The 109,765-nt window shown below is 48.4% G+C and overlaps 1 protein-coding gene across 3 annotated transcripts; it reads left to right on the forward strand.

Annotated features, from left to right (window-relative positions):
- The first annotated feature begins 24,717 nt into the window (after window positions 1-24,717).
- Window positions 24,718-108,691, forward strand: GNG2 (G protein subunit gamma 2). 3 transcript variants are annotated; one of them, XM_074996213.1, is made up of 5 exons: window positions 24,772-24,841; window positions 25,909-25,997; window positions 96,424-96,504; window positions 99,330-99,445; window positions 104,767-108,689. In XM_074996213.1, exons 4-5 carry the CDS (start codon window positions 99,359-99,361, stop codon window positions 104,893-104,895), a joined length of 216 nt encoding a protein of 71 aa, XP_074852314.1. In that variant the 5' UTR covers window positions 24,772-24,841; window positions 25,909-25,997; window positions 96,424-96,504; window positions 99,330-99,358; the 3' UTR covers window positions 104,896-108,689. The 3 variants fall into 3 exon arrangements, with proteins under 3 accessions (XP_074852313.1, XP_074852314.1, XP_074852315.1); XM_074996212.1 differs by lacking the exon at window positions 25,909-25,997 and having other exon boundaries at window positions 24,718-24,841; XM_074996214.1 differs by lacking the exons at window positions 24,772-24,841; window positions 25,909-25,997 and having other exon boundaries at window positions 96,478-96,504; window positions 104,767-108,691.
- The last annotated feature ends 1,074 nt before the right edge of the window (window positions 108,692-109,765 follow it).

Below are 109,765 nucleotides of genomic sequence, written 5' to 3' on the forward strand. Positions count from 1 at the left end.
TATCAAAAAGAAGACTGAGAAGAGACCTGGTTAATAGATATCAATAAAGTTCTCTAGGTGGTGTCATACGGGGGTCAGACTAGATCAGTGTTTCTTTCTTGCCCTGGAATCCATAAAAATACTCAGTTCTAGAGGGTGGTTCAATCTAGCAGAAAAAGTCAAAACAAGAACCAATAACTGAAAAGTAAAGCCAGACAGACTGGAAATAAGGCCCAACTTTTTAACTAGGAGGGTGATCAACCATGGGAACAAACTACCACAAGACGTGATGAGTTCTCCATCCTCTGGTGTCTTTCCGGAAGAGAAGCTTTAACTAAGTGCAAGTTTTTTGGGCTCCATAGAAGGTAACTGGGTGAAGTTCTCATCTGAACAAGTGGGAGGTCAGATGAGAGGATGGCCTGTTTGATCTTAAAATCTGTGGGTTCTGTAAAATCCTTTGGTGATTAAATCTGGGTAACATTGAGCTTCCTCAGTGTTGATACTTCCTTTGGTTCCCGGGTTCCTTCTCTGGTAGTTTTGATCATCTTCTCTGAAGCCTGCAAGGATGAGCCCGAGGGTGGGGCAGGGTCCTTCACATTGAACATCAAATGACATTTCAGCCAATCAAACACCTCATGCCAGTGCTAAGAACTCCTGGTGCCTATTTATTGACGTATGGTTGCATCAAGTAATGGCAGGTGGGTCAGCAGGTGTGTTTCATCATGTGACAGACGCTATTTGATTCAGGAACAGAGATGTCTCCTCAGCAAAGGTGGCTTCCTTTGAACAGAGCTCCCTGCACATGGCAGAGGTACGCTGTGTCAGGTTAGCACTTCAGAAGAGTCAAATGACTGGGCCTATGGATACCTATGGTCCTTGGCCCCATTACCACAATACCTCACCAGCTGTCATCCTCATAACTCCTCACTTGTGAGGTGAGCAGAGCTATTATCCCTGTTGTCTAGCTTGGGAAACTGAGGCACAGACTAGGGTCCAGGTGCTTAAATGTCTGTTGGTGTCTAACTCCGGCTGAAATCAGTGGGGCAGGAGTTAGAGGCTGAGACAGCTTTTGAGGAGCTGAGTCTAAATGACTTGCCCATGGTCATGCAAGAGGCCAGTGGCAGAGCAGGGAATTGAGCCCTCCTGAGACCCAGGCTGTAGCTGAATCGCTGCCCACCTGTTCTGTCTGCATCTTACTCAGTTCTGGTGGGCATGCTCCTTCCTCCCACAGACTGATGCTGAGAGCAATGCTCCCTGCCCCTCCAAGAGTCTGCAGCACCTCTGCTGCACGCATGGGGCTGCCCGGGCTGCCGTTGGCATGCTGGGATGGATTGGAGGGCTGCGCCCTGTCTGACGTGGGTGTGAACGCTCCCGGAGATTACAGGGAAATCAGCCTCAGGTGACACCTGCAGGAGGAGGGTGAAATCCGGCCCAGCATCTTTCACAATCCTTCCTCTGCTGGGCCTTGAGCGGCAGCTCTGTCCCAAAGTGCAGCTCATCACAGATTGGCAGGCAGGCTCCTACCCTGCCCCATGCCCTACCCTGGGCTGTTGCAGCTCCCGGCACAACCTCAGGTTTTGATGATGCTCTGGCCAAAGATAGGATCCTAGCGCAGGAGAGGACAACAACACGAAACAAGGTGGTGAAAAAGTCAATCCATTTCCCATTGTCTTCTGCATGCAACCTTTGAAGGCTGGTTTGCGGTGAGTGTGCCCTTCTAAATGACCGATTTTCATTGAAAACTATTTAAAAAGGCATAAAGTGTGACCCCAAATGACGGTTGCTGGCGCTTTGAGCCCTCAGAAATGGTTGTCAGCCCCAAAACTAATCCCCTCCACGCCTTGAAATGGTTTGTAAAGAGCCTGTTGCACAGAGATCTCATGGAGACAGACCAGGAAGCAGGTGATGGTGGAGTTGTCCCATAACTCTGACCATCCACTGAAAGCAAATGGAGCCTCAGTCTCACCCACAGACGACCCGGACAGCTGGCTACCCACGATGCTGAGCCTGGTATACCTCAGGGACAAACAAATATGTTTAGCATATTCTCCCTCTACTAGCCCTGTTGGTTGGGGGCGGGTTATCTAGAAAAGAGAAGGCTGAGAGGAGACGTAACTTCCAAATACCTAAAAGGGTGTTTGCTACAAGGAAGAAGGAGAGCGATTTATTTTCCTTCACTGCTGAGGACAGGACAAAACCTAATGGCCTTAAATTGCAGCAAGGGAGATTTAAATTAGATGTTCTGAAAAGCTGCTTGTCAGGGTGGTCAAACACTGGAATAAATTGCCTAGGGAGGTTGTGGAATCTCCATCACTGGAGATTTTTAAGAGCAGGTTAAACACCTGTTGGGGTGGTTCAGTTCAGGGGCCAGCAACCTGTGGCTCAGGTACCAAGAGTGGCACATGAGCTGATTTCCATCGTTCCATGAGGCAAGAGCTCAGTCGCACCCCTCCTCCCCCATGCAGCCAGGAGCTTGCTCAAAGCCAGGCCGCCTGTGGATTAACAGAAGACCAGCTAACGCTACCAAGCACCACCTACACGGTAAAGCTCTGCACCTTCATTCATTTATTAATGACACTGTTGTGAGTAGGACTATCAGTGACTTTAAAAAGTATCATCTGCCCTCGGACCGTACGTAGAGATCAAAAGGTCAAATTTCGACACTCCGCCTCGGAGAGGTTGCTGGCCCTAGTCTAGACACTGCTTGGTGCTGCCAGGAGGCCAGGGGACCAGACTCAACAACCTCTCAAGGTCCCTTCCAGTTCTAGTGGTTGTATGATTCTACGAATGAACTATTGTGTGTCATCTGGGTTTGGTGCCTAGTGGTGGTCTGAGCCCATTTGATCCACACCGGTCTAGTTTTGCTGTGGTTTATCCGACCTGCTGGCCTTTCCTGTTTGGGTTTTCTGCTCTGTGCTTGGGCAGACAGAAGGCACAACTTCCAAAGTGTTGAGGTGCAGAGATTGCCCCCCTCATGCAGAACTCTTACGGTGCCTCGTGATGACTCTTTATGGTGGTTATATTCACTCGAAAGGCAGCACAGCAGCTTCAGTGACACTGCCACAGCAATGAGGGGTGGGGTGGTTCTTTACTACCTGCACAGCATCCGAAGAACGCAGGAGCCCTGGGCTGCGGAATCCATGAGCTGTCCATAACTGCTGTGAACAGCTGGGCTGGAGTGGGGTAACTGTGCACAACAGAATCGTGCTGTGGAGGTTCCTGGCGGATGTGTGGGACAAGCCAGCTCGAGAGTAACGGTCTGTGTGGTGCACATGCAACGGGGAGATGTTTTCAGCACCAGTTGCCAGACTGTAATCATAACACTGTCAGGGCCAGGTCTACACTAGACAAAGTCGACGGCAGATACGCAATGCCAGCTACATAATCGACTTATCTGGCCCTCCTCACAGGGAGGCCTAAGGGAGAAACTCTCTGGTGGGCCTCCCTTACTCCTGGCGAGAATGAGGAGTACAGGGGTTGATGGTTCAATTTCACATGTTCCCTGCTAGGCGCTTGAAACTGAACCCCAGAAGACCAACTGTGGCCAGGTCAATCTACCATCTAGTATAGCTGGCCGGTATCTCTTCTCCCTGGGGGAATCTCAAAGCACTTGATAAATACATTCAATATTGGTCCTCACAACTCCCCCGCCAGTCAAGGCTGTGCTACTAACCCCATCCCACAGAGCCAGAACTGACACAGGCAAAGTGTCTTGCCCAAGGTCACATGAGCAGTCTGTGTCAGAGAAGGGAATTGATCCCAAAGCACCATTTGACCACTTCAGGTGCTCTCTGGTGTTCAGCCCTCTCCTCTGCCCTGAGACAAACACTCCAGCTCCCAGCCTTGCTCAGGCCTCTGCCTGTGGGGACTGTGTTGACATGTTACAGCTGTGTCAATAAGGTTAAGCTCCTGGTTACACAACAGCAGGGTCGGTGCATGCTGGCTTTTGGAAGAGAATGATTTGTAAGTGATCGATAGGCCAAAGTGCTGTAGCAAAAACTGGCTGGGTCCCAGGCCCATGGGGCCAACCGCCACCTGGGCTCAGGCGAGGGAAGGGAAAGATGAGTTAAGAACAGAGCGAACGTAGGAAAACAAGGGGCAGTAAAACCAAGGGCACATCCTGGTCTCTGTGCGGAGGGAACGATGCAGTCTGGTGGGGGGCAGAATGGTACGTCAGCCTGGATTAAACACCAGCTGGTCTACGGGCACCAGGGAGGAGTTATTCTCCAGGCTTTGTTTTTCTCCTCAAGGTGGAGAGCTGCCCATTTGGCAGGCCGGCTGCCCGTGTGCCAGGCAGGCAGCGCTCCAGGGGATTCCCCTCTCCAGTCAGTCTGAGCCGGACCCTCCCGGACGGGGCGCACCACAGCTCCCCTGGAGTCAGGGGGAGCTGCTGCTTGGCAGGGCCTGGCTCCCAAAGCCACCGTCAGGTCCCTGAAGCGTCTCCTCCAGGTGGCCGACCCACAGCAGGAGCAACACCCCAGCCCCAGCCTGACGTGGGGCTGCTGGGAGCCCTGTTTATCAAGGACCACAAACCAGCAGATGGAGGCCCTGTAACTCTAACCAGCATGGGGCAGTGGGGGCAGCATCTGGCCCCTTACCAACCTGCTGGTGGTTCACCCCACCACGGTCGCCTCTGCTCCCTGGGAATTCCCGTGGGTGCCTTTCCCTGCGGCCCTGTTGGGGCCATGCTCTCAGCACAGCTGCCCAGGCTCTCTCTGTCTCCCGCACAGGCAGCCTAGGAACCCCCAGCCCAATGCGCTGCTGGTGCCATTCCCTGCCCCACAAGCGGGGGGCATCGGGTAGCGGAGCGGGGTGGAAAGTCCAGGCCTTGGCCTGTTGCGATTCACGTCGTCTGCCCCAGGACCTCCATCCCGAGGCTGCTTTAGTCATTGCAGCCCGCCCCAGCCCAAAGCACGGCTGATCACGAGGGCCTCAGCTTGCTCTCGCCTGTGGTCTTGACCAGTGAAGGTGGACGATGGCCAGGCCAAGCCAAGCTTGGGAGAATGGGGTGTGGACCTGCCTTGGGTTAGCCCATTCATAACACCACGTCGCTGCACCACGTATCAGCAGGCACTGGGAGCCAGTTCCCCATTGTGCCCTTTCTGCACTGGCAGCGGGGGCCGAGCACGGAGAAGAATGGGCCCACTTTGTCCCTGGTCCAGCCATGCACACCTCCCAGCATGGAGCAGTTTCCAGGCTGCTCTCCACTGAGCTGTCTATTGGGGCCGCCCATGGGCCGTTAGCTTAGCCCAGAGAAGCTAGAGTGGCACTCGGCTCCACTTTTCCAGCCCTTGCATGTACCTCTGCCACCTGGCCTGACCACTGCACCACGGCCTGCAAGTTGTCTACCCCTGAAGGGGGACCAGTGCTCAGACAAGGGGATTCTGCCATGTCCACACTCCTTGCCACCACCTCCCTACATCCCCTGGGAAAACCAAGTAGGCCAGCTTCAGATCTCCCTCCTTGCAGCTTGACAAGGGTCTGACTCCTGGTTTTACCACCCAGTCAGACCCACAAAGGTGTGTCTCCTTCCCTGTCCCATGGTTTGCTGTGATACTGCCAAACCCCTGCTGGCCATATAGTTTCTTAGTTATTTGCATTGCTCCTGCCCTGCTGTGCTAGGCGCTGTACGAACATAACACAATGAGAAGGGCCCTGCCCGCAGGATCTTACAGTCTGAGAGCCAGCTGAGCCAACAGGTGGATAGAAACTGGCTTGCGACAGGGACAAGGTAACAGGAAGCTCAAACCTACCTGTGTAAGACATTGCAGCGTGCCAGAGACTGTTACAACATGGCCTCATCTGTTCTGCCATGCCCCCCTCACCCCCCCGCCAGCGGCGTGAGGGCACCCAGTGGGTTCCACGCAGCAGCGCTCTCTGGGGCTCCCAAGAAAGACACTCAAGTGGGACAGGAACTAGACAGCAAAAAAAAGCTACAGAGTAAATAACCAAACCTCTGGCGAGCGGGAGGGCAGGGCTGGGTTTGGGGTGCTTGCCTACCCCGAGTGCATTACCTGGACTCATTTAATCAGACCCTGAAAACTTATAAACTACTGCCACCAGCCCTAATGCAGCCTGCCTCACAGAGCACCGGCCAAACCTGTCGCAGCCGGGAAGTGTCACCCTCAAATAGTGCTGCAAAGGCTGTCTGGGGAACAGGCTCCTTCATGGGGTCCCTGCCAATCTTGGGTCCCTGCTTCCCTAGGCTGACTGCTTCCACTGCCCCTAGGGCCACGGCGCCCACCTGTGGCTCTTTGGCCAGTTGAGAGTGGCTAATTGGCTTGAACAATAAAATGTTTTCAGCATAATGTGGCTCGTTTGCTGTAGCAGTGACCACTGCTTCAGCCCTGGTTGGACAACTCGGGCGGGAGGGGGGGACAGAAAACGAGGTCTCTGATGCCATCTTGTGGTGGTAGATGGTCCCAAGCCCCCTGCTGCTGGGTTGTGGAGATCTGTCCTACAACCTCTGTTTAGCAAGAAAGTTAGAGCAGGGAGGGCTGGGGGTGCCTGCTTTGGGGGGAGGTGGGTATTGAGTTAGAGCAGAGGCCTGGGGGTCCCTGGCTCTGGGGGATGGGGAGGGCACTGAGCCATGTATTATCTAGCTAAAACCCCATTGCCTCAGATCGGGGCTCTTCTCCCTTAGGAAGGCTTTGCCTTTGGTGACTTGGGATGGGTCAGTCGTCTTGTGTATTGTATTGTTTCTAGCGTGCAACCCCAACCGTAGTTGGGGGGCAGAAAAGGCCGGCAGGGGAGGGACAGTTCTCTGATTAGAAGCTCGTTCAGAGCCTTTGCCTGCTGGTACACATACTGGCAGGAGACAGCGAGCAGGGAGCCTGGCACTTCCCCACAGCTTAGCCTGTACGGCGAGCCTGAGGTGAAGACGGAGATGCATTAATACAGGCAATACATATCTTTCAGCGTGACACTGGTGTGGAGGAGGGGGTGCGTGAAACCAGTCAGTCCCCTGAGAAGCAGATGGCTTCATTTGTTCCTTTGCTTCGCCCCAAACCTGAGCCCCTCTCCCCAGTCTTCTCTCTCCAGCTCCAAGTCCTGGGGCATTTACTGGTGCTGGCATCTGCTGAGCGGTGCAGAGACCCGTTGCCATCATCCAACTAGTAACAAGGTCTTCGGGCCAAAGAGAAGGTCCCACCGGTGGCTGAGCGGAATGAGCAGTTAGACGCTCGTGCGACAGGCTAAGGCCTTGCTTTGTGGGGGTGCTGAGCTGCCTCATCTCCAGCTTACCATGACTGGGGTTGCGTGTGCTCAGCACCCTTCCGAGCCCCCGCCGCATCCCCAGCTGCTGCAGGCTGGGCCTGGCCGGACCGTTGGGGGAACAGCCCCGCTGAAACGCCCGCCCTTTGCAAAGCTGCCAGCAAAGGGAACCCTTGGGACCAGCGTTGCTCTGGCCATTCCTGCATTTTCCACCTGCTGCACCAGCACGGGTAGGAACCCAGCCCTCATTCTCATGGCCAGCAGCCTTACCCCAGGCAGCGGAGACGTGGGCAGGCAGCAGCCCCGGCCTGGAAGTTGGCTCCATCACACCCAGGATTACAGGTGAGTTCAGTGGCTCCCAGCGCCTCAGAGAGTCACAGGCCGGTACCCAGGTGCTGAGACCCAACAAGAGGGAGGGATGCAGAGCCCTGCCCCCGATGCAGGTCTGCGCTGCTTGTAGCCTGCAGCCGGCGCCCCAGGCTCCGCGACTCGCTGCTGGTGGCGGGGGCAGGGGGGGTGGAGAAGTTTTATTTTTGTTGTGGAGCTGGAACCAAAGAGTCCCCCCGAGGAAACACTCAGGTCGGGTCCCAGCCATTGGCCTCCCCGCTGGTTAAAAGGGGAGTGAGATTTAACCCCACCGCACTGGCCCCTTTTAATGCAAACCAAGCGCCCTGTGCTGGCTTTAGTCCCTAACCACGGGGAGTGAACGTGCTGGAGGGGGCCAGCAGCTGGGCCACATCCACCCAGACCCAGTGCAGCTGGAGTGCACGAAGATGCCAGCCTCTGGCAGGCCTGATTAGAAGCTCATGACACATTAATGAGGCAGGGGAGTGATGGGTGCTACAGCCGGGAGCTATTAGCCCATTTCGGACCAGCTGCAGCGGCTGATGAAGCCCTGGGCTGGCAGGTTTGTGATGGCCGGGGGACCGTCCGAAAATAGCCCCAGCAAGCCAGCGGGAAGCAGGGCTGCAGCCTGACAGGATGGGCCACACTGAGAGCTCTGCTTTGGCATCGCCTGTGCAACACGAGCCGGTTGGGTCTGGCCTGGGGTTTGCTCCAGGTGTAAGAAGGCAAGAGTGCAGATTAAATCCTGGCGCTGGGATGGGAGCACCAAGCGAGCCTGTCCAGGATCTCCCCATCAGGCTCCAGGGAAAGTGCTTTTATTCATGTCTCAGCCTTCTGGAACAACCAGCCACCATGCGTCTACGATAACAGGCTCTCTGCCCTCCCAGGCAAGGCCCTCCGGCAGTTTCTCCCCGCTCCTGAGCCCCAAGAAAAGCAAAGGAGCAATCCCAGAGCAGCGAAAGATGTGAAGCCAATGGCTGAAGAGGACCGATCAAACCTGCAGCAGGTCTAGCCAGGATAGGAGGCCTCTCGCTCATCAGAAGGGCCTGGATGGGTCCCAGCCTGCCCAAAGCTTGCTGACCCTCCGAAGTAGCTTCATGAGACACATCCTCTTCCTCTTTCTGGGGACAGAAGATCTGTGCTCCCTCTTCCTCAGCGCAGAGCAGAGCAGCTCAGCAACCTGCTCCCCTTTGGGGCTGCCCACGGTGCAACCTCCTTTTCATCTCCGCTTCCAGTCCTGGCATGTCCTGCAGGTGGAATGGGGTGAGGCAACCACAGTCCCAAACCTCTCCTGACCCCCTTTTGTGCTGGTGTGGGGTTTGCACACCCTATCCCAGAGCCATCGGCATTCCCTGGCCCAGGAGCTACGCTGCATCCCGCTGCCAGTGATGCTTGTGGTACCAGAACATGGCCAGCCTCTCTCTAGCATGACCACCACAATTCCTCCCGCTCGCCTACTCAGCACTTGGCTTTGCTCTCTGCTGCCCTGTCTTTAAGCTGTCCTCATTTCCGTTGTCTCACCAGGAGTTTCAGCGCAGCTGGTGAAAGGAAGAACTAACCAGTAAGGAAAGCCAGGCGTGGTGCAGTGGCAGGCCAGGAGGTCCCCTGCTACGGTCCCTGTGTCCAGTTGGACAGGAACCGATACACAGCTGCGATCTGCCTGGCTCACTGAGGGTTAATAGTGAAACACAATGGTGAAAAAGGGTTTGGACTTGCACGTGGCTGCTGCTTTAAGTTGTACTTGTCATCTCTGTGGGCCATCCTTTTGTAATGCCATTTTGCAGTCGGTGTCGTGTGAGCTTCCCTCACCGTGTGAATTGCTGTTAATTAAAGGGAGGAACCGTTCCTCCACAGAAAGCATCTCGCAGTCCGTGAAAGAGGACACCCCCCTGTACCAGACAGGAGACGGCTAAAACTGGAAACTCTCTTCATCTGGACTGAGAAACCAACATGAGAACTAAACATTCCCATTGTTGTTCTGCTCCCCTGCCTGTGGAGAGGAGTCCTGTGAGCAGATGGCTGCCCGGCGCTGAGCGTGCAGCTCAGAGCACATGGCAGGAGGGGGTTGTAATAGGGGAGGTTTTCCCGGGCACTGCTGAGAGGGACACATCAGGTCAAATTGCTTAAAACAGGGCTACTTTCTGTCCAAGACTGGGGTCCTCCACGAGGCACCAAACCAGTCACCCAGAGCTCTTCTGTTCTCACCCTGGCCAGCAAGAAGTCACACGAGCGATTCCCTCAGACACGCCAGCTTCCCTTTGCCCCAACCAGTAACCAGGGCATGAAAACCAGGCTCACCAAATCTGAATAGGTTTGCTCAGTCCCAAAGGACCAGCCACATTCCCAGGTCATTGCACTACAGACACCAATCACAAAGTACTTGATGCAGGCTTGCAGCTGAGGGGGCATAAGCTGCTATCTTAATTCTCTGGAATACATCCTTGTTAAGATGGGTCATCAGCCCTTCTGGGCTCAGTTCTTAGTGAAGGTGCTCCTGAAGTGATGAGCTGGATGAAGACAAAGCCGTAGGACTCTCAGGGCCCCCTTACGCCCTGACCCAGGGGGAAGGAATTCCATTGTTCTGCCTATGTGGAAGGACATCTGAGATGGAGCCTGTCACATGGGCAGGTCACCTGTCTAAGTCTGTGCCAGTGTCTCTTTGTTGTGCTACACCTTCACAGACAAGTTCCTCAGACATGGTGATTGGAATCATCTTCATCATCATCACACGTGGTCTCAGGGCCCGTTGGTGTCTGATGCCTCTCTCACTATTTCCTTCCATCTTTCCACGTCCACTGCGGAGTGGCTCAGTTTCTGTAGACTAGCTCCGCACCAATCTACTACATCATCTAGTGACTGGAATCGGATCAGGCCAATTCTCAGTCAAGTATGGCTTCACTTGCCTCGAAACCCTTTCCCCACAGGTCGCCACACCTCCCACTGAGGTCTCCCAGAAACTAAAACGTCAAACACAAGTACAGAGCCGCTACTCGTAACTCCACATGTGAACGACACAAGCACATGAACCGTATTAACAGAACTGGTGAATTTATCAGCTTTCACTAAGCACCGCGTTGCACGAGACTTGGTGCAAACATGGAACGGCGGCTGCCCTCCACCTGCCCATACTGCATTGTCTTGCACCGTAGCGTGGAAGCTGTCCTTGCCCTGGAGGCTCCCAGCCATGACTTGGAGCACAGATGTGGCTGGAGGCTCCCTGCTGCGGCTGGAGGTGAGCAGACGCAGCTTAGAGCTCCACCGCAGCAGCTGGAGGCTCCATCGCAGGCTCAAGGAGCTGCCACCACCGCTGGAGCCCCCACGCACCCCTCCCATGAGGGGTGGGGCACATACACGAGTGCCAATGCACCCCCCATCCAAGGTGGGAGGAGCGCACAGCAGCCCCGGAGACAGCAATCCAGGTCACAGTGGAAGGTTCATCCGCAGCGGCCCACAGCGGCTATCCAGCTGCAGCCATGGCAGCTCCAGCAACTCTGATAAGTTGCCTTACTTTCTGGGGCGGGTGGGGGGCAGGATTTAGGATTTTATTGATCACAGCAGACTTCAGGAAACAAGGCGGGGGGGAGGCTAGCAGCCATCCATTGTTCCTGAAGTTCACTCCATCGGGGTCTGTAAAGTCGAGGGTTTACTACAAATGTCCGCTGCATAGAGGAACTTCTGTGACTGGGTTGGCGACAGCTCACCGATGTATAAATTGAATACCATTGTGGATAGAACAGACCCCAGGGTAACCCATTCCTGTATTTTTCCCCCAAGCACTTTTCTCACTCACATGCATTCTGCAGGGTCTGTCCTACAGCAGCAGTTGAGCGGCATCAGTAAACCGTGGTGGGTGGACACCTGCTAGTTTAACAAGCAGACCTATGTGCCAGACCATAGCATGTGCTGCAGTAAGGTCAGGGAAAACAGGGCCTGTTTTTAGGTTTCTTTGTACGGAGAAGAATGAATTCCAAGAATCAGCAATATTCATCATTTTCTGGAGAGACAACTGCTCTTGTTGGCCAGTGCAGAAAACCACACGGCTGGCCGTATCAGGCTATTTAAGGTATCCATTCAATTCTCACATTGAGGGCCAAAGTCAGCCTGGGTGAAAATGGGCGTCGCCCCAGTGAAGTCAGTGACATTGCATCTGCTTAAACTATAGACTGAATTTGATCTCCAGACTCTATACGCTGACCTTAAATGAAAGGGAAAGGTAGAGATTTAGCAGAGGGCAGGAAACCATGTGCAGTAAGGGGCAGCTCAGGGATGCAGCGACATCTCAGGGGATGAGACCCCTGGTGCATCCGGGCAATGTCACTCAGTGAGCTCAGCCCCTCGAGGGGAATGGGTGTGTCACAGAGCCGAACTACAACTCCCACAAGCCAGTGCAGCCCCGGAGGAAAAGGTGGTTTCCTGGTGACCAATTCATGCTGAATGAAGATTTGCAGATACACATCTCATAGAACTGGAAGGGATCTCTGGAGATCATTGAACCCAGTCCCCTGCTTTCGGCAGGACCAAGCACCATCCCTTTTTTGTTATGGCTTGGGTTTTTTTTTAAATCTATTTGCCCCAGATCCCTAAGTGGCCCCCTCAAGGACTGAACTCACAACCCTGGGTTTAGCAAGATTTCATGGGGTTTTTTTTTTCTTTTGGCCCCCAATGAAAGATCAAAACATGTTGAAAATGACACATTCTATGGGGGAAAAAAATCACTTGGCAGGAAAATTCCCAACCCCTCGTAGCCCCAGAGAAGGCACCCAGGCCGACAGCTCGTAGTAAAACAAGGGCCTGAAACATAACCCTGTGTATCACATGCCTGGTGTGAGGCCTAAGTAAAAGCGATTGAGGTAGAAGGCAAAACTGAGCTGTAAGAGGCAGGCCCTGCTCACAGAATCTGTCAAGAACAGGGCTGATGTGGCAAAAACACCCGTATCTGAGAGGTACTAGGCACGAGAGCTAAACGCAGTCCAGAGGGAGACAAACAGGACGCTTGTCAGTTGATATGTTGGCACCAAAGCGCTGCCAACAGATAACAGGGCCATACCGCCCTCGGGTCAGCAGAGGGTTCAGGATGACAGCGTGCTGGAGAGGGATGTCTTGACTGAACCACCACGTACAAGGTCATGGGTGGTAACTAGGTACTAGGTGTAACAGTTGTATCTGTGTATAAGAATGTATCCTAACTTGGTTGTCCTTGTCCCGCCTCGAGGGCAATGGAAAACCCCGCCATGGACTGAGCTGGTTCGCTCTCAGGGAGCACTCATGGACTAGCAGAGCTGTGGACATCTGCTCCGGAGAGCTAGACGCTGCTTCGCTGACAATAAAGCTGCTCTGTCGCCATTGCACCTGATCTGACTTTGTGGTTTCGGGGGGTTCTCTCGGTCTGCTGTGCTTGTCCCCAGCCGGTTATCATCCTTGGACAGAGCTAGAGACCTGCCAGTGTACCACGCTGGTGGCTTCTGACCACACGGCACAAGCAGCAACAGGCCTCTAGGCACGAGCGGGAGACAAAGAGCCGTGCATGGGCTGGGTTTTGACATAAATGCAAGTTACGCATCCTGCCGCATACCAGGGCACCAACAAGAGTGAGACCAACTGAGCCTGCTCCTGCTGGGGATGTTTAATTGGCTCTAAACCCAGACATTGTACACCTGGTCCCCTTTGCCCTGGTTTCTTCCCAGGACCAGCCTGTTGTCTGGGAGCCATCGAGTCAAGCACCTCTCACATACAGAAACCTGTGGCTCTGCCCCCAGCTAATCGAGGTGGCTCTGAACTAAGGTTCGTTACGGCCCTGAGCTGGATTTGAAGTGTTCAGGTGCCTCTTTTGCCTCCTTGCTCTGGCCCTCCCCAGACTGCTTTGCATACAGCTGCCCCTGCTGTGAGGAGACTCAGACGAAGGCCTGGTATCTGAGTGCCGCCTGCTGCTCACCAGCAGGTAACATTTGCCAAGCGCTGGAGAAAAACAGCAGATCAGAGCAGGAGAATGTAAATGTTATTCGCTCCAGGATACAACATGACTTGGCTGGAGACTTGCCGGCCTGGTTGCAGGGTGAGCACTCGCTGAGTGGCTTTGAGCAGGACAATCGCTCGCCTTGCAGCAGCTGGTCATAGGTGAGCTTGGCTGAGGTCACCCAGGTCTCCAAGGCATTAACATTGCAGCTGGGTTATTTCCAACTTCTCATCCCGCTGGCCACCTCACTGACAATGGCCTGCGGCCAACAGCGATGGGCCGGCATCACCCGCTGCAGAGCCAAACGTCTATAGAACTCGGGGGGGAGGGGTTGCAAGGAGCCCGTCTCCAGGTGTTACTTCCTTCCATTGTCCTCATTGTCATTATTATCAACCTGCCCCTTGACTGCTACACCTTCTTCCTTTCTAGCCTTGCTGCAGGCCACAGTGCCTGCTCCGTCACCACCGCAAGCCCACTGACAATACTGCTCCCAGGCTCCAAGTCCAACTCATTGTTCAGGCCACATCACTCCTATGTGTCCTTCCGCTGGCCCTTGCTTCCGTGTGTCCCTCCGCTGGCCCCCCCCAGCAGCTATCGGAAAGATGAGTTCTTTGCTTATGAAACCTTTACCGTTCCACCCATGTTCTCCACACAATTGGCTGGTTTATTAAGCTGTCCATGCTGGTCTTTGGTCTGCCTTCAACCACCTGCCCATCCACTTCTCCCATAGTGCCTCCCGGACAATCTCTCCCTCAAAACCACCACAAAACCTGTCAACATCCATAAAACTGCCACTTTGTCATCCTTTAAACCCCACCTTCCAAACCCACCTCTGTCATGAAGCCCCCCAGTGCCTCCCCATCTGCCACTGGTGAGGCAGAAGGTGAGACGTGACCTCTGCTTCTCTGCTAAACTGTTTCAGCTTCCCCAGCCTCCGTCCTTGCCTACCCTATTTGTCTGGTTCACGCCCCTGCTGTGGCCAAGCTGATGTGGAGCCCGTGAGCCGGCTTTGTTTCATGCCTGCACAGCACCACACACAAAGGGGGCCTGCCTCTTGATTGGGAATATGGGGACCTCCCATCCGACAATAACAGTGCAAAGAGCAGGGGCGGCGGGGGGGATGCAGCCTAGGAACTCAAGGTCTCAGCATGCAAGCACTAGACACTGACTCTCCTACTCAGTCCTTTAATGAGGTTGCGTGAAAACTGGTTCATTCCACCGTAGATTTCCATTTCTTCATCTCCACGTGTACCACTCAGTGTGCGAGCAATGCAAAGAAACCCACTCCGCAACCCAGAGCTTGGCTGGAGCCCCACCCTCACCCCTTTGACTGTACAATTGGCCCCCTATGAATTTTGTAGCCCACAGCCGTTAAGGACGCTCTCCCCAACCTCTCCCCTGCCCTGCCCTCCTTGTAACCCTTAATCAGCTGTGTGGCACCTGAATCTCTCCTGGGTGGCTGCCCAAGCACTCAGCTTACAGGGACTGCCGCTGAGGTGCTTCTCTTTCGTGCCCCCAGAGCAGACCTGGCCCCGAGAAGCGACATGCCTGAAGGCAGACAATTGCGGCCCTAGCTGTTACAGGTCGGCTTTCCGGGGTTGGTGAAGGCACACAATAGCTCCTTGGACATTGCCTGTGGAACAGGAAATACTGACTATAGCGAATTGCATCACTCAGGAGGCAGAGACAGAAGCAAGAGAGAGAGAGAGAAACAGGTTTGTTTTTATCATTGTTTGTTACTAAGAACATCCTCTACATTTTATTATGGTCAGATAAAAATTCAGCTGGTTTCAAGTTATGACCTGCTAGTTCCATATGCACAACCCTCCAGCCCGGCTCTGTTGCCTTTTCCCGACCGCAGGGCACCACCTCTGAGGTCTGGGAAAAGAGAGGTAGACTGGGGTGTTCAAAAGAGCACAGCAGCGACCCAGGTCTCCCAGTGGTGGCGGAGGTCGGCCAGGGCTGAATCCCCATCATGCAATGAATGGAACTAGCTTGAGTGAAGCCAGTCCTGTCCTCCCCAGCCTGCGCTCTGCTCCCCAACCAAAGAGAGGCACTGTACAGCACTGTGGATTAGAAGTCACCTGCTGTGGCCCTCATGTGAGGCACTGGGCACATGGGTGTTCCCTCCACCTTGCTGGGCCAAGAGATGTGTCCTGGTGATAGCACAAGTGCTGCAAACATGCAGTGAGGTCTGGGACGAGGCCACCGGGCCCTTAAAGTCAGTCCTAGTCCTCTTCCTCACATGGCAAAACTCTTGAAGGGGCTGAGGGGGTCTGACCCACGTGGCCTCAGGAGACAAGGGCACAGAGGATCTGGGCAGCTAGAGCATTTAGATGGACGTTTACTGTACTCTGCAGAGAGTATGAGGCAGAGCTCCCCGCCACCCAGCCAAGAAGCTGAGTATAACTGTCACTTCCACCGTACTATCAGGGTAAATTCCTGTAGCCATTCAGGGGAGTAAGAGGCCAGCTGCGGGGCCCTGCAGTAGCTGGGGAAAACCAGCAGCAGAGGAAGGTGTGATTGCTGACCCCAGCCAGCCTGAGGCTAGATGGATGATTGGGACAAGGGCCAGCTGCCTGTGCCTGTTCAGCTGGCTTCAAGGACAACTTCAGCCATGGGAAGAGAGCTAGGAAGGCCCCATAAGGGCTGTGTGAAGGGCAGCCCAGCTCCAGGAGACCGGATGGGCTGCCGGGCCTTTCTGAATGGGGGAGGAAACCAAGCAAGACTCTTCTGTGGCTCCAGAGTGGGTGTGAACCGGCATGTCCCCTCTGTAGGATGAGTGCATACGCCAGCCTCCAAGGGGTGCTGTGAACAACGCCTCTGCAGGGCCACAAGGGGGTGTGCTGGAGAGGCATCCCCACCCCCCCAGGATGAAGTCTCAGACTTGTCCCACAGAGCCAGCATCTAGCGCTCCCCGACTGCGTTCTCATGAGATGCACAGCTCATGAAACTGCCGACAGGCAGGCTTGAACCTGGGACCTCTGGAACTTAGCGCATGAGCCCCTGCAGAGAGGGTCAGCAACCCTTCCAAGGTGGAAGGCTGAAATTTGACCTTTTGACCTCTATGTACGGTCCAAGTGCCAGTGATACTTTTAAAAGTCGCTAATAGTCCTACTCACACCAGCTTCGTTAATAAATGAATGAAGATGCCGAGCTTTACCGTGTAGGTGGTGGTCGGTAGCATTAGCTGGTCTCTTGTTAATCCACAGGCGGCCTGGCTTTGAGCAAGCTCCCGGCACCATGGGGGAGGAGGGGTGGGACTGAGCTCTCATGAGCTCGCACCAACAAAAATAGGCTCCCATCTCAATCTTGGCATGTGTGCCGGGGGTTGCTGATCCCTGATCTACAGGCTGAGCTAAAAGCCAGTTGGCTCTCAGCTATGGCTGTAGAGGAGACTCATTTCTCTCTCTTTGCATCTGGCAAAGTGGGTCCTTGCCCATGAAAGTTTAGGCTCAATAAATCTGGTAGGCTATAAGGTGCCGCAGGACCTCTCATTGTTTTTGTGGATACAGACTAACATGGTTACCCCTCTGATTCTGTCTCTGTGTAAGTGGTCTAAGAGCTGCTACATGGGACGGTGAACCACACAATTGCTCTGTGGTGGCTTTTGGAGCAGCTTTTAAAAGCCTCTGGGTCTGTCTGCAGTGCAGTCACAGGTGAGATTTCCAGCTGGTGAGGACATACCCCGTGCTACCATTGCTGGCATGGCTAACAATAGTCTGGACTGCATTAGCCCACCTGGTCATCCTGGGTTTGAACTCCCATTACTGGCCTATGCAGCTGTATCTTCACTGCTAGACGTAACAAAGGAGCTACATCACAGCAGGCTCAGGTCCCTCTCCGCTGCATCACACCTCCAATTGCAGCTGTTGGCGCCACATTAGGGTGTAGCCAATTCAAAGGGTCACTCTTCCCCTGGCCATGCAGGGCTCTATAAGCACGGGCCAGAGCAGAGACCAGGCTGAAGCAGGGCCAGGCTTCCACCTGTGTGCTGTTATGCAGCCACAAAGTTATGAATGACATGAAACATATTTGTTTAACAGGCATGCTCCTTGCATGGACACTGTTATAGGAGGACTAGGGCCAGATGGCCCCCTGCTGCAGGCCCGGGTTCCCACCACACTCCTCTCGGTCAGCAGTCATGGAGAGGTCCTCCAAGCAGGCTAGAGTGGCTGCAGGGGAAGCATCCAATCAGGGCCCAGGAGAGCCCTATAAAAAGGAGCTGCCGTGCTGGAAACAGCATGGTTCCATACTAGAGCTGGAGGAGGGTGGGTGGATGGATGGATGGATGGATGGATAAGGAAGCTGCAGCACACAGGGCAGCCCAGTGCAAGTAGGGGTTAGGAGAGGAAGGAAGAGCTCCTGGCTGGCTATGGGGCCTGAGCTCAGGGTAAGATGTTGGTGAAGGTTGGGGCCATAGGGAAGTGGCCCAGAGATCTGGTGACAGGTTTACTAAAGGGACCCAGCAGTGAGAGGCTGCTATTGTTAGGGGTTCTGGGCTGGGACCTCATGCCCTCCATAGGCAACAGGGTAGGGCCTACAACTGGACATGTGTGAACCCCCAGAAGGGGACTGAACTGTCAAGAGGCCCAGCTGAAGACTAGAGGCAAAAATGACTAAGATGGAAAAAAAACCATTGTGTCCAGGGAGAAAGCCCTGGGCGTATGGCCTGATGGCCAGGCTGGGACTGGTTTAAAGACTGCAGACATACTCAGCCAGCGGGGGCTTTGAGAGAGACAGGTGCTGACCCCCTTATAGACCTCATAAGCCAAAGAACCTCCACCTTCCTCAACATCCCACATGGCCACTTCAGCAGTTTGTTTTAGTTCGGCGACTGGTATAACAGCCCTGTAGCCCGGCTGAGCCAAACCACCTTGGAAAATTTTCCTGCTCAGCCACAAAAATCTATTCCTTTGCCCTTCGCTGTAATGAGAAAGCTGTTCAACGACCACGCCACGCCCAAGGAACGAGTGCAATTCTGCACGGCTGCTTGATCAGGCACAGCACAGCCGTGAAAGACAAATGATGCGGGAGGGGCAGAAGCTCCCTGCGCCCCAGGGGTGTCACTAGGAATTGGGCTAAATGGTGGAACCTCAGAGCGTGGCACGGCAGAAGCAGCGTTGAGTGGCGAGCAGCACCAGGAGGTGGCAGAGATAACAGTGTTGGCCACAGAGCTGCAGCAGCACCTCCGAACTCTGGGACAACCACAGTGAGCGGGATGCCCCCGAGGGGGGCAGGGAGGGGAGTGCTGTGTTAACAGACAGTTGTCCATGGGACTTGAGCGATGGGCCCCTCTTACCTGATGCGTGTTTACAGCCAGCTGGAGAGGCGCAAGGCAAAACTGGGGGAGGGGAAAAATGGTTTAGAGTTTGACTTCAGAGCCGTGGCACAGGAAGTGCTGTTGCTGCCGTGGCTTTGGTTAGGTTATTGGCACGCTCTACGGTTGTCAACTAGGGTTCCGAAGAAGCATTTGTGAAAGCCGTATGTGTGGCAGTTCCATACAGCCATCCTATGACCTTCCCTCTGGCTGGCAACAGCAGTCACACTAGGTCCTTTAAATGCAACAAATCACAGGATCAGCCACTTCCCAGTTGGTAATGGGCCCCACAGCAATGTTGGGGATGGTGTACAGAGTACTCCGGCTTCTGAAGTGCAAGCCCTTCCCTCCTGGAGAATCTCCATTAGCTGTGGGCAGTAGAGGGTCTATGACACAGATAAGCTGCGTGCTTGTGCACTGAATAGCAATTAAGCCTTGTGAATCCTTTCAACTGTAATTAAAATGAAACCCCACATGATATGAAGAAAGGAAAAAATCACAGGAGAAATGCTGGCTATAAATAAGGTGGATGGCCAAAGCTTCCAGTCTGGTGGAATCATAGTCATTTAAAAAAGGCACCTCTGTAATTGTTCTGTCTTCTGGACAGTATGCCTGACAAAGGTATTTTCCCTTGCCGCTCCTGTCCAGGCTCATCACTGAGAAGGACCCCATTCCCTCTCTGGAACAGAGAAAGATTTACAATGAAAATGTGTTTTTCCTTCTCGTGGGTGTGAGGAAATAGGATAACAGGTTGCTGGAGAGTTTTTGTGGGTTTTTTTTTGTGGGTTGCTGCTGTTTTTTGTAATTGCTGCCTGCTTTGTGTGGCACACAAGCTGACCTCATCCATTGCATTTGCATGGCAACATAGGAAATCAGTCACTCAGTGTTGCCATGGTAACCAGAGGGGAAACCCATGTTATCACAGTCCAGTGCCTCCTTTCCAGGAAATGTACAGACATTCTAGACGAATACAAGAAGCAAGAGGGTGGAGGGAGCTTGAAAGTGCTTGTGAAATGCCCTGGCAAGGCAAGCTAATTGTAGCATGTCTTTATGCAGAATTAACCAACTATTGTAAATGATAGCTCTCCACTTAGGTCTTCCCCTACACCCATGTTGTAATAGTGGATCCATATGATCAAATGTAGAATACACAGTCACAATGTCTCTAACTGAACTGAAAAGCTGCATTTTTCCCTTTGCTTTTGCTCAAGCAAAATGACGGGGCAATAATCGTAGCAAGTGTGCAGCAGACATGGAATATAAAAAACGGTCAGCTCAGTTGCTCTGAGCTGTCATGACACAGTTAAGTTCAATGGCACTACAACCGTTTACACCACAAGTTGAACACACGATCCTGTGAGCATTAAGAAAAACAAAATCAGAATTTTCTTCTATTTGACCAACTGAAAAATCAGTCACCTACCACATTGCTACTTGTTCTTCCTGCAGAGCTGTGCTGCTACCAGAGGTCTCATTGCTGGTGTGCGAGAATTTCCAGACATCATAGAAGTGACAGGAAGTCTTGTGGTTGGCAAGGTGGAGTGGAAGTAGATCTCTAGACTCGGGAATGCTCAACCTCAGCCCCTCTGGGTTTTCCATGTCAAGCAAGCAAGATAAAAAAAAAAAAAAATCCTTGAGCCCAGGGAACCACTGTGGAATCGCCTTCTGCCTCCACATTCCTATCTGGAAGAGGTGAGCGCTCACCCACTCCCAGGAGGCTTAATGACCCTGGGCCCATTAAGTTTGTAAAGTGCTGTGTGTTCCCTCTCAGAGCACCTCGAGGGCCTGATCCGGACTCCGTTGCACAAAGAACTGTGTGCACTTGATTAGGGGAGGGAACAGCTTCCATACGAGGAGGGATTCAAAAGACTGGGGCTGTTCAGTTTATGAAGGAGATTGCAGGGATGGGCCAGGCAATGCAGTCCTCAAAGATGCCCAGCAAATACTGCTGTCTAGGGCCTCACTACATTTGAGGCACCAGTAGCACTCCAAATGTAGGAGTGCCCTATGCTGCATATGCCAGGGGCCACAACTAGGTATGGGCAGCACTGGGTCCAGCAGTCCCAATTCCCTGCCCCCTTGCTCCTCCTCCCCTCCCTGTCGGATCCAATCCTCCCCTCCGCCCGCCCCACTCTGCCTCCCAGCCTCATCAGACCCAGTCCCTTGGTCCCCCTGCTCCACCTCACAGGCCCGTCTGGCCGCCTCTGCCCCCTGCTCCATCTCTGAGCCCTGCCTGCCTCAGCCCAGTCTCCCCATCCCAACCCTTCCACCTGCTCCCCACCCGCCAGCCCACAGCTCCAGCCGGCTGGGCTACTCCCCCACGAGCCTCCCTGCCAGTGTTCCCCGTAAGCTGAGCACTTGGGCAGCTGCCTAGGAGAGATTCAGTTGCTGCCCAGCTGATTAGCAGAGCGCCCACAGCAGGCATTACAGTACTACTGGTGGTGTACAGCCACACATGCCTTGGTACACATAACAAAATTTATTCTGCCCAGGGATGGAAAAATAAGAGGGAACCCTGCTCCCTGCCTTCCTCTCATTCACCCTCCACAGTTCCTGCCCCCATGGAGTGGCTGCTCCCTCCAACCCTCTGCTCAGGATAGAGGGTGCAGGTGCTTGGCCTGCATAGGGCACCAAAAATCTTAAGGACAGCACTGGGGCCAGCTTAGAAAAGAAGGGGGATCAGATCGAGGTCTATAAAACTGTGACTAAAGAAAGTGAATGAGGAAGGATTGTTATTTACCCCTTCAGCCAGCATAAGTTCCAGAGCTCAGACAATGAAATAAATGGTTTCAAAGAGCCAAAAGAAGAGAGTCACACAAGCCACAGCCGAACTGTGGAACTCTTCCTACCCTCTGACTACCAGAAGCTGGGAATGGATGACAGAGAGGTGGATCACTTGATAATTGCCCTGTTTTGCTCATTCCCTCTGCAGCACCTGGTTCTGGCAACTGTCAGCAGACAGGATATTAGGTTAAATGGACAGTTGATCAAACCCACGTTGCCTACTCATGTTCATTTAAAATAAGGAGCTCTGGTGCTTGTTAAAAAAATCTGTGGGTCTCTCACGGTCATCGGGAACCCCTGGTTTGGAGAGGATGCCTAATACTTTTCAGTAGACTGAAATGTGTAAATCCGCATCTAATTCCTTCTCTTTGCAATCGTTTCTGCTTGTCAGAAACACAAGCAGCTCCTCAAGCTGTGTGAGCTAAACCAGACAGTGAACCCATTCAAACATTGCATTATTATGAAACAGCACCATGTCAAATATCACTCAAATGAGAAATTTGAACTTGCCAAACCTGCCACAACACCATAGAAATCAAAACTACTCTCTCTTTTTTTCTTTCACTTTGTGCATCTGACCAAGCCAGTTACAACTGACTTGCCTCCTGCCAAAATAAGATTGTTATTCTTTAAGGTGACCCCAGAATCCTTGTGTTTTTTGCTGAAACAGACTAACAGGACCACCTCTCAGAAACCTACGTATGTATATAAAGCATTTCATCCCATCTTTAGCGGCTGTACTTTTTGAGATGAACAACTGTGGAATTCTGTTGCTCTCGGTGCCTGAAATTTTGCAGGTGCAAATAATTATCCTGGTGTACAATTTAAGTTATTTAGACTTTTAAATATCTGATTGGTAGGGGTAATCAGGTGCTGACAGCTAAATGAGCTAAATTTTGTCTGTGGATATTTTTAGGTTCAAATACTTGGTAAAAAAAAAAAAAGAAAGAAAGAAAGAAGCCATCTTAAAAAAAAAAACAGCAACAAAACCTCTCCGTACTTCCCTATGGTCATTTTCTTACCAAATATCTCCTTTTAAAGCTTGTAACAGGACATTTTAGATTCAAGTATTAAATCTGATGAAGTGGGTGTTACCTATGATAGTTCATTACCTAATTAAAAACATTTCTGTTTTTTTGTTTTGTTGGAGTACAGACTAACACAGCTACCTCTCTGTTACTAAATAAAACTGTTAGTCTTTAAGATGCTACAGGACTGCGTGTTTGTTTGTTTTTTCCTCTGAACCTACAGACTAACAGGGCTACTCCTCTGAGACTAAAAACAAGGTTATATTTGTTTTTTATGACCTCAAAAGATATTAGGAAGTAGAGACCATATATTCAAGTGCTTACCAGTACACAAGACAGAATAGGCCAGTGGCTAGTGTGCCAGGCTGGAGCCTGTTCCCAGCTTAGCAGCTGGTCTGCTGAAAGAGAGATGAGGACAAATCTGCCCGGCCTGTAGTTACCTCACCACACAGGATTACTGCTTGCTTTGGCAGTTGCCTAGAATGTCTGCCTCGGAGCAAAACCCTTTAATTCGCTCCTCCAGACAGGGTGGGTCCGTCAGGTACAGCAAAACGTGGGGGCTGTGTGTGCATAAAAATGGGGGGTGGAGGGGACGGGTTGAGCAGGTTGTGTGGGGGTGAATCAGGGAGCTGGGTGGGTGGAAGAGTATTTAAGGGATCGGGCCACCAAAGGGAGCAAGCAGTATGTGCAGGGAGCAGTGTGTGTGTGGAGAACGGCAGAGGGGTAGTAATACGTACGGGGAATCAGGCCAGCAGGGTGAGGGTAGTCCTGTGCGAGGAGGGCAGGCAGGGGTGGCAGTATGGGTGGGGGAGCCAGAGGGAGGCAGGTGGGGGGGAACAATGTTTCCTTTAATTTTTTCCGTCCATGGGCAGAATAACTTTTTTTACCGGCCTTGGGGGATGTGTGAAGATGCACCACCCAGAGACACGTCCCTCGCTGGAGGGGCTCTGGGAGGCAGCAGGCCGGCATTGGCATCCCTTTGCACAGCATGCCGGGAACATGGGAGGAGGGGATGTCCTCGGGGCAGAGGGAGAAAGGAAACGTGTGCCGGTTCTGCGACAGGGGCACATCCCTGGGGCAGAGAGTACCAGTGTCTGGGAGGGGTTCCAGGGCAGGGAACATCTGGGGGTGGAGGAGGGCAGTGGGGGTTTCTGGGGCAGAGGCGTTTCGGGGCACATCTGTGGGTGAAGGGGAGCACTGGGGGGGGTCCAGGACAACAGAACATCTGGGGTGGAGGAGGGCAACGGGGGCACATCTGTGGGGTGAAGGGGAGCAGTGTATGGAGGGGATCCGGGGCAGGGGTACATCTGGGGTTTCTGGGGCAGGGGGGTACATCTGTGGGGTGAAGGGGAGCAGTGTATGGAGGGGATCCGGGGCAGGGGTACATCTGGGGTTTCTGGGGCAGGGGGGTACATCTGTGGGGTGAAGGGGAGCAGTGTATGGAGGGGATCCGGGGCAGGGGTACATCTGGGGTTTCTGGGGCAGGGGGTACATCTGTGGGGTGAAGGGGAGCAGTGTATGGAGGGGATCCGGGGCAGGGGTACATCTGGGGTTTCTGGGGCAGGGGGTACATCTGTGGGGTGAAGGGGAGCAGAGTATGGAGGGGATCCGGGGCAGGGGTACATCTGGGGTTTCTGGGGCAGGGGGGTACATCTGTGGGGTGAAGGGGAGCAGTGTATGGAGGGGATCCGGGGCAGGGGTACATCTGGGGTTTCTGGGGCAGGGGGGTACATCTGTGGGGTGAAGGGGAGCAGTGTATGGAGGGGATCCGGGGCAGGGGTACATCTGGGGTTTCTGGGGCAGGGGGGTACATCTGTGGGGTGAAGGGGAGCAGTGTATGGAGGGGATCCGGGGCAGGGGGCAGATCCGTAGGTGGACTGGGGGGGGGCCCAGGCGTGGGGAAGAGGGGAGCAGTGGGGTGACTGTGGGGCAGAGGGAGGCAGTGAGTGGGGATTTGGAGCAGGGGCACAGCCGTGGGGTGGAGCAGCGGAGCTGCGGCTGCGGCTGGTCCCAGCCCGGCCGCTGGGTGCGCGCGTAGAGCCCAGGGGCGGGGGCGGGGGCGAGCCGGGCGAGCGGGGAGGAGGAAGTGGGAGCCGCGCCGCTTCCTGCGCCCGGGAGGATGATCGCAGACAAAGCTGGGTGGAGACGCCGCTCCCAGGGCTGCAGCTGAGCCCCGCCGCCGGCGAGCTCCAGCCGGACCCGGGCCAACTGCGGACCGAGGTAACCGCCCCGCCGTGCACCGGGGGGCCCAGCCCGGCTACTGCCTGGGGCTCGCCGGGTCCCCGCAGCCCCGCCCGGGTGCCAGCAGGCGGGGGGCGCTTTCCCTCCAGCCCGGTGCCGCGTGCACCGCTCCCGGGAGCCGGCGCCGCGTGCGGGGCTCGCCCAGCCCCGGCTACCGCCGGAGCGCGGTCCGTGCCCGGGGAGCTCCGCGGCGCCGGGCGGGCGTCTGCAGCCTGCAGCGGGGCCGCTCGCTGCCCCGCGGGCACCGCCTTCGGCTGGTGGGATGCAGCCGCCCCAGCAGGGGCCGCCCGCTGCCCAGGGGGCTGGTCCCCGGCCGCGCGTGTGTGGGCACGAGAGGGGGTCGGCGTGCAGGAAACGCGCCCCGGCTTCTGCTCCCATCCCGGGGCACACGGCGAGGGGTCGTGGGGATTGCAGGCGGAGAAACCTGCAGGAAGAGGAGGTGGGGGCGGGTAGGGGGGGACTGGCAGTGACCTGGGAGCTTCACAGAGAGGGTGGGGGCGTCTCAACAAAGATTTAATGTCCAATTTCCGAGCCTCAGTTGTCCAGGGCGGCCCAGCAGTTGATCAGAGCTTTTTCTTGGCTGAGTGAGGTGGAGGGTCCCTTTTGTTTAATTATTTTAGGAGGGGAAGGAATTTTCCGTTAACTGGGATTAACCTTCTCTGAAATAGCATCAAATCAAATGCCAGGCAAAGACTGTTTCCCCCCCCCCTTATTTAAAGTTACCCTATTATGCTAATGATGGAGTTCGAATATAGTATTTATCACTGCTCTTAGTCCACCTCCTCATCTAGAAGCAGTTGGACAAGGGAGAAAGGAGTACCTGGACAAAGGATCTAAGTGCATATTATTATTATTATTATTATTATTATTTTCAAAACACATTTTATGACCGGGATTCTGCAGGAGCTACTGGTGTTGGTAACTGGTTAATGAGGACAAAGCATGGCAAAGGAGTATTTTGCCTACATTGCTCTTAGACATATATACAAAACTGTGGAAATCAGATTTAGGTGGAAAAAATAAACTTGGGGAAACTTAATTTCCAGGATTTATTTTTCAAACAATCAAATTGATGAAGCAGAATTCCTTGAAACTGGAATCTTTCTTGCTACCTGGATTGAAAATGGATTTATAGGTAGGCAAAAATCTCCATCTCTCTTTCTCCATATCCCCAAGGTATTATTAAAATTAATGATAAACTGAAAGGTTTTTAACATGTATGCCAGGAGTAATGACCCATGAAAACTTATGCTCCAAATTATCTCTTAGTCTATAAGGTGCCACAGGACTTCTTGTTGTTTTTGTCATATTGTGATAATTGTTGTATGTAGTTCACTTTAGTCATTTGAAGATTCAGTTTATTGTTCCCATATTTTATTTTAAAGAGCCAGTGCTTTTCTGGCCAACTCCCAATCAGAAGCCTCCCACTGCTCTCCTGAAGAAATGACAGCTTGTATTGTTGCCCAGTAAACAGACATCTTAATTGTCCAGCTGTCTGGGACCAAACAATTACCCTGTATTTCTGTGCAGTACAAGGAAAAAGGTTTCTGTGCATACTGGTAGCATGATGTGCCCAGAGGAATAATGGGTTTTCTTTCTTTAGTGGTTTTGTTTTGGGGGTTTTTGTGCCTCGTTTGAATGTATTAACTGGATTTCACTGAATGTTTTGAGACTGAAATTTTAATCCTCTTTTCTGTCATCTGTCCAGTGGATGAACTGAAATATAACTCAATTAATTATCCCATGGAAAACACTAGGGTGAAGCTCATGGATTTTTAAATTGCCTTCATCTCCTGAGCAGATGTGGTATGTTAGGCTTTTGCACCGAATGCTTCTGTCTCTAATACTGTAAAAGAGCCACGCAGAGGTTCTTGATCAGTTTAATTTAAGGCAATGCTCTGCTTGCAGGCCCCATGTGGTGCTGGAGCATTTATTCACAGGATTATAAAAGGGCTTTTCTAATACACCACAAATCTTTTGATTGTAGCATTACTCAGTTCAGCACAGCATTGTGGTTGGTACTGTCCGTTCCCTACCCCTTTGTTCCCTGTGAATATCGACGTATATCAGTACCACTAGCCAGTTCATCGGTTCTGTAAACGCCTTGCTCATGGTACTGTTTGGGTGCAATTCTTCCCCACCCCCACAACTGAGAAGGGACAGATACTATTTTTTCCTCTTGTGTTTTCCCTAGAAAACAAGCATCAGCTCCCCCTTTTTTAAAGATGGGTGTAAGAAGAGTTCTTTGGCAGCTTCCAGACTTGTCTCTTTCAACAACAGAAGCTGGTCCAGTAAAAGATATTCTCGCCCACTGAGCAGCCTAATGACATGGGACAAATCTGGAACCCTGGGGCTCTCTGCCTGCCACTGCTGAAACAATAGGACTAAATGTAATTGGTTGAATGGCCAGCATGGCAGTAAGAGGGATGGGGTGTAAAGCTTGAGGATGGGGGGCAGATTTGGGGGCTCAAGGCTCAGGCGGGTAAAGTCTGGAGATGGGGGGGGTGGGTTTGGGGGCTGAGGGGTGTACAGCCTGGGAACAGGGTTCCGCAAAACCCTTTTGAGTTTAAAAGGGTTCTGTGGCCAAATAAAATTGGGAGCAGCTGACACAAGGGATTGTCTCTACATACTAAAAATGCTTCTCCTGCTCTTTACAGTATTCATTACTGTACCAGGAGCCTGTCAGTGGCAAGTGTGGGCCCATTGAGTATTTCCAGAATGGGAGACCAGGTCATGTGACCCGTCTTGTTGGTTCTCAAATCTCTCTTTTTTTTTTTTTTTTTTTTTTTTTTTCCCCCCCCTTGCATCAGCGCACTTGCTCTTTTGTCTTAGCATGGACAAAAGCACAGGCCGGGTGGCCTGATTTAGGGAGGGCATCCTGGGTGTGAGAGAGATTCTGGAATATGGTGTGTGAATGAAAGGAGGAGACACAGTCCTCAGGATTGAGGAGCAGCTGACACCACACTGGAGAGCTTGGGACAAGCCAGGCTGTGCAGAGCCTTGGAGAGGAATTTTGAACTTGATGCGGATGATCCACTGTCTTTACCCGGGTCTGCTAATGGCTTTTAGGTGCTGCATTGGGAATGTTTCTAAGCAGCATGCGAGAACAATTGGCTGGAGCTGTGAGTTTCTTGCCGGGCTGCTTCTCTGAGGCGTGCTTCGTGCGGCTGTGCTTTTCCATCCTGGTGGTTCCTGTGTCTGAGCGCTAGGGGTAGGGTTCCGTGTAAGCTGAGTGCTTGGGCAGCTGCCTGGGAGAGATTCAGGTGCCTCTCAACTGATTAGCAGAGTGCCCACACCCACCCACAGTGGCAGTGTGTGTTTCTGTTGGCGGTGCACACCACGCTTGCCTGAGTGCATATAACAAATGTATTCTGCCCTTGGATGGAAAACATTAGCAGGAACGCTGGTTGGCTGGGGTCTTTTCAGTGTGTGCTTTCTGCTTATGTTGGCTAATGAAAAGCAAATAAAAGCCAATGGCGTATTTAATTTCCAGTATCAGGGAAACTCATCCTCCCACCATATGTGATGGGGAGATGTCTTCAGACAGTGAATAGGCAAGTGAGAAATCCTGGTGGTCCTGTCTCTTTCAGTTTGAGAAGACTTCCTCTACCTCTTTGGGGCAGTGCCTGGGCTGCAGCGCGCACAGGGGCTCGTGCAATCCTATGGGAGGTGGTGTATGGTATAAGGAGGGCTCTGCAGGAATGATGAACAGAGCTAATTTGACCAGAAAACATCGGGGACTGGAAGCCATAGAGAATTGCACAGGAAAAAAAGATCTTGGATTTTACTGCCCACAGCTTGGGGAGCAATCTGGGAATGCTGGAAAGCAGTTGTAGGGGTGAGTTTGTTTCCCCACATGGAGTCATCCCTCTAGGGAATCCCCCTGGCACTGCTCTTACTCTTCCCATTTCACCTGGCCTGGCAATTTGTTCGGAGCATGTTGAGACTAGCTGTCCAGGCACACAACAGGTGGCAGAAACCTGCTCCCCTGAGATCATGGCACGAACAGGCATTGCCCTTGTGGGCTGGCGTTCAGTGAGGCTGGGAGTCTCAGCCCCATGCCAGCTGGAAGCCCTGGGGAGGGCAGTGCTAGTTAATGAAAACCTCTGTGGCATTAGAAAGTGATTGTAAAATACAGGTCAGGTCAGACAGGGTTCCACTTAGTGTTGCTCTGGCTCAGGCTGTCTGCGTAGACGTGCACTGAAGGATGCCTTGGGAGCTCCCTTGGCTGCCTATTCTAATTAACTAACCTCAGCTGGGCTCAGCCAGTGTCCACATATTCATCTTGGTGCCTTCACCATTCAGACTGGTTTCCCATACGTCTCTTACACTGGCCTTTGAGATATTTGCTCCTAATGGGATTTTGCTTTCCAGGAAAGTTTTCAACCTAGTTTCCTCCCAGCTGTCCAGTATTTCTGTGTCTGTGCTGCCTGGTGGCACAGCCCTATGTTAGGGTGTAGGAGTGATAATGCGAGGAGTCAATACAATCGTACCGTTTTCTGGATGACAAGTCGGGGCAGCCCTTGCTTACGCGCTCGTGCTGCCCGATTGAAGTGATCCTCAGCCGTGCTCGGTGTCCAGCTTCATTGCTGCAAAGGGGACAAACCCTTTCAGATCTCTCCCTGGGAGGGGAATCCTGGGGTGCTGTAGAGCCACTCTAGCTGCTTTGAGGCCGTCTACTCTGCCTACCCAGCCAGATGTGCAGCCAGAAGAAACAGGGCGCTCCAGTGACCCCCCAGCCATCATAACATCTCCTTGTGGTCCCTGCCCACTGGGAAAGGTTAGAGTAGCCTAATCCACAGTAGAGGTCTGGCCTGGAGAACAGCAGCTCATAGGTCTGCAAACCGCCTCTCCAGCTGCTCGAAGCAGTCCTTGATCACAGCTTAGGTGTTAACTCGGTACCTTTGTCTACTTGGTTTCTGGCCAGCAAGTTGGATTCCCAGGAAGAGAGGAGACTCCCCAGGGTTTTTTGTTCATCGGCCAATTGTTTGCCTGGAAGGAACCAGCCAGTTAGCTGCCAAGAAAAGGTCAGATATAATGCAGTGAGTGGGCAGCAAGCAGCGTCACCTGTTGCATCTGGGGTGAGGTTCTGGTCCGGTATTTGGAAGGTGATAGGGTTAGGCCATGAGAGAAGAAAGGATAGTTTGCTTTTCTGGCAAGCTCTTCATCACACTTAGATGTGCCGTAACTTAAGACCCGCGCACCTTTCCATAGCATGTATCTAGGTGAATGAGTCATGATTTCTGCTCTATATTTCCTTGTTTGCCAATACAGTCTGCTTTCCATGGATGCTAGGGGAGGACAATAATTGGTGGGTGCACAGGAGAACAGCTGATTCTTGGAAGACAGAATCAGCAGTGAGTAAAGTGGAGTGAGTGCCGGGTGAATGGAGCGGTGAGCTTCCACTAAGAGGCTAGTGAGAGCCAGCGTGGGCATAAGGTGAGCCAAATGGCCAGCAGGATGCACCTCAATTGCTATAGGCCAGGTTGTCAGGCTGCTGAGGCCATTGGCTGTGGAAAGTGGCACTAGGACAACCAGAGATGGCCTATGGCGGATTTGATCTGTGCGGGGGAACTCTGCTTGCCCGAAGTTGGTGGAGTCAGAGCAGCTGTTCTAGTACCTCCGTCACCCATCATGCCAGGGTGACTCAGGGATTGTTTTGGGAGTGGGGAGGAGAACGCTGCTACTCCTGATCCACTGGCATAAGTTAGAGCTGCTGCCCTTCAATTTTTATTTGTGCCAGGGCCAGGATTAGGAAACTGTCATTGGTTCCCTCCTCCCCCCCGCCCCAACTCAGCTAAGGCATCTGCCTCATCCCATTAGAATCCTCTCCACTGTATTCTCGAAATCGACTAGCAAACCTAATGTTCCTGATTGTTTTAGCTCCATCTTTAGCATAGGGCCTTGCAATCGCGAATCATTTCTAACAGAAGCAGATGCATTATCTCCAACCATTGACGGAGCTACGTTAATTGGCCGATGGAGCGGGGATTTATGCGGCTTTATCCCAGATGTCTGAAGCGTCCCAGGGACGGTTTTTGCTGTGCTCAGACCAAGAGGAAGGCAGCCTCAGCCTCGATCTCCAGAGACCGCGGCCGCTGTGTTCGATCCTGGTGAGGGGAATAACTGAGGGAGCAGCATTCCTGCAAGGCCCGTGTGCGTTGTTTTCGATAGATCAGCTGTGTGACAGAGGCACCACTTCTTCTTTTTAGAAATCCGTGAGTCATTTTAAGAGAGAACCAACCTCCAGGGCATGTGGTTACCATAGTAATGAGGCCTGGAAAGACGGCTGCTTGTGCACTGTTAAATTGCCAGCGAAATCTCTTGCTAGGCAACATGTTGTGTGAACTCTGAGGGGGCCCTTGAGTTCTGGGGGTGCTATCCCTGTATGTCCCGCCCGGGTGAAAGTTCCCAGGGTAAGTAGTGGGGAATTTTGCCTTTTGAAGAGCATGAAATAACCTGAACGGCTATACATTGTGCCCTCAACTCCTTGTGTAAAGGCCACCATCGTCTGCGGCCTGCTAGCCCACAGGGCCCTGGAGCTGGCTGCCTGGGAGTTTCAAGCAGACAGACCCCATTCATGGCCGCTTCTTAAGAGTGGGTCAGTTACTCAGGAGGTTGAAATGCTGAAGCCGGGAGATGGGCTGGGGGAGCAGGTTGCTCTCCTGCTGAGGAAAGGAGGGAGAGGTTGTCCCCAGATGTGGCTCTTGTCCTGTGCTGCAGCTCTTCCCTGCCGTTTCAGAGCTGAGGCGATGCTCCAGCCCTCGGCTTCAAAGCCCTGAAGGCGGGGAATCCTCAGGGGCGGCAGGCCTCCCTGCTGCCTGTCGGACAGGACAGCAGAAGGTCCAAGGGGTTGGAAGGGGACATGGCCTCCTCGGCCTGCATCCACTCATGCCAAAGCAACAGCTTTGCAGAGGTTGCACAGGTGACTTCCCCCACAAGCGCGGCGGCTGGCTCCCACCCTCCCTTGGAACTTTGTTCCAGGCTATTCCCTGAGGCTTGTTAAAAGCCAAAACAATCCGCAGGCACAATGTGTCGGGCCCGGCGGCAGTTCTCTTGCGGTGGCCGGTGCTCATTCTCACTTTGCCCTCCTGGGGTCTGTTCGCTTCCTTGCTTCCGTTTTTCATGTCTCTGTCGACTGGAGCATCGGTTTGGTGATTCTGGCTCTGATGGGATTTTCTCCTCCACCACCTTCTTATACCCCAGCAGCTGTTTTCTCGTGACTTGCTTCTGTTTCAGATTATTGCTGACCATTAAGGTTTTGAAGTTCTCCTCCAGTGGGCGAGATCTTGCTTTGTGGTGTTGGAGGGACACCTGGCTTAATGCTTTAAATGAGGGATGCAGGCTCCTTTGCAGAGTGGATTTGTATGGTCTAGAGCAGTGTTTCTTAAGCTATGTTCTGCGGAACAGGGGTGTCTTGTGAACAACAAGCAGGTGTGCCGTGAACATCTGACCTTTTTTTTTGATATCCTACATTGATGGTCTGTATTTTCTGTTGTTAAAACCAAGTACAGTGTTACCTTGTTGCTATGGTAACCAATTAAATTACTTCATTTTGTTTTTGCTATAAATGTTGCTGTTTGGGTAGTGGGGTTTTTTGAAATTTTCATAAGTGTTTCACATTTTAAAACAAAACAAAACAAAATGCTTGTCTGGTGTGCCATGATCTCAAAAAGTTTAAGAGACACTGCTAGAGATCTTGTATAGCTAGTCCTTTAGCTGGATCCAGCCTGTTTGATGTCTCTATGTGGCTTGAGTTGTATCAAATTCTAGGGAGTCTCAGCTGTCATTTAAACCACCTCCCCTGTCTTTAATGATCATTGTTGTGAAGAAAGTTCCTTGTTTGAACATCACCGGAATGGAGTTCTCTGCCAGATTTGGACGGTGACCTCAAACAGTGGCTTAGAGAGGTGTGGGGGCCTGACTCCCCCTAAGGTAGTGAATTCAAAAGAGCTGATTCCAGGTGATAAAGCCTAAAATTTCACTTGCCGCTGGCAGGCCAGGATCTCTGGCCTCTCCTTGATATCGGTGGGAGATCTGCTGGTGATTTAGGGTGTAGGAGCCCTAAATTGATACCTCTGCTCGTGGGCCGTGTTTAAATATGGAACTTGGCTCTCTCCTCTGAATGAGTTTGGCACCACTCATGTAAATGTCATTCTTACAAACTGTTACTCATATGAGTGCCAACTCCCGCACCGCGATGTCGGGGGGCCGGGGGGAGGGCGTTACAGTGAAAAGAGGAGTAGTTCCATGTGAGCTGCATCTGGTCCTCTGCTTTCAGCTGGACTTTTGCAGGAGGAGGTCACTCACCTAAGCAAAAAGCTGGCCCACTTTCAGCTCCCAGCTGAGCATATTGCAGAAAACAGGAAGTCAGGTAAACCCTTATGTTCATGTGAGCTTGCACTGAAGCAGGGAGTGGCAAATAGGCACTTGGGAGTTTTTAATGTTGGTCAGACTTTTTCCTCTGTCTAGCTGCTGCTGTTTCTTCTTTTTTGGTTCCTTATTTGTGTCCTTTGCTGCTTGTCACAGTCTACAGGAGTAGCAGCTGGGGTGGCCTCGTGAAATGTCACTGGTGAGTGCCAAGGCTGGCTCTGATGAGTGCACTGTTGCTTCCCCCTGGAGTGTAATGCACAGACAAGGCACCTGGAGGTGGGCATCTTGCAGCAACAGCTGTACGTACAAATCTAATTAACTGGCAGAAGTCGGAGGTGAAACCACTGCTGCTCAAACCAGTGCTTTGTGGCTGTACTAGAGCAACAGCTATTGAGGTTCGAGTCAGCCAAGACCGCTCCAGCCAGAATCCACATTCTGCTGGCAAGAATGTGCCTTTGTTTAAGACAGAGAAACCTAAAACCAGAGGGAAAATTAAATTAGTGTAATGTTGTGGTGAATAAAGCATCAGTAAATACAGAGTTATGGATTCCGTGTCCCGCATAACTTGGGCCCTTTGTTGCTTCGTGTGATGTAAAATGTGCCTGGCTTTAAATAAAACATTTAATATTAACGCAAATCCTACACGTACCCAAAGGAGGCAGGTGATGGTTGCTGTGGGACTTTGAATTTCCTGACTGGTGTGCAGAAAACCTCTCATTTTGCACTAACAGTTTTTGGCACTTACCTTTTCTAAAGGCCAACAAATGATGAGTGATGTGACCTTCCAGTGTTTGTGCCAAACACCTATCGCAACTCTAACGGACTGCGGCGAGGGTCTAGCTGCAGCTGCATCTAGGATCCGATCTATCGAAGACCTTGGGAGCATTTCCACGGACTTTGGACCAAGCCCAGAATGAGGAGATTAAGGTTGTTTGAAAGTGGAGCTCTCTTCAAAGCTCTGAGGGTTTGTAGAGTGCAGGAGCCTGAAGCAAATCATTCTTGTGTTAGGGTTTGGAGTCCAGAGCCCAGCTGATGATGTCCGAAGACCCAATGACAACTTTGATTTTGTTCACTGTTGTATCCAGAGCTCCCTAGCTTGCTGTGCTGTTAGGCAGTTAGTACCCAACGCTGTCTGAGTCTTGGATGGCCCCATCCCTGGTGGTGATATCAGACACATCCAGATCATGTGCCATGATGAAGGATTTAAGCCCACAGCATGTTTAAAATAGAGAGAAACTTAGAGATGTCTCAGTTCAAAGACAGTCTCTCTCTAGATTTACTTTAGCCATGGAAAACACATTCCTCCTGCCCACCCCACGCAGTAAAGCAATGAGCAAGTGGAGTTCTTTCCAGCTTTACAAACAACTGAATCGTTTGCCTGCAGAACGCTCCCTGGTGACGGGGCAATGGATGTACTGTGACTGCTGCTTACTTTGCCAAATCAAATTAGATTTCTCCCTAAGCTTGTCCTTCCCTGGCCCCTCACCTATTCATCATCTTTGCTCGTTATCTTGCCTCCTCATTATTGTTTAATATGTTTAGTTTGTCTGAGAAAGGATCAAGAGTTGACTTGACCATAGCCTACAAGGACAGGTTGAACCCCTCTTCTCTGGCAACATCCATAACCCTGCATGTTTTTACTTAGCCAGATGACCACTTATCATGGGGGTGACCAAATTCTCCCTAGTCTCATAACAACAGAGGAAGCCGTGCTAGTCTATACACTATCAGAACAAAAAGTCAAGTAGCACTTTAAAGACTAGCAAAATAGTTTTAGGTGAGCTTTCGTGGAAGCTCACCTAATAAACTCTTTTGCTAGTCTTTAAAGTGCTACTTGACTGCTTTTTGTTTTGATAGTGTCATAAGTTTGTTTACAGCTCCCAGTCCTAGCTCTGTGTTCTGTGTGGTTATTTAGCTGTAATTTAATTCTAAGAGCCCAGTAAGCAGTGGAAGTGTTGATAATGCTGCTAGACCGGGGTCGGCCACCAAAATAGCAAGAAGAGACATTTTTTCCAGTTTAGTAAAATACTCAATTATTCAAGAACAGCAAAGCACGTGAATATGAAACGGTCCTCAGTAAATAATGTACTTTTTGTAACTCCTATTTTAAGAATATAGTGCACAATGATTTGTGATTCATGTTTTCTGCAGGCTGTTCATAAATTTGTTTTCATATTCTATTTCCTCACATTTTACCTATGTGTTTGTACCACTGTGTTCCTGACTTTCACTTCTGAACCTTCCCTCTCTCTCTCACTGGAGGATGCTAGGAGGAGTTATCCAATGTTTTGTGATCTCATATTGTTTACTATTTAGATACGAGTTGGTAATTTTTGGGCGCTTTGATGTGCACCATTTATCAAAATTAATCAGGAGGGTTTCTTTTTCTTTGCAGTTATTGTGTTAGGAGCCACAAAGAAGTCCTTGGTGTCATGTGCAGTTTTGGAGATGCAGGTTGCAGACCTATGTGTTAAACAATATTAACTTCCCATGGTCTGGCAAATTCTCTTGTTCAGCACTGGTCATGGTGCAAGGGTGCTAGTCTAGAGAGGGTCTACCTGTACATCTGTGGGAAGGAGACTTGTTATGGAGGATAGCTGTTTACATCCTTTTCTACTGGATTAATGAAGACCAGTTCAGAGCAGGAGCAAGGGGTAAATTTGTAACAGTTTGCTCCAGTGGCTAATTACTCAATCTGTCTAGGCGGGTGGTGGCTGGCCCAGCTCTGGGAGCCTATAAAGTGAAGGATGGATGTCTTTCTGAAAGAACAAAAACATGGTCATATATCACTTTAAAGACCAGCAAAATAATTGATTAGGTGTGAGCTTTTGTGGGGCAGACCCACTTCTTCAGATCTAGAGAGTGTGCTGTACTGGAAATAGAAGAGATGTTCTTGCTCAGACTCAAGTCCTGGGCTTGAGGCAGATGTCACTGGATGTGGTCCTCTGGCTTGAGTGGTGTAGGTCGGACTTGATTATCATATCCTTTCTAGCCTTAAATCCAGGAAGACCATGTTCCAGTGGTCTCTATTTCACAGTTACAGCTCTGCACAAGGGGATTCGGATCCCTGATTGGAGCCTGGAGGTGCAACAACAATACAAATAATCATTCTCGTTAACAATAAACTGGACAAGTAAAAGCCCAAGATATCTCTTTTTGCAAGTGCTTGGGAGTGCGGCTCTTGTAATGAAGTGTTCTCTCAGTCGCCATTAGCATTTGGACTTGCCAAACTACAATATCATCAAGATGTTTTGAATCTGTCTGCTAATGTGGATGACAATATCATCCTGGCATCAGGAGCAAACAATCTGACTGTCCAATGATTAGATTACTCAGAGAGGTTGAAAGTGAGACTAGTCCTGGGGTGGGTCATGTAGAAAGAGGCACCTTTCAACATCCTGGCTAATCTTATAGCAAATCAGCTTCGCTAGTCACCCTAATTGCTTTAAGTGTACATCTTTAGCTGGGTTATTGTGGTCCACTTAGTGAGTGTGAGAGTAATAGAAATGGGTGTTTGCAGGCTGGGAAGCAGACAGATGAGAGAGAGAAGCTCTTCCAGCTGATTGTTGGGTAAAATAGGTTTCGTCTAAATGCCCTGTAGTCCTTCCACCACAGGCTTAGGGAAGGAAATTTACCATAATTGTTAGTGGCTTTTGTTTTTGGTCCCAGCTAGGCTCTGATAGAGTAGCCTACTAATAAAGGTAATAGGAGGATACAAGCCAGACACTAAATTTAAATTCCTTTGAAACCTCTGTAGTTCTGCGCTCTCTGGTCTGGTAGCATCTGTAATCCGGCATGATTTTAGTTAACCAGATGTCCATTTATCATGGGTGTGACCAAGTTTCCCAAGGTCCCATGAAATTTGTTTCCAGCCACCAGTCCTGGCTCTGTGTTCTGTGCTGTTGTTTAGAAGACATTTAGGGGTAAATTACAGCTAAGAGCCACATTAGCAGCGTAAGTGTTGGTTATGTTGCTAGACAACATCAACCTCCCGTGGTCTGACAAATTCTCTTGTTCAGCCCTGGTCAAGTCCAGAGGATGCTGGATTAAAGAGGTTCAACCTGTAACATGCCTGGAAAAGCTGTTAAGGGAGTGTTATTTTACACCACTGGCTGGATCCTCCTTTCTCTGTTTCGCAAACCACATGATTTCCTAGGTAGTTGTGCTCACTCTGGGCTCAATTCCTCAGTGTCTTGTGGGGTAGATGTCCTTATCTCCCCACACTGAGAGCTGTGGGAATTGGTGTTCACCAAAGGTGTGGGGTGAGGTCCTGCAGGGCAGGCCTCAGGATGATTTTGGCCAGGGATATTCTTGTGGTGTTGAAGCAGAGAAGAGAATGGGCTAGCAGAGAACTGCTGTGCTTTAGCCGTTGTGATCAAACACGTCCAGGGTGTATGGATATGAAAAAGGAGGAGGGAATACCAATGTGACATGGACTTCCTGGGTCAGATTTTCACATCCGTCCATGATCTGGAGGACAGCCAGTTCCCACGAGGGCCTCCCACACAAGGTTAAAGTGAATGGAAATTGGGTCTCCAGTTCCCCCAAGAGCAGCTCTGAGAATCTCAGAGAACCTGAGATTGTTTTAACCTGGTAATTTTGCAGGTAATTTTGGGCTCTGCAGAAAAGCAAGAATGACTCTTCTCCCTGTGGGCAGGGCGTTTAGACAGGGAGCTGCTTTATTGCTGTACCACTGAAATTAAACTGTACGCTTTCAGGACTCTCCGGAAACTTCTGTACTGCTGGAGCCATGCCAGTCATGGAAAAGCATGCTTTAGTCTCTCTCCGAGGCCAAGATTATTCAGCAGCACCTAAGGCAGTGATTAAAACTCGCATTCCTTAGGTCTAGTAACAGAGAGGAAGCCGTGCTAGTCTATACACTAGCAAAACAAAAAGCAGTCAAGTAGCACTTTAAAGGCTAGCAAAATAGTTTTATTAGGTGAGCTTTTGTGTCAGCTGTGGGATTTAGGAGGGTCTGGCTGCAAAGAGACAAGATTCAAAGTAGCTTTAGGGATCACCATCAAATGGGTAGCTTGCCCTGTGAGGGGAAATGGGGCCTCAGCCCCACCTGTGACTAGATGTGCTCACTTCCCCAGGTGGGTGATAATGAATTAGGTCATGTGATTAACTCAGGCCTGGACAGGGAGGAAGGGACAGTCCTGTGGGCTAGTCCTGGGATGTGTGTGTGGCGGGGATTGCAGTTAGCTCTCCTACCAGGCAGCACGGAAGCCTGGGAACGGCTGATGAAGAGGCCGGGAGCTTCAAGGCCCCTGAAGAGCCAGGCTGAGAATAGCGGGGGGCGGGGTGGCTTGCTGACGGTCGGGGCCAGACAGCTGGAAAAGACAGAGGGAGGCTTGAGGAGAGCTCCAGCTCGATAAGGCTGGCTGTGGCTGCGTTTGCAGTGTCACTTGCGAGGTAGTTTTGAGCTGTTCTCTTAATAAACCCAAACTCTCCAGCGGGGTGTCACTGGACAGAGTCTCTGTGGCTAACTCCCAGGACCGGAGCAGAAGGCAGTGGAGGCAGGGTCCCCCGCCCGTAAGGACAGCTCTCCGGAGACAGTTGACTGTGTTACCATTGTCAGATGGAAAATCAGTTAGCTGGGGGTGGAGGAAGCCTTAGTGGTTTTAGATGCTACGTCTATCCCTCTCCCAGGGATCGTGGCTCACGGTCACATTTTCCTATTATGACGTGCTTTTGTTTAGTCTGTTGCTTTGTGAGAGATCTGTGCGGAGACAAGGGAGTGATTCAAGAGGGGAAACGCCGCAGTGGGGGTTCAGCCTGCACCCCCAGGGCCATCAATCGCACAGAATGAGCACACTGGTAGGGGCAGGGAGGGTAAATTTGTTGCTTTCTCATTTCTTCTAGGCCATCTCGGGAGGTGGTAATGGCTGACAAGAAGGTGTTCTTTGCTCATTGCTGTCCCTCCGGTTTCAGGTGCAGGGTGGCTGACCTATTTGCCAGGCCCCTGTGCAAGATTGGGAGAGCCCATCCAGGTGCCCCCAGAAAGGGCGGGGCCTTGGGTGAAAGGGGCGGAGCCTTCTGCCAGCCCTTCGGCACCCCCTCCCCGGGCATGCCGCTCAACATTCCAGGAATGATTTAAAGGGCCTGGAGCTCCAGCCACTGCTGCGGCAGCCTGGGGGTCTTTTAAATTGCCAGGCCCTGGGCAGCTGTCCTTCCCACCCCCCCCATTGGCAGACCTGTGTGGGTGACTAACACAGCCTGTCTCTTTGGCATTAACAGCTGATTTTTATTGGGGATCTTTTAATGGTCAGTGTTTGGAAATTTTAGAATAAAGTAAAAGTCCCCTGTATGTGGTGCTGTTGCTTACAGCCAGTGTTGGGAGAGCCTTTAAAATTAGCAGCCAGCCCTGTCCTGCTCCCATTGAAGCCAACAACAAAACTCCTGTTGACTTGAGTGGCAACCAGTTGATTTCATTGTTAAGGGTATAAAAGCCCTGATTCAAGACTGTTCACCTAACCAGGAAAACACTGATGTATGCGCTTAAGGCCATGTCTATACTAGGGAAAGTAAGTGGATTACAGATACGCAATTCTAGCTACAGTGATTGCTGTAGCTAGAATTGCGTATCTTCAGTCGACTCGGCTGGCCATCCTCACTGAAGAAGGTCAATGGGAGAGTTTCTCCCACCAACCTCCCTTACTCCTTGCATCTCACAAAATTGAACCCCTAAGTGGGTCGGTCTTTCCAGGATAGCGTAGACATAGCTGAACTCCCACAGAAGTCACTGGGACTTAGGCATAAGATAAAAGTTAAGCATGTGCTTTTCAGTTTTTTCTGAATATTGACAGCTTTCCTGAAGGAAGGCCAAAATGTCTGCTTGAAAAGTGTTTCCTCCAGGCCCTGAATTCTGTTTTTGATAAAAAAACACCATTGTGTCCGAGAGGAGTTAAAGCAGTGGCAACTTCTGAGAGTGATTTATGGAGGAAGACGAGATGACACTGTGTCCCCTTTTGAAAGCAAGGGGAGTTCTGCCTTGAACTTCCTGGGGACAGTGCGTGTTTGTGTGCTGCTGTGTTCCTCGTTCCCGACGCTGCCAGAGCTGTTTGCTCTCAGACCTGTGCTTCTCTCGTCAAAGCGGGCCACATTCTGTGAGGAAGTGAACGGGCGTGAAGACTGGTGAGATGCACAGGAAAAAACAAATTCAGTGCTAACCAGGAAACTGTTAGCATTGCTTTGCTGCATGACTTGTCTCTTCTTTTAGCTCTTGCTGGGTGCTCCATGTTGTTGCCCTACTGGTCTCTGATGGTTTCTGGGCACTGCAGGAACTAAAATGTTGGGGATTCTTGTTTCTCTTTGAAACGGCTCCTCTTATGCTCCAGAAGAATCTTCCTTCCTGCCAGAGAGGTGCTATATGGTACAAGTAAAAGACCAGATGAAATCCTGTCCCCAACTGTGACGTCCATGGAAAAGCTCCCATTGACTTAAAGGGGCCTAGAATTTCACCTGCAGGTAAACAGGACTGAGAACATAAGAATGGCCGTACTGAGTTACACCAAAGGTCCATCCAGCCCAGTATCTTGCCTGCTGCCAGTGGCCAATGCCAGATGCCGTAGAGTGAGTGAACAGAACAGGTGGTTCATCAAATGGTCCCTCTCCTGTCATCCATTTCCAGCCTCTGACAGACAGAGTCTAGGCAAACCATTCCTGGCTTATAGCCAATGAGGGACCTAACCTCCGTGAATTTATCTAGTCCTTTTTTTTTTTTTTTGAACTCTTTTAAAGTTCAGGTCCCCATAATGTCCTTTGATAAGGAGTTCCACAAGTTGACTGTGTATTGTGTCAAGAAATGCTTGCTTTTGTCGAGCATCCGAGAATATCACGTTAGTCTGTATCCGTACAAACAACGAGAAGTCCTGTGGCACTTTATAGACTAACAGATATATTGGAGCATAAGCTTTTGTGGGAAGAGGATGCATCTGATGAAGTGGGTCTTTGCTCATGAAAGCTTGTGCTCCAATAGATGTTAGCCTATAAGGGGCCATCAGACTTCTTTGTTTTTACTTGTTTTATTAGAGTAGAGCCACTATCTTTAAGCCCCAGTGATATAGGTGTCTGTAGGCTGAGCTAATAGAAAATTTCTGCAGCTATTTATAGTAAATAATAATACCTTGCTTTTATGTAACCGCTTTTCATCAGGAGACCTCAAAGTGCTTTACAAAGGAGGTCAATATCTCCATTTTACCCAGGGAGAAACTGAAGCACCAGAAGGTGGAGTGACTTGCCCAATGTCACCCAGAAGGTCCATGGAGGAGATAGGAATCAAATCAAGAACTCCTGAGTCACAGTCCAGTGCTTTGTCCGCTAGATCAGTGGTTTTCAGCCAGTGTGCTGTGACGCACTGGTATGCCATGAGAACTGTCCAAGTGTGCCATGATATTTTGTCAATTTCCCCTCCATGTGGCTCTCAGAAAGTCATGGTGGCATGGGTAAGGGAGAGGGAACTGACAAACCCCACCTCAGCTTAGGCAGAAGCAACAAGGCTGCCTGAGTCCCAGCTGACGTGGGGTTTCACTTTCCTTTCCCGGTGGTTCTTTGTGGAGCGGCTATGGATGGAAATGCTGACCCCGAAGGACTCTGTGTATGCCGAGAAGCAACTGAAATGCTGCTTCCAGGCCTGAATGGGCTGGCTGGGAGCTGGCTGCCTCTCACTCCACCCTGCCCCTGCTCTGGCGAGTTGGGAGGGAGGGCAAGAGCCCGTTGGAGCTGGGATACAGTTTAAATGCTGCATCCTGGCTCCAACGGGCTGGCAGGGATGGGAGCCTGCTTTCTGGAGCTGCCTCCCCCGGCTCCCTGACTCCATGCAAGTAATCAAGTGACTGCTGAAATTTTCAGCAGGTCCTCGATTACTCAGCATCCCTGTTTAGCTTGTTGTCTGCACTACTAAGTTGCAGACTTCCCTAGTAAGATCATAACCATAGTAAATGCAAGCAAATGTGATGTTTGAGCAATTGATTCAGCTGGAAAAGGTGAGCGTGCCATGGAATTGTTTCTCACTGAAGTGTGCGGTGTGACTGAAAAGGGTGGGAATTGCTGCACTAGATAACTCTTCCTCCTGGTAGTAGTCAAGGCACTTATCCTCTCAGTTTTCCAGCCACTAGATAGCAATGTCAGTCACACCTCTGACTTGGGTGGTGCCTGCAACGTGGGGCTCAATGACTCTTTCGCAGGGAGGAAGTGTTCCCACAAGCCCCACACTGTTGTGTTTACCATGTACAGCCATTGCGTGTCTTGCCAGCTTGCGTTACCCCTGTTTTCTGAGTCATGGAGAATCTGTTAGAAATCTGACACTGGAGCCTCCAGTTCGGAATATATCCCTTGGGGGGGAGTCACCACCCTCCCTATCAAGCTACATGTGAGAAATGCGAGGCTGGGCACAGACAGCGAGTAAGAGGCGTCCCTGTCCCAAAGATCTGACCGTGCAAAGAGATTAAGGATGGGATGGGAAAGAGTCACAGACAGACTGTCCCCGTCATGCAGCAGGCAAAGTTTAGCACTGGAATTGGAGCCCAGATTTCTGAATCCCCCTCCTACAGCCTCATCCTGTAGCCTGTCGGCCACACAAGAATTCAGTCGTGTGCCACCCGAAGAATGATGGGTTATCGGAAAGGTTTAAATGTTGGCCCTTCAGAGTCCCACCACGTACCTCTCCCAGCTGTGCTGACCAGGAAACAGTTTCACATCCTGGATAGCTCACTGTAATAACAAGCTGGTAGCACTGCTGCTGTAAAGGTAGTCCAAAACTTCCCCATAATACGCCATTTTTGGTTATGACTTTGTACCTTGTTCCCCACCTCTAAAGTGGGGCAAATGCCTCCTCATCTCACAGCAGTGTTGTGAGCATAAACCTGGTCTGTAGTTGTGAAGTGCTCAGATCCTGTCCTAATGAAGATCACACGCAAGCCCAGAGGGAAGCCAGTAGTCCTGACTTCAGAGCCGGGTTTGAGCAGCATGCTGTGAACAAGGCTTTGGAAGGTATTGTAAAACAAGGAGAAACCACGATACTGGGCTCTGTCCATCGTGTGCAGTGAGTGAGGCAGAGGTTCTGGCTGGGTGGGTGGGGTGAATACATAACAAGTAATTAAAGCTAGTCATCTTGCATACATAGGAGGAGGCCAAATTATGCTGCCCAGGCATCCTTAATTGTAGCGTTTCCTGTGTTCAGTGCTTGGCTTTGCAGTGTTCCTTTCCTGCGGCATTGCATATAAAACAGAGTGCACAATGAGATTGTGGCATGAAATTTTTAGCAGTATAAAATAGCAATATTGGTTTTCTCTGGGCGTGACAAAGACGCGAGTGAGGTTAATGCAGGGTGTTCCAAACGCGCTAATTGGTTAAATGTTGAGTTTAACTGGTTAACCTATTGAACAGGGAGTGGCAAGTGCCATGGGACAAGAGAAACCTTTCTGCTCGTGCGTTGGGGGGTTGAGGGGCATGCTGTGTAATATTGGAGGATTTTTGGGCATAGCAGAGAGCCAAATCAGGGCAAATTGCATAAAACAGGGCTACGTACAGCCCTAGACTGGGGGTCCTCCACGCTAAGATGCCAACCCCGTCACGCAGCACTTCTGTCATCACGCTGACCACCAAGAAGTCGCAAGCAATTCCCTCAGATACTCCAGCTTCCCTTGTGCCACAACCAGCCTCCCTCCTTACATGGATGGGTGGGTATGAAAACCAGTTTCACCAAATCTGAACAGGTTCTTCCAGTCCCAAAGGACCAGCCACATTCCCGGGTCAGTGTTTACTTCAGATCTTACCCAAAGAGCACACTGGGCCCATCCTTCAGAATCTAACATCTAGAGGTTGATTACAGAAAACACACTTTCAAAATGTTAGAGTTCTAGCATCTTTTATTGGGACTATTTCTTGCTTCCCTCTGCCTGTGAACCCTTGTTGGGGGGGGGGGGGGGAATATTTAAATAATACATTGAAATTATCACTAAGTGTTACCTGAAAGCGTTTTTATGCTCATTAAAATACCAGAGCTTAAGGAAATTCAGTTGCTCAAAGGTTTGCTGGGAACCTCCCCTTGAAATGGTTTAAATTCCTGTTCCTAGCTCAGGTGTAGCGCTAGATACCAGACATTTAAGCAAACAGTAAGGGCAGGTTTTCAGAGGGTGTGTGATAGTGGGGGAGGAAGGAGGGTGTCCAGGCATTTTTGTATGTTTCTCAATGGTGGCTGTGGGAAGCGGTTCAGAGATTTGATATATGTTAAAGGAAGTCTTAAGATACAGCTGTATGCAGTTAGACCCCGCTCCCCAGCTGGCCTGTGCCAGCTGAGTGAGATTCACAGGGCTTGGGCTAAGGGGCTGTTTAAATGCAGTGCAGATCAGGGTGGTCAGCCGTTCCAGACTACTGCACTTCTCTCAGGAGTCTGACTTGTCTTGTGTTCCCTGCCAAGTTACACCTCGCTTACAAATGACTTGCTCTCAAAATCAGACATTAAAAGACAGAACTGTCACCACACACGACTACGGAAAAAACTGCTGACGTTCTCATTTTTAACATATAATAACAATATCAATCGGCACAGAGATTTTGTGCTTCTATCTCAGTGTAGAGTATAATCAAGTCGTTTGAGATGTTCGTTCGTACTGACTTTGCCAGTGCTTTTTACGTCGCTTGTTGTACAACTAGGCAAATCTCTAGAAACACTGACGTACCCACTGGAAGACCGTTGTGTACCCCTGGCATGGAACCACTGGTGTAGCTGTTCCAGCTGAGGCTAGACACCCAAGGTCTGAGACTCTTGGAGTTGGGAGGATCTCAGAGCTTGGTTACAGCCTTCTTCCAAATGTCTACACTGCTGTGAAACAGTCCCTTAGCCTGAGACCAAATCAGCTGGCACGGGCCAACTTCCGGTGTCTACTTGCAGTGTAGACAGATTCTTAGTGGGAAGAGTGCAGGTTAGAGAAATCAAAGGTTCAAGTAAGCCTCAATTTATTACCCCTGGAATCATCCCCATTTGGAGGGGGAGGCTGGCGCTTGCTGCGGGAAGAGCTGTTGGCATACAGCACCTCCGCAAATAGACACAGACGTTTAATTATGGAATCTCTAGGTGTTTACAACGCTGCTAGAGATCAGTAAGAGACGGGAGCTGCTACTCTTAACCTCCCAACACAGAAGGAGTCACTCATCAGAACAACGCTAGCTCCTCCAGGAAGAAAATGGCATGGGTAAGAGTAATATTTGTGCTATTATAGCAAGGTCCTCTCGGCTCTGTCATCTGTTTCCATGAAACCATTAGGTTCTTGCAAAATAGACATCCTTCCAGCAGTAGTGTAGAACTGTTCTTAGGAATCTAGCTTTTATTGTGTTTTTAAAATAGGCATTCTTAAGAGAACAGTGATTAGGAAAGGAGAAATGTTATAACAAGGAGCTATGAGGGCATGTTTTCATCGTTCCATATTGCAGATGGTTGTATACGTACCTCCCAGGCTCTACCCTTCGTTAGCAAGCCTGCAAAACCATATGCACCACTAAGCCATTGGTGATGCTAACTCTTGTGGTTTTTGTGACACGTCTGGTGATACTTGGTGGCTCTCTTAAAGCCCTAGCTCCTGGAGGCCATTGGTGAGGAAAGAATCTAGGCCTTCATTATTTCATAGTAAGATTTAGCCCCTATGGTTGCTCTGAAAAGTTTGAAAATGTGATCCTGCTGCAACCAAATGCTCAAAACCAGAGCCAAATCACTCCTAAATAGCTCAGATTTTTTTTGGGGGGGAGCCTGACTCACAATTTTTGGACTTATGTGGGTGTCCATGCAAGTCCCTTTTACATTAACTGTATGAGTGTCCAGTGTTAAGTATACTGAGGTCCTGATCTGGTTGGTGTCCGTAGGCGCAATACCATAAAGTTCTCAGAAATGAAATGCTGTCTGGGACTTCGAGACGTCTTCTGGTCCAGCCCTCTGCACTGAGGCAGGACTAAGTGTTATGTAGACTATGCCTGAGAAGGTGTTAACCTGGTAAAATTCTGCAACCTCCCTAGGCAGTTTGTTGCTGTTTTAACCACCCTGACAGGAATTTTTTCCTAATAGCCAGCCTGAACCCACCTTAATTTAAGCCCGTCACTTCCTGTGCTGTAGTTAATGGATAAAGAGAGCAACTGATCTCCTTCCTTTTTATAGCAACCTGTTGTGTGCTGTAAGATTATCCTCCTGTCCCTTCCCAGTTGTCTATTTTCCAGACCAGACCAACCACATTTTTTTTTTTTTGACCTTTCCTCAGAGGTCGTGTTTTCTTGACCTCGAATTGTTGTTGCACTTCTCTGGACTTTCTCCTGTTTGCCCACATCTTTCCTGACATGTGGGGCACAGTACTAGACGCAGTGCCCGAGTTGTCTATATCAGTACTGAGCAGAGTAAAAACTAGTTTTGGGGTCTTTCTTACAGCACTACTGCTAATGTGTTAGAATAATGTTCACTTTTTTTGACAGCATTACACTGGTGACTCATGTAGTTTGTGACCCACTCTAAATCCCACGCCTTGTTGTGCAGTACTCCTCCTTAGTTGGTCATTTTCCACTTTGTTTCTGCACTTGATTGTTCCTTTGTAAATACTGAATAATACGTTGCATTTGTCCTTATTGAATTTCATCCTCTCTGTCTGAGACTGTTTCTCTGGTTTGTCGTGATTTTTTGGATTTTTTTTTTGTCCCAGCCTCCAAAGTGCTTGCCATCTCTCTGTTTGGTATTGACCGCAAACTTTGTAAGTGCACTCTATGCTGTTAGCCAAAGGATCGTATGGGAAAATTGAGTGGAACCAGACCAAGGAGAGATCCCTGTGGAATCCTGCTTGGTGCCCTCTTCCATCTTGACTTTAAATAATTGAACACTATAATCCCAGAAACATGTTTTGAAAGCTTAAGTGATACAGGTCAGACCTCTCTCATCCAGAACCCTTGGGACCTGACCAGTGTCACAAGAGAGAATTTGCCAGATCCCAAGTAGGTCAATATTGTCTAGCAGAATTACCAACACTTCTACTGCTTACTGGGCTCTTAGAAGACATTTAGGGGTAAATTGTAGCTGAATAACGCAGAACACTGAAAGCCAGGACTGGTGGCTGGAAACAAACTCTATGGGAGTGTGGGGAAACTTGGTCACACCAACAACGAGTGGTTGTCTGGCTCACTAAAATTATGATGGATTAGGGATGTTGCCAGATGAGAGAGTTCTGGATTAGAGAGGTTCAGCCTGTAGTTAGTGATGCATAGGTCTTATGCATGGGGATTAGTCAGAGCTATGCTGGGGAGTGGGGAGGAATTAGGTGTTGCTGGTTGAGGGGTAGAAGTATACCACAATAGGTTTGTTGCTATGGTCCAAAAAAAGTGTGTGTGTGTGTGTGTGTGTGTACAATCAGATTCTAAGCACTCAATGTTATCTGTCAAAATTGAGTCTTACCACTTGAAAGCCTACTGTGATTTAAATAATAAAATTCATATTTCAATCCCACCTAACCTATGCGTTCTCCATGTGGCAGTTTGTCCTCTGAGTTCCTCCCTCCTCTGGTAGTCCAGCTACAGTTTAATGAGTCTGCTACTACCTTGACTAATAGGCACTTGGCTTCTAGCTCATACAGCAGAGGCTCATGCACAAAGCTTCAGAGATTGTAGGTTCAGTTCTGCCCATGGACAACCAGGATCTGTTGATGTTGGACGTGTGCAAGGCAAAATGCCTAAACCTCTTGAAGTCCAACATTTATATTGCCAAAACTGGCATCTGACCATGGATGAAGTGTTTTATTATGCAAATGAAATGAGTGAAAGAAGATGGTTTTGTGCTCCTAAAGCAAGCTGTAGTGAAGCCTTCAGTTCTCTCCTACGCCATTGTGGAAAGTAATCAATATGGGGGGGCGTCAACAAGAATTCAGGGGTCCTAGTGGACACCGAGCTAAATATGAGTCAGTGTGACGCTGTTGCAAAAAAAGGCAAACGTGGTCCTGAGACTCATTCACAGGAGTGGTGTGAGCAAGACATGAGTCATTCTTCCACTCTACCGCGTGCTGAGTATGCCTCAATTGAAGTAATTGTGTCCAGCTCTGGGCACCACATTTCAAGAAATATGGAGAAATTGGAGAAGGTCCAGGGAGAGCAATAAGAATGATGAAAGGTCTAGAGAACATGAGCTCTGAGGGAAGACTGAAAGAACTGGGCTTGTTTAGCTTAGCAAAGAGAAGACTGAGAGGGGACACGATGGCAGTGTTCAAATATCTGAAAGAGGGTTACAAGGAGGAGGGAGGAAAATTGTTCTCCTTGGCCTCTGAAGATGGGACAAGAGAAAATAGGAGGTTTAGGTTGGACATTAGGAAAAACATTCTCCCTGTCAGGGTGGTTAAACAGTGGAATAAATTGCCTGGGGTGGTCGTGGGATCTCCCTGACTGGCTTGTGCAGCAAATGGAAGTGGCATCAGAGCCTGGGCCCATAGGTGACAGCTCCATGAGTGATCCAGGGAAAAAACCGCCACAGCTATTAGGCAGCTTGGGGGATGGTAGAGGCCAGTGAGTGCTGGGAAGGGGCTTTGAGGAGGGGATGGAATAGTAGTGGGAAGAGGTGAAGTGTGGGTACAGCCTTGGGAGAGGGGGCAGAGCAGGGTTGGAAGAGGCAGAGCAAGGCCAGGACCTTGGGGTGGAGCCCCTCTTCTAATGCCTGGCCTACAGTGGAGGGCGGCGTCGACGTACCTCAGGTCAAATCTCTCTGATATGCCCACGGCAGGAGGTCAATGGGAGAAACTTGCTAGTCAACTTCCCGTACTCCTCACGACTGCGAAGAGTCCCAGTGTCGATGGGGGTGGCTTGAACGTTCAGTTTTTAGCACGTCCTTACCAGGTGCGCTAAATTGAGCTCTGGAGGATGGATCTCTGCGGTGGTAAGTGTAGACGTAGCTCAAAAAGTCGGCACCTGGGCCTCGTGCCATTGCAGGAACACAGCTTGAGGTCGTAGTGGAAATAGGTGGTGGGGTTTTTTTTTTTTTTTTCTTCCAGTGTTTCTCACCTTTTAACAAGGGGCCGGAGCACAACTTCTGGTGGTTTCGTTTGGCTCTCGCGTGAAGCTCTGTGTTCAGCTGCAGAGGCGCCACTCCTGCAGCTGATGCATCTCTTCCAGTCGTTCCAGTTTTGACACTGCCATGTGAGAATTGTGTCCTGGATGCTAAACCCATCTGCTGTGCCATCTCGTCCATGTTTCTTGGCTCCCTCACCAGCACTGAATAAGAATGAGCTGCTACTCACGTTTGCAGAGCAGCTGCTGTTCTGTTTTTGGGCTGGCATTGTTACGGTTTGATATCATGTGGGTTAAGTGCCTGGCTGAGGCACTGGGAACCGTGGATTGTACTAAGAAGAGGGTAGGAAGTGGACAGTGCTCGGGATGAGAGATCTGAGAGGTTGGAAGGGGCAGTATGACATTGTACTCACTCTGGCAGCTTGAGAGTCAGTGGTGGTGAATAACGTAGCCTAGATTTGCCACTCTCCTATCTAAGTGTAGTGATAGAATCATAGAACTGGAAGAGACCTAAAAAAAGCCATCGAGTCCAGCCCCTGCCCTAGGCAGGACCAAACCCATCAGATCAGCTCCGCCAGTGCTTTGTCGAGGTGAGACTTAAACACCTCCAGGGATGGAGACTCCACTACTTCCCTGGGTAGAACATTCCACTGCTTCACCACCCTCCTAGTGGAAAAAGTTTTTCCTAATGTTCAACCTGGACCTTCCCATCCGCAACTTGAGACCATTGTTCTGTGTTTTGCCATCCGTGACCACTGTGAACAGCCTCTCTCCAGCCTCTTTGCAACCTCCCTTCAGTAAGTTGAAGGCTGTTATCAAGTCCCCCCTCAGTCTTCTCTTCTGCAGACTGAACAGTCCCAATCCCCTCAACCTTTCTTCACAGGTCATATGCTCCAGCCCTCTAATTATTTTGGTCGCCCTTCACTGGACCCTCTCCAGTGTATCCACATCCTTCCTATAATTGGCCCAGAACTGGACACAGTACTCCAGATACGGCCTCACCAAAGCCAAATAAAAAGGAATGATCACTTCTCTGGATCTACTGGCAACGTTCCTCTTGATGCAACCTAATATGCCGTTAGCTTTCTTGGCTACAATGGCACACTGTTGACTCATGTCCAGCTTGTCGTCCACTACAACTCCCAGGTCCTTTTCTGTAGAACTACTACTGGGCCAGTCAGACCCCAGCCTGTAACAATGCTTGGGATTCTCCCGGCCCAAGTGTGGGACTCTGCGCTTGTCCTTATTGAACCTCATCAGATTTCTTGCAGCCCAGTCTTCCAATTTGTCTAAACTTTTGACAAAGGTAAGGCAGGGGTGGAGAGTCTCCAATACACCAGCTGTATGCGGGCCATCGGGATTAACTGCTGGCGGGCTGCCAGATGGTTTGTTTCCAGGAGCATCCATGGGCACAGAGCTGGTCAGCTCCCACTGGCTGCGGTGCGCCATTCCAAGCCAACTTCCTCCCAGTGGCTGGGAACAGCAAACCACGGCCACTAGGAGCTGTGGGGCTGCATGCCCAGACACTCATGTGAACAAAGCATCTGGTGGCCACATGTGGCTGGTGCTCCAGAGGTTCCCCACCCCTGCCGTAAGGACTCATCCATCCAGGTTGTCTTGCTTGGTGCAGGAGGGTGTGTGGTTGTGTGATAGAAACCTTTTACCTCTGGGTAATTGGCTTGTTCTGGGCCAGGCCTGTAGTCACTAGGCTTAGTCGTTTCACTGGTTTATTCATAACCCTGGAAGCTGCTCGGAGACCAAAGTAACGAAGTGCAAAATTTTAGAGCCTGAATTAAATAGCAACCAATTGCTGTGCAGCTGGTATAAAATGAGCTTCACTCTGGTTCTTTTTGGAGTGTCTCCTCAGACATGATAGCTGTGCTGGAAATCTCAGCGAGAGCAAGGATTAGCTGGGGGGTTTAGGTTGGACATTAGGAAAAGCTTTCTAACTGTCAGGGTGGTTAAGCACTGGAATAAATTGCCTAGGGAGGTTGTAGAATCTCCATCACTGGAGCTATTTAAGAGCAGGTTAGGCAAACACCTACCAGGGATGGTGTAGAAGTGCTTGGTCCGGTCCTGTCCTGAGTGCAGGGGACTGGACTTGCTGACCTCTCGAGGTTCTTGCCCGCGCTATGCGTTTACGGGCATGGAGGCTAGCTCACCTCAGCTGCTGTTCCCTCAACACTGGCACTGTGCGCTGTTTGGCAAGGTGGCCACTCACTGGTGCATCCAGTCATAGGTGTGCCTGGAGCAATCAGGGCAATTTTCACAGATGCTGATACCTGGATGTGATTTGGTGTCATGCATTAAATGTTCTGTCCCTGTAAAAATACACTTCTGTCTTTTGTGGAATCTGCCTGTTTCTTTTGAAGCCTGTGTGGTCACTGTACAGAGTTCAGCTAGATGTCTTGTTCCCAGCCACAGTACAAGTTTTAACAGTGAGGTTATTTAACCATATGAACAACTTACCTCGGGTTGGGGAAGATTCTATGTCCAAGAAGTCTAAATAAAGACAAGCTTTAGTTTGACAGAAGTAATGGGCTCAGTTCACAAGCTACGTGAAGAAATTTTGAGGCCTGTATGATATGCAGAGCAGGCCGGATGATCATCTGTGTGCCCCCCTTCTGGTGTTAGAATCTCTCTCTGTGGATTAGCGTTCCCAGGCTGTTGAGCTGATGCATTTTGCCAGTACTAAGTGTTTTGAGGAATGCTACTTGCCTTGTTCTAGTTAAGCGTGTCAGCCATAGCCCACTGTAAGACTTTCAATATCCGTTTAATTCCTTCTAGTCCAGCTTTTTTGTATTGGTCTAAGAGGAAGAGGAATGCGGTAATAAAATGTACAATCTGTTCTACATCAAAAGTCAAATACATGTGGCAGAGGCCAAAAGAAGTATATTTTCAGCTCCATAATGTCAGGAAGCTGCGATGCAAGCTTTAGCTGAAATGAACTCTTGTAATGTGAAGATGCAGTGCCCAGTTTTAGGCCATATCAGAGGTCAAACTGGGTTCCATTGGTGAGCCTGGCCTTTTCCCTGCTGAAAATACTGCTGTGCTCCAGAATCTGTGTGTGTTTTTACAAATATAAAGTCCAGCCCTTATAAGGCAGAAGTGTTTGCCTGAGCCTTCAGAAAGCCCGAAAGATTAGTTTTAAGGGATGTAACTGTTCACCCTGAAGCCTAATGATTACAGAGCAAATCTAAGCATCATCTGTTTTGCTGTTGACCAAGGTATACAAGAAGGAAATGGGAAGCTCACAATATGAAGATTTGCACAGGCTACTGTAAGAGGCAATCCCTTTTGGTGTCCTTGGTGGGTGGATGGAGTCTCGGGAGAGTACTGCCACTTTTTCCCCCCAGTCTGATGCCTGGCTGCAGCAGAACCAATTCCTGCTTGATGTTAAGAACTCAGTCCCTGCAGTTGGATGTAGTTGCTCTGTCCTCAGCCTTATTATGTCTGGCTCTGACAATCATTTCCCAACAAAGAGCTTAATCCTGGTCTCCTACCTCATACCAATTAGCGGGAGCTTTCCCTGAGTAAGGTTCCAAGGGTGGGGCCCTGATGGATTTTTCCATGTGCCTACCCCCTATTTAAGAACAATACTGATGAGCCAGAAATTCACTCCCATTTTGAAGCAATGGGAAGATGTGGCAGTGGGAACGTAAAACTGGAGCCAGCCGGCTGCTGAAACAGCAACAGGAGGGAATGTTTACCTTCCAATTGAAAATCTGACCCTTGCTAGGGACGGCTTTGCTGCCAGTGAAGCCTGGCCTTGCAGCTGTCAGGAAAAAGACAGAGCGTCTCTGAGATCAGAAAAACTACTGTGGAAAATTAGGGGCAGGGAGGTTCATATCCTAGAACTGGAAGGAGCCTCAAGAGGTCATGGAGTCCTTTCCCCAGCCCTTGGAGCAGAACCTGTCACCATCCTTGGTAACTTAAGTCTAACCTGCTCCAGACCCTTGAGAGGGCCCCTTGAGGATAGAGCTCTCAAACTCTGGGTTTACAGGGCCAATGCTCTAATCATTGAGCTATATCATCCCCCTGCTGAGAGCAGCCAATGGATTGCAGGGCTAACCCCTTTCAGTGCAGCCTTTGCATAAAAGGGAGAGAGAAATGCTGCTTGAATTTTTACTAAGAGCACTCTCCTGGGCTGTAACCTTCCACGTGAGGGAACTCTAACGGCTATTTACATCCCTAATCAAAATGATTAACCGGTTAAACTATTAATTGGTTAAATGATATAATTGTAACTGTTAGCCAGGTAGCGGACAGCAGGTGGGGACAAGACCCTGCCTGCCGGCCTGGGCTACTTCAGCGCAGCCATGGATGCAGCAGGGCCTGAGGGGGACAGGGTCCCACCACCCTGGTGCGGACGCGGCCCTGGCCGCCACCCCGTCACGGCGGCCAGCTGAACACAGGGAGAGCTGTTCCTGCTTGGCATGGTTGACTGTGTGCAACAGGTTACCCAGTAAGCATTCCAACAAGTCTAATACTTCCCACGTAACCAGTTAACCTCTTACATCTCTAGCTCTGTTGCAGCTGTTGAAAGCCAGAGGTAACTTCCAGTTGCAAAGTCAAAGGAGTGTGTGTTTGCCATTTACTCCCAGCAATAAGGAGCTAATTTCTTCTGCTGTGTTCTGGCTGAGCTTTGAAAACTTCCGCTCTAAGGGCGTCATGTTGTTGTCAGATGTCAGCGTCCGTTCAGATTTTTCCTTTGAAAGGAGAGAGCGGTGGTTGAGAAGCTGCAATACAGACAGAGCACAGTATGGCAGTGGTGAGTCCTGAGAGTACTACAGAAACTTTCAGGCTGGAAGGGAAGGAATGTTGTAAAAAGCTCCAGCTCCTTTGTAGCAGCTGCTGTTTCCCAGCACTTCATCTGAGTGCTTATGGCTCTTTCCCAGGATTTAGCTTTCAGTTTGACAAGTATCAGAGAGGTAGCTGAGTGAGTCTGTTTCTTCAAAAGCAACAAGACTCCACCTGTGGCACTTTATAGACTGACATGCACCTGATGAAGCGAATCTTTGCCCACGAAAGCTTATGTTCCAAAATATCTGTTAGTCTATAAGGTGCCACGGGTCGTGTTCTTGCTTTCAGTTTGACTATTTCCCAGAGTCCTCATTCCAGCCTTCCCCAGTAAGGCACAAACTGGCTGTTTTAATCCAAGACCCCTTAGGGAGGAAAGAAGTGCTCACTGAGGTGAATGGGTGAATATACGTAGACTGGCAGTTTGTCTTCACTGCAGATTTAACTCAAGTCAGACCAGCTGCACTAGGTTCAGCAAAATTCACTTCTAATTTTATTATAGTTTCAATATTTATTTTGCAGCATTGTCCCCCCGTTTTTATCTATTTCACTTTCCGCAGTTGAAGGAGATTCTGGATGGGGGACAACAATAATACTGAAGTTCTAAAAACCCACAAATTGTCAAATCCCTTGTCAACATGTACAAAGTAACCATCCTTACCTCAAACTTGAATAAATTCTTAAGCAGTATCTTTCTTAGTTCCACGATCTCAATTTTTATTTTTTCTTTTGGAGAGCTTCTTTTACTGAGTTTATGCATCATTTGGGTTAGGGATTGTGTATAATTCGGGGGAAGGTATCCACAGTCTCACCAGGAATTAAGAACACTCAGTGTGATTAGGCAAATTCACTCAGGTTGTAGTACTCCAGAGGTATTGCCTCTCTGGCAGAAGCTGCATAGAGTGGTACAAACTGGATTCTCCAGGGGCCAAAAACAAAGGAAGGATTTCTGGATAAATAGGCTGTGTTTAAAGTGATTCCAGGCCTGCTGTCTGGTCCAGTACATGGGCAGGACCTTTGGTCCGTGGGAGGCCCTAGTCCCTGAGGAAGGGCTGGAAGGAACAGAACCCTTCTGAGAGATTGGGAAGGCATATATGGGGTTGCTCTCTGATAAGCTCATTAGCATGTGTGTAAGTTCTTTTAGTGTGTTTCAATATTGCGTCTGCAATGCTTTTGCCTTTAAGAATAAATGTGCTTGCTTGGCAATAGCTTTGTGATAACTGGAAACCATGGGTGATCACAGCTGTGCATAGCCTCTGTCGAGAAAGCAAAGCATCCAGGCAGGCCTACTTACACAGTCTGGCTTGCTTGGAATAGCACAGTATAGGCAGGGCACTGTGTAGTCTGAAGAACCCTGGTTAGAAGTGGGGGAGACTCAAGGTTATACCTAATAGAGGTGAGAGTTGAGCCGGGGCTCCAAGAGGGTGCCCTTGCTGGACCTTGGAAGAGGAAGCGTGCATGCTGTTGCCCTTGAGTTGCTGTGTCCATGTCAGCACCACCTTCACATACGTGCGTGTGCGGAGGGGCGAGGAGGGGGGAAGGAATTTGTCTTCTGGGAGTGCAGCTCTCGGCTCTGAGCCCTGCAGCATGCTGAGCCCTGCTAGGAATTGTTCTCTGTCCTTTTTGGGGCGGGTGTGGGGGAATTGTGGGCAGACACTGGAGCGTTCACAGCCGCGTCCGCACTACAGAGTGGTCGTGTTAGCCCCAGACAAGTTGTGCTCACTCACGTTTTAGTCCGTAGCTCCTCTGGGGTCCAGAGCTAGAGTTAAAAGCACCACCACGCTTCGGGGCTTTGTGTGCAGCAGGACTTGGGATGGAGCCATGTCCAAATTAACTCTGCAGTGAAGACCAGCCCTTGGATGGCCATCTCAAATACAGCTCAATGCCAGGCAGGACAGTGTTAAAGCAGGGAGTCATCCCGGCCCCAAACTAAACTTAACATGCCATTGGCTTCTCCAAGCACCGAGCTTTGGGGCACAGCTACTGATGAGCTTGTCGAGGACGCTTGGCACAGGAGATGGCTACAGTAGAGAAGAGAACGCGTTCACACTGCAGTAAGGGATTTGTTATTTCTGCCTCTGGGTAGGCTAGAATGTGGGGGGATCCTATTGGTTCACTTAGCCTGTAAGCTCTTGGGGGCAGGGACTGTTTCTTTACTATGTGTTTGTACCACGTATGGCGCGACAGAGGCAGCCTCTCGGAGCTATCACATTGCAAATCCTGAATCTGATCCTTGCTAGCTGAGTGACTCAGGCTCCTACTTTTCCCTAAGACAGGGTCCCTTCCTCTGCCCCTCCAATGGGCGCCGTCAGCAGCGCTCGACAGTATCGCATTCCTGCTCACAGGTTGGTTGCTATGTCCTGTTAGCGAAAGTTCGTTCCCCTGTTGCCCTTTGGGATGTGCCGTATTAGTCTGGCAAGATGTAATGATGCCAATGAACCCTCCCTGTAGTTGCTGTTACCCTTCAGAGCAGTCTCTGTGTACTCCCCAAATAAACCAAATGAGAGCCACCTGGAGTTTGACAGATGCTGATTACCTAGAACCAGACAGCCCCAATATTGCCATATGCCGTGTTCAGATGGGCAAGGGAGCCCCCCAGCCCTGTCTCATACAGATCTGATTTTCTTCTCAGACCTTCCCGCTTTCCCTTTAATCTGGCATGATTAAAAAAGTGATGCAACCGCCTACACTGATAAGTTTCTCGGTGCTAAATATGGAACTCGATTGTCACCGAGCGAAACATCAGTGAAACGAGCCCAGGTTGAATAAAACACAAGCCTTCCATTGTGCATTCACTCCTCCCTGTGGCGTGTGTTTGAGAACAGCAAAATCCTAATTAACTGACAGGCCGGGGAAGAGAATAGATGGAGAAGTCTGGTCTTCACTTTATTCCAGTGATAACGAGTTTCAATGAGACAGTTACCATAGTTTTTAATTAAATTGCCTAGCCATGCATGTGCAGAGCATATTTTCTTAGCCGTTGCAGTGCTTTTTTGCACGTGTATCGGTTGTGGGCTCGCGTTTCTGAATGCGGTGGACTGGCAGAAGAAGCTGCAATGCCTTCTGGTTCTCAAACTCTTCATTGCCCTTTTTGCTAGGTGGCAAAATGCAAAACCAGCAATACTGGATTACAAAGCAGGCTGTCTGACAGATGTGAGACATTAGGAGCTGGGAGACCTCAAAGAGCGGTGCATGTATCTGCATGTTTCTGGCTCACTGAGTGGGTTTCCTGCGGAATCCAGACTCACTGGAAGGTGATGCAGAGTCCTGCGGCCAGTTAAGCCAGTACCTGCTGCTTTGAAGCCTTGCCCTCCGAGGGGAGCGGCGTTGATTCACATTGCGTGTTTCAGGAGCTTTGGAAGATGAAGACCCCAAAAGGATCTCATTCTGGGTTCTCCCGAGTCCGTGAACTAACAGCAAAACGCTGCTGGAAGGGTTTAAGGACTTTGCAACCTACCAGCATCCCCAGGTGGAAGACAGGCATCAGTGGGATGAAGCTGGCACCTAGGCAAGGTGGTCACTTCCATAAACCATACAGGGCTTTCCCTGGGGGGTGATGTTTCAACAGCTCCCCGCCCCCCACCCCTTTTTCATTCCCAATCTGTAAGTGTTAGAAGCTAGATTGGGCCTGATTCTTAGCTAGGACAAAACCTGGCCCCTTTGCACCCTGGTTACTAAACTAAGGCCCTAAATAGGGTAGAAACTATTCCAACTCTTTGCCCTACCTTCCTAATCTCCTCTTCCATCTTCTGCTGTGAGGGGCCAAGTTCAGATTGGCATAAACAGGTGTAATGTCTGTGGAAGTCACTGGGACAAAAGCAACAATACCATGTTCAAGAGCTTCCAGGTTTTTCCATGGCTCTGAGCTGTTGAAATGACTTTGGAAATTTTATTTTGTGGGGTTTCAGCCACTGTCTGCTCTTATAGAGACACTGTGGTGTTTGTGAGATGCTCATACAGTGAAAAAATGAAATGCATATTTATTAGATTTATAATTGTAATTGATGTCCAGTATTTTCCTTCCTTCCAGGCTAATGCTTAAAGGTAAATGCCTGCAAGGAGTGTTTCTCCTTCCTGCTATCCTTTGTTGGTAGGCTGACTGGGTGTGGATGCATCAAATTGCAATGAAAAGACTAATCTCTAAGGCAGCAGTAGAAAGAGAGAGCATCTCTTAAAGCAGGAGTGCAGAACAGAGAGAGTGACAACAGATGAATTTAGATAGGTTTTGTCTTTTGGGGGTGGGGGGCAGGTTCCCTGGGATCTAAGGGTTCATTTGTTTATTTTCAGTTGTGGTTTTCAACTCTCCCCATGCACACAAAAGTACAACTGACTTGAGTGATTTTTCTTAGCTGCAGTTTGAGTGTATTTAGCAAATGGCCTCAGTATGCTCTTGGTTTTAATCACCGGTGGTGGTGCTAATTGTCTAGGTAAAGAAATGGGTCTGTAACAGCCAGCCATTTTGTACATTCCATCTCAATACAATTGGAGAAATTATTGTGTAAAAAGATTAGATAGGAGGGAGAGGGCAACTAGATTAAATTGACAAGTCTTGTGGCATTGAAATAGGGACTGTGACATAGTGGTTCATTCATATCCATCTTGCCTGGCAGAAAGCGTTCATGGATGGCCCAGAGTGCACTGAAGCTGTGTTAATGGACCACTGAGCAGTTCCTTCATGCTGCATGAAAGACATGACCCTAGAATGAGCTAACTTTAAACCCCGTACGGGAGCTGCGTCAAGGTCTGTCGAAGAGTAAGCTGGACTTGGAAATGTAACCGAGAGGTGGCCGTGTTAGTCTGGATTTGAACAAAACAAAACAGCAGTCACGTAGCACTTTAGAGACTAACCAAAGAATTTGTTTGGTGATGAGCTTTTGTGGGACAGACCCACTTCATCAAGTCAATAGCATTTCCAGTACAGACTGACCTCTAGTACAGAGGTCCAAAAAAAATTTCAATTAAAAACTGACAAGTACATAGACTGAAGGGCGGGGGTGAGGGATGGGGGATGTTAAGTGTGTAGGCTATTGGGCACTTTGGATTGAGATTTAAGTATGGAATGTTGTCCTTAAATTTCTTTACTTGTGGCATTTAGTATTGCAACTGCAAAAACATTCCTGAGGCTAGTAGGTTCAAATATTTCCCCTCTCCCCTCTGTTTCCAAAGTCCGGGTCACGTTACCTGATTTGCTTTTTCTAAGCAATCTTCTGATGGGGCATCTCCATTACTGGAGGTTTGCAACCTCAGTGGCCCCTTCGGTATGGTCATCTGCTAATTTCTCTGTGGATGAGTAGTCCTTCTGATCCATCCTGGATACAATGTCATCCATCCAAATTCTTGTGGTGTTCTTCCATCAACTTTCCCTTCCAGGGCCTGTAGACACGGCTCACTTGCTGAACCCCTTAAAAACTGCCCTTTTCAGAAGATCTCAGACTAGTTTTTTGTTGGAGATCCCCTAGCTTCCAATCCTTTTCCTTTGGTTACGTGGTCTGTTATACTATCTTCAGAATTATTCAACACTATAATTTGAAGGACCGTGGGGTTTTCATTGATGGCTTGTTTGAATGTCACATGTTTAACAGCCATAATTAAACATTCCTCTACAAATGATACGTGATTAGAAATAAAAATGTTACAATTTTTAAACATTTGGAAAAAGTGCCATATGAAGAGGCTTAAAAGAAAAGAGGAGACGAAGGGGAGCTATGATAGACCTCTATAAAAGCGAGGCATGGAGAACAAGGATAAGGAAAAGCTATTTACTTGTTCCCGTAATATAAGAACTAGGGGTCACCACGTGAATTTTAAATGAAAGTTTTTCTTCACAGTGCACAGTCCAACCTGTGGAACACCTGGCCAGAGGACATTGTGAAGATCAGTACTTGAACAGGGTTCAAAAAAGAACTAGATACATGATTGAAGATAGGTGTATCGATATTCATTAGCTAGGGTGGGTAGGAAGGGTGTCCCTAGCTTCTGTTTGTCAGAGGCTGAAAATGGATGGCAGGAGAAGGCTCGCTCGGCGATTTATCTGTTCTGTTCACTCCCTCTGGGGCATCTGGCGTTGGCCACTGTCGGAAGACAGGATACTAGGCTGGATGGACCTTTGGTCTGACCCAGCATAGCCATTCTTACAGTCTTATAACTTCACACAGACCAAATGTAAGCGTTTTGGGCTCAGAATTAGTTTCCAGATTTATGTCCCTTCTCATCAGATGCTTTTTCTTCTAGAGTGTGTCTCTTGCTTATACTATTCTGGTGCTGACTTCAGCATCTGATCATCCATCTTCTGTAACTCCATTATTTCTCCCTGCCTGTATGACGTTGTTATTCACTGGAACCTAACATGTTTTTGTGAGATCCTTGATAAGGTTTTATCTTGTCTGCATACAATTCTAAATCATATTCTTTGCCATATTTAGAGCCCTGCAAATCTGCAGCTATTTGCTCTAGATCTGTGTGCATGCACATACGTGGATGCAGATGTCCAGGGCTCATTTTTGTGGATATAAATTTTGTATTTAGAATGCTGCAAATCTGCAGGTGTCTGCTCTGTATCATGAGAATGCAGACGTCTGCCCATTATTTTTGCAGCTGTGAATACAGAGTTTGTATTTGTGCAGAGCTCTGGTCACATTCATATACAATTTCCACTAACTTCATTTGTGCCGTCTTCTCAATGAGCTACCAGCATTCTCCTCTGCATATCAAATGTTGTTAACCCATTTTCTATTCGTCTTAATACCATCTTCTATTACTAAAGAGTTAATTAATCAAAGAAACGCTTTTAGAGTTGAGTTTGTTACCAGCTCCACAGAAATTAGGGTGAGGAATTACCCAAGCCAGACGGGTGTAAATCACCACGGGGAAATACTTGTTTTAAGTCTGAGTTTTATCAGTTTTTTCCATCTGAACTTCAGTTATTGTTTTTAAGAAAGGTGCATTTTCATGTTTGATACAACCATTGCAATTAAATTTCTTGACATTAATTTGGTACATCTTTTTACTATCTAAAGAAGGTACACCAATAAATGATTAAATTAATTATTTAGGCAATTATATAGATTAATTCCTTAACTGTATTTTTTTTAGAAAGTTAGAAAATAGCAAAGGATATATTTATTATTTATGACCACAGTAACTTTTGTTTTGATTTATGTGAAGCTGCAGTAATATGATAGGCTATTACTATGCCATTAGTGCTAGTTCGGGATATGTTTGTATCCCGAAATAGCAACTCCAGGACTAAACAGCTTGCTTGAAATAGCACTACTCTCAGCACAGTATACCATTTCTGCTATTCCTTGTCAAGAGAAGGGTAGCAGAAACCTCTAAATAGCCCCTTATTTTGAACTTTGGTGCCGTTTGGAGTTCGAAATAAGGTAGCTCGAAATAATTTACGCAGTTTGTGCAAAACAAATTGCATAAGTTATTTTGAGTTACAGCTATGGTATAGCCATAGATGGAATTTAATTAAAACACAAAAAAAGCATATAAAATTTGTTTATTAAGAAATCCTGTACCCATAGCAAAGCTTTAATGCGCTACATGACCAGTTTTGTCACATTTTATAAAACTTGACCTCAAAACATTTTTCTCCTCAACTTTTTTTATGTAGAAAACCAAACCTGAACTCAATGTTAATTTTTATTATTATTTTAAATGTTTTAAAGGATGTTTATGTTTTGGGTCTTTAATTTTTATATTAAATTCAGATTTTATTTTAAGCAAGTTTTTAAAAAAATATTTATTACAATTTAAATAATAAAAATCCAACTTAAATAAATATCCTCTTTTTCTTTCAAAAGTCTGAATTTTTTGAAATTGTCCTGGGACTACCATAGGCTTTAATGTACTTCCACTGTATTATTATAAGTAACCTAAGTGTGGGCTTGATAGAAATTATTGAAGTGTGGGGGAAAAAATACTTTGCCCTTTTTATTTGACTAAAATTTGTTTGGTTTTTGGCCTTAGATACTTTTTTTTATCTTTTGCTCTACAAGATACATGCAACAAAATGGCGAACTTACACATGTGTGGATTATTGTATAGCTTTTACTTTGTTATATACATTCTTGTTAATATCACATCAGTTAGTGATCAAGACTCTTTCAGCATGCAGACTGGAATAAATTTTGTAGGGAACGGAGTTGAGCATTTAACCAGTCCAAAAATAATTAGCCGGTTGACGGGTCAAATATTGTCAAATAATACCAAATATAGTCAAATATTTGTAATGCATTAATTGTTTAGGTCAAGAACTGTAATAAAATAGACTTTACAGGCTCTGTCAGACTTAGCCTAAAGATAAATACTTATACGTAACTGGAGGGGGGGAGTAATTTAACTGATTCATTTTAGATCAGCAAACTACAAAACACAGTGAAACGAAGTTCTAAAAAATGGAAGTATTACCTTTTCCTCAATGTTTGATTAGCATTCAAATGTGAGCATTATTCAAGATGGAACACTTACAAAAATAAAAAAATTAAATTAAATAGGAATAAAACAAATGCATTGCAAATATAAGGGGGGAAAAAGCCATATCTAAATGAACATATGCTGGGTAGGTAGCAGGCTATTCTGCAAGCAACTTAATGGCTGTGCATCTATTCTCCTTGTGTTACAGGAGGTTTACTGACTGTGAACCCTACGCTTCTCTGCTCACTCCCCTGAATTAGTTTCTGTATGTTTGTCTAGTCAGTTTAGGTTCTGTAGTCTTGGGACTTTGAGCTTGTTTTAGCCTTGTAAACCACCCTGTACATTGCTGGCCAGGTATTTAAATAAAGATTTCCAACCAACGTTGGCTGCCATCTTCCAGAACAAATCGTACTGCTCAACTTCCAGTCAGTTCACCTTTTCCCCAGTTTCCATGCAGTAATGTGATTGATGGAGATATTTCTGGAGATCTGATTGCATCTTGATGCTGTTAACAAAAAGCGGGTAGGCCAGCACGTACATCAAGGCATTCTTCTGGGAATATCCGAAAATGTTGGACCGTGGTCAGATAATAGACAATTGACTGGTCTATTGGTAAACGTGATTAGGTGTTGTGGTGAAACAGTAATCTTTCCTGTAGGGATCTGGGTTGATGTCAGAAGCCAAGTGCTTACTTTGGAGGCATTTTACCCCATCACTAAACTACAGGACAGGTGACGTTGTGATTTGAGAAAAGGTCTATGAGAGGCAGAGCCAGGGTGTTGCGCAGTTGTCCAAGGACGTCTGGACCATCAGACAGTACTGCCAGACTTGCTTTTTAGAAACTATGAGAATCAGTCTTTCATGGCATGGAGGGCACAGCTCAATGAAAAAATCAGAATAACTGAGTTGAAAGCTTAAATGTTGAGTTTCAGCCTAGAGCAGACTTTTAAGTAGCTTTGTAGTCGGAGGGCTGCCCCACGTTAGCATAGGAGGGGTAAAAATAGGCCAGAGGGAGCCAGTGCAGATCCCATCAAATCAGGGATGAGCTTATTGAGAGCCAATAGGGAGACAGCTTGCTGCAGCAGTCCAGATATAAAGCGCTGCTCTGCAGAGCAGAAGTCATTCTCTCTCTGGAGGGCAATGGAGGACTGCCTGCCTGAAGAGCAGCACCTTGGACAGAGCAGTGCTGGGGCAGGCTCAGGGGAGCAGAAGATACTCCAGCCTGATGCTGGGGCTCGAGGGAAGTGGCCCAGGGAAGGCAGGAAGAAGAGGGGAGCGGAGGAGGGCAGTAGGTGACTTCCACTCAAGGGTCTGTGGGCCAGGGCCCAGAGTGGTGGGTAGGCCTGGGTCCCGGCCAGCAAAGGACTGCAGTTCCCCCAGAGCTCCCTCTGCAGGGAGCTGTCGGAGGGGTTCCGGTTCCCCCAGAAGCAGGGGAGAGCATGGTTGGATCACAGAGGGAGGGCAGTGCCCTGAAGAGGATGCCGCAGTCCAGGAGTGACGCAGGTTCAGAGCTGAACTGGAAGAGACAACAGAGTGGTTACGGGGATGAGATGCTACAAGGAGCCAGGCATGCTCTTGGGCTTGAGCTAATTCCCAAACCTCTAGCAGGAGGTGCCACACAAGTGAGTCTGTGTCCCATTCCACGGTTGTAAAACCTTAAAGCTGCCTTCTCTTCCCCCCCACCCCTCCAACCTGTGTTTCACACTCCTGTTTGTTGGGCAGTAAGTGGAAGGTGTCAGACGATCTTGTAGTTTTGTCCTGAATGTGGCCCGGCAGTACGTTATCTGAACTCTGTTTCCTGCAAGGGGCAAACGACTGCATGCTCCATTGATAGGCTCTGAGCGTAAGAGTAGAGGTTTTGGATGCTCTTCGGTGGCTGGCGTGGAACTGGGATCGAAGTGCGCAGCTCTCCATAAAGGAAGCCTATGAAATGGTCCTCAAAAGCCTGGGTCAGTGCAGTCTAAGCTAATTCAGGCTGGGGGTTCCAAGGGCGAGCAGAGCCTGATGTGCTTAATGTACCCATTGTACACGGGGCAGCCCATGGACCATGCCTCCTGGGGAATGAGGGATTATGATGCAGGTCTGTAAGAACAATGTCACTTGTAAGGCATAAGGTAAAGCAAAAAGGAATTTCTAAAGGGTGCCTGGGATGCTGGCTGGCCAGGAGGGTAGAGGACTCTCGGGATAACCCACGCAGTAATATGAATATCCTGCTCCAACCTCTGTGAACTAGCTGGCACCAGACATGTGTCTTGCTGAAGGTTGCAACATCGATGTTCTAATGTGCAAGTTCTCTATCAATGGTTGCGGTTGACGGAGATCGTCGCGATCAAAATGTGTGCGTATGTTCCAGGATGCAAAGCGTCGTTTGTCGTTGGCTTTCCCTTGTGACTGCAAAATGGGATATCCAGGCAGTCGCGGTTAAGTGACAGGGAGCAGTTGGAACATGCGGGGTTTAGGGATTGTGTTCCCTCCTCCTTTTTTGGAGAAAGCAGTGCTGTCCTTATACAGGGCTGCGTTGTCACCTAGGCAGGCTGCTGATGTTGCAGTTCAGCGGCCGACCCTCACGCCTGGGCCGCTTACATGCAGCTTTGTGCCGAAATGCTTCTGTGGTATCCTCCACCCACCTCTGACGTAATTTGCCCGTTGCCGTAGGACTTCCAACAAGACGTAACTCTTTAGCATTGAGGGAGACGCGTTCACGTACGAATGGGTTTAAGTGAGGCTGGTTTGTGAGTTTCCAACCCCCCGCCTCCTCTCACAGCGGCCATCGTGCACGGACAGAAGAACTGCGCTGTGCGCTCTGGAGGGAGAGAGCTGCTTCGAGAATTTTCCTAGGCCATGCCGGAGGAGGCTCAGCAGGCTCTGTCTGTCCCGGTTTGGAATCGGTTTCCCTTTAGGTACCATTGGTCCACATCACCTTATTCTGTACTCAGTGCAGCTCCTCAGTCGCTCTACAGAGGGCTTTCTCAATCTTCCGTCCAGAGGATGCCCCTCAACGCCGTCGTACCCCAGCACAAGGAGGGTAGATGGTGCCCCTGGCACAGCTGCAGCTGTGAGTAATGGGAGAGGGAAATGGCATGTCTTCAGGCAAGCGGCCAGCTGGCACGAGCTTTCTCTTGTAACAAAACCCGCTTCTGAGCTGGCTGGGGAGAGCAGAATTCCGTGACGGCCTGCTGTGAATCTGGGTGTTGGAGCTGGCACCAGTTCAGCACTGCACTGCCTGTGAGGCGGTGCTGTGCCGTTAAGTCGAAGGTGTGGCAGCTCAGACATCTGCTCCACTATTGCACAAGCGCCACGTTCTCCCTTGAAGGAGACATCGTACAGACAGAGCTGCACCCTGGCACCTCTGGCTTTCCTGCATCTGTTACAGATGTAAAGAACTGTGTGATCCCCGGCATCTCTTTCACGACACATGAAGGTCTCAGGGAAGTGATGGACGAGGAGTCACTGATCCTGGCTCTGTCCGTGGGGGACACTAGCCCGCAAAGCACATGCCCCAGCTGGTTATGTTTTGCCTGCCTCTTAAATCCTTCCACTCCCAATAAATCAAGCCTGGGTGTGTTTGTCCAAGGGAGCCGCAGGGGAAGTTTTAAGCCCAGCTGTCTAGTGAGAACACAGACGCTGCTTTACTGGAGTGGCACAGAAAAGGGATTCATCGCCGCAGAGTGGGGAAAGTATTCATGAGAACGAAAGGAGAATGTAGCAGACCGGTACGGGGGAGCCAAGCTTCAATGGGGCGGGGGGGCAGGGGCTGGAACTCTCCTCCCTCCACACCCATCAGCCATATGGCGCTTTGTGACCCTGTCCTGTTGGTAAGGACTTCAAGGATGCTGCCCTGGGATGTGTGGTTAGAACAGAGTGACCTCTTTGATGCACTGCGTGCTGTGTTCTAGACCAGCAGTTCCCAGCCTGGGGGCTGCAGACCCCCGGAGGTCCATGAGGGCATTGCAGAGGGTCCGTGGGAGGGTGGGGGGGAAATTAGGTTTTAAGTCGCAATCTAGTTTTAAAGTGAATATCTTCCAGTCATGTTGTTGATGGTTGTCCGAAAATCTCTGTTGTAGTTTCCTTTTTCATTGAACGAAGTGTACGTAGTGGCTAGAATTGGCTTTGGGGGTCTGCGGATGGTTTTGTGAGAGTGATTGGGGGGGTCTGCATTAGTGAAAGGGTTGGGACCCAGAGCTGGCATGGGAGGGGAGCACCGGCCCTGTCCTGGGGGGTGCCTCATTTAGTGGTAGCAGAGTGTGGACTAGGACACATACACGCTGGTAAGCTACTTCTCTGGGCCGGGCCCAGGGAAAATCTGCCCCATTTCCCGCTTGGCCTGTATCCATCTGGCTGTCACCGCTGCTGAGGGGCCTTTCTCCTGACTGCCTGGCCACCAGCAGGAGGGGGTGTACCTCCCTTGGCCCTGCCCAGAGGACTCCCTCCACCACCAGGCTGTCAAAGAAGGAGCTGCTGTGTTTGTGGGGCGGGGGGGGCAGAGGCATAGTCATGGGTGAGCCTGGATTGACCACAACCCCCCGAAATCTGAGTGGGGGCATGGTGCTACCACAGCAGCCTGGAGCATCACTCGGGCACTAGGAGTCCAGGATCTGCCCAGCCCTCAAAGCTTTGTTCCAGCTGCTCCACCTGGGCATTTCCTGAGCTGCCCTAGGGCTGTGCCCACCTCAGCAGCTGCAGCGTGGGGCTTCTGGGCTAGGAAGGGAGCAGGGCACCTGGGGGAAGCCGAGCTGATATAATCTATCATTTCCCATCCACTCGAAGGTTGGGACTAAGTTCCTTCTAATTTTTCCCATCCCCGTGCCCAATAAATTTTACTTGCAGTGAGGCTGGTGCAAGCGTGAACCACGCATAGAAACACACAGCCTAGCTCTGGGTGCTCTGCTAATCAGCTGGGAAGCTTATGAATACCTCTGCAGCAGCTGCACAAGCACACAGCTTACAGGGAGCACAGGTCAGGGCCCACCCACATTTTCAGTCCTAGCTATGCCACTGATGGGGCGCTGTGAAAGAGGGTCATAGGCACAGCTTGCCTAGTGAAGGCAGGTCAGGATTGGCAGAGAGCCCATGGTTGACAGGGCAGGCTAAGGGCATGTCTTCACTACACAGAAGATTGACATGGTTCCAGGGCTCGATTCCCCATACCAAGTGGGGATGCTTGAAACTGAACTATTTGGGGTTGACACTCAACACCTGTACCTCTCAGTCTTGCATAGAGTAAGGGGTCAACAGGAGAGTTTCTCCCCTCAACCTCCCTCAGTGAGGCTGGCCAGGTATGTTGGTTGCAGATAGCTGGAATTGACTTTAAATGTCTAGTATAGCACTGGCCTAAGCCTGGTGGGGTTCTGTGATTCCGCCTGTGATGTCAAACAGGCATAGCCGATTGCCGGGCACTGCTGGCTGAAATGGTGCTCATGCTAATCATGGACCAGGCCTGCGCTCCTCCAGATGCTTCCCCTGGCTGAAGGTTACTTGTCTTTGTTTGTGGCCCAGGCCTGTGAGAATTGCAGCACAAGTCAGTCCTGTTTTTAATTGTATTAGGAGAGACCCAAGGCACACTGGCTGCCGCCTTAACCTGCTTCTGCTTTAAACTCAAATGCTTTCGCTTAAACGGAACATGGCCGGGGAGCCCAGAAGTGACATTTAATTGACATACTATGGGTCACCCCACCTACAGAGAACTGGCAAGGAGGCACGTGTGAGCAACCTACTTCTCTTCACGCAGCCCTCCCCAAATCGGCGTGCTGTGCTGGGGTTTTACAAAGGGAGGCAACTTTTAAAGGAAATAGAAGAGGTAGATCTTAGGAGTAGCTGGAGGCAAACATTGCCTCTTCTAGGCCTGGCAACTCCTCCCAGCATCGCACCTGCAAGTAAAAAGAAAATGCAAGAGTTAAGTAGGTCTTTTCTTCCCAGACCTGATAGGTGGCTGGACAACCACCCTTGCAAAGAGCTAAACGGCTTGGATGATGTGCAGTGTCTCTTGTTATCTGTGCAGGATCATCTAGTGCAACATCTGGACTGCTAGCTTCTGGACATGGACTGCTTCTTTGCACCTTGCCTGTGAAGGAAACCTCTGCGCAAAAAAAAAAAAAAAAAAAAAACATTTAAAACCAGAAACAAATCAAAACGGTTGGACTAAACGACTGTTTTAAATTTACTTTGTTTTTTTAATTTGAATCCAACAATTTGGTTTTCAAGTGATTTTTTTTTTTGTTTTTGTTTTTTTTCCTTTTTCAGTTCGTTGTGCAGAATTGTGATTTTTAAAAAAAATAAATCAATCTGAAATGAATTTTTGTTGCAATGACCTGGGAACCGAAATATCAATTATTTGAGCAGCTCAAATTATAACTTTACTGGCATCTCACAGAAGATGCGGTCTTACTGTTGTTGACATTGGGCAGTGGGCTGTGTAGTTTAGATGTGTTTCCTGCTATGTTACAGTTCAGTAGTTATCTGCCTTTAGATCCCTCATGACATCAGAGCAAAGCCACTTAATTCTCAGAGGTGTTCAGAGACGGCCCCTTCGTGCTTTCTGCTGTTTATCACCAGACCAATGAGAGACCTGGATTATTTTTCAATGGCCAGGGATTTTTATTTAATTTTTTGCCGTCAAGTGATGGCCTTTGTTTGCACTATTGGTGCCAACTCTATGGATGCTCTGAGGCTGGAACACCAACTTGGAGGGAGGGTGAATGGTGCTTAGCACCCACCAGCCACCTGTTGGCCTTCCCAGTTTCCAGGAGGGCTGGGGTGAGGGTTCCCAGTCAATCCCCTCCTGGGCCCTAGTGATCATTCACCAAGCAGGAGCAGGGAGTCTGCATGATGATTAGCAGAATTTGCTAATACATGGGGAACTGCCCTTTCTGCTGTGGGTGCAGCTTGTCTTCACCAGAAGTGCTCTGCCTTCTGTATCCCAGGCCAGTGAGAGCTGCAGAGAACAGCTGCTTTCCCTCTGCCCATATTCATTTTTCACCATAGCACCAGGCTGGCAGAGCATGCACAGCGCAGCAGCCACTAACTCATTGCAGGGAGGGCCTGTGGAGGCAGGTCAGAAGATGGTTGTGAGAATGTGCCGCTCTCGATTAATACTAAACAGCTTTTTGTGGAGGAAGGGGAAGAAATCGCAGCTTCCCTTCCTGCTGTTTGTCACAAGGGATGTTCAGGGTTAATCAATGAGCCTCACCCTAAACAGATGAGGCTTACTGGCTACAGTTAATCAGTAGGGGCTTGAGCAGCACCCTGCTCACCATGGGTGCTCCAACCCAACTAGAGAGGCTCCTGTCTGGCAGGCGATCACTCTAATTTAGCTAGGCAGCCTGCCAGCCCTTGCATTTAATCAGTTAAACCTAACATTTCACCAGTTAACTAGTTAACGAGGGTTTTACATCCCTGCTTGTAGTCTTTTTGCATTCTCCCAATGCTGCATTACACATCGCAGGGCTGTGATAACTCAACGCCTAACAGACTGTGCTAAGATTAAAACATGGGACGTGCTGGTGCGGTTATCGCAAGCAGCATTTGAACCTCAAAGTACAGATTAAATGGGGTAGTGATAAATTCCAGGAAACAGGTTCTCTTAACTAAAGATTTTGTGGCGCCCCTGGGACTGTTGTGATCAGATAGTGGATCAGAAAACGAACAAATTGCACGTGACAGACGCTGGTCATGTCCCGTAATACGCTGCTGGAAGGGGCTTGGACACTCTCATGGTGAGGGCTGAGTAAGAACCTGCATGGAATCTATGAAAAGATGGATGCGCTATTCTGTATATTCAAAAGCAAGAAGGGACCCCGAAGTCATGTCCCTCTTGTACACCACAGACAATTCCACTTCGGGTTTTCAGGCATCTAAAAGGGTGTCAGGAGGAGGAGGGAGGAAAAATTGTCCTTGGCCTCTGAGTATAGGACAAAGAGCAATGGGCTGAAACTGAAGCAAGGGAGGTTTAGGCTGGACATTAGGAGAAAGTTCCTACCTGTCAGGGTGGTCAAACACTGGAATAAATTGCCTGGGGAGGTTGTGGAATCTCCATCTCTGGAGATATTTAAGAACAGGTTACATAGATGTCTATCAGGGATGGTCTAGACAGTGCTTGGCCCAGCCATGAGGGCAGGGGGCTGGACTTGATGACCTCTCGACATCCCTTCCAGTCCTAGCACGCTAGGATTCATCCAGTTGCCTCGGGCTGAGCTGAGTGACGAGAGCCAGACTCCAGTATGTCTCCCAGGAAGGCTCCCCGCGAAGGTGTGTGTACGTTGTGAGCAGGTTCGAGGGGATTTTTCTCAAACCGACCCTGTTGTCTTTCTGGCTTGTTTCAGCCTCCGCTGTATCCTAGAACACTACAGAGTTGGGGGGGGGCAAACTGGAGCTCGTGAGCCGCAAGGGGCTCTTGTATGGTTTATGCAGCTTGCAGAGCCCCCCTTCGCCCCCCCATTCTCTGCTTGTCAGACTGGGCTTGACGGTGAGGGCTGGCTCAGGGATTCTGCCCTGCAGTGGGGCTAGGGCTTCTGCCGGAGACAACTGGTGCCTGCTGAGAGTGGGGCAGCACAATCTAAAGGCTTCCCCCCCCTCTATGCTTTGAGCTGCAGACATTTCCCCCTACCCTTACTCTCGGCAGCCCCTCCCTGCAGCTCCCAGGGGTTGGCTCAGTGGAGAGGCAGCAGCAAACAGATGCGAGCTGCAGGAAGGAGCTGCTGTTAGCTCTGGGGGAAAGGCGGCAGGGTGGCTCTCTGCAGCTCCTCACTGTTTGCTGCTGTCTCACCACAAGGTTGCAGCTCCCAGCTTGCTGGCTCCAGCAGCTGCCATGGAGGGAGGGGGGCCTGGCTGCACCATGTGACCAAGCAAGGCCAGCAAACCCTGGTAGGAATCTGGAGGGGGAGGGGACCGCCAGGAGCTCTCCCCGTACCTCACTGCTGGCTTCCACCCAGTGGGGCAGAGGGTTTTGGAGCTTCAGCCCAGTAAAAGCACCTGCCAGGGCTCAGGGCTCCAGCCACTGGGCTGAATCTCCAAGTCCCAGCAGGTGCCTTGTGGAAGCTCAAAGACCCCCACCCACTAACAGGGCAGAAACCACTAGTGCCACCCCCAAGGGCTGAAGCCCAGAGCTCCGGCAGGTGAGCTCCGGCTCTTGAGCGTCTGAAGATTGTTGCGTGCGACTCGGAGGGTCAGTAAGTGTCACCGTCTAATAGGAAGTATTTCAGCATCGTTCTCACCAGGCCTGTAACCAATGGTAAAACCATCTCTCTGCTCTTACTTGCTTCTCCCCTGGTTCCATCCCAGGATTGCATCAGTCCTTTTTGTCCCAGCATCTGAGCTCGTGCTCGCCTGCTAATGTCCTTTGGCCCCTTAATCTTTCCACTGTTTCTGCTTTCTGGGAGTTGGTGCCCTGTTCTGTAGGTACAACCTGCATTGTTTTTTCCCAGCTGTGTGAACCTGTGTTTAGCTGTGTTGTTAAAACGCATTTTCTTTGAACAGCCTTGGTTTACCCAGCGATCCAGCTTGATTTGTATGACTGCCCTGCTGTGGCTGTGTAGCATCTACCAGTTGTCTCATCCACAAATTTTATCAACGGCAATTTTGTATTTAATTCCACCTCATTGACAAAAATGTTGAATAGCATCAGGCTATTAACCCCTCTTGAATCCACTGGGAAACAACCCCCGTTCGATGACCGTTCTCCGCTTCTTGAGATCTGTCAGTTCTTAATCCATTAGTATGTGATGCATTGATGTGTCTTGTTATCTTACCAGAGTGCTGTGTGATGCAGGCCATAGACTGTGACCTGGTAATACCTTCATGATGTCCCATTGCTTTAGCTAACCCAGAGCACATTTTCCTGCAAGCCTGCTGATCTTTTATCACTTGAATGGAGGTTTCCAGGAAGGTTCTCTCAGAATGTCTTTCTGCTCTGACAGCAGAAACCAGGAAGAGGTGGTGGTCTTCACCTTTCTGTGATGCACAGGCCTCTGACAGCTGAAGGAATATAAAGATATAGTTAGTCACTAACTCCAATGCATGTCTACGCTTGAAGTGTTCGTCCATCGCTTCCAAATAACAAGCGGTCCTGTAGTGCCTTAGGTTTTACCCATGACAGCTCATGACCTAAGAAACTTGTTAATCTCTAAGGTGCTACAGGACTGCTTGTGAAAGTTTAGGTTTGGTTGGCTTAGCTACACCGCGTGAGGGTGGTGAGAGTATAGATTTTTTTTTTTTTTTTTTTTCACAGCCCTGAGCAATGTAGCTAAAACTGACTTAATTTTCTAGTGTAAACCAGGCCTGAGCCACTGCAACGGTGTTTTGCTTTGGTGTAGTAATGAGTGTGATCTGTTTAATGTATTTGAAGCTTAAAATAGACTCTTATGAGTAATGTGCTTCAGGTGCTTATCACTAATTAATTCATTTGTGTGATGGATACCTAATTACAACAGTCTACGAGAACTCCTCTGAGGTCGTTAAACGAATGGGGACTGCCAGCAGGGTTATGTTGTTGCTGATGTAACTTTTAGGATTGATTCCCCCAGGCTGAGCTGGATTATTTGGTTTTGTTTGATTGTTACTTAAAAGGAGACACATGCGAAGGTGTGAGTTAGACCGTATCATTTGAAAGACAACAGAAGTCGGTAGGGTAAAATGTCAGGCTGCACTCTAAACATGACACAGGCTGTAAAAGGGGCCTGCAAAAAGCCTCACCTCTAAGTGGAAGGGGAATATTCCAGATTTTAAATGATCTGGAAGAGAAGAGAAAAAAGCACTTTAAAGACTAACAAAATAATTTATTAGGTGATGAGCTTTCGTGGGACAGACCCACTTCTTCAGACCATAGCCAGACCAGAACAGACTCAATATTTAAGGCACAGAGTCTGTTCTGGTCTGGCTGTGGTCTGAAGAAGTGGGTCTGTCCCACGAAAGCTCATCACCTAATAAATTATTCTGTTAAAGTGCTACTGGACTGCCTTTCTGTTTTGATAGTATATAGACTAGCACGGCTCCCTCTCTGTTACTATGCAACATGGAAGAGAAAAGGCACTTCCAGAACAAACGAGCCCAGCAGTGGGCGAACGTGGAGGGAAATGTTTACAGCCTTTGCAAAGAGTATGTCCTGTGGATCAGTTTGTTGGCAACCAGGGTTAATGATCAAGCAGACAGTTCTTGGTCAGTTACAGAAAATAACCTTTGCTTGCTAAGGACGGGCTCTGAGGCATCTCTGTGTGGCATAAGAGTGTCTGCTTAGCAGTTGTGCTTTTAGCATAATTCGTGAGACAGGTTGAACTTCTCTTGTTCAGCACCTTCGGGACTGGAGCGGTGCACCATGAGAGGTCAATGTTGTCTAGCACATTACCAATACTTCCACTGTTTACTGGGCTCTTAGAAGATATTTAACCCCTAAACAAGATCACAGAACACTAAACAAAGCAGTCCTGTAGCACCTTAAAGACTAACAATATTATTTATTAGGTGATGAGCTTTTGTGGGACAGACTCACCACTTCAGATCCAGAGAGTAACACTGAGCGTCAGGACTGGTGGCTGTAAACAAACTTCATGGGACCACAGTAAACTTGGTCACACCCATGATAAGTGGTTATTCACCTAACTAAAATCATGCCAGATTACGGCTGTTGCCAGATGAGAGAGTTCTGGATTAGAGGGTTTCAGCCTGTTCGTGCACTTTGCTTGAAGCATCAGGTGCCAACTCAGATGAGGGAAGAAAAACAGAAATGAGTTAGACTTCAGGGCAATCACTCCTGACTTGTATCCTTGAGAGGGAAAAACCATCCCCACTGCTCCACGATAACACACTCTGGTTCCCATACAGAGCTGCACCATTTTAACTGGGGCCTGGTTTACCTACAGACTTTTGTTGGCATTAACTGTGTTGGTCATGTGTGTGATGGGCTGTGCTGGCAAAAGCCCCTAGTGCGGACTTGGTTATACCAGCAGAACTGCGCGTTTGCTGGTATCACTGGTTTTGCTTCCTGGGTGAGGATGGGTAAAAGTACGGTGTTCTGTCAATGCAGTTGGGCTGGTATGAGCTGACCACACAAGGAGCACTGTACTGGTATTATGATGCCAGCAAAGGCTTTCACTTGTAGGCCTGGCCTGAAGGTTTGTTTTTTGTTGCGCTGATGTAGTTCAAACCAGAGCAACTTTGCATGTAGACCTGGCTGAGGGAGTATGATCAGCATCACAGAACAATCAATGGGCCTTTCGTAGCCAAGAACGCCAGTTTCTTTTCACCAGTTTCAATTCCTAACAAAATGTCTCTTTTTGTAAAACACTCATTTTATTTTTCTTAGCCCCTTCCCCAAGCTTCTGTACTTGCAGACTGGCAGGTATTTCAGTGCAAGACTTTGTAAACCAACCCCACAAAAAGAGCTGCTAATTGCCATGAAATAAGCACTCTTGCTTGCTCCCACTAATAAAGCATCAGCGGGTCAGATGTACAAAGAGATGCTGGAATAATTTAGCTATTCTAGGAACTCATTGCTTCCAGGGTAGCAAGCAAAAGCTAGTGTATCCCCTGGGGAGGGATGCTGGGCGAGGGGAAGGTGAGATTGCTGATACAGCTGTGTACTTGGGAATGTATTGTACAGAAGAATATGTTTGTTCTTTCTATGAAAGCATCTAGGTATTAGGTATATCATGAAAGTTTGTAATTAAAATCTATTTCAAGGGGGTCTCGTGAGGTGTTCATCCATGAAAGTAACAGGGCTGGCAAGACCTAGGGTTTTGATGCAGCCAGGGAGTCTTCACAACTGTTGTACAGAGTTCCTGAGGTAAAGACTTCTGTCTGCTTAGCAGCTGCATCCGCTCCTCAGGGGCTCTGACAGTCTCAGGTCCGAGACGTGGTGTCTCCCATATTGTGGTCTCCTAGATGGCAACATTGTTGTTCATAAGGCATTCACCAAATTCTGCACATCGTTCATCCTAGGTTTTATTTAGCCAGTGTTGTTTTTTGGGAGGGTTTTTTGCAGACATCTTATTTTAACCTTGTTGCATAAGAACATAACATAAGAACATAAGAATGGCCATACTGGGTCAGACCAAAGGTCCATCAAGCCCAGCATCCCATCTGCCGACGGTGGCCAATGCCAGGTGCCCCAGAGAAGGAGAACAGAAGACAAGTGATTTATCTCCTGCCATCCATCTCCTGCCCTTGTTATGAAGGCTAGGGCACCATACTTTATCCCTGGCTAATAGCCATTTATGGACCTGACCTGCAAAAATTTATCAAGCTCTTTTTTAAACCCTAATAGAGTCCTGGCCTTCACAGCCTCCTCGGGCAAGGAGTTCCACAGGTTGACTGTGCGCTGTGTGAAGAAAAATTTCCTTTTATTAGTTTTGAACCTACTACCTATCAATTTCATTTGGTGTCCCCTAGTTCTTGTATTATGGGAAAAGGTAAATAATTTTTCTATATTCACCTTCTCCACACCATTCATGATTTTATATACCTCTATCATATCGCCCCTCAATCGCCTCTTTTCCAAACTGAAAAGTCCCAGTCTCTCTAACCTCTCCCCATATGGGACCCTTTCCAAGCCCCTAATCATCTTAGTCGCCCTTTTCTGAACCTTTTCTAATGCCAATATATCTTTTTTGAGGTGAGGAGACCACATCTGCACGCAGTACTCGAGATGTGGGCGTACCATAGTTTTATATAGGGGAAGTATGATATCTTTTGTCTTATTATCGATCCCTTTTTTAATAATTCCTAACATCCTATTTGCCTTACTAACTGCCGCTGCACACTGCGTGGATGTCTTCAGAGAACTATCCACTATAACTCCAAGATCCCTTTCCTGATCTGTCGTAGCTAAATTTGACCCCATCATGTAGTACGTGTAATTTGGGTTATTTTTTCCAACATGCATTACCTTACACTTACCCACATTAAATTTCATTTGCCATTTTGCTGCCCAATCACTCAGTTTGCTGAGATCTTTTTGTAGTTCTTCACAATCCCTTTTGCTTTTGACTGTCCTGAACAACTTGGTGTCATCTGCAAACTTTGCCACCTCACTGCTTACCTCATTTTCTAGATCATTGATGAACAAGTTGAACAGGATCGGTCCCAGGACTGAGCCCTGGGGAACACCACTAGTTACCCCCCTCCATTGTGAAAATTTACCATTTATTCCCACCCTTTGTTTTCTGTCTTTTAACCAATTCCCGATCCATGAAAGGACCTTTCCTCCTATCCCATGACCACCTAATTTACATAAAAGCCTTTGGTGTGGGACCGTGTCAAAGGCTTTCTGGAAATCTAGGTATATTATGTCCACTGGGTGCCCTTTGTCCGCATGTTTATTAACCCCTTCAAAGAATTCTAATAGATTAGACAGACACGACTTCCCTCTGCAGAAACCATGCTGACTTTTGCCCAACAATTCGTGCTCTTCTATGTGCCTTGCAATTTTACTCTTTACTAGTGTTTCTACTAATTTACCTGGTACTGATGTTAAACTTATCGGCCTATAATTGCCAGGATCTCCTCTAGAGCCTTTTTTAAATATTGGTGTTATATTGGCCGTCTTCCAGTCATTTGGTACCAAAGTGGATTTAAAGGATAGGTTACAAACCACTGTTAATAACTCCGCAATTTCACATTTGAGTTCTTTCAGAACCCTTGGGTGAATGCCATCTGGTCCTGGAGACTTGTTACTATTCAGCTTATCAATTAATTCCAAAACCTCCTCTAATGTCACTTCAATCTGAGTGAGTTCCTCAGATTTGTCGCCTAAAAAGGCTGGCTCAGATTTAGGAACCTCTGTAACATCTTCAGCCGTGAAGACTGAAGCAAAGAAATCATTTAATCGCTCCGCAATGGCACTGTCTTCCTTGATCGCTCCTTTTATATCTTTATCATCCAAGGGCCCCACTGCTTTTTTAGCAGGCTTCCTGCTTCTAATGTATTTAAAAAACATTTTACTATTGTTTTTTGAATTTTTGGCTAGCTGTTTGGCTAGCATGTATGCATGTGAGCGATGCCTTGTAAGGAAGTGTGTCAAACTGTGGAAGATGGTCATTATTTCAAGCTATCTCTTACAGCGGTTGTTCAGGAGGCTTATAGAAATCAAGATTGTGGGATTAATAGTTATGGGGAATTGATCCTTCTTCTAGTAACTGGGAGATACAAATTGACAAGGCCTCTGCAGACCTGCTGAGCCTGGTAAAGCGCATACAACCCACTTGCGCTTGTACCAACACACGATCCAGCGTTTGAGTATGGTGGTAATCAAGACTGGACTTTCCAGAAGAACAGTGATTGGATTCCAAGTCTCTCCCTGCTCGGCTGCCTGTTCGTATCCATGCCAGATTGGAAGGGGCTCAGAAAGGTTACCGCTTGGTAACTCTTTGGTAACCAGTTAAAAACTTGTTGGAGGTCTCATCCTGGGCACAGAGGGGGAAACTGGGTACTTTCCAAAAGCCCTGCCACTGTTGACACTTCCTGATGGCCCCAGCTTGGATGCTATGGTGGGAGCGAGCGTGAGAGCTGAATAGTTTATTTCACCTGTCACATTTAGTGTTGTAGATTGGGGCAGAAACAGCTTGAGTGAGTGGGTGATCTGGGGAGGGTTGCATTGCCGCCTTGATTTGTCATGGCTGTGTATTCTGGGATGTCTGTCGAATGTAACATCTGATCAGTGGTGACTGTGGGAGAACTCCAGCAGGGCACGGACCACCCTGTGCCCCCCACCCTGTGGCCCAACTCAACCAAAGCCCCGCCCTTATCGCTTCTGGTGAGTGTGGGGGCAGTCCCGTCCCAATCCAGGAGCATCCCTAGCTACACTAGCTCATGCTTTTCTTGGGCCATGCTGCTGCAAATGGCACAGCACTGATGGTGAATGTTGGGTGGGGCGTTGTGCTGCGGGGTGGGGTGGGGTCATGTGATCCCTTGTGCACCCCTGTGTGTTGCCTCTGAATCTGGGGATCATAGAGCAAACTCCCCTTGTGCTTGGTGCTGTACATACGCCTAACAAAAAGATGCTCCCTGCCTCTAAAGAACTTACCATAGAAGATAAGATAACAGTGGATATGACTGACAGGAGGCCAAGCACTCAGTGGACTTTGGTCTCCCGGTCTTTCCAGCAAGTGCGTTCAATGCATTCCGCAAATTCTGTGGGATGGGCTCTAGAAGAAACGCGAGGGACCAGCCTGGGAAGGCAAGCGGGGTGGCGACTGCCAGTGTGATACATGCCTGCCTGGCTGTGTCGCCTGGGGGGACCAGCTCGTGGAAGTTTTATTGCTATCTGGCATTTTTGTAGCATCTCTTATTTGGAAGAATTCCAAAGTGCTTTCTGATCTGCACCCAGAGGAGTTACTGCAGCCCCCCTCCCAGGGCAGTTGTTTAACACCACATGGTTATATCCCACAATGGCTTAGGACAGAAAGGGAAAATAGATTTGTGGCACCCTCCTGTTTTTTGTCTCATTTTATGCACAGACTGGGCACTCTTGAGGGCAGGATGTAGGTTTGTTCTGCACCTGGCACAATGGGACCCTGAGCCATGAAAGAGAGCCTGTAGGTGCTACAGCAACACACATAATAAACAATAAGTAAATAGCCTCCTCGGCTGAAATGCCTTTGTGCTAGTAGTGCTGGAGAGACACAGGCTGGCTTGCTACTCGCTGCAGGATGTTGTACAACTTTCCTGCTGAAGCCTGTTGAGATTCTCCGTGTTTCCAGTCAGGCAGGGCTCGGGTACATTTTGCCGTGATAACTGTGCTGTTTATGGAGGTCACTGGCATTGCATTTCCCTGAGGGTGAATATTAAAGATCAGTCAAGAAGGCTTTGTTTACTCTGCGGCAATGGAAAAACCAGGTCCCTTCCCCAACAATATGCAGCACACAGCAAAGCTATTTTTTGAACTTGTGAAGGAAAGCAGTCCCCGCCGGCCATTTCCGAACTGAGAGCCAGGCGCAGCAAGATGGAAAAGTCATCAGGACAGAGAAGTCAAGGAGACGGCAGCCGTTTGATAATACGCCAGGAGAGAGGTGGGACGGAGGAGGGAGAAATGTCCCAGGAATGCTTTGTTTGAAAGGCAGCGTTCAAGAGCACGTTCTGGTGATCAGTCATGACCTGCGGATTGACTATCAACATTTGTTTCAAACGTGGGGAGAGATGGAGTCCGACTCCATATTCCAGCTCAGCTAGTGACAAATGGACCCAAGAAAGATGCTTACTAAACTGTTTTTAACTTTTTACCCAGTAAGGGCACTACTGGGTTTCATGGTGGTACAAGGTGATCACTGGACCCTCTGTTTGGAAGAGTTTTGCAACAGCAATAAAATGGACTGTTTGTTTGTTTGGTTACCAGGTTTCCCTGTGTGACACTTACCTTGTCTGGGACTTAGCACCATCTTCCTCCATCCCCGCTCACCACCTTTATTCTGTCAAGGGCTAACAAAATAGCATGAACGTTTCTCTGCCTATCTACTGTATGTCATGCCGCAAAGCAAGGAAGAACGTTGAATGAAACTAATATTGGCCTGGATCGCCTTATGTATGAAAATAGAGCCAGCGGGGCAAGGAAAATGACTACCTCATCCTAAAGGGTCGCATGCCTAGGTCTGCTAACTCATCACGTTCCTTGCACATCAGCAGGCGTGCAGCTCAGGGCCCACAAAGATGACTGACAATTCCCAAAGCAATGTGTTTATTTCCATTTGGAGTTTTGCATTTAGAAGATCTGGACATCCCATCCCGCCCTCCTCCTGCTGTGGCTGCAACTTCAGCTGTCTTGTGAACTACCTTAGCACAAAAACCATTTAAAAACAGCCACGTGGAAAAGGATCAGGAGCAGAGCAGGTCATGTATGTTTTCTGCGAATGTTTCAAAGAAACAAACAATTCCTCGAGGAGCACTCCCGGAGGTGCTCCACTCTAGGTGTCGGTGCAGCCTTGCGCTGGCACTCAGATTCTTCATTAGCTGTAGTTTCCTGCAGTGTGCGTGTGCCGTTGTGCCATCTCGTGCTCTTGGCACGCACGCATGCAGCATAGGCCGCTTAGTTCTTTCTCTGCTGTCCATAGCAGCAGATGAAGCGCGCGCTCTCTCTCTCTCTCTCTCTCTCTCTCTGTGAAACAAAGAAAAGTTTACTTCAGTGTAGTTTAAGTACTTTTTTCCCTGTAGTTCAAGTTTATCTATCCAACTTTTAATAAATAAATAAATAAATAAATAAAAGTTCATCATTAACCGCATCATCGCCATGCTGGGCTCTCCCGGCTTTCAGCGCTATGCAACATGCAGGGATGCCATGCCTGCCTCAGGTGCCTGGATGCACCACTGTCCTCCCTCCTTCCCCTGCTTCGGAGCCTCGTGCTCTATTTGCAAGAGTAGGGAGGGACTGGAGGGGCCCAGGCCACGCGCCAGATAGCACGGGGAGGCACTACAGGGCGTACGCGGCGCAGGAAACTACAGCTAATGAGCAATCTGATGGGTGGCGCGAGGACGCACCGACACCCAGAGTGGAGCACATCTCAAACAACTGTCCATCGTTCCTGCCTGAGGTGAGTAATTTCCTCTTCTCTGTGGGACAGTGGTTTTTTTTTTTGGTTTTTTTTTTGGTTGTGTGGTTGTTTTTGTTTTTTTTTTTTTTTAACCAGACTTTTTGGGTAGAAAAAAGCTCCAGTCGAAAGCAGACCGTCAGCGGGTTCTACAACTCTCCTCGACAGCTGGAGAATTCTGTTGCCGGGGTGGTGAGAGCGGCTTGTCAGTCAAGATGTCCTGGCTGAATCCCTGTGCCCAAATGTTGAATGAACCAACCCCTCCAGGTGCTGTTTGTCCCTTGTGGCTGGAGGCTTCCCTGCCCTTGTCAGAAAGCTCTCCTCTGATCTGTGCGCTCACGTGGAATTGAGAGTCAGACTGCAGGCAGATGTGTCAGCCCCTCTCCATCTGACTGCAATCACAGCTGACATCTCAGCTGGGGCCATCTCTTATGGAGCACGTATTTTTATAACCTTCTGTCTGGAGAAAGTAAACTGATTCTAGCAACGCTACTGTATCAGCTGCACTGCTGAATCTTTCAGCCCCTCCATCTTCTGTGAGCCTAATGTTTTGTAGCTATTTGCTAGCCTGTCCATTTCTGTCCACCTTACTTAAACTGCCTCCATTTCTGCAGCATCCAAGCACCTCCCTGTCTTTCAATGCATGTACCCTAACAGAGCCTCTGTGGGAACACCATTGGCCTGTATCCACACTGGGATGTGGGGCAAGTGTAGCTACGCCCCACAGAGCAACCCCCTTGTTGTGTGTAGCCACCTGTGTAGTAAAAGTCTCTAGCAGGAGAAGCAGTGGGGGAAGCTGCCTCCCCCTATTAGAGCCTGTCCTTGTTGGGGGTGGAGGGAGGTTCCTTTTCCCAAGGAGGGGAAAGGCTCTGGTTGCAGAAAGACGTGAGACTCTACACTGCTGTTTTTAGCCCTGTGGATGGAGAGAGACAGCGTGAGTGAGGAAAACTCGTGCCTCGCCCTCTCTACATCTGTCAGTACCTGTGCTGGAGGACGATGTGTGTATGTCCTTCACTTTAAGTTGCACGTCACTTTACGTTGATAGAAACCTGGTCTGTATTTAGCTGAGGTCGGTAGGGAACCAATTTAAGCTACACTGAAATAAGAGTAAGCAAAGCAGTCAAGTTCTGTTAAACTGGCAAAACATGGGTATGTAAGTAAAGGCGCTCGGAGTGTAAATCCCATTTGCTGTCAGAGAGTTAGACTGCTTTAAACATGGGGTGCAGGCTCCTATGTCGCTCGGACACTTTTGATTTTATCTGAGGTGCAAGGCAGTTTGAGTAGAACTGAAAATCAGGCTGCAACCGGTTTCCCTGTCTCCGTCACTCTCGGTTTGTCTGTCTCCAAGAGCTTAACTATATCCTCTGATTTTAGGGTTTTTATTTACACAGGGAGCTGCAGATTGGCATCTCATCTTTTTTTATCTTCAGTCTCACTTGAGATCGGACTATTGCTAACCAAAAGTACTACAGACGTCGTGTGTTAGGCCTGCCCCAGAACCCTGAAACTAGCTGGGAAATGGCAAGGTTTTAACCAAGAAGTGAATGCAAATAGACTTAGAAAACCCACCATTCAGGAGGATTCAGGTCACACACCCTGTTCTCTGCAAGCTAAGCAGTAGAAGCTTTTTCTTTCTTAAATGGAAATAGAGAATGTTAGATGCTCACATGACTGCAGGAGCTGGGGCTTTAGGGAAAAAAATTGGGACTTTTGCACCGTGGCGTTTGGCAGCACTCCACCTTGGAGGTCGTCTTCCTCTTAGTCCCATGGCACCACGTAACTCCGTTACAATTGTGGGTATTTTGTACTGTCTTTATGCCTTGTTTCCTTTGTGTGAACTCCTCTGACCTGATGTTTGTGTATTTCATCCTGGAATGGGTCTTTTCCTCCAGCTGTTCTACGTATTCTCCCATAGGAGGTAACTTTCAGCATATCTTGGTTTCCTCCTAATTTTTCTACTCTGCCCCTCAGGACCATATAGACTCATATGTAACCCCTCCTGTTCACTAGCCCAGTGTGAAGTTAATCAGCATAGGGGAGGCCTTGCAATTTCTTACATAACTTGGGAGACTAAACCTGAGGCTCCTTGGTGTGCTCTGCTTTGTGTGTTAGTGTGTGTGCACCTCAGACCAGACCCACTTCGACCAACCACCAAGACCAGTCTTTATTGTGTAGAAAAACAAAACAGGATCACAGTTCAGCAGTCCTGCTCCTCTGCGTGCAGCCTGCACGCTGCTTCAGCTCAGTCTCGGCTGAGACTCTGGCAGGAGCTAGGGAGTTCTCCCAGCATTCTGCTGCTTGTAGTCCACAGTTTTGTAGTTCCCAGGGCTGGGCTGAAATGCGCTGGTCCTTGGGCTACACACAGATGCTCTTAGCCTGAAGGGACAACACAGATGTAGCCTGACCTCCCACATAACCCAGGTTATAGAATCTCTCCTGGCAATCGCTGGAGGAGGAGTTATTTTCTTCTTCCCTATGACATAAAGGAACAGTATGAAGCCAAGTATTATTCGTGGTTGGAGTGGAGCCGATCTTGGAACGTATTCTTCCCATCTGGATTTTAAGACTCCAAATGCACATTCTTATTTTGCCCCAAAAGTTACTTATCTTCACTGTTTAAAACCTTCATCTCTATTTCCTGTTGCAAATTTTCTAACTTCAGCTTCTGTTAATCTTGTTACGGCTTTGCCTGGTCGATTTAAGAACCTCCTAGTACAAGTTGAACCTTGCTAATCTGACACCCTTCCGAACTGGTGTATGTTAAGTAACATAATTAAAATCGTGGCTGATGACAGATGTAGCTGGATGAGAGAGTGCCAGACGAGAGTTCACCCTGCACCAGGTATCTTCTACTTTTTGAAGGCACTTTCAGAGGTGGAAGGATAGGAGTGTTCTTTAGACATGTATATTGCAGTTCGGTGAATTCAAGCCTGGGACTGTCTTCATAATCAATGCATTGCAAAGTGGAGCCCTGTTTGGTGCCGGTCAGGGCTACTTGAGTATAAATCATAAAAACACAGTGTTACGTTGATGGTTTCTATGCCTTTTATCATGTGACTACAGGAAGGATGTTGTTTCTGTTGTGTTTGCTGAAATCTTTGCAGCTTGCCAACAATTCAGGGGAAAATATGTGAACTCTTTAATATAAAAATAACTCTTTCATCAGTGGTTTGTTCCAGCACTGAGCACCTATATCTGACAAGGCTTGTAAGGATTAGATTATTATCAGTAATGTTGATATCGCCATACACACCCAAACCAACACACAAATATTTCCATTGATCAAAATTTAAAGCCAGGCAACATAAGTTCTCAAGCTGCATTTCTGTTAATAGAGCTTGATTTAAGAATATTTACTTTGCACATGTTCACAATTTTGTGTTTTTTAACAGCTGGAACACTTTAAGGCTTTGAATCTCAACATCTGCTGTCAGTAAAACACTGAGACCCTCTTTCCATAATGTTCCACAGCCATGAAAATTTAAATCAGTAAAAAAAAAATAAAAAAATGAAAAGTTTAAAAGCTGTAATTTAACGCAACTGCGAAGATTTAAACTGATAAAAATTGGGGGTGGGAGTGGGAAATAAGCTTGGGCATTAAGAGGCTCTCTAAAATGCCATACTAAAACCATCAGCCCCCTCCCCATACCAGTCCGAGACAGCTGACCTGAACCAGCCGTACCCTTTCATTTATCTCTATGTAGTTAGTGTGTTTAATGACCACTTTCCATCAACTTTTGGGGGTTTAGATGTTTCACTCCTTTTAGGCGCTCTTGAAAATGTCAACACTCGTCTCCTCTGTGCTTGGGGAAAAAAGTACCAATCCTTGGTTATTTCCACACTCACCTGCCTATCATTTCTCTCGTCCCACTTCGGAATTCTGCCTGCCGCTGCTGTCTTAAACAGCCCCACAGCCTGATCAACACACAGTTTTTGTACCAACATGAGTATCAGGGCTGTGCTTATGTTTTATTAACCCCCAGTATAACCCCCTAGTATGGGTGCAGTTATATTAGTGTGAAGGTGGTGCATGCTGGGATATCTTATTCTCCTTCCCATATGGGAATAATCCCCTTTATGCTAATATAACTGATGATGCTACAGCAATTGCTTTATCGTAGTCAAAGAAGTGCAACTTTGTGTGTGAGGACAGATAAATGCTAACTCATGCATGGAAGCCTTGCAAATAAGAACATCATATGAGAACATGGGTGTGTCTGATGCAAAAAAAGGGGCATTACCAGGGTAGAAGAAACTTTTATTGCCATCCCATGAAGGAATTCCTCTGCCAGTGGCCCCTGGTGGCCCCAGTGTAAAGGAGGAACTATGTCTCCTGCCTGATCCCCCCCACATCATGTTCCTACATCCGAACTGCCCGCCGCTTTCCTAAGGGATGCGTTTCTCCTGGGGCACGCTGGGCTGCATCGTATGCGCCAGCAGTGCTGAAGTTAACCCAAATGCCTTGTGCCTTCTCTACGCTGCCGTGGGCCGTCCAAGTTGTGCAACTTCAGCAATGTGAATAGCGTAACCGAAGTCAACATACTTAGGTCTGCTTACTACGATAAGCCAACAGCTGACACTCCCCTATCAACTCATCTCTCGGCCTGGTCTGCGCTAGGGATCAAAGTTGATCCCAGATATGCAATTCTAGCCATGCCGTTAGCGTAGCTAGAATCGACATATCAGGATCAGTTTTGTTTCCTGATGTAGATCAGGGCTCTTTGGGCTTGCGCTGATGTTCCTTACTCCACGTGGCAGTACACAGTACCAGGGTCAATGACCAAGCCCAGAGAGAGTGATTTTTGCCATGTCTTCACTGAGATGGCAAAATCGAACTCTGGCAGATTGATTGATTTGTGATGTGTCGAACCCACAGTAAGTATAATACTCCCTTACTCGTCTCATCTGGGGGAATGCCCAAGTTGTTGGGAGAGCACATGGTGGTCAATTTGTCACGTTTATACTAGATGCGATAAATTGACTCCTGCTGGATTGATCCCCGCCTGTTGATCCAGTGAGTAGTGAAGACATGCCCTGAGTTTCTCTCCCCCAAACCAGTAAATTATCATTTTTCTTCCTTGAGTGATGCACGTCCCAACTCTGACAAGCAAATTTCTTTGAACAATGAACTGCATGTGTCCAAATGCCAAAGATGTATTAATTATTCTTAGTTAAACCTCACCATCGTGTGAATTCCCAAATACCCATTGAGCCCTTCAAAAGCAATCCAACTGGACTCCCTTTGGTAGCTGGCCTTTCTAGTGACATTCAATGAGAATCTGAGAGTGCTTACCAAGCTGTCTAATCCCAAATTGCTCTGAAATAGCTGCAAGCCCTTATTTACAAAGGCCAGAATGTCCCATCACCAGAATGCCTATCCCCAAGCAAGTCTAAACCTGTGGATTTGCTTTTAAACCTTCCGCCTGCATGCCATAAACTCCGGCCCAAGTGGGAGAGTTGCCCAGAGCAAGGCTCTGCATCAAACCCATATTGTTTTTGAAGACCTACATGTTACCAAACAGACTTCTTCTGGAAGCAGCTGAATTTAGTCTATCGGATCGTCTACAGGCCCTCTCCCTGCTTCCTGCTGTCAGAAGAGACCAGATGCTGGCCTGATAACGAACTCGCTTCTGTGGAAACTCTCTCATGGTCACACTGTTCGAGGCTCTTCTCCGATTTGTGAGCTGCTTTTTCAAAATGACACTGCCTCATAAATAACACACACACGTTCATTAAAAAGAAACTGCCCTGAACTGGAATCTGTTAACACTAACCCCGATTTAGGAGTCAAAGCCCTTTGTTCCAGCGAAGGAAACCCTCCTCGGCACAATTTTAATTTGTTTCCTTTTAGTTTCCTTTGTTAGGAAAAGAATGAAGTGTAACTTGGACATCAAAATAATCTGTCATAGCTTGGGCTGGTTTCTCGGCCGTGTTGAAGTCAATAGCATTGCTCTGAATGACTTCTGCTGGAGATTTGGCCCCTTGTTCTTTTTTCCCCTGTGGTAAACATAGATGTTTTTTGGAGGGGAGTTAATAAAAATAGTTTTCAAACTGAAAGCTGCTTATTTTAGCAGGAGCCCTTTTCAGAAGCAATGACATTACTTAGAGAAAAAATAAAATCCACAACCAGCTGTCAAACTCATCTTAGCATGAGGGATTCCCGCAGCTGAGGGAGAGAATGGTGGGGAGAAACTGTGTAGGTGGGGGAAAAAATAGTTACTTATTTATAGCTTTCTATCAGAGCTGTCTGGCTGTGTTCTAACTCTAGACTCATCACCATGGTTTCTACACTCCCCGTAAAAGTAGTCTGTGTGCTCTCCATGGTATCTTTGTGTCTCTCACCTCCAGTGGGCAGGGGCTGGGGTTTGGGCAGTGGCTCTCCTGGTATCATGGAAGATCTTAAGGTCTACAATTTTTCCTTTTTGCTTTTGAGTTATTTGCGTTTCCTGGCCACACCTGGTCCCACAGGGCTTGGGGACAGTTTCTGGGAAATCTCTTCGTTAACCGCACATTATTTCTGTGGAACGTGGCTATTGTGGGACAGCTGTTGAAGTGGCTAAGGTAGCTCACAATCCCACAATGTATTTAGCCTCCAGAGTGGTTTTCTGTCTCCATTTTAGTGGTGGGAAGGCGCAGAGACTGGGGCACAGGTGTGGTGTTTTTTTTTTTTTGTTTTTTTCTTTCATACAACAATTTCAGTGAGGGGGGAGTTGGTGAAACCAGACTGCAACCTTGATGGACTCACGTTGGCCGTATGCTCGGCTGATGTTAATCTGCATAGCACCATTGACTTCATGACCCATTTATACTTCCCCTTGCCATTCCTGTGTTCTTCTAAAGGAGAAGTGGTGAGGAAGGTGCCGTTCTTATTAGTGTCGCTCAGTGAATCTGAACACCCTACAGACTTGTATTGGACAGGGAGTAGCAGGCAACTTTGTAAATTAATCTACCGCTGATTTTAAAAAGTCTCCGGTGGTTTGGGATCCAAATGAAATTAGACTTTCAATCCTGCATCAGCAGTATGTGCCCATTAGTTGGTGCCATCGGGGGCCTCTCTCTAGAAAAAGGCATTTTCCAAATTTAGCGCAAGTTAAGTGACCGCCATGGGACGGGGAAGAAGTGGCGTGTACATGATGTAACATAGCATTGATTAACATTTAAGAAAAGACCCATTAAGCTACAGCCATTGCTCACTGGTGTGAACACACTGGCTGTCGATGCACAGCAAAACAGGACAGAAACCAACAGAATTCACAGTAACTGTGGAAAACATAGGTTTGCGGCCATAGTCCTAAAATGATGGATTGAGTGCACGTGTCTTGTGAGAAAGGGGGCCCTTCCAAGCAGCCAAGAACTAGAGCTGTTGAACACTTGAAGAGCAAAGCTGGCTAAACAGAGTAAATTGTGTATTTAATGTCTATTTTGAGGGCTGCTCTAATTCTCCTAAGTAAAATGCTATCCAGGTTCTCAGAACTTGCTGAATCCAATTTTCAATGCAGATGGAATTCTACACATGTGAGTAGTGCTACCGAAGTCATGGGTTTTAAATACCTTCCTGAAATGGGACACTGGGTCACAATCCCTGCAGGTAGACCTGAGCAGAGGCCTCTGAGTTTTGTAGGGCCCCACATGGCTCGTTTGCAGGCTCGGAGCTGTCCAGGACGATGACAAAGTGTTAGTATAACTTTTAAATTTGAAGGCAACAAGTATAAATGGCCAAATAATGGTGTCACCCAGTCTTCCCAGTAAGCGGAGCACTTGTGAGGCCACCCAGCAGAGATTCATGTGCCCCCTGGCCGATCAGTGGAGTGCCCACGGCCAACAATGTGTTTCTTTGGTGGTGCACGTAACAAAATGTATTCCACCCATGGATGGAAACAGTTAGAGGCAACCCTAGTGTTACTCTAGGATAAGGAGCAACCTGAAAACGTTAGTGTATTCTGGGTTTTCTAACCAAAGTATGGCATGAAATAAGTTCCGAAAGTTGGACTTCAGGTCCGGGAATCCTGGTCTAGCATTTCCAGCTACCATAGCTCAGGGGGAAAAAAAAATCTTCATGTTTCTGTGCAAATGAAAGTGTTTTTCTTCTGAACCCAAGTGGCCCGACTATAGTTCTGGAGCCAAAAAGCACAGACAAAAGTTGCTCAAGTGTACAAAGCACTCTTATTCGTTTTTGAAAAATTGGAACCTGCGGATGAGTCGGTTAGTTCTTCTGCATGTGGGCACTGGTCAGGCTAACCTGGCTGGAAAGTTTTAGGGCCTGGGGAAGTGTCTGAGTGTTTTTGTGTTGTGCTTGTCAGATTAATCCAGCCCATTACGAAGTGCCATAAATAATCCACAATCCCCCTGTACATAGTAGGATAAGGGACAAAACAATCCAAAGAAATACACAGTTGTAATTAAAGTGTAATACCACAGGGAGGTAGTACCTATATGCTATACTTTTATAAACATCATTATCATGAAACTAAACAGTATCCTCACTCATTAACCTGCACTCTCCAAGGCAAAGAACCCCATTATCCAAAACATGTGCACATCATTAAGCTGCAGGTACAAAGGTCTGGCAGCGTTCCATGGTGAATTTCACTAAACGGCTTTCTTTTCCCTGCAAAGAAGAAAATTTCTTTCTTTAAACTACAGTAATAACAATCATTTAACAATCTAGTTTTGTTTGTATATTTGATATAAAATGTGCATTCTACGTTGTGATTCAGGAACTTCTGTACAGTTAAGTTGCTTCTTCATATTCTTTATTAAGGTTCAGGTAGCCAATTGGTCTTGGATTTTCTCTCAACTTCCCTTTGTCTCTGATTTAAATTGGTCCCAGTTAACCAAATGCTGTTCTGCATAATTATTGCATTTGTGCTCTGAGAATTGTACTAGAGATCAGGTTTTGTTGTTGAAGAACAAGCAGAGATGTCCTAGGGATAGGTCCCAGTAACACAGATGGGTGTCACACTCTCTGCTAACAATCTGCACAAATCTACTTGCTGGTCTTCTTCCTGCTGGAAGCTGACATACGTCTGGGTTTGACCCAATGGACTAGATAGTTCAACATCTTGTCTCTGAAATAGCCAGCACCAGATATCTTAGACGTGAATAATTATGCAATAGCCTGGATAGTAGGTCAAGTTTCTTCCAAACACTCATAAGTGGTTGTCATATTATTTGGAATCTGTGGGCTTATAGCCCATGGGTTTTTCATGCATGTAATGTGACTGTATATGCACTGGTTATCTACATAAATGTCTACCATTTTTAATCGACTAATCTCTTGCTCTCAATATCTAGCAATAATGAGCTCTACAAGGTAATTGTACACTGTGTAAAATTTCTTTTCTTCAGATGCACTTTGCCTTTTAATTTCATCGAGTACTCTTATGTATCTGAATTTGACTGAAGAGGGGCCACTGTTTCCTGGAAGTGTACACTCATGCGTGGTTGGGTGGTTAAGGGGTTGGTTTAAAAATAATGTACGAACCTGCATTTAGGAAACTTCCAACGTAAAACTGAACTGATGAAAATTAAAAGCTTTGCAAAAATGTAGTTAGTATTGTCAAAATAGCAGTCAAGATACTGAAGTATGAAATGAAGTGTACATTTCAAATTGTGGCTGAAAAGCTGGGTGTCGAAATATGGTGGGTGGTATACAATTAACACTTAAAAACTTGTCATCTCAGAAATCTGCTGTGAAGATGAATTACTGAAGGCAAAATTCCAGACGCTTAACTGTAGTAAATGTGATGTGATGTGTTTGGCAGAGGCCCACACTGGGAAGTAGTTGGTGCTCAGGTTTGGAGGGGCAGAATCTTCCTTAGCTGCTGCACTGCTCCAGCATCAGCTTGGCAAGATATGTGACCATAGTCCATCTGCAACAGGATGTATTTACTGAGCAAAGCAACTGCAACCTACACATCACACGTGCACACACTGGCTTCCACAGAGCTTGAGCTCCAGCTGTGTCTCCACTGCTTACCAGGGACTGCATTCTGTCCTAATCTCCAGTTAATGGCCAAATGACAACATTACAAGTAAAAGGTAACACACTTCCTTACTTGGTCTGCATCCACTCCACAGATCATAGAGCCGTAGAGTATGCTTTGGGCAGCATCTTGCCAACACAAGGAGCCCCAGCTACACAGCCATCATGTGCTATAGACCTCAGTTCCTCCCTGAAAGTAAAAGTAACTTCATTTCAGCTAGCTTCAGAATCTTCTGTGGCCAAGGGTGGTGGTGTTTCAAACTGTAAATCTTGGTCTAAGAACTGAAGAAATGGATTGGCGTGGAAGCAACAGCCTGTGTCACACAGGGATTTTGCATTTTAAAACCTTGCTGTCCCACACTTATACTTGATAAGAAGAAAAGTGAATGGAAGCATCACTTTCTGCAAAGTGTCAGTTTTCCTTATGCAGGAAGAGGGTCACTGCTAGCCTGGGGAGAGCCTGTGAATGTAGATAGTAGGTTTTTTTCGGTTTGCTTTAAAGTCTGATCACATTTTCGCTCGCTGCAGCAGGGAGCTCTTTCAGGTAACTGACTTGCAATTCTCCCTCACTTCCCCCCGACTCTGATTTACAGCCTCTGGGCAGACGTATGTGTCAAACACATGACATGTTTTTAATTTCGTCTCCATTCATACACTTCGGCTGACATGCCACGGGTAAGGGTCTCCAGTTATACATTCATTCTGTTCTTGGAGAATGTTTTCCATCTGGAAATATCAACTATGACTCCCTTAAGGTAAATGCACGTGTTAAAGTTCTATCTGAGGCCCCAACCCTGCAACTTACAATTGGGACTAGCAGAAAAAACTCCAACTGAACATTTTCCCATTGGGAAATGGGGGTTTCTTGAAACAGGAGTTTTTCGTGGGACAAACTTGACGTCTGGAATTTTCGTCCAGAAAAATCGAAATGAGACGTGTAGTCTCATGTTGACCTTAATCCCTCTTTTTCCCAGGGATATCGCAGTCCCTTACATGGGTTGTAGTTCTGGGTATCTCCATGACCCATTATCCTTCTCCACCTCCCCATCTGGTTGGCCATCATCTCCAGGGATTCCTTGCATCCTCTCTCCGAGCGGTTGAGCCAGCACCATGCACCATGGAGCCAGCTGGAGTCTGCCTGTGTGTTTAAACTGAAGGCTCAGCATGCAATGATGAAGGTGGAGATGAGCTCACCAGCAAGGCCCTTTTATACACCATCAAATGGGAAGTGGCATTCCCGCACGGAGTGTCCGAAAGGCCTTGAGGTTCCTCCCCGCTCTCCTCCTACTGCCGAGTCCTGCTTGGTCACTGAGCTCGGAGCTCCTTCACGTAACAGAGCTAAAAACCTTTTTCTGTGGCAATCCCAGCTCTCCAGCAGCTGTGTAACCTGTGGGGATCCAGTGGGGCTCTTTGGCCCTATAGCTTTGGTGATTGCTTAGGACTGCAAGTGCAGCTCCTATTGGCTGGGTCAGGGCTGCAGGGGAACCACTCCTAGGAAGCGCAGGGGCTGCCAGCGTGCTGGACGTTTGGAGCCGCCCGCCCCAGCCCCTCTCCTTTGGCCCCTCGCTTGCAGCCACAGTCGCCCGCTGCCAGCCCCGATGCTGTGGATGATGTCGTCAAGAGGTGGGGAGCAAGGGAGGTACGGGGCAGGGCTTGGGTAGGGGATGCAGGTCCTGGGGCATGAAGGGATAGACATCAGGCCATGCCTGGCTGTTTGGGGAAGGACATCCCCCCCGCCCACACACACAGACAGAAACACCCTTCCTGAGCTGGCCTTTTGTGCAATATCTGTGCCCAAGGAGACCTCGGGCCAAAAAGCTTGCCCACCCTGAAGTAGCACCACTTGAGTGCTCAGAAGGGTTCTCTCCATCTTCCCCTCCCACCCTGTCCCTCCTCACTGCATCCCTCTCACTACTGCATCCCTCCCCGCCCAGCCCTTGGAGACAGAGGTACTCACATGCCCTGCCACACGAGAAGAGGGCCAGGCAGCAGTGGGAGAGGCGTGCACCATGTGACCCCCTTGTTGGCCCCCACCTGAGCTTCGAGGGATGCTAGTTGGGGTGGGCAAATATGTTTAGTCGGAGGGCCGCATGGGGCACAAATTATATAGAGGGCTGGGTCGGGGAGCCTGTGCCTCCCCAAAACCAGCCAGGCGTGACCTGCCACCCCTATGACTCTGCCCCCCTGCCCATGGCCCTTGCCTGCCCCAGCCCCTCTCCTTTTGTCCCCCACTGAGCGGCTCTGGGGGGAGCAGTCATCTCCAAGCGTCGGGCTCACCGGCTGCCCCTGCTCACTGTGCTTCCCAGGAGCAGTTCATCCCCTGCCCTGATGCAGCCAATAGTAGCTGCCCCTGCGGGCAGGTGATGGGATGCCACACCGATTCCCCCATCCCTGTGCTTTCAGCATCCCCGAAGGCTCGGAGCCAGGTGCGCCGGCTCAGCTCTTTCCCCTCAGGCTGCACAGCAGCTAGCAGGGAGCCCGGCAGCCCTGCTGGGGTGCCGTGGACCGGCCATACAGCAGCAAGCCTCCAGTCGTCCTCTTTGAGCAGGTGTTCTACTGCAAGCCCAGGCACCTGGCCATGCTAATCCCAGCCCTGCCCATCCTGCCCCACACACCTGCCTAGCCCAGCCTTGTGCCCTGACAGCTCCACCCTGCTCCTTTCCCTCCACCTCCTAGAGTCGCCGTCCCCGGGTCCCCCTCCCGTCCTCCATTCACCTCCAAAGACTCCTGCGCTCCCTACTCAGCCCTGTGCTCCCCACAACCTCGTGCACCTGTCACCTTCAGCCTCCCCTGCACCCTCATCCACCCCATGGTCCCGCCTCTCTCCTTCGCTCAGCCCCTTCCTGCTCAAGTCATTGGCCTCTTTCCCTCACCATCCCGCCCACCTACCAGCAGGGGATTTGGGCAGCCCCTGGAAAAAGGGTGTGAAGAAGTGTCTCTGCAGGCAAATGTGTGCACGCTCCCATTGTAGGTGTGTAAGAGACTGCATGTCCTCGTGCAGGGCAGAGTGTGCATTGCTGTGTGTGTGAGAGGAGGGGGTGGGAGAGAGAGAGAGAGAGAGAGAGAGAGAAAATCACATTTGCAGCTGAGCTCTTTGATGTCATTTTTTTATGCACCCACCAGCAAAGGGGACAAAACTGATGACCCAAAATATGGGTTTGTTCTATCAGAAGTTTTTTTAAAAAGAAGGGAGCTGGAAAAGAAATGGATTGGTTCTTAAGCAGGGAAGGTTGAGGACTGCTGAAGGCAGGAGAGTCAGTGTATGCTACATTCCTCCCCACCTTTGTCTGGCTCCCTTCGAAACTCTTTATTGCAGACTCTCTCTCTCTCTCTCTCTGTCACCCACCACCCTAGAGCACTGCTCTTAGTAGGGGTCTGTTGGCATCAAACAACCATTGTAATCACAAATCATGTGGTGTGTAGCACCTAAAGACTAACAACTTTATTTATGAGGTAATGCGCTTTCGTGGGTAAGACCCTTTTCATCAGCGGGTCTTACCCACAAAAGCACATTAACAATTTTATGTATTAGGTAGTCTTTAAGGTGCTACTACAAGACTGTTTGCAGCTTCCCAAAAAACAAGCAAACAAGGCTACCCCTGGGAGTAAGGATCTACTGGGGAAATAAGTCAATTTCAGATACGCAATTCTAGCGATGGCATTTTGTGGAGCTAGAATTGATGTATCGGAATCAACTTACTTTGTGGGCTCCTGTTGACCTTCCTTACTCCCCGCACTAGGGCGATGTCCGGGGGGGGTGAAGGCAGACCCCAGTGAGCTCGATTTTGCCGTATCTTCACCAGACGTGCAAAATCGGACTTGGGAAGATTGACCGCCAGTGTGCAGCTCTCCCAGGAAGTATAGACAAGCCCTGAGACTAATGCGGTATGTGTTAGTGGGCGCTGGATGCGTGCATGTTACACACACGTGTGTGTCTGTGTGGAGGTGGGGGAGCCAGGTTGTGTAGTTTCAGTTATAGAGGTGTCCAGACAGGTCCATTGCTGTGGTTGTACTTTATGGATTGTAAGAGGGCTTCGGGATTGGGCCTTTAAGGGCCCCATTGCAACTGTGGTGATGTGCAGTCCCAATGCCAGGCTGATACTACTGTAAGTTTTGTGAGCAAAACTCCCTGGAGCTGGCTATGAACACTGGGAGGAGGGGAGGGAAAGACTCGTGAAAACCTTGGCAAACTGTAGTTTTAAATGGCCCTTTTGGGCTGTTTTGCTGCCGACTGTAACAAATAAAACCCAACCTCGCCATAATGCACCTGCCCGACCAATAGATCTGCCCCTTTGGGCCTGGCAGTGGACATGAGCATTTGTGGGGGGGCGGGGAGCAAGTGACGGGGGAGTGTGGGTGGGACTTTAGCAAGGGTGTTGGCTTTCAGGAATTAGAATATTGGCACCTCCTACAGGCAGCTGGGCAGGGTGGGGGGGGTGTGCTCACGTCGATGGGCTCTTCTGATCTCCTCTCCCCTGTAAGTGCTTGCTTCAGGGCTTAGTGAGGCACAGTGAACGGTGAAACGGGATGCTCTGTGCCCTAAAGGGCTCCCCCAAAGCGTAATGCCAACAAACAATTTTTCAGCTAGAAATCTAAGAGAATTTAACGCAGTCTGCAATTCAGTCGTGCAGTTATCAACTGCTATTGTGGTTACGGTAACCCCCTTTGGACAATTTATACAACTTACATTAGGTCTCAGAACTTTACCTTGCTTCCTGAAATGTCATCTTATAATGGCCTTGTATACCCGTGCACGGATATCTATGACTGTGCCTTGGTATCGTGTGTGCATATCACACTGTATATGCAAAATAGAATACATGATGGGCGGTCCTGGCAGGATACGACCGTTTGAATAGCTGGAGTTAGGAGCTTTGCGGGGTATCCCAACTGGTGGTTAATAAAAATGTTACACTGTGCCACCTTCAGGCATTCTGCATAATATACATTGAATGTACTTGTAATGACAGATCTTCATTTCAAAATGGGATTTTTCCTCTTGCAACATTTCTCAGTCCGTTTCTCACCCCAGTGAATTCAGAAGCCTTGTAAATAAGATAAATGTAGTGTTACTTTTTTTCTAGACCAGGGAATTGAAATCCATATTTGATTGGACAATACACCTATCAATCACCCTTACTATTCCTGACTAGACATAGCATATCCTGAAAGTCAGCCCTCCCAGTCGAACCTTGGTTGCAGTATGGAAGAGTGAATAGAATAAAAATGAACACAGCAGCTCTCCAAGAGCCTTGGAATAACCTCATCCCCGGTATATTCTGCCTTTCCGAACCGAGTTTTAAAACTTGCTCAGCTGCGCCCCTGAATGATACATTGACACCTCCTGCATTTCCCTATCTCATCTGTACTGTTACCATTCCAGTCACTCAGTGTCATTGATAAAATGTGAAAGTGTTAGACTAAAAAGTGATTTATTTCCTGTTTTTTTTCCCCTTAAGGTGCTGACTATTGAAGATCGGCCGACCTTCCACTAGAGAAGCAAACCACAGAGAAGGCCCACAACGCTTTGTTACTTAATTGTAAGTGCAAAGGGTACGCTGAGTGTGGCGAAGCCTGGGTGTTAAGGAAAGGTTTCGTGAAGAGCTCTTTCTCACAGGTCAAGGTCCCTGTGAAACATAGAATCATAGAATACTGGGACTGGAAGGGACCTCGAGAGGCCATAGAGTCCAGCCCCCAACCCCAATGGCAGGACCAAGTACTGTGTAAACCACCCCGATAGACATCTATCTAACCTATCCTTAAATATCTCTAGAGATGGAGATTCCACAACCCTCCTTGGCAATTTATTCCACTGTTTGACCACCCTGACGGTTAGGAACTTTTTCCTAATGTCCAACCTAAACCACCCTTGCTGCAGTTTAAGCCCATTGCCTCTTGCTCTATCCTCAGAGACCAAAAATAACATGTTTTCTCCTTCCGCCTCATGACACCCTTTTAGATACCTGAAAACCGCTATCATGTCCCCCCTCAATCTTCTCTTTTCCAAACTAAACAAGCCCAATTCTTTCAGCCTTTCTTCATTGGTCACGTTCTCTAGACCTTTAATCATTCTTGTCAGGCCTCCATCTGACCTACCAGCCAGCTTTGCTTGCCACCTGCTCCTTGTTGTGACTCCAGCATGTCCCGCCCTCGTAAGCCCGACTGGGAGCCACCATTTGGTGTCCTATCAGGGTCTGGTTTTCTCTGAGGAGGCCCAAGATGAGCTCTCGAGTTGAAGGACTTAACTCGAGCACTGTAGTGTGAGCAGCACCCTTGGACCCTTCCCTACAGGCTGGCTCAGGGTAAAATGTTCAGAGCCAGACACAATGGCAGTTTGAGACAAATACGGGCAGCGGAAGATACAGTGCTGGTGCTGGGTTGGTTTCCTGAGTGCAGAGATGGGGAACCCTTTTTCTATTGGGGCCACTGGCGCACAAGAAAAACTAGCCACGGGCCACATACACAGCCCAGCGGGGGAGTGTGGAGGCTCAGGGCTTCCCCACCCTCCCAGGGCAGGACCAGAAATGAGGGGTTCCAGATGGGTGAGGGTGCTCTAGCCTGGGGCTAAGCAGTTGGAGTGTGGGAGCAGGCTTGTGGCTGGGGCTGCGGTTCCTAGCCAATGGGAGAATCGGGTAGGGTGGCACACACGGCCTTGGAGCATCTCTGTGCCTTGGGGCCATGGGGAGCCAGCCTGACTTCCCCCTGCAGTGGCGCTAGAGGTGCTTACTGTTCCAGCCCTAATGGGAAGCACGGGCGCTTAGGGTTTCCGACCTGTGGTAAGTCTCACAGATCAAATTCAGCAGGAGTCGGAGGCTTCCTACTCTGGAGAGAGCCCAGAAGTTCAAGAGAGCATGCACTCCTGCTAAACTCCTGGTGAGTGGGTCTGTGCAGAAAGGAGGCAATATCTGGATGGGCACTGGGCCAGGGAGAGTGAAAATCCCTCCCAGCTGTGGCAGAGGCAGGAAGGATGCCTGGGTTCCCCTACCTGCTCCAGTGGCCATTTGTTTGCTTCTACACAATGGAAGATCTTCAGCCTATGATAGACAAGCCAGAACAGCCACTAGCTTGGCGGTGGGGTAGGAGTAGGGATTTGAACAGGCCTTTCTCTAATCCTACACGATCGCACACACCACTGGGCTAAACCCTTTACAAGAATAGCGTTACCTCCTTTTCTGCTTGGAATCAGGCTCTTCATTTTATTAAAACACCTTGAAACTAAACCTTTCCATTCTCCAGAATTTTCACTTGCCGTTAGACACAAACAGGTTTTGTTTTGTGTGTTAAACTTCCAGAAATCTGAAGAGTCTGTTAGTCTTCTTGCTCAGCCTGGGCTAGTACAATGTACTTTAACTATGTCCCATCTCTTAGTTGACCAGATTTGGGCTTAAAAAGTACTAATCCGTGCTTAGATGTGGCCCATGCTGGAAGGACACCAGCACTGGTTTTCTGAGTGCTGTAGACAGAGCCATCTTAGAAAAACCTGCTTTATAGAAATTGTGTCGAGTTGGCAGCGTAATGAATGATTGTAGTTGTCCTTTTGTAGGAAACCCTAAAAAAACAGGAAGTGCCAACATCCTGTTTTGCAGCTGAATGCTCGCTGCTTGTATGGACAATGCATTGTGTCCGTCTCTAGGAATCAGTACGTTACAGTCAGCAACTTAAACACGCAGAGGTATAGTTTTATTTTTTAGTAGAGCTTGGTATGTCAGTATAGTATAATGAACCTGCAATGGCTACTGTTACTGCTACTGGCATTTTGAAAGATACTTCCAACTTGTTGAAAACCTCCATTTACTGTTGTGTGAAGTTCAAACTGAAAAGGGGCTTTCATAGTAGGTGCTGTATTGTTTGGATAATGGCGAAACGCTTGCTCCTATTCCAGACGTAATTATAGCATTGCGATTTTGTTTGGGAAGGTAATGGGAGCAGTTCCTCTCCTTTAATGAGGATGCTACTTTCTCCTACCCACCTAGATTAAATGACCTGCTGTCTAGAAAGCTTGCTGTGTTAGCCAGTCATGCATACACCAATGGCTTTACAGCTGATCTGCCTCAAAGCATCAGCACTATCCAATAGAGAAGACAACAGCACTCTGTATTGCTTGGAGCAGGGGGTTGGACTCGATGACCTTTTGAGGTCTCTTCCAACCTTAATCTTCTCCGAATCTTTGCTTCTAAAAATGTGACTATGGCCAGCACTTCCAACTTCTTAGGATATTTACCTCTATCAAAATGGATTGGGACCTCCTTAAACAATGCACGTGGCTGCATCTCAGTTAATCACAGACACTTATTAGATTCCATGGCAGTACAATGCTTACAGGAAGTTCCCTGATGGATTGCCTTACTTCACTTTGTTTCCACAGCCCCGCTGAAAAGAGCAACCAGCACTCAGATGGCCAGCAACAACACTGCCAGCATAGCACAAGCCAGGAAGCTGGTGGAGCAGCTGAAAATGGAGGCCAACATTGACAGAATAAAGGTAAAGTCTTGGTCGAAATCACCTGGGTAATTAGCATGTCCTTTGTAATTCCACAGTGAATCTTCAGCAGCTAAGACTCAGTCATAGACTTTTTAAGGGGTGATAGGGCTACTGAGGCCAGGTGGTCAGACTTCCTACAGATCACATGCGATAGACTTGAGATCTAGAGAAGGGGGAAGTAAATATGTGGACTGTGGGTCATATCTGAACCCCCACATGCTTTTGAACATCTTTTTATTTACTACTTACTATCTTCATGATGTTGCTCTTGTATTACTTTCTCTCAAGTCTGGACTTTCCCAATACCTTGACTGGGAAATTTGGACCTTGATAAAAATAGGTTACCCCTGTAGAGTGTCCCTCAAGTACTCAATGTATTTAGCTTATCGAACAAAACATTAACTTGACTTGATCGTGTTCTACAATTACCTACAGAGGAAGAAGAGATCAGGTATTTGAGAGCTCTTTAATCTAGCAGACGAAGGCATGATCCAAGAGCTGGCAGTTGAAGTAAGCAAGATCACACTGGAAATGTTAATTTTAGCAGAGAGGGTAATTAACCATTAGACTGGATTTGCATGGGTCACGTTAAATCCTCCATCCCTGAGTCTTTGCATGTAGACTGAACATTTTTTCTAATTGCTGTCAGGCTAGATACAGGAATCTCACAGCGTGAAACACAGGCCACTGATTATGTAGGAGATTGTCTTAGATGGTCCCTCTGTCTTAAAACCTGTGAGGTTAACAAAGTTGCCTAGTGTTTTTAGTCAGTGATGGATGCTTTGCTGGTGAACAGTACTCAGCTGGCAAACTGGTTTGGGAAATACTTTGTTAAACCAGTCCTAATTATATGGCCTTTTAGAACATGGGAAGATGCTCTTTCCCGAGGAGGTGGTATTGTCTGAAAATGACTGCTGTCAAGCATCTCCTTGAATGTATTTCAGCCGCTTTGTCCTTCAGATACCATTGTTAACGTGTGGAACGGGGCTCAGTGCTGTGCCCAGATTTGCTTAGTGCAACGCAACAAAGCAAAAAGCAAAGTTACCCTTTCAAGTCTCCTTTTTCCAACAGAAAGGAAAAAGTGATCCTTTCGGGGAGGTCTTCCTCTGCGTTGGCTGCATATAGGTCTTTTAATGCTGGTGCCTATGTTACTATCAGGGAATAAGGCACCACTGTAATGTTGTAGCAGGTGAGCATGATCACACCTCAGTCACTCCAATATTTTCCAAGTTCTTTCTTCACCTGTGGGCTTCTCATGGATTGGGCTGTCCCTTCCTGTAGCCCTTACCACGTGTGCAATATTACCGTAAACATTACTGCAGAAAAGGACTTGGGGACTACAGTGTATGAGAAGCTGGATATGAGCCAACAGTGTGCCCTTATAGCCAAGAAGGCTAATGGCATACTGAGGTGCATTAGTAGGAGCATTGCCAGCAGATCTAGGGAGGTGATTGTTCCCCTTTATTCGGCACTTGAGGCCACAACTGGAGTATTGCGTCCAATTCTGAGCATTACAGAAAGGATGTGGACTACTGGAGAGAATCCAGCGGAGGGTGACAAAAATGATGAGGGGGCTGGAGCACATGACTAATGAGGAGAGGCTGAGGGATTTGGGCTTATTTAGTCTACAGAAGAAAAGAGTGAATGTTGGGGGGTTTGATAGCAGCCTTCAGCTACCTCAATGGGAGTTTCAAAGAGGATGGAGAGAGGCTCTTCTCAGTGATGACCAAATGAGGAGCAATGGTGTCAAGTTGCAGTGGGAGAGGTCTAGGTTGGATGGTGAAGCTCTGGAATACATTAGGTGGTGGGATCTCCATCCCTAGAGGTCTTTAACTTCCGGCTTGACAAAGCCCTGGCTGGGATGATGTATCTGAGGTTGGCCCTGCTGTAAACAGAGTGGTGGACTCAGCAGGTCATTGAGGCTCTTCCAGGTTGATGATTCTGTGACTAGTTGTGATCAAGGACACGTTCCATTTCTAAAGGCCAACGCTCCAGCCTGGGTGCCCGTACTGAATGTGAGAGCACGGGCAGTATCTGTGTGTACTCGATGAACAGCTGTCTGCACAAAAGGGATGTTGTGCAGCTATATCCTTTTGTGCTGCTTAAAGCCCCATTCTAGTACACACACATACATGGTTTTCATTCTCAGGGATATATTAAGAATCTTCTCCCCCCACCACCCCCGACTCTGGCTCCCCAAATATGCGCAGGTTTTGAAATATGGTGGGTATCTCTGTGCTTAAACTGCATTCTGTATTCGTGTTCGCATGGAACGTTGCCTTCAGAAGCCTGAGCCTTCCAGAGAGAAGAGTCTTGGAGCACTGCATTAAGCTAAAGGCAAATGTAGCTGATTCTGAAGCATGAAATATCGATAGCTGAACCTCAGCATTGGATAATATCTCCTCGCTGCTGCCTCCATTGAGGCACTTTCATGTTCTTAATAGATAACTGTGTAGATAGTCGGTGACTCCAATAATATTTGTTACCATAGCAACCGCAACCCCACCACTGGAAGGGTTGGACATGATATAAAGATGATGAGCCAAGATCTCTTTTTTATTAGTAAATAAATATTGTAGCATACATTTATTGTGAGCTTTTTGCTGCCTAGAGTGACTTCCACAAAGTGTAAATTTTTGGTAAGATCAAATCAGGTAAAAGGTGGTTATGGAACATCAAAACGTGCCTGTAACTAAGTGGAGATAAAAATAGATTTGCAGGCTGCATAGGTTTTCTCTTGACTTAACTGCAAAGAGATTTGTGTTAGCTGTTAGATTCCCTGAAGATAGAAGCTGCTTGGTTGGAAAAAAGAACTAGAAGGATGGATTGCCTGAAAGAGATGCAAATGAAAACCATCTTGGCATCAAAAGAACTTAGCTCCCCCTTTTGCATAATGGATGTATAAATACATTTTAGTGTGTAGAAGTTGTGATTTGCAGACATGGCACATCAAAGATGCAACAGCAGAGAAAGGTACTTGCAGTCTAAAGCTGAAGAATAAAATAGACCTGCAAGTTACCATTTGATCAAGTGATTTTCACAATGGCAGACTTCCCCGGTGGTCCACGCTGAACTCTCATTGACCTCATCAGGCTCCTGAAACGCAAAAATAAACTAGGCTTCAGAATTGGTTATATGTGCAGAACTCTGTGTCTGCTGCTAGCAGCGGTGGGTTGGACGGAGAATGGGCCTGCAGTAGGTTTTTGGGTTCTAGGAGACAGCCTATTCAGTTGGCAGGCAGATCACATGGCGGGTCCCCTACACTAGGGATGTTAATGGTTAACTGCTAAGCCTCACACTAAATGAGTGAGGCTTTCTGGTTACGGTTAACCAGTGGTGGCTGGAGCAGTCCCCACCCACCACAGTCAAGAGGTACTCCAGCTCAGCTGGAGCAGCCCTGGTTAGTGGTGGGAGGTGGGTGGGCTGTTCCCTTGGCAGCCCCCACTTCCTCCCCCTTTAACGTTTAACTGCTTACCTAATTAACAGGATTTTACATTCCTACCTTAGGCTCCAACTCTGGAAGATAATCAGTGGCATTAAGATGTAGGAGATAAGACAGGAGGTCTTGCAGTATAAAAAAAACCATAGAAACAACCCACCTACAAGGAAATTTTATGTAAAGAGTTACATGAATTTGTTCTTAAGTTTAGACTACATTAGGAAGCCTTCAGGGAAAGGGTGAAAGTTTGGGACACTAAACCTGTGTACATGTAGCGCTGAGGGGCTAACCTGCTCATTTCTAAGCCCCCACGACAATTTTTCATATGCAAAGTGGTCCATGGACTTATCACCTTTATAGCAGTCATTCTGTGCCTTCTCCTGGGTGGGCAACTCCATCTGAGGTCTGCATTGGGAAAGCAGAGCATTTGAATGACAGTCCCACTTCCTTGCCCTCCCTGCAATGGCTTACACTTGGAACAGAGTCTCTGCCTTCTCGTCACTGGACATGATAGAGGGTACATGCGAACACTCCACCCTGGGAAGGGAAACGCTGGAGGCTCTCCTCATTGTGGACTTGGCTCTCCAGGAAGGGTGAAAGTTCGGCTCGCGTTACGATTCCTGTTAATGGCTTGGAGGTCTCCCCCCGGTCTTTGGCCAGGCAAACACTGAAATGTTGCATGAGTAAGGACTGCAGAAAATCGGAGTGAAGATCTCCACTTTGATGTCGACCCTGCAGTTAGACACCAGCGGCTGGCCCAAGCCAGCTGACTCAGGCTGAGGCTGCAGGGCTGTTTAACTGCAGTGTAGACGTCCAGTTTGGCTAGAACCTGGGTTCTGCAGTCCTGGGAGGGTCCCAGAGCTTGGCTGCAGCCTGAGCCAGAAGGTCTGCGCTGCAATGAAACTGCCTCTTAGCCTGAGGCCTGTGAGGCAAAGTCACCTGGCTTTGGCCAGCTGCCAGTCTCATGGCCATGTAGACATGCCCTAAGTGACTAGGAGGGATGTGAAAGCCAGTTAACTGGTTAAATGGGGAACGGGGAGAGATGGGGGTGGGCACTTCAGCCTGCTGCAGACCAGGGCTACTCTGGCCAGGCTGGACCGCGCCTCCCCACCTGTGATGCTTCCAGGTCCATCATGGGCAGGGGGCTGCTCCACTCCCCATTGGTTAACCGTAACCAGTAAGTATCATTTGAGAGGTGCAGCTTACCGGTTAACCAGTTAACTATTAACATCCCTCCTGCCAAAGTGTCGTCCCAAGTGGGTTGAAGTTTGCTGGTGGTTACAGCAGCTGGAAAAGGGATTGTTCTCGACATAAGAGTAATGTAGTTTTTAAAGGGGAATTTGTCCTGTGTGCCATTTTCAAATGGAGCGTATCATTCAGGAGTACTTCCGATTTCTTAGCCAGTTACCTTCTACGGGTAGTTTTACCTAAGGGGTTCTATGAATGTGAAGTAATGAATAAGGACAGTGCTGTGATTATTGCAATGCCTTGTTAGAAAGCTCATCAATTGGTAGTGAGCAGTGTTCCCTGGAAGCTGAGTGTGTGGGCAACAACCCAGGAGAGATTCAGGTGCCGCCTAGCAGATCAAAGTGAGCAGCGTCTGTTTCTAGTAGTGGTGCACGTCCTCGCATGCTGCAGTGCACCTAACAAAATTTATTCTACCTGTGGATGGGAACAATTAGAGGGAACTCCGGTGGAGCAGAGGGAAGGAGCATGGGGACTTGAGGCAACTTCACATTCCATTCAGCAAAAAGGATGCGTTAATTCAGTGGTGCTCACATCCTCCCTTCTCTGTGCGCTCTGAAGTGGAGGAGTATGAGTCCAGTCATTCCGGGTAACATAATTCACTCGAGACTTACGCAATGTGTGGGTTTATTTTCAGGTGTCAAAAGCAGCAGCAGACTTAATGGCATACTGCGAAGCCCATGCCAAGGAAGACCCTCTACTGACCCCGGTTCCAGCTTCAGAAAACCCCTTTAGGGAGAAGAAGTTCTTCTGTGCAATTCTGTAAGCCCTCCATGAGGCTGACATGCACGAGGGCCGCTCCGAACACTGATGTAGCATTTTTAGCCACGTGGACAACTTTCTAGTCCACAGAATTTACAAAAATAAGGCCTGGAAGCTCCAGAGATGTGCATGTTTAAACAAACTGGTCACCTTTTGGGGAATAAGATGATCTACATCGTGAGGCAGATCTGAGGTCTGTAGAGTTGCCGAGGTAGAAAAATATGTAAAGATTCAGTTTGTATCACTTTTCTGCTCTCAAAAAAACCACATACCATTGTTTTGATTTTTCCTATTTAAAAAGGACACTTTTATGCTGATCAAGGTAAAGGCTGAGGCTGTGCATAACCTTTATTGGAATGATTAGCAGTGAGTTTTTTCCAAATAATACTCTTATTTAAGTTGAATTGTCAAATATCACATTTACGGGCTAGATTGCTATTATATTAATGTTCAGTCTTGTGCTTTTTTTTGTTTTGCTCATTGCATCCAGAGATGGATGGGATTTCTCAAAAGATAACAAACTAAACTGTTTAGCAAGGGCTTAGTCCGTGATACTTCACATCTGCAGTATAAGCCCTGTCTGTCTGTGTGTTTTCTAGCAGCCTGCTGCCACAATTTGTAACACTTGTATGTGGTAGCTTCGGTCCTGCAAGTAAAAGTAAATCGGGTGTTGTGATTGGTGCTTCATATTTTGTGACTACTTTTAACTAATAGTGCATGAAAATAGCCCTGTGTTCAATCCATTCAGAAACTTCTATTGTTTGAAGCCACGTGCTCGTGGAAGAAGCTGTAGAGAGAAAACTGACGATGTTCTGACAGTAAAGAGAAACTACTCTAATGCCTTAGATGTGCCTGAAATACCTCTCCTAGGGTTGCCGGCTATTCCAAAGCCTATTTCTGAAATCAGAACAGTTTGTATTGGGAGTTTAGGGTCACCCAGGTCCAAGGAGGTCCTTGGGAAAAACTAATAAGAAAAATGATGTACATTTATTTGGACCAAGTTTTTGCTGATCCTTCCCTGCACTTGTGCCTCTACCCTGTGTCTCAATTTTAATATCCATCAATCCGTATTAACTTTTCATAGCAGCATGTCCTCTCTGAACCATTTCCCTTAAGCAGCATGACAGACCCAGCCAGCTGCTGCCCTGTGCTAAGAGGCTGATCCAAGCGCAGCTGGATTCTGAAGGGGCCTCATGCTGCAGGCTCGTCCACCCCTGCTGAATTCTTCTCTGCTTTCACAATACTGCCTTCAGTGGATATCTTTCCCAAATCTCTTGGCTCTAAACCCCAATGTTTACAAAACTCCCTCTGCCACCGAATGTGTGCTGTTTTCAGTGCCACTGATTATTCAGAAAATGCTTTTAAGGGAAGGGTCGTCATTCCTGTATCCAAACAGCGGTAACTGCAGAGAGCAAGTGTGCACATGATTATAATACCTACCGAAGAACAAAGGGTGGATCTATCAACCACTGAAATTTTTTGTTAATGTGATGGACTCCCATTATCTAGTCACTAATCATCCAGGTCTTTCTGAGCACATGCCATGTATTTCTCACTGCTTCAACCTCCGTCATGACCCAAATAAGAGCTTAAAAAAAGGATGCACCTCCAAATAGAGCAACGAACTACAGGGTGGCATATTGACACAAGATACCTCTAACCACTTAAGGTGGAAGCTTGCAAGCTCATTCAAGCTGTAAATGTAATGTTTTGAGCTGCTGTTGTAGGTGTACTTCCTTTAAAGCCTCCCAGGGGATAATGAGGCATTAAGAAAGAGATAGAGGTGGCACCCTTAATTGATCTCATGTACCCTGCTGATCAGGGCAAAGCCAAACCATCAGTATGGTGTCCTGGTAGGGAGAACCCCCTGCTTTGCTTACCTGCAGTGTGAAATTGGCAAATCTTTGTTTAATTGGCTCGTACCCAGATCAAGAGCCAGCGAGCAGGCAAACCCACAGGACACAAACATATCAATCTAAGCACAAGAAAGAAAACCTGGTATTTCAGGTGAAGGCTAAGGACATCTGAAACTGACCTGTAAGATGCTCTTACTGTGCTGTATCAGGTACAGTAGGTGACTCAAAACATGAAAAGGCAAGGCCTACCTTGAGGAGATTCTACTATTGTTAAAATTGTGTTCTGGCTGCTGCGATTGCAAGGACATCAATATGCCTCAAAACCAAACTGCATTAAGAAAGCAGATTTTCATATGGTTCTGTGCCCCGGCTGAGAGGATGAAAGCAGCTCTAGCTTTTTGTGCTATTCTGAACCCTTAGGACACTTTAATTTTTGGATCAAAAAACCCAGCAGATATAATTTTGGGATAATTCCAGATCCATGGCAACCCTATTAATATGAAGCTCCAAATCAGATATGAGTTCAAATTTTTGTGTTTTAAAAGGGTAACAGTCTTAAGGTACCTATCAGCAAATCTTTATAGCCCATAACAAAGTGGAAAACCATTTTTGACTAACTTTTTGTACTCTTACGTCCTTGTGTACAGGCAGAATGGTATTTGTAGAGAATCCCACTTATTGTAACAGTGGATTCTCTCTCTGTGATTTTTGGCATATTGGAACATTTATACTATACCACCAATAGCTAACTGGTGTACGACCTTCCTTCCTAGCTTTCAAACACAAGATCCTGTATTTCAGCCTTTATACTATGTTTGACTAGATTAGGTTTCTTCAGAAACATGTGACCAATGAATATCTCTACAGCTGTTTTCACTTGTATTGGTAAAAAACTGTGTAAATATATTGCAAGTGTTCTTTTTAATAAGATCTACTATAACTGACAATGAAGTGTAGCCTAATTAGTTAAGGCCCTAAATCTCACTACTCCCTGAAGAGTACTCCAATCCTTTCATGAAGTTTTGCCATAATTTTTTAATGACTAACACCTTTTACAACTTAAATTCTTTTTTAAAAAGTGCATGAAATAAACATAAAGAAGTTTAATCCAAAACATTCCTCAAACAAATTTTTTGTTACTACTTATGATTTTTAAAAAAAAATATTTTGTAATTGGGGACGCAACCAGAAAAATCTCACCCCAGTATTTTATATTGCACAAATCTGCCTTCACAAGCAAAGTAGAAATTTTACATATCAAGAAAATTTCCCCATAAAGTAAAACTGGTATATTTTCAGTATTGAAATATTAATTCTGTATATTCAACATGGCATGAAATTTAAGTTTGATATACTGAAGGTCTCCTCAGTAAAAATGTTCACAGTATTGGCATGTGATTGGGTTTTTTCCCCCTACAAACTTTGTTTATGGCAGTAGTGAGTTGCTACGTGTACATTATATCATATCCGCCAGGTAAGATAGGTAGATGCATCTTCCTGTGCAAGAACCAGTCTGTTTTCAGTGAGAGGGTCAGTGTAAAGGTGAGTGGGCTTTTCATTTTTTCTTTTTTTTTTTTTTTTTTTATTTTTTAACAGGGAAACTTGAAGTTGTGGTGTAGTGCACAAGCTCATCCCATGTGATCAATGTGCTTGTATGAAATAAAATTTTGGATTCATTTCGAATCTTGTCTGTTTGCTTTTTAAAGTAGCAGTCGGTGCTGGCAGTTGGTTTTGTTCTTTTTGGAATGTTTCTCTCCTGCTCCTAATGACGGGACCAAATGTTCAGGATATGATGTTGGTTCAGGGAGCTTTCCAAACCTAACACAGCAAACCACAGAGCTCCCCCAGCTGCTGGTTTGAATAGTGGCTTTTGTGGTGATGTGAAAGGGACAGACGCCTTTCAGAACCTCAGCTTTCCCAGGGTCCTCTCTCAGACCCTGCCTGCTTGAAGGAAATTTCCACTGATGTAGTTACACAACTGCAACCCCGGTTATGGACATGCTGCCCCAGGGTTTATGCTGATACAATTTACTTTGGGGTGTTAGCTGCTTGAAATCTTTATTTTAGCCAGCGCAGCAGATTTGTAAAGGTGCGACAACACAAATGTAGGCACGCCTCCTGCAAATCACCAGCACACAGGGCACAGCAGGCTGTCAATACATAGTACCTACTTTCTATAGAAAAAGATGATTGTAGGCCCATTGTTGGGAAGCTAAAGGTTCATCTTCATTTCCCTCCTGTTTCTCCCGCAGCTGCCCCAAAAATATAAGCGAGATCAAGCATGAGAGGCAGCAGCTGCTGCATCCCATGGGTGAGAGGGTATCAGGTAACCCTTAGCCCAGCATCTGCCTTGGATCAGAACCTGGCTCTAAGGCTTTGGAAACTCAGGATAAATTTTTGGCTGTCTGAGCAAGGATTGAGAAGAGAGTAGAATCCATCTCCCCCTTTCTGAAATTCCTGGGCCATGTCATGGGACTAGAGTGGAAAGTCCAGCACAGAAGGAAATGATGGCGATCCTGGCATAAATGCAAGCTATCTGGAAACTAAGGGTCCCAAGTTCACCTCGCCCTCCCAGGCAGTTGCTTTTACTTTCCAGAAGAAGGCAGATCTCCTCACTAGTGGGTACGTATGGGCTACCTTTCTAGGAAGAGACTCCATATTCCCAGCTGCTGCGTGGGAGCTCTCTGTGAGACACCAGCTTGGTTTCACTCACCTGAGTTCACTTAAGCTGGCCCAGGCCATGGTCATGCCTCTGGCTACAGTCCAGATTCCGTTCTTTTTCACCCTTAAACTATGTCTCCTTCCATGGAAGCATGTGTCCACCCCATGTGTGCAACCTCCTCCTTCCTAAGGAAGCCAGTGAACTTTGTTTTCACAAAGATCTTCACAGAGTGAATGGCTGCCTCATTTCCTCCACGTGGCTAACATAAGTGCACTCTTTCCCAGGCCAAAGGAAATGGGTAGGGAAGGGAGGCCATTCAGCAGGAGGGAAGGAAGGTCCGTCCCCGCACCACCACC

Source organism: Carettochelys insculpta, chromosome 6 (genome assembly GCF_033958435.1).
Source record: "Carettochelys insculpta isolate YL-2023 chromosome 6, ASM3395843v1, whole genome shotgun sequence".
In the NCBI taxonomy this organism is placed as follows: domain Eukaryota; kingdom Metazoa; phylum Chordata; order Testudines; family Carettochelyidae; genus Carettochelys; species Carettochelys insculpta.

Bases quoted from the DNA above. Each gene is read 5' to 3' on its own strand.
- GNG2 (XM_074996212.1), top strand. From the start codon at position 99,359: ATGGCCAGCAACAACACTGCCAGCATAGCACAAGCCAGGAAGCTGGTG. The intron at 99,446-104,766 runs GTAAAGTCTTGG...GTTTATTTTCAG, and splicing joins CCAACATTGACAGAATAAAG to GTGTCAAAAGCAGCAGCAGA.